The sequence below is a fragment of the Bacillus rossius genome, chromosome 5 (assembly GCF_032445375.1).
Source record: "Bacillus rossius redtenbacheri isolate Brsri chromosome 5, Brsri_v3, whole genome shotgun sequence".
In the NCBI taxonomy this organism is placed as follows: domain Eukaryota; kingdom Metazoa; phylum Arthropoda; class Insecta; order Phasmatodea; family Bacillidae; genus Bacillus; species Bacillus rossius.
The window spans coordinates 13,560,265-13,704,443 of NC_086333.1; the positions used below are offsets into that span (position 1 = coordinate 13,560,265).

A 144,179-nucleotide genomic window follows, 5' to 3' on the forward strand; every position below is an offset into this window, starting at 1 on the left:
AGGGATATTTAACTTACTACGTAATTTTCACGTCCTGAGAATTTGGACAGCGGACTTGAGTCATACCTACGCAGTTTTCAGGCTTCGAAGCCAGCGAATCATTACTCGTCAAGAGCTCCTAGCAAGCCTTCTGTGTCATGTACTAACTCTCTAATCTACGTGTTTACAATTTAGCTTATTTAACTGTGTAATATACGTCTTGCAATCTAACCGAGTAATAACTTTGCGAAACTGTAATAAGTGACTGTGTCTCATATATGTTCTCATCTAGCCGGGCTTACGTACATTTCGAAGCATTCGCATCTTGTAGTAGATAAGATTGCAAATACCTTTAAGAACATTTAATTATATAGTGCTGTATTACATGTGAATGTCATTCACTGCATAGGTCGTTGCAGCCTATCAGCTCCGCGATAGTTTGCCACATCCTTCACGTCAGTAATGGCCACAGGATAAATCATTACATACAATTTTGCCATCTATCCTGTTCGCGCGCATCGTCTACGTATAGAGACTCTCGTGCAGCGACGGTCAGACAACAGACGCGGCCAGGCATTGGACAAGCAAGTGTAACGGTCTTAATAAAGTGCAGTGTCTTTTAAATCCATTTACCATTTATTTCCAAGGCGTCCTGGGTGGCCAAAACAGCCCGGGTAGTTTTAAAACCGCGACGCACTCCTGCCTGCAGCCACGAGGCCGAATCCCCGTTTTTGCCCCCTGAGATCATTTTCAGACAAATAATTACTAAAAACTTAATCAGGCAACGGGAGTGGCGTCAGCACAATAGCCCGACACTACATTGATTTTATGGGAGTTCTTCGGCGAATATCCTTCCATCAGTTGTTTGAGATGTTGGGATCAACCAACAACATGGCAGCTATAGCGAATGATCTACCTATTAGTATAAATGATCGAAGTATACACATATATGTATTCCAGTTAATTCAAAAACATGTCTTTGCATATCAACACACAGCACCAATGCAATGTTTTGGGCTCAAAGTGGGCGTGGCATGGCTTGGTGAATGCTTCGACTCCTAACCTGCGGAGTGCTAGTAAAGCGTTTCCTCCCTATGCCTTGGTATGCTCGTTGGTAGCAGAGATTAGAGAAAGTTACAGATGGAGCATTAACACAGTTTGTAGGTATCTCTGCTGAAGCCAGGGGACGCAAGGGGGAAGCAGGTCGCCACCATATTGTGACATGACGAAAATCGCATTTTCTCATAAGTGATGTATGTATGGTGTTGGAAAAGTGCATGAATATTAAACAAATAAAGACTGTTGACTCGAGAAAAATGATTGTGTACAAGAGTATGTAGTAAACTACATTTCTATATACTAAGTGGAAACTTTTAGCGCCAAATTGGAAGTGTTTTACTGAAATTAGGACAGCTGTGTTAACGTTGGATCGTGTTGGATGGGAATTCGAGCTCTTGCAGTGTGTATTTACATGAAATGTCGTCTTGTTCGGCATATGGGTGCACGAACATGAGTGCAAGGAAGGGGGCTGAACAGCGGGAAGTAGAAAAACAGAAGAAAATAACTTTTCACAAGTAAGTTTAATCATTGTCCTCGAGTGTTCAGGTTAGGTTAAAAAATGCCTCTTGTTTGGGCCTAGTATAAATATATTTTATTACTGGATACAGAATATATACATACAAATTTTTGGCAAAATAGAAGTAGGCCTACTTATAAAATAATGGTCATGTAGTTTTGCATTTCTATTTTTGTCGTTTTGCAACACAATCTTGATAATAAATTAGATACAGAAGTATGTAGGCCTAGTTTATGTTTCAATAGAAGTGTACTATAGATGACAGTATTATTGTTATTACATTTATATGAGCCAACCAAGTTAATTTAACATCTTTTACAGACCTAACCAGCATTTTTTAAATTCTGTATTCCGTTGTAACATTTGTTAAAAAAATAAAAAGCTACAGTTTGGGTTTTATTGATATCTAACATAAAACCATTTGTAACAAACTATTATTGATCTCCATGCAAATAAGTTTTAACAATGTCATTTAACCTATCAAGATCGAGTATAATGAACATTTATACGATTGGTAATGGAATAAATAATATGACTTGTTATCACATTCCTTGGAAGATTATTAATTGTGTTGTTTAACACCAAGGGTGCTAAACATCCTTGTAGTTTACCATACGTTAAATGTTCTGTCTCAGGCCTTTTATTATTGATAGTGCTTCTCCCGCAGAACATATCACTCCCTTACAGTTCTCACAAGCATATTATATACAAGCATGTTATATTGAATACCATGTCATTTATCATTATGGTGACAAACAAAGGTCCCAACACACTTCCCTGCGGTACTCCTGACATAACCTCTTCCTTCTCTAACATTGCCTTCCCCACTCTCACACTCTGAGACTTCGTCCCCTGAGAAAGTCCCCAATTCATCTCACCAACGACTTGTCCTCTAGCAGATCGTCTACCTTCCTCATCATTATTGCATGAGACACCTTGTCAAACACCTTTTCAAAGTGTATGAAGCACACATCTACCGGTACCTGCTTCCCCTCATCAACTTCCTGCACAATATCCTCTAAAAAAACCTGCCAACTGAGACACACATGAATAACCCTTTCTGAAACTATGTTGGTACTCCTGAAGCCAATTCCTCTCTTTCATAATGTTAACCACATACTGCACCACTAATCTCTCCGTGACCTTCCCCGTACATAATATGAGACTCTCAGGTCTGTAACTGCCAGGCCTCATTCCATTATGTTCCCTAAATAATCATGTTTTGCCTGCTTTATTTTACTTTCTAGCTCCCTTCCCATCTGCTACATACATTCCCAGGCTATTTGTCCTACCACTACTTTTCCACTTTACATACTTTTTTTCTACATTTCCTATACAATCTATACATAATTGCTTTCATAGTCTTCCAGCATACTCTTAATCAGTGCACCAATTGTACTTACACCCTTTCTAAGACAAAACCGTTCAGCAAATATATAATTTTTGGTTTGAAAATAATTGTATAGGCTTACCCCTTTGTCTATGATAGTTTTCAACAGTTTTAGAGAAAATAGGAAATAGATAACTTTGGTAGGTCTGCTAGCATGTTTTGAAAGCTAGCATTACACAGAGTTGAAACTACCAGTATGACCATTATATTTTTCTTTCAAGAAAACAAATTTTCTCCCTTTAATTTTTAAATGCACATTTTATCTTGAAATCTCGATATTCTTTGTGTAAAGCTGGTTGGTGGCCCTTACTTACTGTTGTTAACAAGTGCAATGGTATCTTTTCAGGTTTCCGAAAGACTTGGAGAAGCGACAGCAGTGGATAAAAGCTGTGCGAAGGGAAAACTGGGAACCGTCAGCTAGGAGTGTTTTATACTCTTCTGACTTTGCTGACGAGTGTTTCGACAGGACATCTCTGTGCTATGTGAGACTATGGGAGAATGCTCTTCCAACTATATTTCCTGCTTTTCCACCTCATTTGCAAAAGGTTCTGTACCAACTGCTTTTCCTGTACCTATGTGTTGTTGAAATTGCTTCTTTTACAATTTTGCTTCAGCAGATCAGACAACTTAAATCAAAATTTTGCTTGTATGACCCTACTTATCGATACAGAAAATTATTTCATGCAACAAATTTTTTTGATTGTAATGATGGGATCATAATTTAATGATCAGTTTCGATGTTTTGGGGTTTAGGTAACTAACTTAAGGAAATGTATTTTTGGTGAATACACCAGTTGTCGTAATGCTGAAGTAAATATTAAAAACGTACATAGATAATACCATGTTATATCACATTTCCCTAGTGACTTTAGGACTTCAAGGTGAACTATTTCGACATTTTAACAAATTCAATTATACATTTTCACATGCTAGAGTTACCAAGACTAGTAGTCCTGAGAGTACCGTTTCGTTGAAATACCTTGTCGCGGCCTCGTCTCTGGTGAAGATGTGGAGACGGGTTAGACGTCGCTCGGTCTTCGTGTTGTTTGCCCGGCGCCAGCTCATGGGTAGAGCAGCCTCACACTCTGAGGCAGGAGTGGACTGTACGGCCCAGTGCAGCTGACCGAGTACGTGCTGTCAAGGAAGGTGCCCGCGGTCTCGCAAGGAGTCGCTAGCAGAAAGTCTGGGAGCAGGAGAGAGGAATACCCGCGGTCTCACGAAGAGTAGAGGTGGGTCGAAAAGTATCAACCTGATACTTAGGCACTGATACGCGTCTGTATCAGGAACGGCAAACGAGTACACTTGAAAAGTATCAGGTAATTTAGTATCAGTTCAGAATTCGCCTGGAACAACACCACGGCCAATGTGCACAGAACCCGATCGCAGATGACGGTCACTTGGGCGGAGCTTGTGAAAGGGGAGGGAGCAGGAACGACGATTAAGGGATAAAGAAGGGAAATAATGTAGGGGAGGAAGCGCAGGGGAAGGCGTTGAAGGAGAGGCGCAAAGCGAAATTGTTACGAGTTATTTGGTTACTGTCCCACATCAAAGTACGCTCAGAGCGCAGTGAATGCACAGACTCGTTCAATAATAAAACTAATGAAATTTTAATATTAAAAAGTACATTAATACAAGATATAATATTTATATTTGTGCACCTAACAGCTATGAAAATGCAAATAAATTCTCAGTTGACACTAATAACAAATGTAATCAACATTAGGACTTTTTTTTCGAAAACAATTAGTAACTAGTGTTTTCATACATTAAAAGATTACGATTTTATAAAAAATTAAAAATTAAAAAAAAAACAGATTCGTACATTAGTGAGCATACTATATCAATGTTTACGTTTCAAATGTTTCTTCAGATTAGTCGATGATGATTTATAACTCAGTTTTTGTTTACACAAATTACAATTAGCAAACTCATTATTTTCCGTAAAAAAATTCCACACAAATGAAGTCTTTTTCGTGCACTTATCCATTCCTTATTTCACTATAAAGATACTAACTACAAAGCATGACAGCCCGCAACAATGTACATGGTGATACACGGCCAGGACCAACTGCAGTGAATGTTAAACTGATTGATACTGGCTGTATCAGGCGGGCATGAGAGTAACAGAGGTAGCGAATTACTGGGCGTGATAAATAATGTATCAGATTCTCCTTCCGGTCGCACGGTCTGCGTACGCGGAGCTTTGTTGTTTCCTGGGACCGTCTGATACAGAAGTATCAGAGACTTGTAACTAGGTACATTACTGTATCAGTATCAGGTTAGATCAGATACCGAAAATTGCTGTAACAACCCACCTCTAACGAAGAGTCGCTAGCGGAAAGATTGGTAGTAGGAGAGAGGGATGCCCGCAGTCTCACGAAGAGTCGCTAGCAGAGGATTGCCCGCGGTCTCACAAAGAGTCGCTAGCGGATGGGTAGGCAGAGAGAGAGAGAGAAGGAAGCCCGTGGTCTCACTAACAGTCGCTAGCTGAGGAGAAGGAGAGAGAGGTGAGAGAGGTATTCCAATAATTCCACTGTTTGCTGTGTTGGACTTTATTCTCCCATATTGGCTGGGAGAGAGGAGAGCTTATAATGATGTATCTTCTCCCAGATTGGCTGGGAGAGGAGAGCTGTATTGTTAGCCCGCACAATTTATACATGATTCTTCTACAATCATTTGTGTTAAAATTTTACATGTTCCTATCCCTTTGGATCTTTTGCATTTACAATATTATTTACAAGTCTACAAAACATACTTACAATACACACTTAATAATCTTCATAAATATTTCCAATAATAACATATATAACATAACTATAATACATTGTCTCTTTATATTTACAACTGCCATCTGGTGACGAGTGGTGGCACTACCAGGGCCATGGCTGGAGTGTTGCGCCACGGACAGGACTGTGACCGGGGTTTTTTGTTTAGTAAAGAGGAGGTACGACGTTAGGGCCCCCCTGGAAAAGCCCTGGTCTAGGCCGTCCGTGCGCCCTCCAGCAGGCACATGATGCCTTCTCTCCTCGTAGTTGCGAGCGTCAGGGCGGGCCTGCTGGTTCCGGACTCCCTGGGTCGCCATTCACCAGTGTGTCCAGTTCACTGCCGGTGACGTAATCTGCCAGGTACAGTGGGGGCCGGCGTCGTCGTCGGCGGTGTCTCTGGTTGTCCTCAGCTGGTTCCTCCACATTGACCCAGAATTCGGCATCGGTGAGGGAGGCTCCATGCCCCCACCCACCTCGGGTAGGGGAGGGTGGTTCTGTTGTCTCAATGTCTTCCGGTTCTGTCACCAGGGGCTGCTCCTCTGTGGTGTTTACGCCCGCCTCTGGTGTCCCCGTGACGTCAAGGATCTGCATTCATGCCAGGTGCCTTGGTGCTGTCGCCTCGGGGTCGTGGCAGGGACTTCTGCTGGCCTCTCCATTCTTGTCCTTGGGCTCGGTGATCCCTCGAACAGATGCTGTATTAATTGGGGTGTGACAGATTGGTGGTTGTCCGGCATTGTTCCTGCCACATCTGGCATAGGATCCTCCACGGCAATGCCCCCTTCTGGGAGTGCTGTTTTCCGGATGTGGTCCCGGTGTACTTTTCGCCTATGCCTACCCTGGCGCACCATATACGTACTTTGACTTTGCCGCTTCAGGATGCGGTGTGGTCCCGACCACCTGGGGCTCAGTCCAGCACAGTAGTTCCTAATTGCATTTGACAGGGGATGTGTGCGGATATACACGTGGTCACCGGGCTGTAGCTCCGGTGGTTGTCGTGTGGTCTGCGGGGTTATCTGCTGAGTGTAGGCCCTCTGGTGTTCTCGCGCTGTTGTCAGCTCAATCTCTTGCCGCCGACAGCGATCCTCGGGGTCTTCCCCTTCATCTGTCACTTCGTAGGCTGTCCATTCACCGGGCATGGTCCATATCTCATCCAGTCCTTCTGCTTGCTTTGCTCGTCGACGCTCAGCATCTGAGGAGGTGCGTTGGGCATCGAGAACTCGTTGTTTGAGTTCGATCAGGTCTGCTGGAGGTGGGTCATCATCTCCCACAGTGAGCAGGCGACAGGTCATTTCTTGGCCTGTGGTCGTGTGACCTGTGGGAACGTGGTATGCTTCCTAGTGTATATACTGCCAGGCGCTCACGTATACCTAAATTTACCAGGCCTGATGCTGGTGAAATCGAGACATCCTGCTTTACCAACCATGGCTGTCAGAGTACCAAATCTTCTCTGAGTCCTTCTACCACGACTGCTGAAGTTTGGGTTACCATCTCCTGTATACCCACAGTGATGATGGCATCTCCAATGACTGTCCCGGTTCCAGTGTTCGTAGCAAGGCGCAGGGCAGAGCGTCTGGGTGTGATATCTGCGGGTGGTACACAGTGCTGGGCGACGAATACATGGCTCGCCCCTGTGTCTATAAGTGCGGCAGTCTGTCTCCCATTCAGGGTGATGGGGATCCGCATCAGTCGGTTTTCTAGCATGGTGAGCTGCCCCAGTTGTTCAATGTTGTTCTCTGTGGCTTGCGGCAGGGGATTGGCTGGTACGGGGTTAAGTCTGTAGGTCCTACACCCCCTACGGCCCGTTTTCCCGCCGGTTGTTGTTGCTGTTGGTGTCTCTGGCAGTCCTGATGCCAGTGATACATGCCCTGTAGGCATCCAAGACGGCACTGTGGTGGTCGGCCTCCATCGCGCCGATTGCCTGCATTCCGCCATCCTGGAGATATGTTATGGCCTGTCCCACCAGGTGGGCTCTCGATCGCCCATGTTGCTGTCCGCCATGGACGTTCCTGCAGTATGTCCCTGCTTGTCCCTGCAGGTGCTCCAACCTGATGTCTGGGTCCTCGTTCGGGGATAGTCATAGGCGTGCGCACGGTAGGTGCCACAGGTGCCTTGGCACTACCATTAGGGTTAATGTTATTTGGTTTTTACAAGCAGAAATAATACATACTTACAAAAATCTGTATTATTTCCAAAAAAAATATGTTTTCCAATTGTGTCGAGTTACAGATATGTGCTCATAACACTACCAGTATATCAATTATCAATCGAACCAACTATACACACGGAAACAAGCCAGTTGCAATTACTTGTGTTGTACACGCGGGCCGCGGCTACGAAACTTCTGAAATGTAAATACTTCTCCTCGAATTACATAGAATGCGCGCTCGTTGTCCACTGTTCACTCCACTCGGCAGGCGCACGGAATAATAGCCGCCATCCGCCAGGGTTTATTTAAAAAAAGAGAGAGAGCTTAGTTAGTTAAAATGTTAGGCTTACTCGATGACTTATATGCAGTCGCCGACAAAACATTTTCGTTGTATTCCAAAAGTTAAAACTTTTGCCTACTCTTATTTGCGTATTTTTATTATTTTAATATTTTACATATTTAAGGTATGTTACAAAAACTCCCTTGATTTGTTGATTTTAAAACTTAACATGTGAGAATGTTTTTTTCTAGTATTTATTTGGCGTCTTCACATAACATGTAAGTACGGTTTTTCAAAGTCACCAGCATGAATTCCGTGCAAACAATTTGTGCAATTTACTTTATGGCTCAACAAAGCTTAAAACTGTAATTAGTTTAGTAGTTTTCCTGGTGATTATAACGTTCAAAGCCATAATTTGTCATAAAAAATGTTAAAATTTTTACATCTGTGTATTTAATGTTTTTGTTCGGAAACACCTTAAATAGCACCATTTTGCGCTTTCAAATCCAAATTTTTCCGGGGGAGGGCCCCCCGACCCACCGCTTTAGGTTCGGGGTCCATGAATGACAGGGCTGTTGTGTTATCTGGCACCACCAATACTGAAGTCCTGCGCACGCCTATGGGGATAGTTGTCCCGGTCCAACGTTCCAGGAGGTGTCTTAAGTTGCCTTCTGTAGCTGTTGCCTGTCGTACATAGTCCTCTACTGTTCCATTGCAGTATGGCCTGAGGAATGGTTGCAATTCTTCTCGCATTAATGCAGTAACTTCTGGCAAAGCTTGCTCGGGGTCTTTTCCTGGGGCTATGCGCCGATACAGCTTCAGCTTGTTTGCGACGAACTGCTCTACTGACTCTGAGTCCTTTTGGGACTCGCCGTAGAAGCGAGTCTTACAGCTCATGACTGCCATGTGGTCGTCAAAACGCAGTGTTAAGCGGGTAGCGAACTCCTGCCACTGCATGTCATAGCTTCCCCACAGGTTCCACCACTCACGAGCTTGCCCGCGTAATTGCTCACTCGTGCGTTGTGTCCATTCTTCAATCTGCACCCCACATTGTGTCAACCGTCCCTTACACCACTGTATAAACTCGCATGGGTCCTCATGCGCTAGCCCACTAAACTCTGGTAGCACTATGCGTCCTGTTGTGGTAGCTGTCCGCCCCATATGCATGTTTGGATGCTTTGCTGGGCTTGCAAGCACCTCCCAGTCTATGAAGATTGCCCCTGCCTTCTGTGTCGGTGCCTGTGTGGGCCTTGGTGTTGATATTGTGTCCCCAACCAATGTACCCATTGCTAACGCTGCTCTCACTGGTTTGCACTCAGATGTGTTGTGCCACTGTTCCTCTCCTGTCATTAGGTGAAAGTCCCTTGGTGGTTGACCTGTTTCGCATGTGGTTGTCAGTCTGTGTGGTAGCATTGTGTCACGAATTTCTACATGTTCTGTCCTGCACACATTCTTCTATACTTGTTTAGTGAATATACACACTTCGGGTCGCCGAATATTGCTGGCTGTTCGTGCTCTCTTGTAGTCTGGATGATGAAGTGTGCCACACGTTCGGGCGCCAAATGTCGCGGCCTCGTCTCTGGTGAAGATGTGGAGACGGGTGGACATCGCTCGGTCGTTCGGTAGTCGTGATGTTTGCCCGGCGCCAGCTCTTGGGTAGAGCAGCCTCACACTCTGAGGCGGGAGTGGACCGTTCGGCCCAGTGCAGCTGACCGAGGACGTGCTTACAAGGAGTTGCTAGCAGAAAGGATGCCCGCGGTCTTACAAGGAGTCGCTAGCGGATGGTTAGGCAGAGAGAGGTAGAATTAGAGGTGGGTCGAAAAGTATCAACCTGATACTTTGTCACTGATACGTGCCTGTATCAGGAACGGTAAACGAGTACACTTGAAAAGTATCAAGTACTTTAGTATCAGTTCAGAATTCGCCTGGAACAACACCACGGCCAATGTGCGCAGAACCCGATCGCAGATGACGGTCACTTGGGCGGAGCTTGTGAAAGGGGAGGGAACAGGAACGACGAATAAGGGATAAAGAAGGGAAATAATGTAGGGGAGGAAGCGCAGGGGAAGGCGTTGAAGGAGAGGCGCAAAGCAAAATTGTTACGAGTCGTTTGGTTATTGTCCTACATCAAAGTACGCTCAGTGCGCAGTGCGTGCACAATCTCGTTCAATAATAAAACTAATGAAATTTTAATATTCAAAAGTAAATTAATACAAGATATAATATTTATATTTGTGCACCTAACAGCTATGAAAATGCAAATAAGTTCTCATATGACACTAATAACAGATGTAATCAACATTAGGACATTTTTTTCGAAAACAATTAGTAAATAGTGTTTTCATACATTAAAAGATAACGATTTTATCAAAAATTAAAAATATTAAAAAAACAGATACGTACATTAGTGAACATACTATATCAATGTTTACGTTTCAAATGTTTCTTCAGATTAGTCGATGATGATTTATAACTCAGTTTTTGTTTACACAAATTACAATTAGCAAACTCATTATTTTCCGTAAAAAAATTCCACACAAATGAAGTCTTTTTCGTGCACTTATCCATTCCTTATTTCACTATAAAGATACTAACTACAAAGCATGACAGCCCGCAACAATGTACGTGGTAATAGACGACCAGGACGAACTGCAGTGAATGTTGAACTGATTGATACTGGCTGTATCAGGCGGGCATGAGAGTAACAGAGGTAGAGAATTACCGGGCGTGATTAATGTATCGGAAACACCGATACCTTTTTACGCTGGTGATGATGGCACGGAGGATGTGTACCCTGTAACGAGAATGCTGATACCTTGTCGCTTCCTGGGACCGCTACTGCTCTGATACAAAAGTATCAGATACTTATAACTAGGTACATTACTGCATCAGTATCAGGTTAGAACAGATACCGAAAATTGCTGTAACAACCCTCCTCTAGGTAGAATGAGTGAGTGAGAAGGAGGCCCATGGTCTCGCTAGGAGTCGCTAGCTGAGGAGGAGAGGGATAGAGAAGGGAAGCCCACAGAATAACAAAGAGTCGTTAACTGAGGAAAGAAAGGAAACTGAGGAAGGCAAGCCAATAATACCACTTTTGCCTGTGTCAATATTTTTTTTTCCAGATTTGCTGGGAGATAGTAGAACTTACAATGTTGTTTCTTCTCCCAGATTGGCTGGGAGAGATCTGTCTAAGCTTGTTAGCCCGCACAATTTATACAAGTTTCTTCTAGAACCATTTGTGGTAAAGTTTTACATATTTTCATCTTTTGCATTTTACAATATTATTTCCACATCTACAAAACATACTTACAAAATACACTTAATAATCTACCTAAATATTTACAATAATAACATATATAACATAACTATAATACATTGTCTCTTTACATTACAACTTCCATCTGGTGACGAGTGGTGGCACTACCAGGGCCATGGCTGGAGTGTTGCGCCGCGGACAGGACTGTGACCCGGGTTTTTTATGTTTATAAAGAGGAGGTACGACGTCAATTGTAAACAAAACTCAAAGGCGAAGGTGAGGCCAAGGCATAATTGTGCACCCTTCACAAATGATCACCACTCATGTGCAATGGAATAAAAAACCGGGGGTCACTTTGATAAAGTAAAAAGCTGAGAAAAACAATTTCGACCCTACACATGGTGACGGCAATCATTTGCGATTCAAATTTAGTGCGAAAATCCACTTAATGATATTTTCAGCATGCCGGTAAATCAGTTAACCTCTATGCAATTTATGTCGGAAAGACCAATAATGTTACAAAAAAGGGGAAGAACATTACATTTCGAATCTATATATGGCTATATGTTTGTCAAACGTAGCTGCGGTCAGGATTAGTCTATAATGTAGTAAAGGTCACATGAAATTTTAAGCTGGTTGATAAATATATGGGTTCATTCTCCTTTATTATAGCATTTTGGGGTTACCAGATACAATAATTTAAAATTTTCTCACGGAAAATACGCTGACATACATACGATGTCTTGACGTTATATTTATTTTGCTTTCCGTCAGATCAGAGTTATCATGACATATTACCCTCATACCAGCTGTTCAGGAATGCATACAAATGGCCGCCATCTTCTTACGTGAACAAACTGACCTTAGTTTTCAATGCTTATGCTCCATCTGTAACTTTCTCTAATCTCTGGTTGGTAGTGACAGGCCCTATGATCACATGACAGCTTTTGTTTGGTTTTGGGTAGATACGATAATACCTCAAAAATATTAAACTTTCTTAAGTGACAAAATCTAAATTTTTAAGTGGTAATTTGGAATATGTTTTATTGGCGTGATATTGTTTGTAGTTGACTTTAGATAAAGCAACTGTCTGTGCTGTAGTGAACGATTTTCCGCCTTATTTGTGGTAGTGATCTACAATGCCTATATTGTACAGCGTTGTGGCTCGAGGCACTACTGTCTTGACCAAATATGCGTCATGTGCGGGAAATTTTGCAGAAGTTACGGAGCAAATTTTGGCCAAGATTCCACCCGAGGATACAAAGTTGACTTATTCACATGGAAGTTACTTATTTCACTACATTTGTGAGAGCAGGATTATTTACATGTGCATCACTGACGATGTAAGTACCTAATTTCTAAACTGGTGCATCGAAACAGGCAAAAAAAAGAAAAAAAAAATTTTTAAAATGCATTTTTTATATTCTGAATTTCCTGTTCACTGTAAAACTGTATTTCGATAGTTCTATTATTTCGTTAGCTACGGCAGAATTATTATTCAGTAGTAGGTATGTTTATCCAAGAATATGATTTTGGTTATTTTGAAATTCAACTAATAAATTGTACTGTTTACTACTTACAAGCAATTATGCTAACTGTTAAAGTATTTGTACCAAAGGGTCGTATAAGGTATCTGATAAGTGTGGTAACCTCATGTAAATTTAATCTGATAATTGTGAAGAAATACTTTAATAAAAATTACAAAAATTTCAAAATGGTTTAATTTGCGTGCTGACATATTTTCTAGTCATTATCTAAGAGGGTATTGAGATACTAAGTAGTTAACCAGTATGTAATTAAAAATTTGGTAAAATTCTTATGTTCTGCTTTTCCATAAATTAAATTAAATTCAAAAAAATCCTCTACCAACCTTTTAAACAGTGTTTGCAAATAGGTATTACTTGTTTCAGAGAAATAATTTATAGGTTACGTTATGTAGCTTGTGCAGTGATGCGGCCAGCACCACTGTGCTTTAGCAGAGCGACTTGGAAAATAATAATAACAATAAAAATACTGTGAAATCATGTGAACGTTTGGCTAGGTTAGGTTAGCGACATTACAAATACTATAAAATAATGTAGCTATACTAACCTTACCAACCATCCAATATCTTAAACTTTTTGAATTGTAGCTAACCTAATCCACCATCCACAAGTTTTGAGAATATTTTTAATCTATTATGACAACTCTCTAATTTCTCAGTCACTAAAGTCTATGATGATATCCACATCTTTTCTGTATGATTTTATCCTATATTACTTGTGTGCTACTGAAGTTGCTCATGCGAGAGGCGGACTTTAGTGAACTTCAGAACTGTTCTGGCCTTGGAATGGATTGGTGTAAATCTTAGGTTTCCCAAATTACAACGAAAAAGGACAATGGTGGCGACCGTTTCACTGCACAGGCTACCTACGTAATGTAACCCATAAATGATGATTTCTCTGAAACCAGTGAAAATTTGCGCATTTTGTTTTAAAGGTAAGTAGAGGAATGGGTAATGTTCTTACGTCGCTGCTTTTCCGGAAATCTTGTGTATAAAAATGAAATTTTGTGTGTTCGTCTTCTATACGCTCATGCATTGTTCATCCGATTGAGTTGAAACTTTGCACAATTGACCTTCAAAACAATGGGAAGGTCACTGTCAAGGTGAGATTTCGATATTATCAACCCTAAAAGCATAAATTAATATGACGTGCGTGTAGTATCGAATAATTACCAGTAAGTACTTTGTCAGTTCCTCTTTACAGGATCTGCAAACCTAACATTCACAACAATCCATTCCGAGACTGTGTTTATGCGTATTCGGTGTAAATATTACAAATTTGTTACATTGTAAGAATTGTTGTTTGGATCAGGTTAGCTCCATTAAAAATACTTTAAAATATTGTGGATGGTTAGTTAGATTAGTAGCTATACTAACATTATTAACCATCCAGGATGTTTTTAAGTATTTTTAATGTAACTAACTAAACTTAATCGACAATTCTCAATATTTTACTAAAGTTATCCAAAAAATACATATACAGACCCACAGGGCATTCCATATCAAATAAACCAATAAAATAATTATTTTAAACCTTGAGATTTCAAAATGTATCATTTTGGTGATTGTGCTCTACTCATCAGTTTGACAAAAAATAAAAAGTTAAAATGTTTTTGAAATGTCATTTTTGATCTATAAATTTAAGGAAAAAAAGTACCTAATAATAGTTTGTAGAAACTTTTTAAATCTTTAAAGCATGTAACTAAAACCATTAGTCCTAGAAAGCTCAAATTTGTACCATTCTCTTTAGAATGAAGAGGGCTTTAATTTTACTTACTACCTGAGTGTATCACATCACTTTATATTTTTTTCCAAAGAACTCAAAAAGGTAAATATGTAGTTGAGCGGTATTTGCGAAAAAAAAATGTTAAAAATCCGAAAATACCTTTATTAGACGCTCTTCAACTTCCTCTTTTCATTAAAAGCGGCGGAGGTAAGAAATTCCAAATACTTTAGGAGATATCGAATTTTTAAATTTCATCATATGTAGTTAAGCGGTATTTGCGAAAAAAAATGTTAAAAGTCCGAAAATACCTTTATTAGATGCTCTTCAACTTCCTCTTTTCATTAAAAGCAGCGGAGATAAGAAACTCCAAATACTTTAGGAGATATCGCCGTTCTTATTTTGCATACAAGACCTGTGTTTATCATTCGACCGTCGCCATTTTTTTATTTTGCCGTGTGTTTGTGAATGCCTAATTAATGAAAATGGTCAATTAGGTCAGGTCAGTTACATTATAAATACTTTGAAACTAAGCGTACATTAGAAATAATATGAAATTATTTCAATGGTTCTTTAGTTTTAAAGTATTTATAATGTAACTGACCTGACCTAACAAACCGGGACAAAGGATGAACAGAAACAACTCACGTAAATTTTTTTTGTTACTTATTACTTGCGCAACAATAAAAAATAAGACTTTAAAATAAGAAACGTTAAAAACTCGCATAAGTTGGAGGCGGTAATTAAATACGGTTTTAAACAATAAATGAAGTAAATAATCACGTATTGGTTAATTTGAATTCTGGCCTATCACGAACAATCACGTGATATCATTATCCAATAAAAAAATAGATGCTCGTAAACAAGAAACAATGGGAAAGCCACATGAACGCGCTGCTATAATTGTAATGAAATTTAAAAATTCGATATCTAATAAAGTATTTGGAATTTCTTATCTCCGCCGCTTTTAATGAAAAGAGGAAGTTTAAGAGCATCTAATAAACGTATTTTCGGATTTTTAACATTTTTTTTTCGCAAATACCGCTCAACTACATATGATGAAATTTAAAAATTCGATATCTCCTAAAGTATTTGGAATTTATTACCTCCGCCGCTTTTATTGAAAAGAGGAAGTTAAAGAGCATAGAATAAAAGTATTTTCAGATTTTTAACATTTTTTTTCGCAAATACCGCCCAACTACATATTTACCCTCAAAAAATGTTTTTTTTTTATAAAACACTGAAAATGTTTAATTTTGATGAAAAAATATATTTTATACCAAACCTCTTTGGTTAGTTGTGTACAAAGTTACATGATGGTATTTGAATGGTGTCACATTGAAATAATTTTTTTTTGAAAAACAATGCATGTGAAAATTCTGCTAATTCATGACTTGTTACATCATAAAAACTTATCAAAGTTTTTCAATTTAAAGTTGTCTTAATAATTGATTCTCCTTTATACCATAAAAATTTACGTTAGAAAAGTTGTTCTAAATGGTGATAATAGTTTCTTTGTTAAACATAACAACTGGACCTGACAGGAGTTACTTAAGCAGTGACATATTTCTTTCCTTTCTCAACTTGCAACCCTTAGTTAACTTCCTCCTTTTAGGGCTCTTGTCTTCAGTCATTGTGTTGTGAATTGTCTCTTGAGTGACCAAGTGCTCTGTGCAAGTTTATAAGATACACATGGATAAACCGTGAGGTAAATATTGTAGCAATCCTTTCAATAAAGACGGCATTGGGTAACTAAAAACCTAAGGAATGTCACACCATGGATGACAAAGCGAAATGATATTATTGAGGATGGAATGAAAATTTTTACTTCTTTCAAAGCAAGAAACAATCATACTCAAGTTCTGAAAATTAACTAATATAAATGACTAGCAAACCCGGCGAACTCCGTTTCACCACCAAATGGCTTCGTTTTATGTAACATTTCGTTTGGTGATTAAAAGATGAAGAAAAATTTTTTTTTGTTTTATATTTGAAAAGGCAAAATTTTATTTCATTTCACAACAGTAATGAATTCATTTCGATTACAAAAATGAAGTGTTATTTAGTTGAACTTCTCTAAGTAAATGAAAGTGAATCCAAAGTAAATACTGAATCGAAGCGTTATACGTGTCCGCAAATTATCCGTTTCATTGAAGTGCTCTTTGGTAAACCACATTTTTTGTTTTTTGGTCTGACGTTAACACAAAGAAAGCGGATGGTTTCCCAACTCGTGAACACGCAACGTATAACTGCCCATGTGAAAAACAATGATTTTCTAAATTTATTCCGCAAACACTAAGCGATTGGCCTTGCGACTTGTTAATTGTCATTGCGAACGCAAGGCGAACTGGAAATTGCAATCGTTTGAAGTCAAACGGAAGATCAGTCGGAATCATTGGTATTCGAGGAATACATACATTTTCACCTGCGTACTTTCCGTTAATAATGGTTGCCTCAATCAAATTCGGCATAAGTCTTTTTACCGAAAGTCGAGTACCGTTGCAAAGTCGCGGTGGATTCAAATTACGCAATATCATAATAACTGTACCAACTTTGAGTAGCAAGTTATGTGGTGGAAATCCTGGTAACTCCAGAGAGTTCAAAAACTCAGTTGGATAATTTACTACATCATCGGGATTTGTTATGGAATCAACGGATTTGTATGTCACCAAATCGCCAGAAATTTTTGATTGAATGGTGAAATTCAGTGCGTGTACATCATTATTCTTTGCGGCAAGAATTGCTCGTTGACTTAACCAAGCATAATTCTGATAATTCTCACTAATGTTTGGGAAAACATTTTCAATAAGAGCTAATTGAGAGTCTACAAATCGGCAAAAGTCGTTGGTAAGAGTAATTAATCCAGATGTCGCATCAACTGGGACTTTTCCATTTCCAACATCTAACAATTGTTTGGAAAATTGTGCAGCACTTTGATCATTTTGAAGTTGAACTCTCATATTAGTGGTTAGCGATAATGTTTTTACGTTATTCCATAAAGGTGATGCCTTCAGGCAAGCATTCAATTCATCTGCAGGCGTTCCATGGGGAATTACTGGCAACGTCTGCCTGAAATCGCCTGCCAACAATATCATCAAGCCGCCAAAGATATTGTTATTTCGCCGAAGATCCTTCAGTGTGAAGTTAAGTGCTTCAAGTGATTTCTTATGTGCCATTGTGCACTCATCCCAAACAATGAGCTTGCATTGCATCAACAATTTTCCCATTGCACTGGATCGGGAAATATTGCATGTTGGAGTATCAATTGTGTTTAAATTGAGTGGCAACTTAAGCGCAGAATGTGCAGTACGACCGCCATCTAGAAGAGTCGCCGCAATTCCAGATGATGCTAACGCCAAAGCTATGTCACATCTTGATCGAATAGTAGCCAAAATCAATGAAATGACAAATGTTTTCTTCCCTGTTCCTCCAGGCGCGTCCAGGAAGAATAGACCACCAGTATTATTGTCCACCGCTTGCATTAATGTTTCGTATACTTGTTTTTGCTGTTCATTCAGCAACGGCACATTATTTCGAACGAATTCCTGCAATGTATCAACATTGTATTGCAGCATAAAAAAAATTAAAATATTTAAAATTAATTGTACAGTGCATTTTTGTATTACTTAATAATCCTTTTACTATATATGCAAAATTAAAAAATTATTTGCACAGTTAAAACTTTATTTTCCAATGTTAGACTTTAGTGCTAACAATACTGTTGCCAAAAAGGGAAAAGTACCTCTCCATATTGACTACCCTGATTATCTTCCTGTTTGAGTTATGTCCATTGTTTTATGTAGACCATACTGTACAGATGTGGAAGTATTTTTAATACCATTTTGGACCAAATCAGGTGAGCATATATTGCACAGCATAAAATGAAAATATGTAATGATTTTGTGTCACACACGCAACACAAAACATGGTTAAATTAGTTTTTACAAACAACTAATTGACATATCAATGTGAAACTTTCTAGAAGTGAGGTGTGCCACATGGCCTACATTTTACTATAACAAAGTTTTCTGGCAACTTTTATATTTTTAACTGGAAGTAGTGTTGCGTGTGTGACACCGTCAAATACAAGCTTTATAAGCTTGCAACTCCAACAACACAAAAGAGATGCATTCTGGTTTGATTTAAACTATGAACTAACCTAAAAAAAAACTTGTAACCAAGAGGATTGCATGTAACACAGTTTCTATTTGAACACCAACATTAAATTTAAATGACCATTTTTGCAAATGCCTTTGTGTGTTACATGCTGTTATTGGTTAAAATTTATTTGAGGTTAATGTTAAATCTATAACTGGTATTGTTGCAGAAGAACTATGACATCTACGAATAGGTCACAGGCTTTTAGAGAAAGGCTTAAACAAGACCCAGCGAAGTATGAAGCGTACTTAAGAAAAGAATGTGAAAGATTTAAATTACGAAGGGACCAACAAAAACGTATTCAAACTGATAAGGAGTTAAAGTTCAAGCGAAAGCAAGACAGAATAAGGCAGAGGAAGCACAGAGAAAATAAAAAGTCACAAACTGTTAAGAGTAATAGTAATGTGTTGCCTGAAAAGAGTTTGTATAGAAGTAACAGATCCCTAGGGAAAGCAGTTTGTAAATTGATGCGAATTTTACCACATAGCCCAGGAAAGTGTAAAGCAGTAGTAGCAAAATTGTTAGTTGATGAATTACCAGAATATGGGAAAAGATTGAACCTGCTAAATAAAATGAAAAAAGAACATGGCCAGAGACTAAATGAAGAAACCAAAGCTAAAGTGACGCAGTATTATCTCCGTGATGATATAAGCAGAACTGAACCAGGAAGAAAGGACAAATGCACTGTTAAGAATGTTCAGTCTGGCAAGAAAGATGTTGTACAGAAACGTAATATGACGATGACCATTGCGGAGGCCTATGAAGAGTTTGTGAAGGAATATCCCGATTGAGCTTCGACCGCAATTTGTATATCCCGTTTCTACTATGAGTCATAACACATGTGTATGTCATTACCACGCGAACATGCATTTTTTGGTGGAAAGTTTGGCAAAGGAATTAAATGTTTTCCCACATAGTACAAATGATTTACTAGCAATTCTTGTCTGTGATGTTGAAAGATTTGATTGCATGTTAGATATATGTGAGAAATGTACGTTGGCATGCAATTCTGTCAGAGATATTATAAGTCAATATGATGAAGAAACTTTGACTAATGAAATGAAATGGAAACAGTGGAAAAATGTGGAAGGACATCCCCAAATTGTTTCAGAAACTGGAACAGTATCTGACTGTGTGAAGAAAATACAGATGCAGATGATAGCAATCAAGCTACATCATATATAAAAAGAAAACAGTCTAAACATTTTGAGGATGCAAAGAAAAATGATAGGGTTCAATTTTCATTTATGTAATCAGTATATATTTTTTCTATGTGTAATATAATATTACTTTTATTGCTATCTTGGTAAATATTTATTTTATTTTGCAACCAAACACATCTTTGTCAATTTGCAGCTGATTATTATACCAGCTTAAGTCTCAAAGTGTCACACACGCAACAGTCACACGCGCAACATTTGCAAAGTTAAGTTTGCATGTGAAAATATTGGTTTTGAGGAACATTGACTAGATCATCTTAAAGGTGCACATTTTATTTGTGCTACCAGCAAGTATTGATCATTTTTATCTTTTAATAAAACAGAATTTTAACATTGATTTCATTTCCATCAAAGAGGGGTGTATGCTTTTGTCACGCACGCAACAAAGATTAACAATTTTTTTTTTGCAAGTGTTATTCTCCTTAACCAATTAAAAAATTTATGACATACTTATCTAGTTGTAGGTTAATATATTATAAGAAAAAAAGTGGTATTTATTATGACGTATTCATTATATAATTTTTATATTATTAAATCCACTGTCAAAATGTCACACACGCAACCATGGAATGACCCATATGGATATAGAATCAGGTATAGATTTTTTAAATGTTTCATTGACATCAATAGGAGAATCGCCTGTTGTTAAAATAAAATTTAAATCAAATAAGAAATACTGCAATGAAAAACTTGACAAAATTGAATTAAGTTTTAATGAAACTTTTTTACAAGCTGGCAACATAGAAGAGGATAACAAAAATCCACCAGACAACTCGTAAACAGAAATTCTTAATCTGCAAAAAAAAAAAATTTACAACAGCAAGCAAGAGTGAAAAAATTCAGATTTTAACAATTTTACCAACCACTTGGGTTGTGCAAGAATGGAACGTGAATTTGGTATTAGTAACTATATGGCAAGTAAAAAAATACTCGAAGTAAAGGGATTGCTATCAAAACCTGGGAAAACTCTTATCTCGCAAAACAGGTGTGTTGGTAACAGAATGTTATAATGATGACGAAGTGAGTGGGCAAATAAATGCCTAGAAAAATAAGATTATGTTTTCATAGATAAGGACACTGAAAATAAGCCAATCCATGTTCAGAAAAGGTTGATTTTGAGAACTTTGCATGAAATTTACAGTATGTATTTTCAAATCAAAATTCCCTTATATTTATAAATGAAGAAAAGAATTTAAAACTAAGGTTTGAAAAAGTTGTGGCAGTTCCTAGGGCCCAGAAATTCCATGCCTTCATCCCTCCAGATCTAAATAGGGTCAAAACGAAAATGTACACATTCTCTGATGATTCAGAAACATATAGGTTACAGATCAGCTCTGGCGATGAAGACATTCCATTGAAGAAATTGTGGGTTTTTGTCGCTTGTGCTTACAATAAGGAGTGGTGGTTGGCTCATGTTGACTCAAAATATGATATTAAAAAATAATTTTGTGTTTCCTTTCTTCACCTAAAAGGACCATCACCATCATTGACATATCCTGGTAGAACAAATAGGTACCTTAGCACTGCCAATAAACTACATTTTGTGCAAATTACAGCCAACCATAGTAACAGGTAGAACCTACCAAGTTCCAGCGGATGAGATGGCTGAAGCAGCAGAAGTTTTGGTAAAGAAGAGAACTTGCCTTTACTAAGTTGAATTGCTAAAAGAAGAAAAAAACTGTTCCTTGATTTAGTGTAAAGTAAGTTGAATTTTTCGTTTAAAATGGGTAAAATGAAAGGACTGCTACCTCCAGTATAGAGCTGTCAGTTGGCCGGAAACTGTCGTTCAGTAAACACTGTGTTTTGGGTCTGTGAGACCCAGGTAGTTAATGTGTACGTCTGGCATGTATTCAAGCAATGGCAAGTTCATCTGGATTACAGTAACAAGTACGTGTAAGTGATTCTAACTTTGGAAAAACAGTTTATCAGTGGTTGGAAGAAATTGGTAGTGATGTCATCGATCTTACTGATGAATTTCATCAAGATTTCGCAATTGAAAATGATCATCAGTCAGAGTTAGAGCAATCCCTAGAAGAAATTTCTAAAAATGAAAATATTGCAAACACAAAGGAAACATGCTCAACTGAGCATGATGCACGCCGTCAACCTGTTACATTCCAGATAGGCCCGGCAATACAACCCAGAAACTTTAAAGCAATATTGTAGGTAGTGACTTAAAGATTGTTTTTAAGTTAAGTCTTTTAATCATAGTGAGTTATTTGGTAAAGTTTTTATTTTGAAAAATAAAAGCATTTTCAAATTTCCTTTGTTTTTTACTGTTTAAAAAAAACTTGAATTCACACACATTACCAACCACAGCTCAGTCCTCAGATTAAAGTTCGTGGGAACTAGAAAAGTTTTTTATACTGGTTGAATTATCTTCTGATAAAAAAAAATTACAATAGGTACATAAACAACTCAGTTCCCGTTGGACTTAACAACTTCCTGTCAATTGATATAAAAAAATAAAGTCCCTAGGTTCAGTTCACTTAACCTGGTACTTCCTCCTGCTGAATTGTTTCCCGGATGCCAATGCAGACGCCTTCTTATCAATGTCTGAAAAAATAATTTAAAAAAAAAGGTTGCAACTCAGCCTGGCCCTAACCAGCAGGCGTGAAATTGTCGTGTAGGTAGTACATTCTTTTCATGAGTTGCAGACGACAACCGCATGCGGCTACCATCGAGTGAAACCGCCTTGCACCATTCAGTTACCTTCCTTTACAATTTTAGCAACAAAGAGAGGCAACACAGTCAACTGATCAGTCACAACACAGTACCTATTCAGTACCTGACCATATAAGAAAATATGCTTACAAATTTTATTCCATGAAAATCTGGAAGGGCACATCACACTACCGCATGTCTCACTCTAATTGGCTGACGAGGCAGCGCCCAGCGAAAGTTTGTCAATTACTGCGCATTCATGCTGCCACGTGCTGGGTTTTTCCAACAAACCAGTAACTTGAGGCGTGAAAAATAACTTGCTGGCGACAGAGTGTCACGCCTGTCTTCCTTTATTTTCCAATCTTCTAGAAAGTTCTAGAACATCCATCTTACTGCCCATAATTGTATAAATGTAATTAAGAGAAATATTAATTTTAACTGATGAAATAAATTAGAGTGAAAGAATAATATTAAATATATTACATTCAGCTTTATGTAAATCCTAACCCAAATTAATAATAATCACTATTAAAGCATAAACAACATACTTGAAATGCCTATGCATAATAAAAGAAATACAAGTATAAATTATGGAGAAAAAAAATACTTTGCAAATTAATAAAAATATTATTAACACAGGGGTGAAGTTATGCTATGTCACATAAACCCCCCCCCCCCCCCCCCACTTTTTTATTGAATTTGAAAATTTAAATCATAAGTACTAGTAAAGCAAAAATATGTAAAAATTCTTAATTATGATCATTCATGTATCATCATTATCAATAAGAAAAACTCTTACCACATACCAATCACAAACTACAAATATTTTCAAATTGTTTAAAATATGTAAACATTTTTGCATCAATAATGATTCCATAATAAACATTACCAACACACCTGTTTTGCGAGATAGAGTTTTCCCAGGTTTTGATACCACTCCCTTTACTTCAAGTATTTTTTCCCTTGCCATATAGTTACTAATACCAAATTCACATTCCATTCTTGCGCAAGACCAAGTGGTTGGTAACATTGTTAATATCTGAAATTTTTCACTCTTGCTTGCTGTTGCAAATAATGCAATAATGTTAACTCTAGTACCAGAAAATCAATTGATCATGTTCAAATCACCACCGCAGAAGAAGACGGATCTAGTTATGTTTGCACGTTGGAAACCTCGAATACTGAGGCAAGTAACTTGGATGTCAACAAAATTGATAATATAATAATAATAATAATGTAAATTTGTTGTGCACTGAAGTAGATTCTTGCTCTCTCTCTCTCTCTCTCTCTCTCTCTCTCTATATATATATATATATATATAAACTAGTATAGGCTTGTAGAAGTTGTAAGTCTGCTAGGCAGTATTACAACCTCACTCTGTATAACTATTTGTACAATATACAGAATCACAGACCTATCTTTTAAGAACATAAAGTAGGTGGTATACAGCTGATATATGAGGAAAGAGCCACAATTAAATGAAGAGGTTACTTTTCATTAGCTGCTTCCAACAAAACTCATGATGAAGTCCACCAACATTTCAGTTGCAACGATGAATACAGTGGTCACCATGAAACACTCAGCTTGGCCAAACAAATAAAAAAGTTTTGCAACTAAAGAAGGCTTGAATCAAGAGGGAGATTGTGGAAGAGGACCTTGCATGCAGCAGAGGAGAGACAAATGACGGCCTTGCCAAAAATGTCTGAAAAATGTTTGTCAGTGAAGGTGTTCGTTCCGCCAGTGAAGGTGTTCGTTCCGCAAGTTTTGTTTTCGTCATGTTAAGTTTCTTAGTCAGAAGATGGATGCCATAGGGCTTTGTCAGGAAAAATAAAAATGTTTAAACCTGTACGATTTTGAAAGATTTTATTTCTTTCATAAGTCTTTAAGAGTAATAATTTATTAAACTTAAACACTGTTTTGGAACTTTAAAAAATTGCAAGTGTAATATTCATATCATTGAGCTAGCCGGTTGCCTAAACTGTTACAAGTATAAAACCTTGTCAGTGTAAATGATCCACCATAGAAAATGTTAAAAGGTTATTAACTTTGAAATGAGAGTCTGCCTCACCCAGCACCTTCCACTCTTCAGTACAGCTACAGAAAGAAAGCAATGCGTAAATGAAAGAATAGTACCATAGTTTTCATGTATCTGGGAAGTCCACAGATAATGGCGTATCATATCTAATATAACAGTTGTCTGAAATTAATGGTTGTGCCTGCTTGCCATTTGTGATTTACATATTTTTATTGCTTTTCTCTCAGGATTTTGAGCGCTCTCGAGCGTTCTTGTACCTCAATGAGATCAGGCGCAGATTTCAGACGGCGTATGGGACGCGAGCTGAAACTGCTTTGGCGTACGCCATGAACACGGAATTCTCACAAGTGTTGGCGAACGAAATGGTAAGATTGACTCTTTGAATGTGGAGGGTTGCATTTATTGGGACTTTCAGGTCTTGAAAGTAACATTTTATTGTTTGCAGAAACATTACTCAGAATCTCGAGAAATAGATACAATATCAAGAGTCCATGGAGAACTTGATGAGCTGAAGAATATAATGGTGAAAAATATTGGTAAGTCCCTTGACTTGGTAATAATATTACTGAAATATCATTCAGAAACAAATGTATTGTTTCATTAGTAGCAGGAGAAACAAGTTTTTAGGTAGTTCCAAATCTTTTAATCACATAGCTATGTCAGCTGTGCGGGTGGTGGGCTCCTGGAAATGTGGAAAAGTGGCAATCATAGTGTTCTCTGCCAGAGTATCTTGTTATGTGTCAGTCATTCAGTAAACATTTCTCTGCTCCACGACTTCCAACTTAAGATGGAACATTATTTATAAATTAAAAACCAAAATTGAGTTTATACCATTTAACAACTATCTTGTTTAGTTGTCATACTTAATTTGATAACATAAACATTGTTAGTATTGATATTTGACTAATATATTTTGTAATGCTGTTTGCTATTGGTTAGTGAGAGATATGCCTTGAATCTTTAATTTTTACTTTTCTTTGTGTGCCGGAAATGAGGTATTTCGGCACGTTTTTTAAAATTTTTATTATAATTTTAAATTATTTTTGGAAATTTTTGTTTCCATATAATTTGGTTACAATTGGGTGATTTACACTTTGTTAGGCTGGTGTACTCTACTTAGTTAAACTTTGCTGCAGTGGCCCGAGGCACCTTTCTCAGGGGCCAATCTGATCTTTTGCAAGTCTAAAGACGTCGTTAGCAGCCCGGATGACATTTCTCCCACTTGCACCTCTGGCGCAACTCTTGCCGCAGCGCCCCTCGTGGATCTACGCCGCGGGACTCCGTCGCCACACTCCGCCGCCGCCGCCGCCGCACTCGCCTTCGCCGAGAATCCGTTGGACGCCTCGCTCAGAACTTCGCTCGGGACTCCGCCGCACTCGCGACACTATTGCCCGGAAACTCCGCCGCGGGAAAACTCCCGACTCCACTGAAGTTACTCACTCCCTGCCCTGGAACATTCGTCCAAGGACTTCGCCACTCTGCCGCACCCGCGGCACTATCGCCCCGGAAGCTCCGTCGCGGGAAGGCTGCCGCCTGAACTCTCTGAACTCCCTCACTGACTCTACTGACTCCTTGGGCATATATATAGGCCCCGGCGCAATTCCAGAACTCACGAGAGCGGCCGGGGCCAGTCGCGTCAGTCCACGCCGACACGACGGTATAAATATCTCGAAACACATGTCGGCGGCTCGCGTATCTCCCAGCTGTCTGGTGTCAGTTACGTGTCAAAGGCAGGGCGTCGCGCGCGGAGAGGTGGGAAGGAGGGGGGAAAGCGACAATCCTTGTTATCTTCCAGGCGCGCGCGGTACATATCATATTGCGGCAGTCGCCAGCCAGCTCTGCACCTGCACGTGTCCCGGCCTTGCTGTAGTTCGTAACAGTATATATGTGTATGTGTTGTGTATTTATTTATGTATTGTTAATCTTTGGATGGATTCTATGATTTTTTTTTATTTTGTTGCATTTTCGCATATCGGTTACTTGCATCGTAGCTTAGTGTTGTTAATACTTTAAAATTAAAATAGAATTGCTTATTGAGAATAATATATTATTATTTATTGAAATAACATTTTAAAGTGTAATTAAAAATATACATTGTGCAAATTTGTGAGGTGCAGTATTGAATTGAGTATTTTACATGATTTTTCGTGAATTTTAATGATGTATACACGTACATTCAATACCAATCAGCTTAACCTACAAATTTAATTTGTCAGTTCTCATTTTATTATACGTTTTATAGTGTAATTAAAAATATACATTGTGCAAAATATGTAAGGTGCAGTATTGAAGTGAGTATTTTACACTATTTTTCATTACTTTAAATTATGTATACACATGCATTCAATAACAATCAACTAACCTACAATTTTAAATTGTCAGTTCTCATTTTATTCTATGCAACTTATGACATATTGAACGCCTCTTTGAAAATAAAAATATAACTTTATAAAATAAATGATAACATTATAACATTTATAGTTTAAAGTATATTTAAAATTGAAGTTTTATATTTTTAATTTTTAGTTTATTTTAAAAAATTTATAATTTTTGTATTTAAAACGTTTGAACAGGACAACGTTTGTCGGGTCCGCTTTAAAGTGTGTGTTCAGGTGGATTCAAGAATGGTTTAGATTCACAATTCAATCCGATAAATAATTTTTTTAAATTAATTTATTTAATTAATGTTTTTGTTGAACTTTGGATGTTTTACATTGGATCCGGTAGGAAGCGCTGTTATTGCGTTATCGGAAGCGCTGTGTTCGCGTTATCGAATATTCAAAAATATTTTATTTTTATTTCAGTTTCGAATTTAAAACGTTTGAACAGAACGTCGGTTGGGTCCGCTAATGCGTATATATATATACATATATATATATATATATATATATATATATATATATATATATATACACACACACACACACATATATATATATATATATATGTGTGTGTGTGTGTGTGTGTGTGTGTGTGTTTATATATTTATATTTATATATATATATATATATAATTTTTAGCCAAATTTTTTCTATTATTTTATGTATATAAATGATATTCATTTGCACAATCTTAAAACAAATTTTATTTTTAACAAAAATTGAATGTATATCCATCCCTCACTTAGCACGTCTTAAGATTGCGCGGATTCATTTAGCGTGTTGTGAATTTTACTGCCCCAGTCTGTCAATTTCAGTTACCACGAAATCTCAGCAGGCAAAAAAAAAAGTCGTGCACAACGCCACGAAGTCTGTTTCAACTTCTGTAAACAACAGATGTGCCGTGGGATACAGTTAGCATACCTGCCAACCCTTACGATTTTCCTGTAATTTTTACGGAAAATTTTGCATCTTACGATTTTACGGGAACACTCCAAATCTTATGATTTTTCTCTCGGCCGATGTCCTGATTTAAAATTCATAAAATCGCGGCAGAATGCCCTGCTGTTGGTTATGTAAAAGTGCCACGTAAATGTTGTATTTGTACGATAAATCGTAACAACAATGTTACATGGTTTGCCGTAGTTAGGTGATGCCTTATTCAGTCCCGAGCGTAAATACCATAGTTATAGGGGCGTGACGATATTAGTTTGTCTTTTGTCTTCACGGCGGGCGTCACGTGACGGCGCTGTGTGATTTGCTCCGCTGTTGCTGTGCAGTTGTTGTCGAAGCTCGCCTCAAAGTATTATTGTTTCGGTGTTGTGTTGTTAGCAAGTGCATATTTATATACTAGTTTTTAAAAATATAACCTGTGCGGCGGGAAAAAGTGAGGATGGGTTTTTGTCCAAGCGATACAAAGAAATTTACGATTTTGGTAAGTAAATAAGTTGCATCATACCTTGTTATTTCTCGGTTAGGTATATGTTTGCGCTGATTTTAAAATAGGTTTCCTTTCTAGCAGAATAATTTTTCATATAACTTCCTGCATTTCAGATGTTGTGGCATCTTTTAGCAGCCATAATACAATAAATTAAAAATAACCGCGAAAACACAAACTTTTGCCGCTTCACCAGTATGTTTTTTTTTTTTCGCTCCTATGTGGTGAATAACGTGGCATGAAGGTACTGCGGTGTTTGTAAAGTGAACTTGAACGTGGACTACTAAGTATTTGAAGTGCATAGAAATATTTGAATAATTTTGCGGCTAAAATAAAATTTCAAATTTGTCTAGATAGTCTTAAATATGTGCGAGAAACAGAAACAATATGTGCAAGTATTCAGGTCGGCATATACCGAGCAGTTTCCATTTATATTGAAATTGGATAAAGATGATAAATTTGCATTTTGTTGTACATGTCGTTGTGACATAACTATTTGTCACGGGGGGAAAAGTGACATTAGTAATCATATTAAGAGTGCAAAACATGTCAAGAATTGGAAATGCAAAGAGGAAAACAAAAAATTTAGTGGTTACTTTGGTAACACAAGCTCAATTGAAAATGATGTTAGAGCAGAATGTTTCTTCACTGGATATTTATTCGAACATAACATTGCTTTTAGTGTGGCTGATCATGTTGGACCCCTATTTAGGAAAATGTTCCCAAAATCTGATCTGGCAAAACAGTACAGCTGTGGACGTACTAAAACATCTGCTATTGTAAATGAAATTGCTGTAGATGTCACATCTACCATTGTGGAATGTTTACAAAATGGTCCTTTTTCTCTAGCTACAGATGGTAGCAATGACACGGGTTCAAAATTATACCCTATTGCAGTGACTTATTTTGATCCCAAGAGCCAGTTGATAGTCACCTCTGTGCTTTCTGTTCCATCACTACATGGGGATTCTACTGGAAAAAATATAGGTGAATTATTGTTGACAGAACTTGGTCGTCTAGAAGTCCCATTTTGTAACTGCATTGCATTCTGTTCATATAATGCTGCTGTGATGGTGGGTTCGAAAAATGGTGTAATTGCTGTATTGAGAACAAAACAGAAAAATTTAATGTCAGTTGGCTGCATTTTTCACTTCATCAATTTAGCTGCTGAGAAGGCATCATCAAAATTTTCATCTAAAACTAGATGAACTAATCATAGACATATATTTCTACCTAGAGAAGAGTTCTAAAAGGAAGGAAATGTTGCAAAAATTTCAAGAGCTGTATAACACAGAAGCTAGGAAATACTTAAGCATGTATGCACAAGATGGCTGTCCTTAGGTAGAAGCTTAGGAAGGGTTATTGAACAGTGGAAACCACTTCAGAGTTTTTTCAATGAAGAAGTAAGTCTTCCCAAGTGTCAAAATTCACTAGTATCTTACAGAATTCCAAAAGCGAAAGATGCTAACTGTGACTACAAGGTAGACAGAACCAGTGAGAATGTGGGTGAGAGGAAAGTAGAGTGTGGTGCTGGTACTAGTGGAAATAAAGTGGCAACACAAGAGCATAAGTCACATAGTTTGTTAAAAAACACGAACAGCTTTCTTTCTAGAGAAGAAAAGATTTTTGTGTTTCTTCTTCACTAAATAATGCATTCTGTCTGTTTGCCTTAAATCTGATTCCTGTGATTGACCAGCTAAACATGACAATGCAGACTGCAAGTCCTCAAATTAATGTCTTGCAGAAAATTTTGCATGATTTTCTGAAAGAATTGTATTCCAGATTTGTACAAGCAAACAGTATTAAAGGCACTGATTTGTTGGTTGTCAATTATCATGATACGGTGAACCAGAAATCTGACTGTGATCTTGTAGTAGGTTGTGCAACATGAAGGATTTTTGTTACCCGTGCAGAAGAAGAGAGAATATTTTTTAGTTCAGTTCGTAAGTACTTCGTATCTGCTTGTGATTATGTCATCCATAAATTTCCCTTGAAAAGTGATGTTTGTAGAGCTCGGGTTGCTCAAATAGAGAACATTGAAAGTGCCCACTTCCATGATGTTCAATATTTTGTTGAATTGTTCCCTAGTATTTTACCTGTTCATGGCTGTGAATCAAGAGATGAGGCCTTAGATGAAATGGAAAAACAATTCGCAGCTTTACAGACCAAAGATTTGTCAGGAGTTACTTCAAAACAGGAAAGAATTGATGCTGCATGGGTATTCATTCGAAACATGAGACGTGCTGACATAACCTTTAAGTATGACAGAATTTCAAAGGTAATGTTAACAATTATTTTGATACCACACAGCAACGCAGAATGTGAGAGGATATTCAGTGTTGTCAAGAAAAATAAAACAGAATTCAGATCATCAATGAACATTCAAACGGTGAACAACATTTCTGTTTTGAAAAGCAGTTCTTCACCTGTTTGTCATAATAAGTGCTACAGTGTAGATATTTTGAAGAGAGAGTTAAGAAGTCTAAGTACTGTGAAATACTTACAGAGCCAGAAAGATTATTGTGATGGCTTTTAGTGTAAATTTGTGTACAGCAGGTTAATATGTTTTGTGACTCAGTTTTTTAGGGGGCTAAGAATTCAATAGTAAAATACTTAACTAGAAAAGTTTTGTGGATTTTAGTGTAAATATTTGTAGCTACTGCATAAAAATCACGCACGTTTACAAATATTAAACAATAAAATAAATAAAATGGTTTAATAAATATTCCTGGGGGTGGGGGGGGGGGAATCCGTAACTCTTAACTATTCACTTGGCTTCATACTTATAATTTGCGAAAGGCATTATCCACAATCCCTCTTAACTTAATAACATACTTTAATGTACCTAGGATCGAAGTGAATAGGTTCGTCATCCTGTACAGGATGTCTGGTGATAGATGAACTAAAGGAGATTTTGAAAAATAACTTAATACTAAATTAAAATGATTTTATTTGTTTAACTTAAAGAAGCAAAATCAGTCTTAAAGAACATTTTCATATCGTGTTTAAAAATTACGACAACAATCTCTTCAGTACTTGACGACTGAACGACCATACAAGAGAGAGAGAGAGAGAGAGAGAATCCTTCCGAATACATTACACCATAATTTAAAATTAAAATTAAAATAAAGATAATTCAATACTCACACTTTCCAATAAGCAGAACATTTCTTGATCGATTGCTTTAAAAACTAATGTAGGGGCTTCTCCTGCCCTTGAAAACCCGAACGAACATTACATTTCCAAACTATGACTCTAACGACTCGTGACCCCTGACGAGAGGCATAGCCTCCGCCAGAGTGAGGTTGAAGACGATTACACGATAAACTAACTTAAACGACTCGTTACCACAGGAGAGAAGCATAGCCTCCCTCTGAGTGAGCGTGAACTCCTACATTCCAAATTAAAACGCTAAACGGACTCATTACCACAGGTGAGATGCATAGCCTCCACCTGAGTGAGCCCCGAGATTACCCTCACTTACGCTTAAATTTGTGCGCACCGCCGTGCCTACCATAACAAACGCTGGTTATTGAAGCCAAATTTACTAAACAACTCACTAGGACCCTCTACCCCAACGTGCAGGCCACACCGCGCGGCTTGTTACGACAGCGCGCCCCAGTAACTGCGGCCCGTGGCGGCGCCAGCGCCAGCCGAACAAACAACAAACAAAAATCTGCAAGCCCGCAGCACGCCGCGCTGGCCTTGTGCCCCAATTACATGGCCACGTCACTTGCGCTGACGAGTGAACAAAGCAGCCAGCCCAGAGTCCCATCAGTAAAGTCCCCAAATTTGATTTCAAAAACCCAGCAAAATTTCGAACCGCAACATAACCCTCCCCTCACAGAGCTCGAGCCCCATTGAGCTACCTCAAAACAACAAATTGTATTTCTCCACCAAACCATAACTATAAATTCCTTATTTCACAAAAAAAATCAGTTGTCTTAATTATATAAGTCTGATACTGTTGGTTGTACTAGCAGGAATATTTTTCACATTAGATACCGGAACAGAAATGAACAGATGATTCACTTGGAAAAGGTTGTTAAATGAATGGTGCAATGTAAAAAAAAATCACGGGCCTGACAGGATTGATGTGAACCAAGTGGTGATACACGAATTAGCACTTTAATTTTTGAGAAATGAAAATATAAATATCCGGACAATAATATCATTTTCATTGCCAGTAAAGAATGGTTTGGAAATTTTGCGGAAAGGTACGTGACGTGAGTTGAAGGTCACGCCCGGGCGGGCAAGTTAACCAGCCAAACTATCTCCAGTTACACGGTGTCGAATTTGTCATACAAAGTATTTGATGTTAGGCTTATAAAGATAAATGGTGTGACATATTTATTATTGAGTGTCATTATATACATTTATATTATGTGAAAAATATTTCCCTACACATTTTGGAACACAGTAAGTAAATTAGCCTTGCTTCAGAATACGCGATTTCGGATAACACAAACATTTTAAGGAACGCATTAGTCTCTTAAATGAGGGATTGGTGTACTTGCAGCCCACATGCAGCCGATATTAGTAGTAAAATATGTAAGAAATAAAAAGTAATGTATTTACACTCTGTACATTAAAAAATAAATGCTTACTGGGTGGTGAAATTGAATATATCATTACTTGCATCACACAGAAAACAAATATCCCTCATAGCTACTGAATCATCATATCAAGGAAACTGGACCACCCAGATAAACACACAAGCAATGTCCATCACATTTCCTCCACAGGAAAATTCGCAACTGGGTATGATATTTTTTTTCCATCACTACTGAGATAGGTATAGTTAAATCAAATAATGCTTGCCACCCAAAATGAACATCGCTTTTAGCTAATAACAAGCTGACTACACAAAATTTCAAATACATAAGACAGAAGACCTTATGATCTGCATGGCTTCAAAAGAAATCACACAATTTAAAAAGTACTCAAGATATCTGAGTTGTGGCTGTTGGTCAGATTCATTTTGGAATATGCTGAGGTGAAATAAGTAGATCTGTATCCGGATTTCACTTTTTTTGAACTGTTTGTGTAGAAGATTGAAAATGGCTAAAATGCATATTTTCAGATGAATTTTTTTAATCATGAAAATCCCTCTTAATATTCTGGTAAGCATTTAAAGGACTTGCGTTATACCTGTATTTCCATTTGTCTGTCATATATAACATTGTAACGTGAGTTAAAGCAGTTGTTTTTTAACAATTGTTTGCGTGAGTCTCTGCATAATAGTTTTTTACGAACATGATGACCTCCTCATTCGACAAAAATGTCGTCCTCTGAGTGCAACTTTTAGGCTAGGGAACAAAAAAAAATGTCAATTGGGTTTAGATCTGGTGAGTTAGGTGGGTGTTCAAGCAGATCAAACCGCAGTTCGTAGATTTTCACCATGGCAACCACTGAGGTGTGAGCTGGTGCATTGTTCTGGTGAAACAAATTTTTTTGTTTCTGCAAATGTGACATTTTTCTGCAATTTCTGCCTTCAGCTTGTGAAGTAATGATGCGTAGTTATGTTATTCTTTTTCCAAAATAATTTATTAAGACAATTCCATAACTAGTCTAGAAAACAGTATCTCTTTTTTTTTTTTCTCCGGCCAAAGGAACAGTCTTTGCATTTTTTGGAGCTGATTCTCCCTTCACGGTTTTTGGTGTCGCAGTAATTCATCGTCACCCAAGCTGGTGTGGCCATGTTTGAATTGAGCTGCCCGAAATATCCCTGTGGTAAATGATAGCGCAGAGTCGCCGTGCACACCGTACAAATCGTCTTCAATTAGCGTAGGCATATTGCCTTTCAAAATCAAATATTTAATGACACTTCTATACACATTTTTTTTCATTTTCACAAAATATGTGCATCGACTCACAAAAACGATGGTTAGAAAACAACTGCTCGTCCAAAATGGCCGAAATTTCAGACCATATATTCCAAAACATGACTAAACACATTCCCCAATTTTCGTTGACGAATGCTGCCATCTTCATGTTGAGGTCGGAAACTTTTCAGACAACCCTTGTACTATGCATAGGCACACAACAAGGGAGGAACTCATACAGGGCAGGCACTACATACAGATAAGGCATTACTTGCAGGAAAAAACTACTCAAAGCACAGGTACTATCTACAAGGGAGTCACTACCCACAGGGCAGGCACTACCCACAAGGGAGGCACTACCTACATTGGAGGCACTACCCACAGAGCAGGCACACCCACAAGGGAGGCACTACCTGCAGGGGAGGCACTACCCACAGGGCAGGCAATACTCACAGGGCAGGAACTACCCACAAGGGAGGCACACCCACAAGGGAGGCACTACCTGCAGGGGAGGCACTACCCACAGGGCAGGCAATACCTACAAGGGAGACACTACCCACAGGGCAGGAACACCCACAGAGCAGGCACACCCACAAGGGAGGCACTACCTGCAGGGGAGGCACTACCCACAGGGCAGGCAATACTCACAGGGCAGGAACTACCCACAAGGGAGGCACTACCCACAGAGCAGGCACACCCACAAGGGAGGCACTACCTGCAGGGGAGGCACTACCCACAGGGCAGGCACTACCTACAAGGGAGGCACTACCCACAGGGCAGGCAATACTCACAGGGCAGGAACTACCCACAAGGGTGGCACTACCCACAGAGCAAGCACACCCACAAGGGAGGCACTACCTGCAGGGGAGGCACACCCACAAGGGAGGCACTACCCACAGAGCAGGCACACCCACAAGGGAGGCACTACCTACATTGGAGGCACTACCCACAGAGCAGGCACACCCACAAGGGAGGCACTACCTGCAGGGGAGGCACTACCCACAGGGCAGGCAATACTCACAGGGCAGGAACTACCCACAAGGGAGGCACACCCACAATGCAGGCACTACCCACAGAGCAGGCACACCCACAAGGGAGGCACTACCTGCAGGGGAGGCACTACCCACAGGGCAGGCAATACACACAGGGCAGGAACTACCCACAAGGGAGGCACTACCCACAGAGCAGGCTCACCCACAAGGGAGGCACTACCCACAGAGCAGGCACACCCACAAGGGAGGCACTACCCACAGAGCAGGCACAATCACAAGGTAGGCACTACCTGCAGGGGAGGCACTACCCACAGAGCAGGCACACCCACAAGGGAGGCACTACCTGCAGGGGAGGCACTACCCACAGGGCGGGCACTACCTGCAGGGGAGGCACTACCCACAGGGCAGGCAATACTCACATGGCAGCAACTACCCACAAAGGAGGCACTACCCACAGAGCAGGCACACCCACAAGGGAGGCACTACCTACATTGGAGGCACTACCCACAGGGCAGGTAATACTCACAGGGCAGGAACTACCCACAAGGGAGGCACTACCCACAGAGCAGGCACACTCACAAAGGAGGCACTACCTACATTGGAGGCACTACCCACAGGGCAGGCAATACTCACAGGGCAGGAACTACCCACAAGGGAGGCACTACCCACAGAGCAGGCACAACCACAAGGGAGGCACTACCTGCAGGGGAGGCACTACCCACAGGGCAGGCAATACTCACAGGGCAGGAACTACCCACAAGGGAGGCACTACCCACAGAGCAGGCACACTCACAAGGGAGGCACTACCTACATTGGAGGCACTACCCACAGGGCAGGCAATACTTACAGGGCAGGAACTACCCACAAGAGAGGCACTACCCACAGAGCAGGCACACTCACAAGGGAGGCACTACCTACATTGGAGGCACTACCCACAGGGCAGGCAATACTCACAGGGCAGGAACTACCCACAAGGGAGGCACTACCCACAGAGCAGGCACACCCACAAGAGAGGCACTACCCACAGAGCAGGCACACCCACAAGGGAGGCACTACCTACATTGGAGGCACTACCCACAGAGCAGGCACACCCACAAGAGAGGCACTACCTGCAGGGGAGGCACTACCCACAGGGCAGGCAATACTCACAGGGCAGGAACTACCCACAAGGGAGGCACACCCACAAGGCAGGCACTACCCACAGAGCAGGCACACCCACAAGGGAGGCACTACCCACAGAGCAGGCACACCCACAAGGGAGGCACTACCTGCAGGGGAGGCACTACCCACAGGGCAGGCACTACCTACAAGGGATGCACTACCCACAGGGCAGGCAATACTCACATGGCAGGAACTACCCACAAGGGAGGCACTACCCACAGAGCAGGCACACCCACAAGGGAGGCACTACCGACAGACAGGCACACCCACAAGTGAGGCACTACCCACAGAGCAGGCACACCCACAAGGGAGGCACTACCTACATTGGAGGCACTACCCACAGAGCAGGCACACCCACAAGGGAGGCACTACCTGCAGGGGAGTCACTACCCACAGGGCAGGCAATACTCACAGTGCAGGAACTACTCACAAGGGAGGCACTACCCACAGAGCAGGCTCACCCACAAGGGAGGCACTACCCACAGAGCAGGCACACCCACAAGGGAGGCACTACCCACAGAGCAGGCACAATCACAAGGTAGGCACTACCTGCAAGGGAGGCACTACCCACAGGGCAGGCAATACTCAAAGGGCAGGAACTACCCACAAGGGAGGCACACCCACAAGGCAGGCACTACCCATGAGCAGGCACACCCACAAGGGAGGCACTACCTGCAGGGGAGGCACTACCCACAGGGCAGGCAATACTCACAGGGCAGGAACTACCCACAAGGGAGGCACTACCCACAGAGCAGGCACACTCACAAGGGAGGCACTACCTACATTGGAGGCACTACCCACAGGGCAGGCAATACTCACAGGGCAGGAACTACCCACAAGGGAGGCACTACCCACAGAGCAGGCACACCCACTAGGTAGGCACTACCCACAGAACAGGCAAACACCCACAAGGGAGGCACTACCCACAGAGCAGGCACACCCACAAGGGAGGCACTACCTGCAGGGGAGGCACTACCCACAGGGCAGGCAATACTCACAGGGCAGGAACTACCCACAAGGGAGGCACTACCCACAGAGCAGGCACACTCACAAGGGAGGCACTACCTACATTGGAGGCACTACCCACAGGGCAGGCAATACTCACAGGGCAGGAACTACCCACAAGGGAGGCACTACCCACAGAGCAGGCACACCCACAAGGGAGGCACTACCCACAGAGCAGGCACACCCACAAGGGAGGCACTACCCACAGAGCAGGCACACCCACAAGGGAGGCACTACCTGCAGGGGAGGCACTACCCACAGGGCAGGCAATACTCACAGGGCAGGAACTACCCACAAGGGAGGCACTACCTACAGAGCAGGCACACCCACAAAAGAGACACTACCTACATTGGAGGCACTTACCACAGGGCAGGCAATACTCACAGGGCAGGAACTACCCACAAGGGAGGCACTACCCACAGAGCAGGCACACCCACAAGGGAGGCACTACCTGCAGGGGAGGCACTACCCACAGGGCAGGCACTACCTACAAGGGAGAAACTACCCACAGGGCAGGCAATACTCACAGGGCAGGAACTACCCACAAGGGAGGCACTACCTACAGAGCAGGCACACCCAGAAGGGAGGCACTACCTGCAGGGGAGGCACTACCCACAGGGCTGGCAATACTCACAGGGCAGGAACTACCCACAACGGAGGCACTACCCACAGAGCAGGCACACCCACAAGGGAGGCACTACCTGCAGGGGAGGCACTACCCACATGGCAGGCAATACTCACAGGGCAGGATCTACCCACAAGGGAGGCACTACCCACAGAGCAGGCACACCCACAAGGGAGGCACTACCTGCAGGGGATGCACTACCCACAGGGCAGGCAATACTCACAGGGCAGGAACTACCCACAAGGGAGGCACTACCCACAGAGCAGGCACACCCACAAGGGAGGCACTACCTGCAGGGGAGGCACTACCCACAGGGCAGGCAATACTCACAGGGCAGGAACTACCCACAACGGAGGCACTACTCACAGAGCAGGCACACCCACAAGGGAGGCACTACCTGCAGGGGAGGCACTACCCACAGGGCAGGCACTACCTACATTGGAGGCACTACCCACAGGGCAGGCACTACCTACAAGGTAGGCACTACCCACAGGGCAGGCAATACTCACAGGGCAGGAACTACCCACAAGGGAGGCACTACCCACAGAGCAGGCACACCCACAAGGTAGGTACTACCTACATTGGAGGCACTACCCACAGGGCAGGCAATACTCTCAGGGCAGGAACTACCCACAAGGGAGGCACTACCCACAGAGCAGGCACACCCACAAGGGAGGCACTACCCACAGAGCAGGCACACCCACAAGGGAGGCACTACCTCCAGGGGAGGCACTACCCACAGGGCAGGCAATACTCACAGGGCAGGAACTACCCACAAGGGAGGCACTACCCACAGAGCAGGCACATCTACAAGGGAGGCACTACCTACATTGGAGGCACTACCCACAGGGCAGGCAATACTCACAGGGCAGGAACTACCTACAAGGGAAGCACTACCCACAGAGCAGGCACACCCACAAGGGAGGCACTACCTGCAGGGGAGGCACTACCCACTGGGCAGGCACTACCTGCAAGGGAGACACTACCCACAGGGCAGGCAATACTCACAGGGCAGGAACTATCCACAAGGGAGGCACTACCCACAGAGCAGGCACACCCACAAGGGAGGCACTACCTGCAGAGGAGGCACTACCCACAGGGCAGGCAATACTCACAGGGCAGGAACTACCCACTGGGCAGGAACTACCCACAAGGGAGGCACTACCCACAGAGCAGACACAACCACAAGGGAGGCACTACCTGCAGGGGAGGCACTACCCACATGGCAGGCAATACTCACAGGGCAGGCACTACCCACAAGGGAGGCACTACCCACAGGGCAGGCAATACTCACAGGGCAGGAACTACCCACAACGGAGGCACTACCCACAGAGCAGGCACACCCACAAGGGAGGCACTACCTGCAGGGGAGGCACTACCCACATGGCAGGCAATACTCACAGGGCAGGAACTACCCACAAGGGAGGCACTACCCACAGAGCAGGCACACCCACAAGGGAGGCACTACCTGCAGGGGAGGCACTACCCACAGGGCAGGCAATACTCACAGGGCAGGAACTACCCACAAGGGAGGCACTACCCACAGAGCAGGCACACCCACAAAGGAGGCACTACCTGCAGGGGAGGCACTACCCACAGGGCAGGCAATACTCACAGGGCAGGAACTACCCACAGGGGAGGCACTACCCACAGAGCAGGCACACCCACAAGGGAGGCACTACCTGCAGGGGAGGCACTACCCACAGGGCAGGCACTACCTACATTGGAGGCACTACCCACAGGGCAGGCACTACCTACAAGGTAGGCACTACCCACAGGGCAGGCAATACTCACAGGGCAGGAACTACCCACAAGGGAGGCACTACCCACAGAGCAGGCACACCCACAAGGTAGGTACTACCTACATTGGAGGCACTACCCACAGGGCAGGCAATACTCACAGGGCAGGAACTACCCACAAGGGAGGCACTACCCACAGAGCAGGCACACCCACAAGGGAGGCACACCCACAAGGGAGGCACACCCACAAGGGAGGCACTACCTCCAGGGGAGGCACTACCCACAGGGCAGGCAATACTCACAGGGCAGGAACTACCCACTAGGGAGGCACTACCCACAGAGCAGGCACATCTACAAGGGAGGCACTACCTACATTGGAGGCACTACCCACAGGGCAGGCAATACTCACAGGGCAGGAACTACCTACAAGGGAAGCACTACCCACAGAGCAGGCACACCCACAAGGGAGGCACTACCTGCAGGGGAGGCACTACCCACTGGGCAGGCACTACCTGCAAGGGAGACACTACCCACAGGGCAGGCAATACTCACAGGGCAGGAACTATCCACAAGGGAGGCACTACCCACAGAGCAGGCACACCCACAAGGGAGGCACTACTTGCAGAGGAGGCACTACCCACAGGGCAGGCAATACTCACAGGGCAGGAACTACCCACTGGGCAGGAACTACCCACAAGGGAGGCACTACCCACAGAGCAGACACAACCACAAGGGAGGCACTACCTGCAGGGGAGGCACTACCCACATGGCAGGCAATACTCACAGGGCAGGCACTACCCACAAGGGAGGCACTACCCACAGGGCAGGCAATACTCACAGGGCAGGAACTACCCACAACGGAGGCACTACCCACAGAGCAGGCACACCCACAAGGGAGGCACTACCTGCAGGGGAGGCACTACCCACATGGCAGGCAATACTTACAGGGCAGGAACTACCCACAAGGGAGGCACTACCCACAGAGCAGGCACACCCACAAGGGAGGCACTACCTGCAGGGGAGGCACTACCCACAGGGCAGGCAATACTCACAGGGCAGGAACTACCCACAAGGGAGGCACTACCCACAGAGCAGGCACACCCACAAAGGAGGCACTACCTGCAGGGGAGGCACTACCCACAGGGCAGGCAATACTCACAGGGCAGGAACTACCCACAAGGGAGGCACTACCCACAGAGCAGGCACACCCACAAGGGAGGCACTACCTGCAGAGGAGGCACTACCCACAGGGCAGGCACTACCTACATTGGAGGCACTACCCACAGGGCAGGCACTACCTACAAGGTAGGCACTACCCACAGGGCAGGCAATACTCACAGCACTACCCACAGGGCAGGCAATACTCACAGGGCAGGAACTACCCACAAGGGAGGCACTACCCAAAGAGCAGGCACATCCACAAGGGAGGCACTACCTACATTGGAGGCACTACCCACAGGGCAGGCAATACTCACAGGGCAGGAACTACCAACAAGGGAAGCACTACCCACAGAGCAGGCACACCCACAAGGGAAGGCACTACCCACAGGGCAGGCACTACCTACAAGGGAGGCACTACCCACAGGGCAGGCAATACTCACAGGGCAGGAACTATCCACAAGGGAGGCACTACCCACAGAGCAGGCACACCCACAAGGGAGGCACTACCTGCAGAGGAGGCACTACCCACAGGGCAGGCAATACTCACAGGGCAGGAACTACCCACAAGGGAGGCACTACCCACAGAGCAGGCACACCCACAAGGGAGGCACTACCTGCAGGGGAGGCACTACCCACAGGGCAGGCACTACCTACATGGGAGGCACTACCCTCAGGGCAGGCAATACTAACAGGGCAGGCACTACCCACAAGGGAGGCACTACCCACAGAGCAGGCACACCCACAAGGGAGGCACAACCTGCAGGGGAGGCACTACCCACAGGGCAGGCACTACCTACAAGGGAGGCACTACATACATGGCAGGCAATACTCACAGGGCAGGAACTACCCACAAGGGAGGCACTACCCACAGAGCAGGCACACCCACAAGCGAGGCACTACCCACAGAGCAGGCACACCCACAAGGGAGGCACTACCTACATTGGAGGCACTACCCACAGGGCAGGCAATACTCACAGGGCAGGAACTACCCACAAGGGAGGCACTACCCACAGAGCAGGCACACCCACAAGGGAGGCACTACCTACATTGGAGGCACTACCCACAGGGCAGGCAATACTCGCAGGGCAGGAACTACCCACAAGGGAGGCACTACCCACAGAGCAGGCACACCCACAAGGGAGGCACTACCTGCAGGGGAGGCACTACCCACACGGCAGGCAATACTCACAGGGCAGGAACTACCCACAAGGGAGGCACTACCCACGGAGCAGGCACACCCACAAGGGAGGCACTACCCACAGAGCAGGCACACCCACAAGGGAGGCACTACCTGCAGGGGAGGCACTACCCACAGGGCAGGCACTACCCTTCAAGGGATGCACTACCCACAGGGCAGGCAATACTCACATGGCAGGAACTACCCACAAGGGAGGCACTACCCACAGAGCAGGCACACCCACAAGGGAGGCACTACCGACAGACAGGCACACCCACAAGTGAGGCACTACCCACAGAGCAGGCACACCCACAAGGGAGGCACTACCTACATTGGAGGCACTACCCACAGAGCAGGCACACCCACAAGGGAGGCACTACCTGCAGGGGAGTCACTACCCACAGGGCAGGCAATACTCACAGTGCAGGAACTACTCACAAGGGAGGCACTACCCACAGAGCAGGCACACCCACAAGGGAGGCACTACCCACAGAGCAGGCACACCCACAAGGGATGCACTACCCACAGAGCAGGCACACCCACAAGGTAGGCACTACCTGCAAGGGAGGCACTACCCACAGGGCAGGCAATACTCACAGGGCAGGAACTACCCACAAGGGAGGCACACCCACAAGGCAGGCACTACCCATGAGCAGGCACACCCACAAGGGAGGCACTACCTGCAGGGGAGGCACTACCCACAGGGCAGGCAATACTTACAGGGCAGGAACTACCCACAAGGGAGGCACTACCCACAGAGCAGGCACACTCACAAGGGAGGCACTACCTACATTGGAGGCACTACCCACAGGGCAGGCAATACTCACAGGGCAGGAACTACCCACAAGGGAGGCACTACCCACAGAGCAGGCACACCCACAAGGTAGGCACTACCCACAGAACAGGCAAACACCCACAAGGGAGGCACTACCCACAGAGCAGGCACACCCACAAGGGAGGCACTACCTGCAGGGGAGGCACTACCCACAGGGCAGGCAATACTCACAGGGCAGGAACTACCCACAAGGGAGGCACTACCCACAGAGCAGGCACACTCACAAAGGAGGCACTACCTACATTGGAGGCACTACCCACAGGGCAGGCAATACTCACAGGGCAGGAACTACCCACAAGGAAGGCACTACCCACAGAGCAGGCACACCCACAAGGGAGGCACTACCCACAGAGCAGGCACACCCACAAGGGAGGCACTACCCACAGAGCAGGCACACCCACAAGGGAGGCACTACCCACAGAGCAGGCACACCCACAAGGGAGGCACTACCTGCAGGGGAGGCACTACCCACAGGGCAGGTAATACTCACAGGGCAGGAACTACCCACAAGGGAGGCACTACCCACAGAGCAGGCACACCCACAAAAGAGACACTACCTACATTGGAGGCACTTACCACAGGGCAGGCAATACTCACAGGGCAGGAACTACCCACAAGGGAGGCACTACCCACAGAGCAGGCACACCCACAAGGGAGGAACTACCTGCAGGGGAGGCACTACCCACAGGGCAGGCACTAACTACAAGGGAGAAACTACCCACAGGGCAGGCAATACTCACAGGGCAGGAACTACCCACAAGGGAGGCACTACCTACAGAGCAGGCACACCCACAAGGGAGGCACTACCTGCAGGGGAGGCACTACCCACAGGGCAGGCAATACTCACAGGGCAGGAACTACCCACAACGGAGGCACTACCCACAGAGCAGGCACACCCACAAGGGAGGCACTACCTCCAGGGGAGGCACTACCCACAGGGCAGGCAATACTCACAGGGCAGGAACTACCCACAAGGGAGGCACTACCCACAGAGCAGGCACATCTACAAGGGAGGCACTACCTACATTGGAGGCACTACCCACAGGGCAGGCAATACTCACAGGGCAGGAACTACCTACAAGGGAAGCACTACCCACAGAGCAGGCACACCCACAAGGGAGGCACTACCTGCAGGGGAGGCACTACCCACTGGGCAGGCACTACCTGCAAGGGAGACACTACCCACAGGGCAGGCAATACTCACAGGGAAGGAACTATCCACAAGGGAGGCACTACCCACAGAGCAGGCACACCCACAAGCGAGGCACTACCTGCACAGGAGGCACTACCCACAGGGCAGGCAATACTCACAGGGCAGGAACTACCCACTGGGCAGGAACTACCCACAAGGGAGGCACTACCCACAGAGCAGACACAACCACAAGGGAGGCACTACCTGCAGGGGAGGCACTACCCACATGGTAGGCAATACTCACAGGGCAGGCACTACCCACAAGGGAGGCACTACCCACAGGGCAGGCAATACTCACAGGGCAGGAACTACCCACAACGGAGGCACTACCCACAGAGCAGGCACACCCACAAGGGAGGCACTACCTGCAGGGGAGGCACTACCCACATGGCAGGCAATACTCACAGGGCAGGAACTACCCACAAGGGAGGCACTACCCACAGAGCAGGCACACCCACAAGGGAGGCACTACCTGCAGGGGAGGCACTACCCACAGGGCAGGCAATACTCACAGGGCAGGAACTACCCACAAGGGAGGCACTACCCACAGAGCAGGCACACCCACAAAGGAGGCACTACCTTCAGGGGAGGCACTACCCACAGGGCAGGCAATACTCACAGGGCAGGAACTACCCACAAGGGAGGCACTACCCACAGAGCAGGCACACCCACAAGAGAGGCACTACCTGCAGGGGAGGCACTACCCACAGGGCAGGCACTACCTACATTGGAGGCACTACCCACAGGGCAGGCACTACCTACAAGGTAGGCACTACCCACAGGGCAGGCAATACTCACAGGGCAGGAACTACCCACAAGGGAGGCACTACCCACAGAGCAGGCACACCCACAAGGTAGGTACTACCTACATTGGAGGCACTACCCACAGGGCAGGCAATACTCACAGGGCAGGAACTACCCACAAGGGAGGCACTACCCACAGAGCAGGCACACCCACAAGGGAGGCACACCCACAAGGGAGGCACACCCACAAGGGAGGCACTACCTCCAGGGGAGGCACTACCCACAGGGCAGGCAATACTCACAGGGCAGGAACTACCCACAAGGGAGGCACTACCCACAGAGCAGGCACATCTACAAGGGAGGCACTACTTACATTGGAGGCACTACCCACAGGGCAGGCAATACTCACAGGGCAGGAACTACCTACAAGGGAAGCACTACCCACAGAGCAGGCACACCCACAAGGGAGGCACTACCTGCAGGGGAGGCACTACCCACTGGGCAGGCACTACCTGCAAGGGAGACACTACCCACAGGGCAGGCAATACTCACAGGGCAGGAACTATTCACAAGGGAGGCAATACCCACAGAGCAGGCTCACCCACAAGGGAGGCTCTACCTACATTGGAGGCACTACCCACAGGGCAGGCAATACTCACAGGGCAGGAACTACTCACAAGGGTGGCACTACCCACAGAGCAGGCACACCCACAAGGGAGGCACTACCTGCAGGGGAGGCACTACGCACAGGGCAGGCAATACTCACAGGGCAGGAACTACCCACAACGGAGGCACTACCTACAGAGCAGGCACACCTAAGAGGGAGGCACTACCTGCAGGGGAGGCACTACCCACAGGGCAGGCACTACCTACATTGGAGGCACTACCCACAGGGCAGGCACTACCTACAAGGTAGGCACTACCCACAGGGCAGGCAATACTCACAGGGCAGGAACTACCCACAAGGGAGGCACTACCCACAGAGCAGGCACACCCACAAGGTAGGTACTACCTACATTGGAGGCACTACCCACAGGGCAGGCAATACTCACAGGGCAGGAACTACCCACAAGGGAGGCACTACCCACAGAGCAGGCACACCCACAAGGGAGGCACTACCCACAGAGCAGGCACACCCACAAGGGAGGCACTACCTCCAGGGGAGGCACTACCCACAGGGCAGGCAATACTCACAGGGCAGGAACTACCCACAAGGGAGGCACTACCCACAGAGCAGGCACATCTACAAGGGAGGCACTACCTACATTGGAGGCACTACCCACAGGGCAGGCAATACTCACAGGGCAGGAACTACCTACAAGGGAAGCACTACCCACAGAGCAGGCACACCCACAAGGGAGGCACTACCTGCAGGGGAGGCACTACCCACTGGGCAGGCACTACCTGCAAGGGAGACACTACCCACAGGGCAGGCAATACTCACAGGGAAGGAACTATCCACAAGGGAGGCACTACCCACAGAGCAGGCACACCCACAAGGGAGGCACTACCTGCAGAGGAGGCACTACCCACAGGGCAGGCAATACTCACAGGGCAGGAACTACCCACTGGGCAGGAACTACCCACAAGGGAGGCACTACCCACAGAGCAGACACAACCACAAGGGAGGCACTACCTGCAGGGGAGGCACTACCCACATGGCAGGCAATACTCACAGGGCAGGCACTACCCACAAGGGAGGCACTACCCACAGGGCAGGCAATACTCACAGGGCAGGAACTACCCACAACGGAGGCACTACCCACAGAGCAGGCACACCCACAAGGGAGGCACTACCTGCAGGGGAGGCACTACCCACATGGCAGGCAATACTCACAGGGCAGGAACTACCCACAAGGGAGGCACTACCCACAGAGCAGGCACACCCACAAGGGAGGCACTACCTGCAGGGGAGGCACTACCCACAGGGCAGGCAATACTCACAGGGCAGGAACTACCCACAAGGGAGGCACTACCCACAGAGCAGGCACACCCACAAAGGAGGCACTACCTGCAGGGGAGGCACTACCCACAGGGCAGGCAATACTCACAGGGCAGGAACTACCCACAAGGGAGGCACTACCCACAGAGCAGGCACACCCACAAGGGAGGCACTACCTGCAGGGGAGGCACTACTCACAGGGCAGGCACTACCTACATTGGAGGCACTACCCACAGGGCAGGCACTACCTACAAGGTAGGCACTACCCACAGGGCAGGCAATACTCACAGGGCAGGAACTACCCACAAGGGAGGCACTACCCACAGAGCAGGCACACCCACAAGGTAGGTACTACCTACATTGGAGGCACTACCCACAGGGCAGGCAATACTCACAGGGCAGGAACTACCCACAAGGGAGGCACTACCCACAGAGCAGGCACACCCACAAGGGAGGCACACCCACAAGGGAGGCACACCCACAAGGGAGGCACTACCTCCAGGGGAGGCACTACCCACAGGGCAGGCAATACTCACAGGGCAGGAACTACCCACAAGGGAGGCACTACCCACAGAGCAGGCACATCTACAAGGGAGGCACTACTTACATTGGAGGCACTACCCACAGGGCAGGCAATACTCACAGGGCAGGAACTACCTACAAGGGAAGCACTACCCACAGAGCAGGCACACCCACAAGGGAGGCACTACCTGCAGGGGAGGCACTACCCACTGGGCAGGCACTACCTGCAAGGGAGACACTACCCACAGGGCAGGCAATACTCACAGGGCAGGAACTATTCACAAGGGAGGCAATACCCACAGAGCAGGCACACCCACAAGGGAGGCACTACTTGCAGAGGAGGCACTACCCACAGGGCAGGCAATACTCACAGGGCAGGAACTACCCACTGGGCAGGAACTACCCACAAGGGAGGCACTACCCACAGAGCAGACACAACCACAAGGGAGGCACTACCTGCAGGGGAGGCACTACCCACATGGCAGGCAATACTCACAGGGCAGGCACTACCCACAAGGGAGGCACTACCCACAGGGCAGGCAATACTCACAGGGCAGGAACTACCCACAACGGAGGCACTACCCACAGAGCAGGCACACCCACAAGGGAGGCACTACCTGCAGGGGAGGCACTACCCACATGGCAGGCAATACTCACAGGGCAGGAACTACCCACAAGGGAGGCACTACCCACAGAGCAGGCACACCCACAAGGGAGGCACTACCTGCAGGGGAGGCACTACCCACAGGGCAGGCAATACTCACAGGGCAGGAACTACCCACAAGGGAGGCACTACCCACAGAGCAGGCACACCCACAAAGGAGGCACTACCTGCAGGGGAGGCACTACCCACAGGGCAGGCAATACTCACAGGGCAGGAACTACCCACAAGGGAGGCACTACCCACAGAGCAGGCACACCCACAAGGGAGGCACTACCTGCAGAGGAGGCACTACCCACAGGGCAGGCACTACCTACATTGGAGGCACTACCCACAGGGAAGGCACTACCTACAAGGTAGGCACTACCCACAGGGCAGGCAATACTCACAGCACTACCCACAGGGCAGGCAATACTCACAGGGCAGGAACTACCCACAAGGGAGGCACTACCCAAAGAGCAGGCACATCCACAAGGGAGGCACTACCTACATTGGAGGCACTACCCACAGGGCAGGCAATACTCACAGGGCAGGAACTACCAACAAGGGAAGCACTACCCACAGAGCAGGCACACCCACAAGGGAAGGCACTACCCACAGGGCAGGCACTACCTACAAGGGAGGCACTACCCACAGGGCAGGCAATACTCACAGGGCAGGAACTATCCACAAGGGAGGCACTACCCACAGAGCAGGCACACCCACAAGGGAGGCACTACCTGCAGAGGAGGCACTACCCACAGGGCAGGCAATACTCACAGGGCAGGAACTACCCACAAGGGAGGCACTACCCACAGAGCAGGCACACCCACAAGGGAGGCACTACCTGCAGGGGAGGCACTACCCACAGGGCAGGCACTACCTACATGGGAGGCACTACCCTCAGGGCAGGAAATACTAACAGGGCAGGCACTACCCACAAGGGAGGCACTACCCACAGAGCAGGCAAACCCACAAGGGAGGCACAACCTGCAGGGGAGGCACTACCCACAGGGCAGGCACTACCTACAAGGGAGGCACTACCCACATGGCAGGCAATACTCACAGGGCAGGAACTACCCACAAGGGAGGCACTACCCACAGAGCAGGCACACCCACAAGCGAGGCACTACCCACAGAGCAGGCACACCCACAAGGGAGGCACTACCTTCATTGGAGGCACTACCCACAGGGCAGGCAATACTCACAGGGCAGGAACTACCCACAAGGGAGGCACTACCCACAGGGCAGGCACACCCACAAGGGAGGCACTACCTACATTGGAGGCACTACCCACAGGGCAGGCAATACTCGCAGGGCAGGAACTACCCACAAGGGAGGCACTACCCACAGAGCAGGCACACCCACAAGGGAGGCACTACCTGCAGGGGAGGCACTACCCACACGGCAGGCAATACTCACAGGGCAGGAACTACCCACAAGGGAGGCACTACCCACAGAGCAGGCACACCCACAAGGGAGGCACTACCCACAGAGCATGCACACCCACAAGGGAGGCATTACCTGCAGGGGAGGCACTACCTACTTGGCAGGCACTACCTACAAGGGAGGCACTACCTACAGAGCAGGCAATACTCACAGGGCAGGAACTACCCACAAGGGAGGCACTACCCACAGAGCAGGCACACCCACAAGGGAGGCACTACCCACAGAGTTGGCACACCCACAAGGGAGGCACTACCTGCAGGGGAGGCACTACCCACAGGGCAGGCACTACCTACAAGGGAGGCACTACCCACAGGGCAGGCAATACTCACAGGGCAGGAACTACCCACAAGGGAGGCACTACCCACAGAGCAGGCACACCCACAAGGGAGGCACTACCCACAGAGCAGGCACACCCACAAGGGAGGCACTACCTGCAGGGGAGGCACTACCCACAGGGCAGGCACTACCTACAAGGGAGGCACTACCCACAGGGCAGGCAATACTCACAGGGCAGGAACTACCCACAAGGGAGGCACTACCCACAGAGCTGGCACACCCACAAGGGAGGCACTACCTGCAGGGGAGGCACTACCCACAGGGCAGGCACTACCTACAAGGGAGGCACTACCCACAGGGCAGGCAATACTCACAGGGCAGGAACTACCCACAAGGGAGGCAATACCCACAGAGCAGGCACACCCACAAGGGAGGCACTACCTGCAGGGGAGGCACTACCCACAGGGCAGGCAATACTCACAGGGCAGGAACTACCCACAACGGAGGCACTACCCACAGAGCAGGCACACCCACAAGGGAGGCACTACCTGCAGGGGAGGCACTACCCACATGGCAGGCAATACTTACAGGGCAGGAACTACCCACAAGGGAGGCACTACCCACAGAGCAGGCACACCCACAAGGGAGGCACTACCTGCAGGGGAGGCACTACCCACAGGGCAGGCAATACTCACAGGGCAGGAACTACCCACAAGGGAGGCACTACCCACAGAGCAGGCACACCCACAAAGGAGGCACTACCTGCAGGGGAGGCACTACCCACAGGGCAGGCAATACTCACAGGGCAGGAACTACCCACAAGGGAGGCACTACCCACAGAGCAGGCACACCCACAAGGGAGGCACTACCTGCAGAGGAGGCACTACCCACAGGGCAGGCACTACCTACATTGGAGGCACTACCCACAGGGCAGGCACTACCTACAAGGTAGGCACTACCCACAGGGCAGGCAATACTCACAGCACTACCCACAGGGCAGGCAATACTCACAGGGCAGGAACTACCCACAAGGGAGGCACTACCCAAAGAGCAGGCACATCCACAAGGGAGGCACTACCTACATTGGAGGCACTACCCACAGGGCAGGCAATACTCACAGGGCAGGAACTACCAACAAGGGAAGCACTACCCACAGAGCAGGCACACCCACAAGGGAAGGCACTACCCACAGGGCAGGCACTACCTACAAGGGAGGCACTACCCACAGGGCAGGCAATACTCACAGGGCAGGAACTATCCACAAGGGAGGCACTACCCACAGAGCAGGCACACCCACAAGGGAGGCACTACCTGCAGAGGAGGCACTACCCACAGGGCAGGCAATACTCACAGGGCAGGAACTACCCACAAGGGAGGCACTACCCACAGAGCAGGCACACCCACAAGGGAGGCACTACCTGCAGGGGAGGCACTACCCACAGGGCAGGCACTACCTACATGGGAGGCACTACCCTCAGGGCAGGCAATACTAACAGGGCAGGCACTACCCACAAGGGAGGCACTACCCACAGAGCAGGCACACCCACAAGGGAGGCACAACCTGCAGGGGAGGCACTACCCACAGGGCAGGCACTACCTACAAGGGAGGCACTACATACATGGCAGGCAATACTCACAGGGCAGGAACTACCCACAAGGGAGGCACTACCCACAGAGCAGGCACACCCACAAGCGAGGCACTACCCACAGAGCAGGCACACCCACAAGGGAGGCACTACCTACATTGGAGGCACTACCCACAGGGCAGGCAATACTCACAGGGCAGGAACTACCCACAAGGGAGGCACTACCCACAGAGCAGGCACACCCACAAGGGAGGCACTACCTACATTGGAGGCACTACCCACAGGGCAGGCAATACTCGCAGGGCAGGAACTACCCACAAGGGAGGCACTACCCACAGAGCAGGCACACCCACAAGGGAGGCACTACCTGCAGGGGAGGCACTACCCACACGGCAGGCAATACTCACAGGGCAGGAACTACCCACAAGGGAGGCACTACCCACGGAGCAGGCACACCCACAAGGGAGGCACTACCCACAGAGCAGGCACACCCACAAGGGAGGCACTACCTGCAGGGGAGGCACTACCCACAGGGCAGGCACTACCCTTCAAGGGATGCACTACCCACAGGGCAGGCAATACTCACATGGCAGGAACTACCCACAAGGGAGGCACTACCCACAGAGCAGGCACACCCACAAGGGAGGCACTACCGACAGACAGGCACACCCACAAGTGAGGCACTACCCACAGAGCAGGCACACCCACAAGGGAGGCACTACCTACATTGGAGGCACTACCCACAGAGCAGGCACACCCACAAGGGAGGCACTACCTGCAGGGGAGTCACTACCCACAGGGCAGGCAATACTCACAGTGCAGGAACTACTCACAAGGGAGGCACTACCCACAGAGCAGGCACACCCACAAGGGAGGCACTACCCACAGAGCAGGCACACCCACAAGGGAGGCACTACCCACAGAGCAGGCACACCCACAAGGTAGGCACTACCTGCAAGGGAGGCACTACCCACAGGGCAGGCAATACTCACAGGGCAGGAACTACCCACAAGGGAGGCACACCCACAAGGCAGGCACTACCCATGAGCAGGCACACCCACAAGGGAGGCACTACCTGCAGGGGAGGCACTACCCACAGGGCAGGCAATACTTACAGGGCAGGAACTACCCACAAGGGAGGCACTACCCACAGAGCAGGCACACTCACAAGGGAGGCACTACCTACATTGGAGGCACTACCCACAGGGCAGGCAATACTCACAGGGCAGGAACTACCCACAAGGGAGGCACTACCCACAGAGCAGGCACACCCACAAGGTAGGCACTACCCACAGAACAGGCAAACACCCACAAGGGAGGCACTACCCACAGAGCAGGCACACCCACAAGGGAGGCACTACCTGCAGGGGAGGCACTACCCACAGGGCAGGCAATACTCACAGGGCAGGAACTACCCACAAGGGAGGCACTACCCACAGAGCAGGCACACTCACAAAGGAGGCACTACCTACATTGGAGGCACTACCCACAGGGCAGGCAATACTCACAGGGCAGGAACTACCCACAAGGAAGGCACTACCCACAGAGCAGGCACACCCACAAGGGAGGCACTACCCACAGAGCAGGCACACCCACAAGGGAGGCACTACCCACAGTGCAGGCACACCCACAAGGGAGGCACTACCTGCAGGGGAGGCACTACCCACAGGGCAGGTAATACTCACAGGGCAGGAACTACCCACAAGGGAGGCACTACCCACAGAGCAGGCACACCCACAAAAGAGACACTACCTACATTGGAGGCACTTACCACAGGGCAGGCAATACTCACAGGGCAGGAACTACCCACAAGGGAGGCACTACCCACAGAGCAGGCACACCCACAAGGGAGGCACTACCTGCAGGGGAGGCACTACCCACAGGGCAGGCACTAACTACAAGGGAGAAACTACCCACAGGGCAGGCAATACTCACAGGGCAGGAACTACCCACAAGGGAGGCACTACCTACAGAGCAGGCACACCCACAAGGGAGGCACTACCTGCAGGGGAGGCACTACCCACAGGGCAGGCAATACTCACAGGGCAGGAACTACCCACAACGAAGGCACTACCCACAGAGCAGGCACACCCACAAGGGAGGCACTACCTCCAGGGGAGGCACTACCCACAGGGCAGGCAATACTCACAGGGCAGGAACTACCCACAAGGGAGGCACTACCCACAGAGCAGGCACATCTACAAGGGAGGCACTACCTACATTGGAGGCACTACCCACAGGGCAGGCAATACTCACAGGGCAGGAACTACCTACAAGGGAAGCACTACCCACAGAGCAGGCACACCCACAAGGGAGGCACTACCTGCAGGGGAGGCACTACCCACTGGGCAGGCACTACCTGCAAGGGAGACACTACCCACAGGGCAGGCAATACTCACAGGGAAGGAACTATCCACAAGGGAGGCACTACCCACAGAGCAGGCACACCCACAAGCGAGGCACTACCTGCACAGGAGGCACTACCCACAGGGCAGGCAATACTCACAGGGCAGGAACTACCCACTGGGCAGGAACTACCCACAAGGGAGGCACTACCCACAGAGCAGACACAACCACAAGGGAGGCACTACCTGCAGGGGAGGCACTACCCACATGGTAGGCAATACTCACAGGGCAGGCACTACCCACAAGGGAGGCACTACCCACAGGGCAGGCAATACTCACAGGGCAGGAACTACCCACAACGGAGGCACTACCCACAGAGCAGGCACACCCACAAGGGAGGCACTACCTGCAGGGGAGGCACTACCCACATGGCAGGCAATACTCACAGGGCAGGAACTACCCACAAGGGAGGCACTACCCACAGAGCAGGCACACCCACAAGGGAGGCACTACCTGCAGGGGAGGCACTACCCACAGGGCAGGCAATACTCACAGGGCAGGAACTACCCACAAGGGAGGCACTACCCACAGAGCAGGCACACCCACAAAGGAGGCACTACCTTCAGGGGAGGCACTACCCACAGGGCAGGCAATACTCACAGGGCAGGAACTACCCACAAGGGAGGCACTACCCACAGAGCAGGCACACCCACAAGAGAGGCACTACCTGCAGGGGAGGCACTACCCACAGGGCAGGCACTACCTACATTGGAGGCACTACCCACAGGGCAGGCACTACCTACAAGGTAGGCACTACCCACAGGGCAGGCAATACTCACAGGGCAGGAACTACCCACAAGGGAGGCACTACCCACAGAGCAGGCACACCCACAAGGTAGGTACTACCTACATTGGAGGCACTACCCACAGGGCAGGCAATACTCACAGGGCAGGAACTACCCACAAGGGAGGCACTACCCACAGAGCAGGCACACCCACAAGGGAGGCACACCCACAAGGGAGGCACACCCACAAGGGAGGCACTACCTCCAGGGGAGGCACTACCCACAGGGCAGGCAATACTCACAGGGCAGGAACTACCCACAAGGGAGGCACTACCCACAGAGCAGGCACATCTACAAGGGAGGCACTACTTACATTGGAGGCACTACCCACAGGGCAGGCAATACTCACAGGGCAGGAACTACCTACAAGGGAAGCACTACCCACAGAGCAGGCACACCCACAAGGGAGGCACTACCTGCAGGGGAGGCACTACCCACTGGGCAGGCACTACCTGCAAGGGAGACACTACCCACAGGGCAGGCAATACTCACAGGGCAGGAACTATTCACAAGGGAGGCAATACCCACAGAGCAGGCTCACCCACAAGGGAGGCTCTACCTACATTGGAGGCACTACCCACAGGGCAGGCAATACTCACAGGGCAGGAACTACTCACAAGGGTGGCACTACCCACAGAGCAGGCACACCCACAAGGGAGGCACTACCTGCAGGGGAGGCACTACGCACAGGGCAGGCAATACTCACAGGGCAGGAACTACCCACAACGGAGGCACTACCTACAGAGCAGGCACACCTAAGAGGGAGGCACTACCTGCAGGGGAGGCACTACCCACAGGGCAGGCACTACCTACATTGGAGGCACTACCCACAGGGCAGGCACTACCTACAAGGTAGGCACTACCCACAGGGCAGGCAATACTCACAGGGCAGGAACTACCCACAAGGGAGGCACTACCCACAGAGCAGGCACACCCACAAGGTAGGTACTACCTACATTGGAGGCACTACCCACAGGGCAGGCAATACTCACAGGGCAGGAACTACCCACAAGGGAGGCACTACCCACAGAGCAGGCACACCCACAAGGGAGGCACTACCCACAGAGCAGGCACACCCACAAGGGAGGCACTACCTCCAGGGGAGGCACTACCCACAGGGCAGGCAATACTCACAGGGCAGGAACTACCCACAAGGGAGGCACTACCCACAGAGCAGGCACATCTACAAGGGAGGCACTACCTACATTGGAGGCACTACCCACAGGGCAGGCAATACTCACAGGGCAGGAACTACCTACAAGGGAAGCACTACCCACAGAGCAGGCACACCCACAAGGGAGGCACTACCTGCAGGGGAGGCACTACCCACTGGGCAGGCACTACCTGCAAGGGAGACACTACCCACAGGGCAGGCAATACTCACAGGGAAGGAACTATCCACAAGGGAGGCACTACCCACAGAGCAGGCACACCCACAAGGGAGGCACTACCTGCAGAGGAGGCACTACCCACAGGGCAGGCAATACTCACAGGGCAGGAACTACCCACTGGGCAGGAACTACCCACAAGGGAGGCACTACCCACAGAGCAGACACAACCACAAGGGAGGCACTACCTGCAGGGGAGGCACTACCCACATGGCAGGCAATACTCACAGGGCAGGCACTACCCACAAGGGAGGCACTACCCACAGGGCAGGCAATACTCACAGGGCAGGAACTACCCACAACGGAGGCACTACCCACAGAGCAGGCACACCCACAAGGGAGGCACTACCTGCAGGGGAGGCACTACCCACATGGCAGGCAATACTCACAGGGCAGGAACTACCCACAAGGGAGGCACTACCCACAGAGCAGGCACACCCACAAGGGAGGCACTACCTGCAGGGGAGGCACTACCCACAGGGCAGGCAATACTCACAGGGCAGGAACTACCCACAAGGGAGGCACTACCCACAGAGCAGGCACACCCACAAAGGAGGCACTACCTGCAGGGGAGGCACTACCCACAGGGCAGGCAATACTCACAGGGCAGGAACTACCCACAAGGGAGGCACTACCCACAGAGCAGGCACACCCACAAGGGAGGCACTACCTGCAGGGGAGGCACTACCCACAGGGCAGGCACTACCTACATTGGAGGCACTACCCACAGGGCAGGCACTACCTACAAGGTAGGCACTACCCACAGGGCAGGCAATACTCACAGGGCAGGAACTACCCACAAGGGAGGCACTACCCACAGAGCAGGCACACCCACAAGGTAGGTACTACCTACATTGGAGGCACTACCCACAGGGCAGGCAATACTCACAGGGCAGGAACTACCCACAAGGGAGGCACTACCCACAGAGCAGGCACACCCACAAGGGAGGCACACCCACAAGGGAGGCACACCCACAAGGGAGGCACTACCTCCAGGGGAGGCACTACCCACAGGGCAGGCAATACTCACAGGGCAGGAACTACCCACAAGGGAGGCACTACCCACAGAGCAGGCACATCTACAAGGGAGGCACTACTTACATTGGAGGCACTACCCACAGGGCAGGCAATACTCACAGGGCAGGAACTACCTACAAGGGAAGCACTACCCACAGAGCAGGCACACCCACAAGGGAGGCACTACCTGCAGGGGAGGCACTACCCACTGGGCAGGCACTACCTGCAAGGGAGACACTACCCACAGGGCAGGCAATACTCACAGGGCAGGAACTATTCACAAGGGAGGCAATACCCACAGAGCAGGCACACCCACAAGGGAGGCACTACTTGCAGAGGAGGCACTACCCACAGGGCAGGCAATACTCACAGGGCAGGAACTACCCACTGGGCAGGAACTACCCACAAGGGAGGCACTACCCACAGAGCAGACACAACCACAAGGGAGGCACTACCTGCAGGGGAGGCACTACCCACATGGCAGGCAATACTCACAGGGCAGGCACTACCCACAAGGGAGGCACTACCCACAGGGCAGGCAATACTCACAGGGCAGGAACTACCCACAACGGAGGCACTACCCACAGAGCAGGCACACCCACAAGGGAGGCACTACCTGCAGGGGAGGCACTACCCACATGGCAGGCAATACTCACAGGGCAGGAACTACCCACAAGGGAGGCACTACCCACAGAGCAGGCACACCCACAAGGGAGGCACTACCTGCAGGGGAGGCACTACCCACAGGGCAGGCAATACTCACAGGGCAGGAACTACCCACAAGGGAGGCACTACCCACAGAGCAGGCACACCCACAAAGGAGGCACTACCTGCAGGGGAGGCACTACCCACAGGGCAGGCAATACTCACAGGGCAGGAACTACCCACAAGGGAGGCACTACCCACAGAGCAGGCACACCCACAAGGGAGGCACTACCTGCAGAGGAGGCACTACCCACAGGGCAGGCACTACCTACATTGGAGGCACTACCCACAGGGAAGGCACTACCTACAAGGTAGGCACTACCCACAGGGCAGGCAATACTCACAGCACTACCCACAGGGCAGGCAATACTCACAGGGCAGGAACTACCCACAAGGGAGGCACTACCCAAAGAGCAGGCACATCCACAAGGGAGGCACTACCTACATTGGAGGCACTACCCACAGGGCAGGCAATACTCACAGGGCAGGAACTACCAACAAGGGAAGCACTACCCACAGAGCAGGCACACCCACAAGGGAAGGCACTACCCACAGGGCAGGCACTACCTACAAGGGAGGCACTACCCACAGGGCAGGCAATACTCACAGGGCAGGAACTATCCACAAGGGAGGCACTACCCACAGAGCAGGCACACCCACAAGGGAGGCACTACCTGCAGAGGAGGCACTACCCACAGGGCAGGCAATACTCACAGGGCAGGAACTACCCACAAGGGAGGCACTACCCACAGAGCAGGCACACCCACAAGGGAGGCACTACCTGCAGGGGAGGCACTACCCACAGGGCAGGCACTACCTACATGGGAGGCACTACCCTCAGGGCAGGAAATACTAACAGGGCAGGCACTACCCACAAGGGAGGCACTACCCACAGAGCAGGCAAACCCACAAGGGAGGCACAACCTGCAGGGGAGGCACTACCCACAGGGCAGGCACTACCTACAAGGGAGGCACTACCCACATGGCAGGCAATACTCACAGGGCAGGAACTACCCACAAGGGAGGCACTACCCACAGAGCAGGCACACCCACAAGCGAGGCACTACCCACAGAGCAGGCACACCCACAAGGGAGGCACTACCTTCATTGGAGGCACTACCCACAGGGCAGGCAATACTCACAGGGCAGGAACTACCCACAAGGGAGGCACTACCCACAGGGCAGGCACACCCACAAGGGAGGCACTACCTACATTGGAGGCACTACCCACAGGGCAGGCAATACTCGCAGGGCAGGAACTACCCACAAGGGAGGCACTACCCACAGAGCAGGCACACCCACAAGGGAGGCACTACCTGCAGGGGAGGTACTACCCACACGGCAGGCAATACTCACAGGGCAGGAACTACCCACAAGGGAGGCACTACCCACAGAGCAGGCACACCCACAAGGGAGGCACTACCCACAGAGCATGCACACCCACAAGGGAGGCATTACCTGCAGGGGAGGCACTACCTACTTGGCAGGCACTACCTACAAGGGAGGCACTACCTACAGAGCAGGCAATACTCACAGGGCAGGAACTACCCACAAGGGAGGCACTACCCACAGAGCAGGCACACCCACAAGGGAGGCACTACCCACAGAGTTGGCACACCCACAAGGGAGGCACTACCTGCAGGGGAGGCACTACCCACAGGGCAGGCACTACCTACAAGGGAGGCACTACCCACAGGGCAGGCAATACTCACAGGGCAGGAACTACCCACAAGGGAGGCACTACCCACAGAGCAGGCACACCCACAAGGGAGGCACTACCCACAGAGCAGGCACACCCACAAGGGAGGCACTACCTGCAGGGGAGGCACTACCCACAGGGCAGGCACTACCTACAAGGGAGGCACTACCCACAGGGCAGGCAATACTCACAGGGCAGGAACTACCCACAAGGGAGGCACTACCCACAGAGCTGGCACACCCACAAGGGAGGCACTACCTGCAGGGGAGGCACTACCCACAGGGCAGGCACTACCTACAAGGGAGGCACTACCCACAGGGCAGGCAATACTCACAGGGCAGGAACTACCCACAAGGGAGGCAATACCCACAGAGCAGGCACACCCACAAGGGAGGCACTACCTGCAGGGGAGGCACTACCCACAGGGCAGGCAATACTCACAGGGCAGGAACTACCCACAACGGAGGCACTACCCACAGAGCAGGCACACCCACAAGGGAGGCACTACCTGCAGGGGAGGCACTACCCACATGGCAGGCAATACTTACAGGGCAGGAACTACCCACAAGGGAGGCACTACCCACAGAGCAGGCACACCCACAAGGGAGGCACTACCTGCAGGGGAGGCACTACCCACAGGGCAGGCAATACTCACAGGGCAGGAACTACCCACAAGGGAGGCACTACCCACAGAGCAGGCACACCCACAAAGGAGGCACTACCTGCAGGGGAGGCACTACCCACAGGGCAGGCAATACTCACAGGGCAGGAACTACCCACAAGGGAGGCACTACCCACAGAGCAGGCACACCCACAAGGGAGGCACTACCTGCAGAGGAGGCACTACCCACAGGGCAGGCACTACCTACATTGGAGGCACTACCCACAGGGCAGGCACTACCTACAAGGTAGGCACTACCCACAGGGCAGGCAATACTCACAGCACTACCCACAGGGCAGGCAATACTCACAGGGCAGGAACTACCCACAAGGGAGGCACTACCCACAGAGCAGGCACACCCACAAGGGAGGCACTACCCACAGAGCAGGCACACCCACAAGGGAGGCACTACCTGCAGGGGAGGCACTACCCACAGGGCAGGCACTACCTACAAGGGAGGCACTACCCACACGGCAGGCAATACTCACAGGGCAGGTACTACCCACAAGGGAGGCACTACCCACAGAGCAGGCACACCCACAAGGGAGGCACTACCCACAGAGCAGGCACACCCACAAGTGAGGCACTACCTGCAGGGGAGGCACTACCTGCAGGGGAGGCACTACCCACAGGGCAGGCACTACCTACAAGGGAGGCACTACCCACAGGGCAGGCAATACTCACAGGGCAGGAACTACCCACAAGGGAGGCACTACCCACAGAGCAGGCACACCCACAAGGGAGGCACTACCCACAGAGCAGGCACACCCACAAGGGAGGCACTACCTGCAGGGGAGGCACTACCCACAGGGCAGGCACTACCTACAAGGGAGGCACTACCCACAGGGCAGGCAATACTCATAGGGCAGGAACTACCCACAAGGGAGGCACTACCCACAGAGCAGGCACACCCACAAGGGAGGCACTACCCACAGAGCAGGCACACCCACAAGGGAGGCACTACCTGCAGGGGAGGCACTACCCACAGGGCAGGCACTACCTACATTGGAGGCACTACCCACAGGGCAGGCAATACTCACAGGGCAGGAACTACCCTCAAGGGAGGCACTACCCACAGAGCAGGCACACCCACAAGGGAGGCACTACCTGCAGGGGAGGCACTACCCACAGGGCAGGCAATACTCACAGGGCAGGAACTACCCACATGGGAGGCACTACCCACAGAGCAGGCACACCCACAAGGGAGGCACTACCTGCAGGGGAGGCACTACCCACAGGGCAGGCACTATCTACAAGGAAGGCACTACCCATAGGGCAGGCAATACTCACAGGGCAGGAACTACCTAGAAGGGAGGCACTACCCACAGAGCAGGCACACCCACAAGGGAGGCACTACCCACAGAGCAGGCACACCCACAAGGGAGGCACTACCTGCAGGGGAGGCACTACCCACAGGGCAGGCACTACCCACAGGGCAGGCACTACCCACAGGGCAGGCAATACTCACAGGGCAGGAACTACCCACAAGGGAGGCACTACCCACAGAGCAGGCACACCCACAAGGGAGGCACTACCTGCAGGGGAGGCACTACCCACAGGGCAGGCAATACTCACAGGCAGGAACTACCCACATGGGAGGCACTACCCACAGAGCAGGCACACCCACAAGGGAGGCACTACCTGCAGGGGAGGCACTACCCACAGGGCAGGCACTATCTACAAGGAAGGCACTACCCACAGGGCAGGCAATACTCACAGGGCAGGAACTACCCAGAAGGGAGGCACTACCTACAGAGCAGGCACACCCACAAGGGAGGCACTACCCACAGAGCAGGCACACCCACAAGGGAGGCACTACCTGCAGGGGAGGCACTACCCACAGGGCAGGCACTACCCACAGGGCAGGCAATACTCACAGGGCAGGAACTACCCACAAGGGAGGCACTACCCACAGAGCAGGCACACCCACAAGGGAGGCACTACCTACATTGGAGGCACTACCCACAGGGCAGGCAATACTCACAGGGCAGGAACTACCCACAAGTGAGGAACTACCCACAGAGCAGGCACACCCACAAGGGAGGCACTACCCACAGAGCAGGCACACCTACAAGGGAGGCACTACCCACAGAGCAGGCACACCCACAAGGGAGGCACTACCTGCAGGGGAGGCACTACCCACAGGGGAGGCACTACCCACAGGGCAGGAACTACCCACTGGGCAGGCACTATCTACTAGGGAGGCACTACCCACAGGGCAGGCAATACTCACAGGGCAGGAACTACCCACAAGGGAGGCACTACCCACAGAGCAGGCACACCCACAAGGGAGGCACTACCTACATTGGAGGCACTACCCACAGGGCAGGCAATACTCGCAGGGCAGGAACTACCCACAAGGGAGGCACTACCCACAGAGCAGGCACACCCACAAGGGAGGCACTACCTACATTGGAGGCACTACCCACAGGGCAGGCAATACTCACAGGGCAGGAACTACCCACAAGGGAGGCACTACCCACAGAGCAGGCACACCCACAAGGGAGGCACTACCCACAGAGCAGGCACACCTACAAGGGAGGCACTACCTACATTGGAGGCACTACCCACAGGGCAGGCAATACTCACAGGGCAGGAACTACCTACAAGGGAGGCACTACCCACAGAGCAGGCACACCCACAAGGGAGGCACTACCTGCAGGGGAGGCACTACCCACAGGGGAGGCACTACCCACAGGGCAGGAACTACCCACTGGGCAGGCACTATCTACTAGGGAGGCACTACCCACAGGGCAGGCAATACTCACAGGGCAGGAACTACCCACAAGGGAGGCACTACCCACAGAGCAGGCACACCCACAAGGGAGGCACTACCTACATTGGAGGCACTACCCACAGGGCAGGCAATACTCGCAGGGCAGGAACTACCCACAAGGGAGGCACTACCCACAGAGCAGGCACACCCACAAGGGAGGCACTACCTACATTGGAGGCACTACCCACAGGGCAGGCAATACTCACAGGGCAGGAACTACCCACAAGGGAGGCACTACCCACAGAGCAGGCACACCCACAAGGGAGGCACTACCCACAGAGCAGGCACACCTACAAGGGAGGCACTACCTACATTGGAGGCACTACCCACAGGGCTGGCAATACTCACAGGACAGGAACTACCCACAAGGGAGGCACTACCCACAGAGCAGGCACACCCACAAGGGAGGCACTACCCACAGAGCAGGCACACCTACAAGGGAGGCACTACCTACATTGGAGGCACTACCCACAGGGCTGGCAATACTCACAGGACAGGAACTACCCACAAGGGAGGCACTACCCACAGAGCAGGCACACCCACAAGGGAGGCACTACCTACATTGGAGGCACTACCCACAGGGCAGGCAATACTCACAGGGCAGGAACTACCCACATGGGAGGCACTACCCACAGAGCAGGCACACCTACAAGGGAGGCACTACCTGCAGGGGAGGCACTACCCACAGGGCAGGCACTATCTACAAGGAAGGCACTACCCACAGGGCAGGCAATACTCACAGGGCAGGAACTACCCAGAAGGGAGGCACTACCTACAGAGCAGGCACACCCACAAGGGAGGCACTACCCACAGAGCAGGCACACCCACAAGGGAGGCACTACCTGCAGGGGAGGCACTACCCACAGGGCAGGCACTACCCACAGGGCAGGCAATACTCACAGGGCAGGAACTACCCACAAGGGAGGCACTACCCACAGAGCAGGCACACCCACAAGGGAGGCACTACCTACATTGGAGGCACTACCCACAGGGCAGGCAATACTCACAAGGCAGGAACTACCCACAAGTGAGGAACTACCCACAGAGCAGGCACACCCACAAGGGAGGCACTACCCACAGAGCAGGCACACCTACAAGGGAGGCACTACCCACAGAGCAGGCACACCCACAAGGGAGGCACTACCTGCAGGGGAGGCACTACCCACAGGGGAGGCACTACCCACAGGGCAGGAACTACCCACTGGGCAGGCACTATCTACTAGGGAGGCACTACCCACAGGGCAGGCAATACTCACAGGGCAGGAACTACCCACAAGGGAGGCACTACCCACAGAGCAGGCACACCCACAAGGGAGGCACTACCTACATTGGAGGCACTACCCACAGGGCAGGCAATACTCGCAGGGCAGGAACTACCCACAAGGGAGGCACTACCCACAGAGCAGGCACACCCACAAGGGAGGCACTACCTACATTGGAGGCACTACCCACAGGGCAGGCAATACTCACAGGGCAGGAACTACCCACAAGGGAGGCACTACCCACAGAGCAGGCACACCCACAAGGGAGGCACTACCCACAGAGCAGGCACACCCACAAGGGAGGCACTACCTACATTGGAGGCACTACCCACAGGGCAGGCAATACTCACAGGGCAGGAACTACCCACAAGGGAGGCACTACCCACAGAGCAGGCACACCCACAAGGGAGGCACTACCCACAGAGCAGGCACACCTACAAGGGAGGCACTACCTACATTGGAGGCACTACCCACAGGGCTGGCAATACTCACAGGACAGGAACTACCCACAAGGGAGGCACTACCCACAGAGCAGGCACACCCACAAGGTGGCACTAATCATAAGGGAGACACTAATCATAGGGCAGGCACTGCTCACAAGCGGGCTCTACTCACAGGTTAGGCACTACCACAAGGGGGACACTACACACAAGGGAGGCTGTACCCAACTGGCCGGCACTACCACAAGGTTGCCAAAATGCAGGTACCTACTACCCAAAGGGCAGTCACTATGCACAGGTCAGGCACTGCTCACAGGGCAGGAACTACCCACAAGGGAGGCACTGCTCACAAGATGCACCACCAATTAATGATACCAAAATAAAATACATTTATTTATAACGAAGAGACAGGAATGTAAACAAAACATACCATGTAATTTATACAAATAATATGAAGAGGTAAAGTTTTTGTTGTAAGTTTGGATGTAGGGGCTTTGAATTTACTGATCCTATTCTGACAATTCTTTCACTATCACATTATCTCTGAGTGCTGTAGGCTTTTTTTTTTTTAATGTGAAAAATGTTTTTTACAAGAAATCACAATACCTGCAATTGAATTCAGAAAAATATTTAGCAGTCTGTTTGATTTATCTTTGTTCTCTGCCTAAATGTTTTGAAATAAAGAAATAAAATATATAGCAAATAAAAGAAATTAAATGTATTTTGTGACCACCCTCTCCACTTATTGCAGGGGAATATAGGTCTAAGGTAGTCAAGATGTAAAAAACTGGGTTGAGTTAAGATAGATTTAATGTGCTGTTTAAGTATTAAAACATCAACAAGAACAAATATATAATACGTGCTCATTATAGCTCCACTTCTTGTAATACCACCAATGAAATATCACAGCACCTTTTCGAAATTGAAAAAGGGAACATTTAAGTATTTAATACTATGTGCTCTCAGACTCGAAACTACAAATATATATATATATATATATATATATATATATATATATATATATATATATATATGTGTATGTATATATATGTTATATATGTATATATATAGATATTCATATATATATATATATGCATGTATGTATGTGTGTATGCTGGAGAGCGGTAGCACAGGCCACACCAACTGCATTCTCAATTGTGCAGTCTGCCAATATTAACCAAATCCTTATCTCACTGCACACACTCTCCTAGCAAAGAAAATTATGCCAGCATAATCCTCAGAAAACCCCATGGTTGTTTACAAATGGTAACATTAACATATTCAACAAGTACTAAATGCACTAACGTTTAGTTAATAATACTGATATCTGACCCTGTTCTGTCCGGCGGAGATGCACACCTTCATTAGATTGTTTGAAAACTTATCATACATCATTATGAGTAATTGTATACACCATAACCAACAAATATAAAATTGTAGCCGCCCAAACCACAACAGACTAAAACCAAGTGGGGGGGGGGGGGTTTTACATTAAAACCCAACGACAGTGGGAAGCTGGTGTTTTAGCAAACAAATACGTAAATATATAAAAATACAGTACTTTTATTCATAAATGCCTCTAGAGAGAAAATAGAATATATGAAATACATTATATGATGTAATTACAGGTTAGCAATTTATAATAATCATGCGCTGCTAGTGCGCTCCCGCGGGATGCAAAAACGAATAAATATAATCATTCATACAATTTAAAACAATGGAAGAATAAAGCGGACATGATGGCGAAGCGTTGGAAGTAGCAAACAAGTAATATGGGCCGCTAGGCTGAAAGCAAAAGCGAGAAGGAAATTATAATGCAGCTTGACAAGAAGTTTCCAATGCCATCGTGGCATGCCCATATACAACCGCAGAAATATTACGCAAAGCTACAGGCAGTACTCGGCGTGAGCAAAAGAAACTCAAATCCAAAAAAATGACCTGAAGGGTCCAACATTGATAGCAAATACGAAACATTACAGTACATGGCAGAAATACAAAATTGAAGGCGCGGCCACAACACGCAGGCAAGAATAATACTTAATTCTTAAATACAGACGCTAAGTTTCACAGCCGAGTACATACCAGAACGCAGCGCCACCCCCGCAGTGACAGCCTTCGAGTCAGGAGACCGAGAGATTGCGACGAATAAGCTAGGAGCCGGAGTATATATAGGCCCGGTAAAACACTCAACAGAGAGCGCTGGTGAGGCGGCGGGGAAGGGAGGAAGAGAGGGGGTAGGAAGGGGAAGTAGAAGAGGGAGGGGAAGGAATGCTGTACAGTGCCGAACTGCTTCAAAATGCTCTGAAATATGTGCACATATATTCAGTAAAATCTGTAAATATAAAGTGAGCTTTTGTAACAAACAACTTTTATAAACACTAGTTTATAAACTCATTTATACTTTCATTTACAAACCAACATGCATTCAAAATCTAATGTGAATTGCAAAACCATCCAATATACTATGTTGGTACATAGCAAAACAATTTAAAATTTACTGTCATTAATATTATTATCATAATATTTTGATGTAAACAAAAGAATATTTTAGTCACTGTAACTGTTTGTTATCGAAGTTTAATAGTAAAAACCCACCTTGGATTTTCTCACAGTTGACAATTTGATTTTGGCTTTAACACATTATTAGGTTATATATATAAAGTGGCCAAACTCATATAAAAGTATATTTGAAGCAAACAAATAATAATGATTTTGACTCACACAGTATTCAGAATTTCCTTCTCAAATTGCCAACTCACAATATGCATTAACCTTGTTAGTTCGTAGATTTAACAAACACAAATTATTTTATTTTCATTACTTATATTTGGTGGCTGTATAGCATCGCTATCCATATCAACCTCTCGCAGGATCAGCAATCAAAAAAATTAATGAAGATTTGCAGTCTCCTCACCAGAAAATTACTATAGCATTATCTATTTCCAAGTTCTAACAAAAAAAGTTCCTTCACTGATTAGGTAGTGAAACAAATGTTACTAAAATAATTTGCGACTCCACATTAAAATAATACTACAACTTGGTCCGCCTCCAAGTTCCAACAATTTCCAGTTTGTCATAAAATGAAGTTAAAAACACACATCACAACTATGGGACCATAGCTTAAATCAGTAAATGGCAAAAACTTAACTTTTCTCGCCCATGTGTACAGGTTTAAAAACAACGTGGCAGCAACCGTAAATCTGTAAAATCTTCGTCATCTGTACTCAGCACAGGCAGAATACAGTATCCTGCCAAAACATGCCTCATACATGCCAATATGGCTGCCAAATTCACAGCCACGAAAGACCTGGAACACATGTCGAATGGGAATCCTCCCACTCATACGTTGCAGCAGTCACAGCCAAAATTACTGCCTTCGTCGACAAATAGTGTTGTTTGGTAAATTTTTTTATTGTGGTGTGACACTCGTGCTACAATATAAAATATAATTGCCCAAGTGGCTGATTAAGAACTGAAGTGTGTGAGCAAAATTGACTAATTAAATATACCATCAGAGGGAGCAACGAGAGGCCAGACAAATTAATTTAGATTTTCCCCTTAAAATAGGAGAGGGAAAGAGGATCGTAATTTATTAAAGAGATACTACAAACATGTCTATAGATATCTTGGTTTATTCCTTAAATTTCAAAATAGCACTCAATGGACATATCTCTCTCTCACACACACACACACACACACAGAGAGAGAGAGAGAGATAAAAAGAGAAAATGCCATGTGCTGCGAAAACTACAGACGGTCCCGTAACCGTATTACATGTTAGCAAAAATTATTAAATTAAATACATTATATTAGTTTTATAAATGTGTATAAAGACAAGCTATCCATGAATTTACTTTTAGTTCCAATCATAAGACCTTACCCAAACAAAACAATAAAATTATTTTGTCTCGATATATATAAATTTGTAAGTTCCTGTTATGTAAGTTGTTATCTTCCTATCGGTCCGTAAGCTGACACTTTTAAGCTTGTTTTCACTCACGAATTGTTAACAATTTGGTGGGGAATGGATCAAAAGGTGGCAATAGGCCTTGGAGGACCAAGGCGGTAGTCCCTAGGCCATCGCAGGAAGCAGCGCTGGGAAGACGCCCGAGAAAAACTACCAGAGCTCCGGGCCTGGCTCTAGGAGTGTATCTTGAAACCGTTTCTTGGACTGACTGATACTTGGGGTTGGTTTCCCGGACTTGGGCTTTTGGATAAGTATCTTGCTACCTGCAACTGCGAATAAGACTTGTTTGCAGACATTCCCGAAAAACATTGGCCCGAAAGGCCTAAAAAGGGTGTGGGGGGGGGGGGGGGGGGTAATTTAGCGAAGTAGAAAAAAAAAACACTCACCAAAGCATGGTGGATGAGGCCGTCACTCCGGACGGTGTCGCGTCTTGGCTGGCCGAATCCCGACGCGGTAGATATTGGATAATTTCAAAATTTAATTTACATAGAAGAAGAAGTACTAAAAATATAACTCTTAATTTTTACTACTGACTGGCTATATTGTACTATCTAATCTAGGAATCTCATCCCTTGTAGCATGTTGACTACATAATGCGACGATCTCTGCCGGAACCCGCGTAGATGATTACTGTATACCAGCCAGAAAGAGATCGCGCGCAGAAGTGCCGGTGCGCACTGCAAGTGTCTTAACAAAGGTTGGGGGCGGAGGTGTACCGAAGGTATTCAGAGATGCCCGAAGGGGCGGGGCGAGAACAAAAAACAACCCGAGTGGTAAACTCGAAGTTCGCGCGACCACTGCGCTATCTAGAGAGCAAGTCCGAAAACAACTGCCTATCGAATAGCCAGGTCGAAATAGTGAAGCCTGTGTCCTTTATGCTGTAGCCAGTGCTGCGCTCTGGCAGCCTAACTGCGAGGGGGAATGGAAGTACTCATCTCAAGCGCCCAGGGAGCGCTGGTGGCCCTTCTCTGTCAGCCACGAGGTGGTTAGTTCTAAAGGAGCTCGTTAGATGGTGTGGATGTCTCCAAATCGCACTGCAGCTCTGGAGGCTGAACGGCCTTGACTCAGGCCACTCGCCCTGCTGGGTTCATGAACTTTCAATGACACTCGCTAGGGGGTGGGGTAAGAGGGGGGACTAAACGACACCACTCGGCATGGGAAAACGCGCCCTAACGTGACGTTCTATGAGTGAACCTAAAACGTATGCGTGACGGGAAGAGCTGCTCTAAGCTGGGCTCTGAGAAGAGGTAACTCGTCCAGAGCTGTTGTATGCAAATTTAGTCTTGCAGGGAATTAATGTTACAGGCCCCGGGCGTGACTGCAAGCGGGAGAAATTTCATCCCAGCTGCTAACTTCGTCTTTAGAATAGCAAAAGATCAGACTGGCCCTTGTGAAAAGGTGCCTCGGGCCACTGCAGCAAAGTTTAACTATGTAGAGTACACCAGCCTAACAAAGTGTAAATCACCCTTTTGTAACCAATTTATATGGAAAATAAAATTTCCAAAAATAATATAAAATATTAATAATTAAAAAAAGTGCCGAAATACCTAATTTCCGGCACAGTGGTTATTTTATTAAATTTAGTTTAAATAATTCAGTTTACTGATATACTGGTATAGTTTTTCCAGCATGCTGACAATAATAATAGGTAAGTGTAATTTTTGAGTTAATACAGTATGTAATGTGAGTCAAATTAGTTTTTATGTAGCAACTGAATTTGAACTATGTATTTATCTGTTAAGAAGCTTTTAACATATAGTCTCTTGAAAAACTATTAACAGGGTTTTACTGTAATGAAGAATGATGCCATTACATTTGGTGCTTGTACATTTGCAACTTTTTTATATGCCTTTTTTCCTACCCCTCATGTTTAGCATAGTGGGTAAATATCAACCTTTTAACATCAACATGGCTCCCTTTTGAATAGGTTTTTTTTTTAAATATTAAAAATAACACAGAAAAACTAGTATGCTGACAGTAGACAACACCATCCTAACCCTCCGCCTCGCCCTGGTTAACTTGACAACAATTAACCACCTCCATCCCCTCTACTCATGATGACATTCAAGATGGTGGCTGTCTCCTGGCTGCCATAACTGTACTTATTTTATCTACTCACAAGCATTCTTCCAGTAAAGTGTAAATGATATGTACTGCTAGTTGCTGCTCAGAACGTATTGTTGTGGACACGTCAGGCAGGTAGTTGCCAGTGGCTTGCGCTGTGAACAGAGTGTTTGTGTTGGCAGACAATGTGGCCATGCGGGGTGAGCGGCTGGAGCTTCTCGTCAACAAGACGGAGAACCTCAGTGCCAACGTGAGTACAACCTTCTGGTTCTTTGCTCTTTCAAGCATGACGAAAATTCCTATTGCGTGAGGGGAATATGTACGTGGTGGGGGAACCAGTAGAGGAGGGTGCGTCAGTGGCGACGCCACTCCAAGACATGCACTATCAGGTAAAAGGAAAGATGGCAGGGTAGATATAGGTATGACGCAGCAGTGATGCTACGGAATTCTTGTAACGCTGCTTGTGTTTGTCTACTCCTAAGTTTTTTTTGGCTAACGATTGACGCTACCATATTTCTTTTATTTTATGTAAAGTATCTACAATTTATTTATTCATGTTAAAAAGAGTTATAGATGTGTGCAAATTAACTTAATAAGTATCATTCATTTTTAGTGAATAGTGTGATTGAAAATGTAAAAAGATGTATAGACTTAAGAGGTTAGCTTTATAATAGAGATGTGCGAGAAGTCCTTTTCAAAAACCGAGACGAGATCGAGACAGAAATACTAAAATTCTTGAGAATCGAGACGAGATCGAGAATTCAGTTTTTTTCTTATTTCAAAATTGCAATTTGGTGTCAGTGAAGTTTTCCTCAACGAGATTTTGGATGCAATAAATTGGGTCCACCCTACTCTTTCCTCTTGAGTTCTTTGTAATTCTTGATGTGCAAATATCAACAGTTTTACATGCATAATCTATTTAATGAAAGAAATGAAAGGACTACATATACGCTATAGAATATACATTTACAAAAATAAATCCACAAAAATGCACTGTAGTCACATGAGCATTTCAATAGGCCTATTATTGAAAACAGTCAACTTTATTTGGTAGCTCACATTTAAAATCTGCTGTTTAAAAAGACAAGCTGCTCTATATTTTCGGCTAACAGATTCTCTCTTCTGGATGTAACAGTGTTACCAACACTGCTGAAAAGCCTTTCGCTTTCCACCTACGTGGCTGGTATGGCGACTCTGGCAAGAGCAGGGAAACGTGACTGGTTCTGCTGCCACCACATAAGAGGGTCACTTTGATCGGGGGATAACATTTTCACCAAGATAAATGATAAGTTCATTTTCAACTCTTGGTGACTTTACTGAGGAACAGCTTGATTTCTTCAGATGTTCAAAAGTATTTCACAGAGAACAGGTGGCTTCAACTGTATCTAATGGATTTTCTTCTGGAACAGATGCTGTTTTATTATCAACAACCACTTTGAGATCTGAAGTAATACGCTGCACACAAATAAGATTTTCGTGGTCTTGCAGCAAAATGTTTTTGAAGTGTGGGTCAAGTACCATTGCAATCATGTCTTCTTTTACTGTTGTGTACAACGGAAACCTAGATTTAATACTTTTCTGAAGAGAGATAGCAAATGCAATTCCCGGGTTACTTTGATCTTCAACATAGGTAGAAAGTGTTGCCTCAATGCCATACAGCAAAGGTATTTTGGAAGAGATAGTGGGAAATTTAGAGTAACACAGCTCTCTTGTGGCTTGTTCTATTGGCTGTAACACACTTACTACGTTAGCAGCAAGCTTCCACTCACTCAATGTGAAATTTTCTACTGCCATTGAATCTCCTAGATCTGCAGATAAGGGTACCTGCTGCTCAACAAGGCGGGAGAGAATTGTAAACTCACTGTTCCATCGTGTCGGCACCATTGGTAACAGCTCGTGTACAGGTTTGTTCAACTTTAGCTGCAGAGCATGGAGCCTTTCTCGAGCAATATTGCTGTGGCGATAATGTCCCACGATTGCCCGGCTTTTTGCTAGAAGGTCTGCAACATTGTGTTCACTTTTAGCATCTTGAACTGCCAACTGTAGTGTGTGGGCAAAACACAGTGTGTGAATCCATGATGTTTTGTTTATGGCAGCTGTGAAATTCTTAGCATTATCTGTAACTACGTACAATGGAATTGAATTGGTGGGAAAATTCCATTCGTCTATAGCTACTGTCAGCTTTTCTTGTATTGCCAGAGCAGTGTGCGAACCTGAAAAGTGGTAATTTCGAAGGACATGATATTTCAACTCAAAGTCTTTTGTCAAATAGTTACTTTTGAGAGAAATAAAACTGTCCTGCCTTGCGGATGACCACACGTTAGTAGTAAATGAAACAGACAGAAGTCCATCATCAACATTTCTCTTTATTTCTTCTGCAAGTTTGGCTTTTTCTTCACGGTAAATTTTTGTTACATTAGACCTGGAAAATGTAGTGCGAGATGGTACTTCATAACCTGGTTCTAATTCATTGAGCAGTCCTTTAAATCCGTGATCCTCTACAATGCTGTATGGCTGAAAATCACATGCCATCATTATACCAATTTTCCTGTCGATTATGTTTTTTCTAGCTTCGCTAACTTTTTGTTTCTTTGTGACACAGTCTTGGATTGATAACTGTCTATAAGAGTTTTCTTATTGTTTTGTATCTTTTTCCTTTGTTAATTCCAAATAATCCTTTTCAGCGGCTGGATGAAGTTTCAAGTGTCACAAGAGACCACTTGTTGAATAAGTAGGTGTCTGAATACGTTTTTTTGCACACTTTGCTCTCACCCTCACCCTTTCATTTTTCATACAATTTCCAAATGTGCGACAATTTATGGTCTTGAACATTTCCAGAACTATCAGCCATTCTTATAATTACATGTATTAGCGCTGAAAATAACTTTAAAAAAAAGCTGGTACGATCCATTAAACAAAGTATTGAGCTCTTTCCATAGATTACGGGACACACAAACAGTGAGTGTTCACTTCTTGCCGTATCCGTGCCGTTGTTGCTAGCGATCCAAGCGACTTTCTTTCAAAATATGGTATATTCTTAAAGTGCGACATGTATTGGTGTTAGTTTGAATTGTGAAACGTCACTGTTTTGAAAAATTGTTACGTGAATGTGGAAAATAAACAATAGAACATACACTGTGTTATGTCGGCATGTGGTAACGGATTCAAGTTTTTATTTTAAGTACCTAGTAGCTCTTTTTTTTACGTGTAAGCAAAAACTTTGCTTTATTTAAATGCATAAGTAGACAATCAAAGCTAAGCAATACAAATTCTCGAAATTCTCGGAAATTCTAAAATGTTCTCGAGATAAAATCGAGAATATTTTGATCTCGATAATTTCTCTATATTACCGAGACTCGCACGTCTCTACTTTATAAGTGTAATTTATGTTCAATTGGAGTGTTTTTTTGTTCTTTTATTTTATTCAGCTGGAGATCGTAATTTAACATCATGTCCCAAAATAAAAAATGGCAGAAGCAGATAAGAGGTATTATAAAAGGCAACTTGAGAATAAAGCGCCAAAAGAGACAGTGAACGGATGCGAGAGTACAGGATGCGGAATAAGGCAATTTTCATTTAAAATAATTCTAGCATCCTTACTATTCTCAATTATTATCTCTTGTTCAATTAAAAAAATACTGATAGTTTATCTCTATCTATACCTAAAAGCAATAATTTCTATGTTTTTCTGTTCAAAGCCTTTGCATACTTCCTCTCGATTATGTAGTACGGTGCAATTAGATCTAAACCTCAACATCCAAAAAAAAAAAAGTTTCCCTCCAACGCCAAATTGTTCTATCCACTCTTCGTAGTATGTAATAAAATTTTCACTAATTTGAGCGTCGGGTTAGGGAGGGAGAGTGGAAAGTGGGTTAAATGGTAGTTTTTCGCAAATATCTTGAAACGTATTCGGTTTAGCGCAAAATGTATTCTTTACAAAATTAATCTACATTAACAAACAAACAAAAATAGTCATATACACACGCTAAAGTGAATGTTTCCAGAGGTATAGAGGGGGTAAAAGTGCCCATTTTTTTAAATTTTCAGATTTGTTGGAAAAACATGAAAAATTATCACTATGTAAACTGAAATAAATCAACAATATCAGAATGAATTATATGTATTCAAGTAATGTGGATATTATATATATATATATATAAAATCATACCGAAAAACCAAAATAGTCATGTTAAATGCAATCTTAAATTAATGTAAAACATGAATCAGGGTTCAGTCATCTACAAACACTTCACCCTCCTCTTCTTCATCCTCGTCAATGATGAGCGTGTCTCTGCTAACCAGGGTTGGGTCAGTAGAATATTACGCGTAGAAAATAAGTAATCTACATGTATATTCTACTGTAGAGTATGTCATGTAGAATATTGAGATTTATTACATAGTCTACACGTAGAAAATTATGTTTATTAACATCATACAGACTACATATTTACCTGGAAACTAGAATTTGTATGTTTAAAATTATATATTTAATATTCTTTAGTACAATAAAACTAGAGAGTAGGATTGGTTTCCATTTATCAAGTCAGTCAATATTCATCAGATGGGACATCTCGAAGTTTCAGCGTATGGTACACATGCAGAAACTTTTTTGACCTTTCAAATGTAAGCCTGTTTCGTAAGGGGCAGTGGACATACGACCAATTACTAAATGCCCTCTCTAGTTGTGCAGATGAGGCTGGGATATTCAAGAGCTTAATTGCTAGTTTGCTTATTTCTGGATGTTTTCGTTGAGCAAGCCCCCAGAAAGATGATGGATTAACAACACCTTTCTCTCTAAGTAACTGAAAAATACTATGCTCTGTAGAACTCTTGAATTTTGCTAGATCATCCAGTCCTTGCCCATCAAGTTCTTGAAGCAAGAACTCCTCCACCTGCAACAGATTAATTTGTGTGGCTAACTAGAAGCAGTTAAGATTTCAAATGTTAACAACAACAAGAAAACAACAACAACAACAACAACAACAACAACAACATAATTTTCAACTGCATTTGGGCTACCGTATTTTCCAGGGTTCACTTTATCTGTCCTCTCTCTTTCCCTCCCTCTACCCTTACTTTTCCTGAATGCTCCAACCCCTAGATTCGTCCCCCAGCTCATTCCACTCTCTCACCATTCTAACCAGCATTGAGTTCTTTCCTCTCTGTTCTCCTTCTCTGCCTATGGACCGTCCAACAATTGCCCCTCCTTCCCTTGTAGTGCCCTCTTACCGATCTGTCTCTTAGCTTCCCCATGATCCCTCTCCATTCAAAACATGGCTATATCCTCACCAATCTCTCCACCCTCCTCCTTTCCTTCAGAGTCTCTCAACCCAACCCTCCTTAAATTTATTCACTTCCTGGGTACATACCTCATCATGCTGTTCTGCAGAAAACCTCTTCCCTAGGTAGACTGGGTGCAAGAAGTTTGCTGCTAAGCCATATGTGGTAAGTGCTTGCTCACGCCTCTTTTCGACATTTTTTTGGAGTTGGATGTATCCATCTGGCAACCGTAATTGCATCCACTCTTCTGCAGCGTCAGCAATACTGAATTTGCTTTGCTGACACTTATTGATTAACGTACAAACAGGGTCAAACAGCTGGATGCCATCTGAAACTTGCTTCATGAAGTTGTCATCAAACATCAGCTGAAGAGCAGCAGGGTCAATTGATACACCCTGTCCAACCACCTTTTTCATTGCTGGTAGATTTTTCTGCAGACAAAGGAATGCATCTCTATTGCTGCACCATCGTGTTTCACATGCCAGTGTTATCCGGTGTCCACCATATGCAAGGAGACGTACTTCTTGATCAGCTGAAGTGAAAGCTTTTAACAATGTATTTACTCTTGATGCCAGCTGGGGTGGGACAAGCTCTTTTGCAAGAAGATTACCAGTATGTGAATTGCATGTAATGTGCCACAAATCTATTATTTTACCCATTTTCATCATATTGGCAGCATTGTCCGAACATACAGCATATAATTCTGTATTGTAAAGATCACGTGCAGATACAATTGCTTGTGAAACAATATCCTTTAGAGCACTTCCTGTTTCACTCTCTCCCGACAGATCCCAAGCATCAAGAAATCCAATGTCACCTGCTGCATTATGTATCATAGCAGCTATGTTTTTTGTGTTGGCTGCCTCATTCTTCCATCCATCGATGAGCAGAACAGAATGTTCACCAAACTTTAAAGAAGTTCTGCACTCTTCATATTCTGCATCAAGAATGGTTGTTGCAAGTGTTTTTCGAACTGGTGGCCTGTATGACGGTCTTAAAGTCTTGACAAAATTTTTAAAATGATTAGAGTCTACAACACTAAGAGGAATGTTACATCCAAATATAAGTTTCCCCAGTGCACGGTTGGCAATTTCATTCTCTGCTTTTGATATTTTATCAAAAAAAGTCAGGTTCTTATAATCCAAATTTTCTTGTGTCGCGTTTGTGTGTGTTTCCATCAACTTTGGGGGCTCAATACATTTATGTACTCCTTCTGAAACCTCTGGTATGGAATTCTGTTCCATACGGTGAAAATCACCCAGGGAGTAGCCTGCAGTGAAAGAGTGTTGGTTTGTGTTTGTGACTGTGGGAATGCCTAGAACTTTGGTTAGTGAATTATATTCATGAGATTTGTACTGTAAGCCACCTGTAGATAAGGATCCTTGGCTTGTAGTTGCAACAATGAAACTCGTAGATTCACTAGGAGTGGAAAGGCCAAATACAGGATCATCATCATCATCATCACTAACTTTGTGTCTTTGTTTAATTGTGTGTGGTTGAACAGATTGTGATGCAGAGGAAACCGCTGTAGAGGTTACATTGCGGCATACATTCCTGAAACAGAAATCAGGTTTGTAAGCTTTGAAAGTAATTTCCAAATGCATTGTACAATGTGCTTATCATGTAAATAAGCACGTTTTGTAGGCAAGCTAATGAATGACCTTAGGTCTCTGTTAACTCTATATTTCTTAATCAATGTATGAATGCATGTTAGAATAAATCTAAATAAATATACATTATATTAATTGTAGGCTACCTGTTATCAAAATGACATAAACCTCAAACAAATACAAATCAAATGTAGTTTGTAATATAATAAAAATTAAGTTGTTATAATTATACCATTAATAGTTTGTTGTTAGAACATCTTGTTTACTTTTTTGGTTATAAACATCATATTAAGTAAACTAAAGATAGATATTAATTATTCACTTGACATAAAATTGTGTTGTAGGCCTAATGATAATCAAGTTTCATAATTATTTATTATATTAACAATACATATGCAGTTAGTGCAATAAGTGCCTAGTTTAGTTCTTGCTTTTTTAGGTTATAAATATCATATTAACTAAGTACTAAAGATCAATAAAATTATTTTCTTACCTGTGTGATTCTAGACGTTTTGCAGCAGTATTTTTTAAAGTTTTCTGACACACAGTACAAAATGCAACACACTTGTTGTTTTCTTTGAGCAACTTAAAACCCAGGTCACTCCACAATGAATGCTTTGGCCTGCCAGCCATTTTGAAACAACTGATGTGTCTCTCCTATGCCCTGATTGGTCTGCATTCAATAGTCTGTTGCTATTATGTGCAATTGTATAAACATAAATTATTCCATTTTAATGAGGTGCATATTTTAACAAACCTCAAGATACATTATTTCACTTAAAATACAATATATTTCTTTGACAATGTTAGGCTTAATTTTCTACATACTCTACGTAAATATTATACATATTCTACATACTATACATTATTTTCTACGTGTATGTAGAAAAATAATATTCTACGTGTAATGACCCAACCCTGCTGCTAACACATCCCAGGCCTGAGCAGTTGCTGCACATGGTCGAACAATTCAAACCACTCTTCCTGCACTCATAGTTATGTACGCGTTCTTCTTTATTTGAGCACACGATGAGGGAAAGTAGTTCTGGTGGAGCAGCAGGACTTGCTGTTGCATGAGGTCTCAGGTGTTCTCCGATCTTCTTCCACGCCCACTCAAGTGGATTTTGCTTCTCATTGAGCCACTCCTGCACCTGGTGGTAAACTCTGAATGAATGCTGCCTGGAAGCTGTTGAAGTGGGAGGAAGTGCAGCCAACTTTAACAACGAATGTACAGGCTGTTTTGCAATTGCCTGCAAGTAACACTGGTAGCAAAGAGAATCTATATCTTCAGTGTTCTTTGCTCCAAATAGGGCAAGAAGGCAATTATTCCCAGCATCAGCCACTGCAATCAGCTCAGCTTTGGGGTCGTTGAAGATAAGAAGCTTCGTGTGAAGAGCCTTGTTGGCCTGAAATTTCCTAAATGCTGCAATTTTCCCTTCTTGTAGATAGCTGAGACAGTGTCACATGCTGTGAAAGCATATACTGCGAAGAGAACATCTTTCATCTCACCAATGCCTCGATGGTTATTAGAAAGGAAGTACACATTTCCTTTCATTTGCCTTTCTTCGGTACCACAATTTTCAATTTATTATCGGGGGGCACGTGGACAGTCAACAAAACTAATAAGTCTGTGTCGTCACCAACTACGGAAGCTCCAAGTTCTTTCTCCGCTTCATCGATCGCTGTAAGAACTATCATTAAGTCAGCATCACCCGGTGCTTGATGTATTGTGCAACCAGCTCTTTGGAAGTGCACTTTGAGGAAAGAAATTAGTCCCATTTTGTTCTTAGCATTAGATGGAAATTCACTTTGTCCTAGATTTAAGTGAATTGAGTTCTCTACTTTCACTTCAACGTGAGTGGTTGTCCGTGATCTGCTCAAGTGTTCTTCATATTTTATGTTTCCTTTCTCATATCCATCAAAAACAACAGTACCTTGTCCATAATGAGTAAACTGGTGTATTGCTCACAGATCTGCCTATAGATAGGTGGGCGTCGCCAGACCACAAGATGAAGGAGGTGACCTCCATCAATGATGTACGGCACTTCCTCTGAATCTGAGGTTATCGATGATTAATTTCCTTCTGGCACCAAAACTGACACCATTGAAGATTTGCTTCCCTTCCTCTTTAGACCAGATTCAACAAAGAGGGATGGAGGATAAGCACATAATTCAAATTGGAATATTTCTGCCAGCCTCTCATCACTCGTTACTGTGCACACCATCTGATGTAAAAGAGTGTTAGGGTTCACACATACAGTGTCGCTGTTAATTGTTACTGACTTAGTGATAGAGGCTAGAGACTTCACAGCTAACTTTCTTTCAAGTGTATCTCACTGAATGTTTTTCCCTCGATCTCTTTCAAGGCTAGTACTCCAATTTCAAATGCTTTATCACTTCACGTTTTCATCTGCTACAACCCCTGTTGATAAAGAAGAGTGTTCAGAGGGTTTTGAAAATAGGTTGTGCTCCTCAAGTCAAGAAATGAAAGTTTGCAAGTCTTTAGAATTTCTTTTCTACCTTGCCTCACGTAACTCTACATGCTGTTCTGAAGAGAGACTGCGCACTACAGTAAATTCTCCATTGCTTCGACTGTCCAAAAACAGGTTGGCATGGAGTTAATCCAAGTTGCAATAATTTTCGCTGTGATTCCTCTGCCTCTGGTCAAGCAACCAATGCTTCTCAAGGATCGCATCAAAACCTGTTCAATGGTCATGCCACTCCTCACTCCAGACCAAAACTTGTCAGTGAGTTGGATGGTAAAATAACCATGGTTAACGAACAAATCGTGTTCTCCAGAGTTCATTAAGGTGTGAAGTTCCAATGAGTTTTGTAGGTAAACATGCGCAGATTTAGCATAGTTGATGTGACCAGATGCATGGACAATAGGGAGCATTTGGTGGACACAGTGAAGGGGGAGGAGGAAGTCCCCGCTCCTCTCTGCTCTAATAAACACTCGAACTAGCTCAACCATTTCTATGAACTGAATCCACAGTTTTTGTGTTCGTCCTGATTTTTTCGAGTGTTGAAGTTGCTTTTCCAAACTTTCCACAAAGTTCTTCACTGCAGCTGACTGCTTAATATCTTCAGCAGTTGCATTACCAAGATGAATAGATAATATTCAGCTCGTCTTTGCCAACACTAATGCAAGCTTCAGTTGTCTTCAAAAATACAGTAATGAGTGCCTCTTCGACTTGGAAGAGAGCACGAACGACCCTAGAGGAAACTTTTTCGTTCATCATTTGTGGGGGAAGGGTAAGGGAGGGAGGGAAGGCGATAAGGGAGATGCCAGGTGGTTGACCGGCCCTTCCCCCTCCTCCAACCAGTGTAGTGGCCTTGTACCGGCGACTGTGCATGTACTGAACCAGTCCTTGCAATGGAAACTTTTGAGTTACTCCAGTTTACATAGTGATAATTTCATGTTTTTCCTCCATATCTCCGGAACATGTTCACTTTAACGTGATTATGTATAGAATTGAATAGTTTTTGTTTGTAATTTAATCTGGAAAAAATGTAAAAGTTGTGGAAAAAGATTTTATGTGATAGAAAATGATCATAACTGTATGAGAAGGAACCATTTACTGCAGCTTGTTGAGCTTAATTCAGTTTAAAAAAAAAAAAAAAATCCTTTAATTGGAGGCTTGGTGTACTAGTACAAACATTATCCATCTTATTTCTGGGAACCAGCACACAATTTAGATTGTGTATGGACAAACAGCATGTGCATTCTTTGCTTTAGGGTAAACCTTGATAAGATTTACTGGGCATAGGAAAGTAATTTTCAAATAAGTACTCATCATTATAAAATATTCACACAGCCATACTTTAATTTTTTTATATTATCATTCCTTAATGCTAACTGCAGTCCCATAGAGCATACACAACTAATGACATGACATACATCAATTTTAAAAACTATCTTAAACCTCAAAAATGGTTCAGATATAAAAATGCCAAAACTCTATAAAGTTGGTATAATCATAAATAATAAACAAAATTTAAAAAGCAGTGTTTAATGATTTCTCCTTCTTCAGGATATTTTTCCATTTCTTTAATGATCATTAACATTTCATCCTGGTTGTCAGTTCTTTTAATGGCTGAGTCATTATCACAGGCCTAATAACAGCAGGAATTAAATAAATATGGTGCAGGTTTTGTTCCTGTATATATGCCGGTTACTGTAAATTTATTGCAATTATTTGAAGAAGTAAAAATAATCCTAACATGTAAATAAACAAAATTTACACAAAACGGTTGCTGGTAATTAGTATCACTCCTAATGGAGAACTTGAAATATCGACAGATATTGATTTGTGACCTTCAGCATCTGGCTGCTGATATTCACGGATTCAACCATCGAAGCTTACAATATTTGGTGATGGTGCTGTGTTTGTAAACAACAGGTAATGTGACTGGATAAAACCTAAACAATAGGTGGGAAAATGATGTGTGCAGGCATTTTTAATTGTTTATTGCAATATTTGGATCCAAATTATCATTTTTAAACTTCGATTTCACAAAATTTCCAAGTATTTAAGCGGATTCTCAGTATTTGTTTCCTGCAAATGTGAGAATGCACACCCCTTATAATGGTAATATATTTGGGGGGGGGGGGGGGGGGTGAATTTACAGTGCTTAATATTCCATATTTTTACTACTTGGTTTTCGTACTTGAAAATTTACTCTGGATGTTTTAATTTACAGTGATTTATTTTTGAAGAGAGTTTTGGTCGGTGCCCAACAATAACATTCTGCATGTTACACTCCAAAGACCCCCGAACTAGCTCAGATATTTCACTTTTTGGTCTTTGAAGGATAACTTACAGGATACACTTGCATGCTCGGATGCTGAAAAAGTGAGGTTATGTTTCCCTCAGAATATTAGTTATGGGCGATGTTGAATTTCAATGATGTCTTTCGTACACAAAAAGGTTTTTCACTGTTTATTTATTAATACCTTACGAATTTACGAGACATTTGCCGCCATCTGGCGACCACAACATTTACAAGTTGAAATAGTATTTTCCATACAACGAATAAGCTTCATTAATTTGAATCACACACTGACTGGCCGAAAATTGAATATTAAAAACAGTTCAAAGTTAAGTCCCGCAGTTGCACTCAACTTTCGGTACAATGCCGAAGGACAACGTCCCCGGAAACAGTGACGAATTTTAGAAAGTCCTGTTTTGGGCGATTACCGACGACTGTAGTCACTAAATTCTAATTGTGTCCAAAAAACCAAAATAAGGTTGATTATAAACCGGTGACGCCCGGACCACAGCCGCGAAATTTACTCGTTAAATCTTCATAGTTAAGTTGTGAGCCACCTACTCAACTAACCACCTCAGTCGCTGTTCAGTAGATGACTAAAGAACCAAAACGACACACTGGTCTCAGGAGAGACCAAGGATTGCACCATGACGTAACTTTCGGCCAATCACAGCACAGTATCAAACACTCCCTCCATCACCAGCCAATCACAGAACAAATTACAATACATGAAAAAACCCTGTACACACATAACCCGGGGCTTACCTTTATCTGTCTCTTTTCAAATCCACATCAAAATCGGGGACTCCCACAATATTTTCTCACGCTAGTTGCTCTGTCTCTGTCTTACACCGGATGCATCATTATCATTTTATCGCCTCGGCGTCACTGTGTCGACGCACGACTTTCTTTCTCACTCTAACTGACACGCAACTGGCTCTCATGATTGCATCATCCCACAGACAAAATTACAGAAGAAAAATAGGTTAGAGTGTATTTGCGCATATAAACAAAATATTTAAAGCTTAAAAACCATTTTAAAACACATAAAAATGTAATTATTTAGGTAGAATTCAGTAAATTTACAGTTACATGGCTGTTTCATAGTAAAGCAAATAGGCTTAAACAATACACAAATATTAGAAACGATAATTAATTGAGAGAGTACATTCATAAAACATAAGCAAACATAAATATTAACCTGGAAAACAATTATAAACGGTAAAATATTATTATCAAAGTTATTTGAAAAGATAAATTGTAAGTTTCGATGATTTACCACATGTACCACAGTTAGGTTATGATGCCTGAAAATATTTAAACAACTTACATACTGTATTACTGTTAAAACATATTATTCATAAAAACTTAAAGAAAAATTGGGGAAGGCACTGTCCTGCAATGCTACATGCAGTAAAGACTGTCTCTGTAATGACCGGAGGCGCACACCTCGACAGCAGATCAGAAGTAGTAGCACGTGCATGCCTGTCCTCCCCATTCACAGTACTGCCACCCTTCCCTACATCATGTCCTGTTTGCTTCCAAACTGAAATATGTGTTGATAAACAGAAACTTACTGTCTTACCTTACTGTCTTACAAAATGTGCCCGGAAAGTAAGTACAGTTTGGTCATTTAAAAAAAATAAAACTCACGAAAAAAAGGTTTTATTGAAAAATTTTAGTTTACTACGTATCTACATCACATTTATCACATTTCTACATAGTCGCCATTCAGTTCCAAGAACTTTTCGCAATGCTCTACCAGTTTATTTAACCACTCTGCATAGCAGTTCGTCACCTGGGAATCAAACCAGTTGACAATTGTAATTTTGTTCATTTTGCTGTAATTGTTAACTTACATTTCAGTAAATCAACCAAAATGAATTGCTTTTCGTTCTAAAAAACGGTAGCCATCATTTTTCGACTCAAGTATGGAGATTGCTTAAACTTTTTCCGGAGATGTTTATTGAACGCCTGTACTTTAGTCTACATGCATTATGTATTCAAAGTCCATGATGTCTATGGCCGAGGCATCCGTTTCATTCCCAGGCGGCAAACTTCTATGCAGAGGGGTTAAATAAACTATTTTCCGGACACGCCTCGTATAGTGCTGATTTATTAAGAAAATTTCTATTTGAAAATAATTTTAATTGGATTATGGAAAATATTTAGGTTTATCTATCACAATGTTAAGCATTTCAAAAAAATTTTTATAACTTTGCTTCCCACACAGTTATTATTTTTAATTACTGGAAAATTGGAACAAGAAACTTGTTACGTAGGAATTTTTCTGTTGTAAATAATTGTTCAGTGAAATAATAACAATTACTTACTACAGTGCAGATAATGAGGCTAAGCTGACTTCATAATTTGTGAGGTTCTGTTACTTATTGTTCCGAAGGTTCATGTTACCTGTCTTGGCGATTTATGCTGCATTAGGACTGTGGGAAACTTGTGCATCTTATATTTTAGACTTAACCCAGTCAAACAAGTACAATATGTAAAAGCCATGTTTATTTATTGTTTAAAATCATTTTATTATTTGAAAATTTTTATTTACTTCTATGGTATTGGCTTGTGCATAGTTAACACTTTATATGACATTTTGTGTGTAAAAACGAAAATGGTGTGAGAACTGTCCACTTTGGGTAAAAAAAAAAAATAGTATACTCTGTCGGGTTTTAATACATATAATTTTATCAAGAAGTAGAAATTGTCTCCATTCATATGTGTTGGCATTGCTTGTGAAGCCCTTTATGCTGCCCGCCTGCCTGGCGCCTGGCAAGGGATAGTAAGTTTTCTCTCCTAGTAGCTGTACTGCTTAGCTGCTATTTGGCTAGAGAAGACAATCTAAAAATAAACCAGCAGGATATTGTGTGTGAGCTTTTAGTGAGCCCCATGACCATATCTGGAGAAATGTTGTTGATAGTGCTCCCTCCCTCTCACACAGTTGTAAATATCCGTCAACTGACAACCTACCCAATCTCCGTGTGTGTATTTTGACAGGTTTTTATGATGCATTCAGTTACTACACTCTAAACACTACATTATAGGATGACACGTGCTATAGATAGCAGTGCAAACCTTGCTAGCTTTATGTATTGTTTTTTTTTTTAAATTTTAGCTTCTGTTGTAAATAATCTACACGTTCCTTATAAATTTTTGTTCATGTATCTTGGTGTTATACACTCTTTTTTCTATAATATGAACATAATTGGTGAATTTTGAAATGTTAACAAATATTATATATGCAGGCATATTAAGCTGAATCACAAATTTCTCAGGAAGACCTATAAAAAGGACAACATTTTTAAGGAACACCACACACACAATCACATTCAAAGTATACAAACATGTGTGAATTTATTCATTGTAAAAAGTTCTTATTACATATGACATAACTTTAATTGCATTCCAGAACTGTTTAAAGTTTGGTTTTTCACAGCACATCTCACAACCCAACATGTATTTGCAAATATAATGTTATTAAAGCATGCTTATAATTGTAGATTCCCTGACAGTTAATTTGTACCATGTGTTACTGCTTTTATGCTAGCAATACAGGTACATCCACCCATTCTCTTGGCCTATGCTAAAACAACAATGATGGCTTAGCCAACAAGTGCAACTACACTATGCAATAACAATCAACAGTAAGTCTTTTTAAGGCGATTGGTGCACGGTAAAAAACGGTCACAGGCCCGAAAGCAATGAATTTTGTATCATATGATCATTAAAGAGTCTAGATGCCTATGTGGGTGACTGTTACTATGTAGGGAGGTCAGGAGCTTAGTTCCAGCTCGTCAGTGGCGAGATGGCCTTCATACGGGAAGGGTGTTGCTGGTGGTCGCTCTGCGGCCTGCCATCTAGGAGGAATTAACAGAACCTCGAAGGTTTTATCTCCCTCTCCCTCTAACACACAGCCGATATGGTTCTATCGTGCCCGGAGGAGGGGAAGGTTTAGCAGGTTTTCTCTTTCACTCATCCTTCGCCATGGGGAGGCGGAATGGATTATTTTTTTGTTCGCAACTGCGCACGTCATGTGGCTGAGAGCGCACATCTTCTCACTCAACTCACTCGTGCTCTCACACTATTTCAATAAATCTTTTCAAATCTTCAACAACATATATACTTTAAACCATTGCGCTTCCTACGGATTAATTATATTTCATGCACGTGCCCGAATTCAGCTGCAAAAAAATAAAACGGGTAGTCAATTTTTTTCTTCAAAAACCTTCCGAAACACTGTTTGTTAAAAAACATTCTGAAAGCCCATTTTTCTAGATAAATGGAAATTCTAAATCACCTACGCCACAAGGAAACATTGTGCTTTAATATTATGTAAAGAAAACACCTCTTAGTTTTATAGTTATGTAAAGGTGGTGTGATATGTTTTAGATGTCGCACCATCTTATCATCCATGTAGAAGAGTTACCCGAAAAGCTAACAAGACTATTGCCATGGAAATTGAAATATGGTTAAGGAAATATTTTTCAAATGTTTGTAAACAGTAAACAACATATAAAAAATTTTATAAATGTAAAATTAAAATACAAACAACCCTATAGCAAATTTAATTTCAATATGAAAAAGTCTACAATAATGTTTACAAGAAACGAAATTGCAATAGCAATACAAAAATATCGCAATTTTGTTACATTGTTAACATATATATTATTTTTAATTAAGGCAATAAAAATGGCATACTCAATATTTGGAATACAATAAATACCTTAAGCCCTACATAATTGCTGCGATATTCACAATAAATGCTTTTCTTAAATATAGTAATTAAAAAACATCGTAAATAAATTATGAACATACATATTATGGTGAAGGAAAGTGGACACTATCACACTGAAAAATCTTAGAGGGTAGTTTTCCTCATCTTATTTCTTTCTTTGCGTTTTTGGTCTTGTTCGTTAAAATATTTCATGTTCAAATACTTGATACGCATATACGTTCTTGTCCTGACAAAACAGTATATAACTTCTTCTGGATATTTATTTTCAGTAGTTCCGCAAATAATTTTAGTCAGTGATTCAAAAATCCGCTCTTTTTTGCACAAATTGTTGCCATGAACATTATCAAAACACATTTCAGCAATCTTTATTAATTCCAAAAATTCATTAGTGGGACATTTTAAGTTACCCTTTGATTGTACATGTATCCAGCTATCGTCCTCCGAATTGAAATCCGTAGTGCCAAGGTCAGGATATTTATTTCTGAAACGATGAGCTATATCGCCAGAAACATATTTCAGCCCTTCAAGAGAAATTTCGTCACTTGAAAGGGACCTGGCCTCTAAATCTAAGTCTATTTCTTCCATGTCAGCAAGATCTATTTCATTTAAAGGTGATTTCTCTTGAAATGTCTTTGTAAAATACATTTCCTTGCACAAAAGTAGTTCTGTAATTTCATTCTGATAAGCACTGTCCTGTTCCATTTCATTTGACGAAAAATCACTTACCAAACACATTTCGTCTGTCTTCTCATCCGTGTTTTTCCGTTCAGCAAAAACTGCTGCAGAATGTTTTCACAATATGTAGTTTATAATTCTGTATCTAAAGTCAATGGGCGACAGATGCGTATTTTGATGTCCCATACCTCTAATATACGGAGAGAGAAAAAACCACTCTAACACATCTTAGTTCAGTTCAACTGTTAACAAATATTTAGGTTAACAGGTCCTATACATATTTCCGAATGTTTTACTGACTGAGTTATACTGGACATTAATTAAATTGATCGCTGATATTTATACTTTAAACGAAATTTTGGATTTATCATTTTATGTAAACTCTAATGCGTTAAAAAGTGTAATGCAACACTACACACAGGTAGTGATGTCTAGTGCACTGCCCTATGCACATTAGTTAACAAAAAAATAAAATGAAATATTAATTACTGATAAATAATACCTTGATGTCGTGATACAAGTAACACATGCTTATCTGATATTTATCTCAATTAGAATACGAAATAGGAAGACAAAATAATTAACTGACTTTAAGACTGATTTATTACTTACACAGTACAGTGCATTTTGAAGACAAATGGGTCTTCAGAAGCGAAAATCGTACTCGATTAAAGGATGGTATGGTGTTCGGTATATTAAAGTTTCCCTCAAAGTAACGGTTTCACAATGCTTTTAAGATATTAGTTACATCCCAACATAAGTTTAAAACATTTCTCTTAAGAGTGTGCTTCGTAGCATTATAAGATGTGCCTTAATTATTTTGCAAATTTATCATTGTTATGGTGACAATGTCAGGGGTTTTCGTAATTTTTTTTTTTTAAATATAGTACAGTATTAGCAACTACGTTAAGAACTGTTATTTTATTCACACAGAGAAAAGAAATACAAAATGCTAAAATTTGGCGTTTGTCTTTTAATATACTATATAGGTTTGTTATTATATGTGTGTTGTAACATGTATAAAAATGTTAAATATATTCAACAATAATTGGTAATTATATATATTAAAAAACTTTTATGTACGTGACTTGAAACTACGTGAAAGGTTTTCAGTCTATAAAGGCCTATTCAATGATTTTTTTTAAAATTATTAATTCTTATGCAAACAATTAATAAAATTGAAAGTTTCTTACATTGTCAGTATATGCATAGCATTACAGTTATTCCAAACAATTCTCTACCAGTGTTTACCTAAGGTTTGCATGTTACGTTGGTTCTTCTACTAATACACGTATATTACAAGAGGTTTGTAATAGATTAAATGAGGTAAGTAAGAATTCGTTTTTATAAACGTTGTGTATGAAATTATAAATTTTGAGACGTATAATAACATAAAGAAGTGCGTTCCGAAGACATATGTCGGTAGTGTTACCCACTGAAACATTATTCCCACTTCAACTCTCTGTAAAAATAAAAGTATGGGGTTGAATGCGTCAAAAGGGGTATATAAATAAAATTTGAGGCTTCTTCCTTATTTCATACGCTGGTGTCCCCCCACTTATAATTGCAAACAAAAATTTTTCCTCGATGTTGTAATTTACTCTGCGTATTCACAAAATTTTTTGGCAGTAAATATGTATTTAATTTTTAAAAATGAAAGCATTCATGTTTCGAAAAAAATATTAAAGCGATGTAGGGAAAAATGTTTACAGATACTCCAGTAAAATTTTCAGTTTGATTGTTTTGATAGTTTCGGAGCTGTTGCGAGTTTAGTTTGGAGGATTTTTCGGCCGCGCGAGGCAATTTTGGTTCTTTTTCGTTTTCTTCCAGCGTAGGAAGCAGGGAACAAAAGCCGATACCCGGCTTCACCTCGCATCCTCTGCTGGCCTTCCCTTGTCCTCTCCAGATGTATTACTGTATATTAGCTCCATGAGCACGACCTTGACAGAGCCTCCTCTCTCGTCATCCCTCTACACCCCATTCTTCCCCCTCCCCACCCGCAGGCTGCGGCCCGCCGGCCCGAGCTCCGCCGGACTACCTGGTTCCGACAAGCGCCGCCCTCAGCGCCACGTCGCGGGGACATTCTTCCCGGCGGCGAGAGTTTTATACGCAGCACTAGAACTGTCACTCCAGAGGGCGTGTTTTGAGTCGGATCGTATCAAAAACAAAAGGATATGAAAATATATACATAACTCAATAGTGTTCTGCCAATTATGTTTTCATTTTCATTTAAAGTTATTCTTTAAATTGCTCCTGAAGTAGTCCAGTAGTGATCAATGGAAATTGTCAATATTAAACTGTAATTTTGACGATGAAAATTTTTTTTCTTACTTTTATAGGTGCAGAAACCTATTCGTACACTCGTTTCTTGAACTATACTTAAGTTTAACATAATTATGTGTTTTCTAAATAATTCTGGCTTGGAATAAAAATAAATGCATTTAAAATGACATAACTCAGTAAAAAAAAGTTTATTAAACATATCCTAGGTATATTATGTCTTAAAAAGAAGCATCAAAAATAAATATGTACAGTTAAATTAGTTTTGTCGTAATATTTTCCATGCACCAATCGCCTTAAATATTTACAACAGTGTAAAAGATTTCATGTTTTTAAAGCAATATTTTGAATTCTTAAGTGCAGGAATAAAATTTCATTATTTTATACGAAGTAATTATAAAAATTTCATTGACTCAGACAAAATTATTTTTCCAGTAATCATCCGCACAGTAGGGTTTCACTGTACTTTTGATAAATCATTTATCTTCTCAACATGCATTCAAATGTGTTTAAATTTATGAAACTCTTAACCATATAGGGTTTCAGCCTTCATTATATTATTCAAAAATAAACACTGATAATTGTGAGTTATGTATACCTCAAACCAGAAGCCAAGAACTTTAAAGGTTTAGTGCTTGTCCATTTCTTAAAATATTGTGTGACCATAGTTTTGTAATGGTTCGTAATACTGCAGAGTTTTTTAATGTCCTGCTATACCTATATAAGTACATATGTATATATGTATTTTTTTTTTCAGTCTGTTACATTTCGTAAGACAAGCCGCAATCTGCAAAGAATCATGTTTTGGAAAAATGTGAAGCTGTACATTGTCATTGCTGTAGTTGTGTTGGTGAGTAAAACTGAATTTAAGGGCTTGTTATGTGTTGTACTATGTAATTCTAATTATAATTAGTGTATGTACAGTACATACACCAACTTAAAAAAAAATACTTGACTGCAGAAAAGTGTGGAAATAGTATTTAAAATATATTTTTTTTTACTATAGAAAGACTTAGGTTAGTCAGTCTGATTATGCTTTTCTGTATGTCTGTGGTGTGGATGTCTATAGTACTGAACAATCTCATATTGTGTCATATTCATTTAAGTACGTATTTTACTGCTGTTTTAATTTGGGTGATATTGGCTGAACCCATTGTTTTGGAGAAGGGAATGCTTGATAGTTGATGTTGTCCTGCACGTACACATCATTAGTGTGTTCCTGGGCACCACGGTGTGACTGTTGGACTCACGGACCCAGCGGAGACTCCTGACAGGGTCGTCATGTCCGTGTGGGGACGAGACTCCAACTGCCCTCCTTAAACCTCCCCAAACCTTTCAGAACTGGTATGCTCTTGAAGGTTGGTTGTGACGTCACCAAAGTTCTGCGCCAATGTCACGTGACATACGTTTATCTTTGATAAGTTCCATTGAATTGAAATAAATTTTGAGAGGGAAGGTAATGTAATAACAACTGGTTAGTAAAATAAACAAGTCCTTCTTTTATTTCACAAAAAAACAAATGGGAAAGGTTTTCATTGAGAAATATATTGGTTCTTTTTGATTTTTATTTAACTAATATATCTTCCAAAAGAAACCAACAAAGAAATTACATAAAAATAAAGAAATAAAACAAGCACTTTTTATTAAAAAAAAACCAAAGCTGAAGGTTCTTATTAAGTAATAAAATGGTTCATCGTAATATTTTACCTCAATATATCACCTAAAAAAATAATTGCATTAAAATTTTGAGATGATAGGAATGGCTCAAGTGTTGTGGCATTGCAAACCACTGCCTTTTCCAATTTTTTTCCCATTATATTTTGAGAGTAATGTTTATTGTCTAATCATGCAGTATATCAGCTGATTTTATGGTTCAAGGTTATGGCAACCTAGCTTTGTATTGGTATGTTATTTATATTAATATTCTTGTTAGTTATTTTGATATTTATTTTAATCAATAACACCATTTAACAAAATGTTTAGTTTTTAACATTGTGTGCTAGTTTGGTATTTGTGTAAATTCATTTTTCAGCATTTTTTTTTTTCCAATAGTGTTTTTATGTCTGCATTTTACGTGTAGGTTTATTTGGGAGCTATAATTATGATTCTAGAACACTGTGCATTGTTTTTGTCAAAAGGAAGGACAAGAGACAGGTGCGTGACAAGACGGCGAAGAGTTTCTGGATATTTTTTTTCAGCTGCCAAGACATTCTGGCATTTTCTATATGTATTGTTATGATGGGGAAATCTCCCACGGGAGTCGCTAAGGACATTCTTTCGTTAAGGCACAGGACTGTAAGTAGCGATAAGCAAAAGTGAATGTTTTCTTTTGGATGAATCATATGACAGACATTTTTTTTTTGACGTGACAACGTCTAATAAATCGATGAACGCCGGCTGCACGCACGAAAAAGTGTCCCACTACGGATGTCCCACTACGGATGTGTTCTGTTTGCTCATTGTACACATGCGTGGCATTTCTCTTCATGCTCATTGTACGCATGCGTGGCATCTCTCTTCCACTCGATTGGAAAAACCATTGATTTGATTTTTCAATCATATTTTCGTCGTTTGAATTATTAATATTATGTAATTTAACGATCGTCCACCGATTTTCAGCACAATCGGTACTGTTATTTAAAAGTAATGTTGAAAATTCAAATACGTTTTGAACCAACAATGGTGTTTTACAGTTACACATAATAATTCAAATTACACCCGGGATCTTTTGCACAATGTTTTAAAAAATATTGTAACACATTATAAATAAGTTTGGTGTATTTGGGATGCGTATTTGTTATAAAATCATGTTAATATTATACCCCTACTGTGAACAAAGTTTTTATAAATATATATATATAACATTTGAAACTGCATTTCCTTAGTATGGCCTCGTGGGCATGTGGTTAGCGTACCTAACTCTTTAACTAAAGGTTGTCGGTTCGAAACCTGGCAGCTGCGAATTTTTTTTTATTGTAAAAATAAATACGGCGCACGCAACATTTCAAAAGTAATAAATATATTTGAATTAATGAATGCAAATAAAAGTAAATTTATTAATTAAATTGCACATTTCATTTCACTCCTTTGTATCCATACAAAATAGTGATAATTCAATAAAAATGATTCAATTTTATTCATAAAAGTATGCAGAGGTAGATTTTATCATGCAAAAGATAGAAAAATTAAAAAAAAATTCTTCCTCAAAGAATATAATATTTTTAACGCCTAAATGGTTTGGATGCAAAAACCTATTACGGCTCAGTCTCAGGCCGAATATGATATTTCCTTTTCTTCTGGATCAATCATTTCATCAATGTTTTGTTATGACGTTGTCACGTTAAACTATCGTCCGTAAACCGACTTTACAGACAACCAATTTTTTTTTCAGGAGAAGAATAAATTTCAAATTTCAATTTAAACTCTTTATGTAAATTCAACCATTAACAGTTGTTGATAATTTAATAATCATTAACAGAACTTAACACCCAACTACCTGTAACAGTCGACTAGATAATTTGTAAGTGTTCTTCTGTATATGCAAGGAACCGTCATCGTCTTAGCCGACCATGATAGTGATTCCTCTAAAAACAGTAAAGTTACTATTTAAAGTCCCCCCCACCCCTCCTTCCCCTGGAAAATGTGTTGACTTCAAGAAATCAAGAAGAACTGTTTTATTTATTAATTTGAAGCTTTCTAATTAGCCAGTTTGGTTTCTGTAATGAAAAATAAATCCTTGTTTATTTAACTAACCAGTTCTTTCTTATTCTCTTACCTCCCTAAAATATTTCACTTTGAACTACATTTTCTAACTTTTAATCCTCATTTTCTAACACCAGCTACAGCATTATTTTTACATCTGAATCTGTAAATTTAAAGGTCATTTGATGAATAAGTTTTTGTGAAACTTAACAAGTTTTAGTTTTTTTAATCCAATAAATGTAGCCTAAAAAGAGGTTTTCACAATTTCCATTTTTGAATTTTTTTAAAGGTTTGAATTGATGTTTGCTAATGTTTTTAATGACTGAAGTTTTAAAACAAGATTGACAGGAAATCTAATACTTGTTCAAATGGTGTAATTAATTAATTTTAGTTTAAGTATATCTGAAACTATTGAATTTTTATATGGTAATGTAGTGAAAAATTGTAAAGATACAAAATGTCAAATCTCCTGAATGAAGGATGTTTCTAAAAAAAGTTTTACAATGCTTTTGAACTGCACTTTTGACTCTTTCAGTTTGACCAAAAGGAAGGGGACATTCCGTATATTTGCAAAATTCCACTCGTAAGGGGGTGAAAATTGATTAGTTTTGGTTTTAAAAAGGAAAATAGATATCACGAAATCTACTAAAGAGGAACATAAGAAACTGAGCATACATGAATAAATTTTATATTGTATGTATTTTCCATTTTTCGGGTGATTTGGGGATAAGTTTTGTTATATAATAAGAAATCGTATCTCTATAGCTAATCAAGCAGAAGGTAAGATATTGGGTATTTATAACAAATATATATATACAAACTACTTCCTCCTTTTTACCACTTTCAGAGCATCCACCTCTAAGGAGATGAAATGAGTTCCAAGAATGAATAATAAACATACTAAAACTGAAATTCCTCCCATCTCTTATGTAGGTGAAAATGGGGTAGGTCTCGTTTTAGAAATAAATATACATAGCTTTCTTTACTAAAGAGGAAGGTAAGAAACATGGATATTATGTTTTTTTTCTTTACTTTTCATTGGTAATGTTAGATGTGAAATAACATTGCACGCCTCTGCCCGCAGAGAGGAACAATCCTAGCGTTGTCTGGAGTGATCATAGTAAAACATAGACACTGAATCGGGGTAGCTGAAGCTGTACCTTGTGGAATGCAAGTCTAGTGTCTTGCCACTGCAGCACTAGCTCCACCTCAGCGTAAATACATTCAAGAGTTACACTGTGTGTTTTTATTTTTCAATTTGAAATGTGACCACTAAATGGTGTAATAGGACTAAGTTTGACTTGGAGCTAGTAAAATGGTATTGGGTGTGGATGATGTACATAAAAAATACTAGCAACGTTGTTTCACCCCATAATTTCACTTTCAATTTGAAAGACTGCAGTTATTATAAGTGGCATTTTCAATGAGAAAGAATAAGTACCATGAGCAAACATTAAAAGTGGAAGGGATACATTTTTAACCACTCAGCAAAGTTCTCCACACTGACAGGATATATACCCAAGTGCTGGGTTTTGTGAATTGTGTGATTCGTAGGTTTGTATCTGTATTCCATAATGTTTACATTTATATTTTAATACAGCATTTGGTAACCTGGTTAGGAGAAATATATAGTGTCACTCATTCAAACAGAAATGTTGAAAAATATACACAAAATTAGAATTTTATGCTTAGTACTTTTATTTTAATTATATTCTAACTATACATTATAGAACATTTGACTGAAAGGATGTATTTCTGCAGCTCCATTTACCATGTTGTTTGTTCCCGTAGCAGCAATGTTACTGTTTTTTGATTGAGCAGTGTTGTTTGTTCTGGTTGCAGGTGATAATCTACTTTGTCATCTCGATGTTCTGTGGCGGCCTGGCCTGGCAGAGCTGCGTGGGGAACTAGCTGGCTGATGGCCTCAGCATCTCTAAAGACTGAATGATTGTCTGCATGTCTGCTCAGTGGAAGATATTATGTTATTGTTATATTTTATATGCTCTAACTACTTGCTCCATTCATTGCCGGCTGTATGTCACGAGCCTAGCTTCATTCGTCTGTAGATGTGAAGTTGTTTGTAATTGTTTATACATTGTATCATTGTTATAATTTGTACATACATCCTTGTTGCTGGAATGAGGCAAATGTAGCCGGACTCTGTTGGCTGAAGTGTCAGTGCTTGTTCCCACCACCTCACCAGTGATATACCTGCTTGTTGTCTATAATAGTGGGAAGTGGAACACTTGTGCAGTGTTATGCCGGGACGTGGCGTGGCACGGTCTGCTCCCTGCACTCCCTCCCCCTCACCCCGCACCGAAGCCTTCTCTCAGCAAGCTGGCATTATTTGGGCAGTGTTAGGGTTAGGCCAGAGGTGTTCAACTCTGGGAATCATAGCAGTTTGCTTGGAAAAGTACAGTATCATTTCAGTAAGTGTATAGAGAAAAGATAGAGTTTACACATGGCTGAAAGTGTTGCAACATGCAAAACTCACAGAACTACTTATTTTTGGGGAAAATGTATTCTACAACAAATGAAATTTTTTTTGGAGTGACTAACATTTGCTTATTTCTTAACTTCCAATTATTGTTTCAATTATGAATAAAATTGTGGACAAGTATAATGAAATGCCACAACCAGCATGTGTTATTTTGTATCTGTGTCACTCCTGTGTAATATCATGACAGTATTAAGACACCAAGACAAGTAAATGACTGATGGTGTTATCTGCTTACAATTTCCTAATGTAAGAGTGCAGTCTTCTCACTCCCAGAAGCTTTTAGTATTAACAAAGTGTAAGTATACTTGGCACAACTTTTTACAGCAGTGCCCCCTGGAAGTAGTCTAGGTCACAGTAATGGAGTCTTGGCTGTAATATGCACGCCACCTGTTGAATGTTCAGGTGACCAATTGTATCACATTATAGTTCTTCAAACACTTTTGCTGTGTTGCATGTTCTGTTTTCAACTTGTATCAAGTCATGTACTGGCTACAGCAAATAATGAAGTGTTCACAGCCATACTTTGTACGTAATTTATACTTCCTAAAAGATAAGGCAAGCCGAGCTTCATCCAAGTCCAGTCCAGTCTTGGGATAGGTATTCATATGCAAAATAAATATTCAGGGAATCTCCACAATTTTTGTGATAGCACTTTCAAACAAAAATCATCTTGTAGATTTTTAAGAGCTTACTTGTGCTATAGCTTTAAGAGTTTAAATTTTTTACTTGAAGATGATGATGTAATGTAATACAATATTTAAGGGCGCTGGAAGGCTAATGCAGTCGCCAGAATTCCGCTAGGTAGTGGAGGCTGCTCTACAGGCGCTGGTGGCTGGAAGAATGTCTTATCGCAGTTACAATCTGTAGTTGCCCTCTGTTGCACCCGGGCCGTACCGAGCCAGTGTTGTCAACTCCACGGGCTAGCCTCGGGTGACGTGTCACTGCCGAGAGGTGACGTCAGCGAACTCTGACCTTGAAGAAACTCACGTCCCTTGCCAAGAATGAATACCCGGCTTCCTGCAGCGATTGTAGTGACTGTATCTTAGCCTATGGCCTAACAGTTAAAATCGACAAATTTGTATGGTAATTTTATTTTCTCACGTATATTCCTAAACATATATATGTACATATAACTGATAATGTATTTTGTGTTCTGTTGTTTTGTATGCAGTTAGTATAAATGAAATTGGAAATCTAAAAACTACTATATAGAAAACAACGATTCAGGTAGTGGATTTTTAAAATAAACACTTATTCAAACATGGTGTTCACTCAAAATTATATTCTAAATAAACTATGTCCCTTAGATGTCACTCTAATGCGACATGGGTCGTGTATTCTATCCCAAACCTCTTTTTGACTCAATTTATGAGCACTGAGTTGTTACCATAACACTGTTATGTAAAATCAAATCAAACATGTGATTTTCAAGTGATATCGCAAACTGTTCTCTTTGAGATTGTACGTGGTCTAAAATTGCGTTTGTAACAGTTTACTTACTACATAAGAAATAGTGCATGGCTCTATCTTGTCACATTTAGTACGAAATGCGTACTAATTTTTATGGTAAAGTATCTTTAACATTAAAATACTCTGTGGAAGGGAACACACAGTTAATTATTAGGGCTGGGCCGATACCACTTTTGACAGATTCCACCGATAGCGATTCTTATGGGCCGATACTGCCGATACTCGATGCCGATACTAACCAAAGAAATGTTTGTGTTATAATAGGATATTTTAATAATAAAGTATTTTTTTAAATTTCATATTATAATGACAGAGTACCATTAAACGGTCAAAACACTTACTAACATGCATCTTACAATAATAATAACACACACAGCCCACATGTTTAAGCATTGCCCCACCTCGTTATACTTTTACATGGCCGAAAGTGCACGTAGCCGTGGTATCTTCATTTGATTGAAGAGTGAAGTATTTCCAAACTTCACTTCTCTTCCCAGTCATATCATCACACTCAGAAAAATCTTTAAAATATCACTTTAGGTTTAGATTTTAACAATTCAAGCTAACATAAATACCAAATTGTATCAAACAACACAACATAACATCAGCAAAGTCATAGATTTATAAATAACATGGAGATGGGGCAAGCTACTCAGACGTTCTTCAGCAACTGTTTCTATGATCGCGAGTGCTGTAAACGTGATTGCGAGTGCAATTTACTGTATCACGAGCACTGGTAAACGTAACGTGAGGCTGTCTTTGCTCCACAGTTGGCAATGAATGTTTATTTATTTATTCAGTTTTTGTTCAGCGGATTCCATATGGAGTTCAGGGCTCCGGGATATAGAGCAAGTCAAGTCAATTTTATACAGATAAATACATATATACATACTGCATAAGTACAATTATTAAACATTGGTACATAAGAACTGGTATAAACTCATGTTTATAACATTTATACATTTATAGTATGCATGTCTCTATGGTTCTCGGGCTCCATTGTATTTTTAAAACAATCAACACGACCGGTTTTCTTTAAAACAGTAGCGCTGTGGGAAGGAAACTTAGGGTAATAGAATAGTTCATAAATTACAAAATTAGGCAATTATTTTAAAAATTAGTTTTGACTTTCAAACAAACCAGTTGCGTAAAATACTATTCCTTAGTGATTTTTTTCAAACAAAAACAATATAACCCAGTTTAAGAACTTGGACTGAGGTATCAGCGCGAAGTATCGGCAAATATTTTACAGATGCTGCCGATACTGATACTCTGAATATCGGCCGATACTTAAGAATCGGCATCGGCCCAGCCCTATTAATTATCATATATGGTGTTCAAAACTGATCTAAAAAATAAGTATATCTTCGAATAAAAAAACTTATAGGGAAATATGCTGTTGATCAACAACTTGTTTTGGAATCCCAGTTTTGCTGTGGAATTTCCAAACATTTGTATATTTTTTAATACAGATGTTTTTAGTGACTTATTACCTTGCCTATTGCTACAAAGTTTTGTAGTTATATTACTTTTTTTTTTTTTTTTTTTTTTTGGAAATAGCCAAACATATCTAAATGCAAATCTAAGTTATTTAAATTAGGCCTTTATACATTCTCATAATGTACATATGTCAACTGGCATTTTGGTATTGAATCCCTAATATTGAGAATACAGTCTATGGAAGTCTTCAAACAGCATTTTAATTTTTGTATACTGTATACATCAAACCTCTATCTATCGAACTCACGTGTATCGATTGTCCGTGTTTATCGTATACTTTCTACGGTCCCAGCAAAATTGCCATACAACTAAGGTTAAAAAAGTCCGCTTGTACCGATGATCGAATTATCGTTTTGTCCGCATTGATCATACAAAATATGTGGTCCCGTCACTATAAATTATAATAGATGATCGTTTTACCATAAAGATTTTGCAGAAATAACCATTTATTAGAAAGAAACCGTCATAAAAACAGTAACGATAGTATACAGAAGTAGTAAAAATCACCTTAAATCTGCAGCCATTTTATAATAGCCACGAGTGAACAGTCAACAAACAGTAGATGGCTAACATTGGTGCCATATGTCCGTGAAATTGACTCGTCACGAAAAGTTGCCACACTATCGACTTGTATTTATGTACGAAACTTTTTCATGTCGGCTAAAATGGTAACGCAAAAAACAAAACATTTTATACCGTATGTATATAAAATAACTTCAAGAATAAATATGTCCCTTATGATGACTGAGCATTGAGACGTCTCGTTTATAAGGTACAAAGAAACCAATATGGCGTCCGCTGTGGTGTTGAAAATTTATTGATTCCATGCAGCATCGTGAACACATTTCTGTAGGCCACTATTTCATTGTTCGGGCATGCTAACCTAATCTATGGCACATGTTACTTCCTGATTCTGATCGGTGTTTCCTTTACATGTGCGTGAATGTTGACTTAATGAAAAGTGCAAAAGTGAGTAAGTTTTAGAACGATTAAAATGTCTATGCATAGTAAACAGGTGAGAACACTTGATGAACAAATTAGAATTATTGAAGAAATTGAAAATAACGCTAGTGAAAAACGTGTGGATGCAGCTAAGCGCCTGGGCCTACCAGTCTCCACTTTATGTTCGATTTTTGCAAAAAAAAAAAAAAGGACATTCGTTTACAAGCAAGCTAGTAGGGGCAAGCAAAAAACAAAAAAATGGTAGAGAGTTGACTTTCAAAGAAGTTGAAGATGTGTTATTCTCATGGTATCAGCAGGCCAGAACTAATGGTATTCCTGTTGATGGTACAATATTAAAAGAGAAAGGAAAGCAGATTGCCCTGAGGTTGGGCATTGAAAATTTCTCTGCATCAAATGGTTGGGCAGCAAGATTCAAAGAGCGTCACAGCTTAACTTACAAGAAGGTGTGATATATTTCTGACACTAATTTTGAGGTTGAAATATTATTTCAAAATCTAAGAGTGAAGTCCACATCTATTGAATGTCCGCATTTACTGAATTTTTTTGTTGGTCCCCTGAAAAATGATAGATAGAGGTTTGACTGTATTTAGCCAGATGCTTTTGTTCAGAAATCACTGACATTATCTCAATGGAAAATTTATTACAATTGGCGATCACCAACAGCAAGGCTCTTCCTCAATTAAATATTAATGTAACAAGGAATTTGTAAAACTGTTTGTCCACTGCTGCACATAAAGCAGTGGGAGATATTTATTTGGATTTAGGTATACATTTTAAACAGCCACTTTACTTACGTGCACAATGTAAATTACCAAATCTGGTCAACTGTTAAATTAATTTTTTATAAAATTTTATGTACAAAAGAAAACACACAGTATAATATATCATTTTAAAGAACTATTTAGACATATACTATCAGAATACTTTAACTGTAATTTTTCTTGTACCACTCTAAACTGTAACCCGCCCTACGACAAACTACGCCTGTCCTTTGCTCCGGCTAGTACTGGGTAAACACGAGACTGGTTGCAAGATCGGATACAAAAAAAAATTGTGTTTTAAATGGTCTCTCATGTATCTTGGCTGCTATGGCTCAGTTTTACATATGTTTGTTGTTCTATCTCAATATCTGGCTTGCTTATATTTTAATCATCGACTATGCAGTGTCCTTAGCAGATATAATTTCCTGGGACTGACGTTTACGCTTCAGGCCCCAGAATTCTTAAATATAAAACTGTGCCAGGACCTTTCAAAGGTCGGACACGTTAATCTGCCATCGAGACTAGGTCAAGACTACCATTTTTCTCTCTTCGCACATTGTCCCTCAAGGAGGCCTGTTCGGTGCCCCCGGAGCTCTCACGGTCCAACAATCAGCGCTCCTCGACTATCCTAGGCCCCGCGCCTGCAGCCAAATTACGTATTTGTGGTCAGAGTTCTATTGCAATATGTTTGAATTTTTGTATAATTTACATTGGTGTGCTGTAACATAATTTATCTGATTCAATTAAAAATTTGTCAATTATTCAGATATAGTTTTAAAATTAATATTCCTTTGGCCTTGAATACTGTTTCCATATTGGCCAGAACCAAAGAAACAGACGGTCAGTCAACCCTTCTGACCGTTAGTCGTAGTCACCGAGCGCAGGCCAGCAGGAAATCCCTCGACAAAGGAGTTCGTTAGGCCACGCATAGTGCATAGTTTGAATTGTTACATTTAACATCTTAAATCTTACTTAAAACATAGTATTAATCAATTTATATTTTATAGATCTATTTCAAAACAAAATAAAATTAAGGCAAAACATATTTACATCACAAATAAGTATTGAAAAATAAAAGGTTCCTGAATTCAAATTTGGACATTATTTATTGCCTACAAAAAAACAACTAAATAATTAAAAAAAGCAATAACCCACAGAACGAATTGTTGATTGCTAAGAAGTTAAAATTCCATATAATGTACACAAAACCACCCGAATTTCAACTCAAATAATTAGAAGGAAAAAATGTTTTTAAAGAAGTGACTATTCGAAGTATCAGAATTAACCCTGGTAACGTTAATATTTTGTATTAGCTACCAAGGAAACTAATAACAACAAAAAAACAACAAAATGGCAGATGCCTAAATAGTTAAAATTCAATACCTGTACACAAATCTAATGCCAATAGTAAAAATAGTAAAATACTTATAAATATAATTTTGTTATTTGGCATTTACTCATGATTAGTGATTATTTGGAGCTTGAAAATAATTTTCTATGATAAACATATTTTGTATTGGCTACCAATAAACTTGTTATTGCAAAAACATATTAACATATAAAATGACTTGGCAGATGCATATAAAACATTTTGCTACACTGTTCACATAATGAATAAAATTTCATTTGTTTGGCCTAAATATATAAATCATAGCAGATCAGGAATATTTTTTACATGCGAAGGCAAGCATTTGAACTACAGTGAAGCACTGTTAATTGGATGAGTCACTTTTCATGTCATAATTATAGAATTACGTTTAAATTTTTCAAACTTCAGAATTTTTAGTGTGTTTGTATTCACAAAGTGAAAAATAACTGTATTAAGTAATTTTTTGCATAATTAGCTCCCAAAAGTACATTTTTAATGATTTTGATCTGTAAAATTGAGTAAACTTTAAATTTATTACTGAACTTAAACTTTTAAAGTTTAAATGCAATGATACTGGCTACTTCATGATATGGTTTTAATTTATTTGAAAAAATTTCTTATTGATAACTTACTATTTTCAGCTTTTCAAAATTCTTTTATTTTTGAGGATTTTGACAACTAAATGAAATAAATTATCTTGTTATGAAATAAATTAAAAACATACAGCCAAAAGAAGTAACCAGTAGCATTGCCTTTATGCATAAAAAGTTTCAGTTCTGTAATACGTTTCATTCTTCTTATTTGTACTACTTGAAATCGTAAACCATGTTACTTTGGTAGTTAACTATGCAAACATTATGCAATATATTTACTTTTCAGTTTGTGAAAGTTAAGCCATTAAAAATCTACACGTTTAAAAGCTTTGTTAACATTACTTTCAAATTATGACTTGAAATGGGATGCACCCTCTTAATTACTTATATTTGATAGAAAATACATAACTTTGTTAGGTATCGTACCATTTCCTTATTTTGAATTGTCTTTATTTTCACGCTGTCACATTTGTACTTCGATTATGTACAGTGGTTCAAGAACCTGTAAACCGCGAGGAATACGTGGGTCAGCGAAACTACCCTGGGTTGGTACAGCTGGCCGGCAGCAAGGCAACAGCGCGCCCCAGGAGACCGGGCCGTATCGAGCCGCGCTGGCTGCAGACGTGATAACACCAGACACTGCAGGCTGTGTTCAGTACATGTATTCTCAGAATGCACTGCTTGGATACTACAAATCTGCTGCAATTTTATTACAGTCCAACATTTTGAAACACAAATAATAAAATGAAATCCAAATGCACTTCATGCATATTCACATTTTGATACTGATTTACCATGGAGTTTTTACAGTCTAATGAAAAATGATGAAATTACATGCCTGCACACTTTTTTTCGTATCAATTTATGAGCAATTTCAACTAATTCCTCCTGTAACGTTTATTTATTTCTTCACTGTATTACTACTAAATACATCACTACTAATATCATAAACATTCACATTACTGTTGCTGACCCACATCGGCATCCCAGTCCGCCATGTTCATATTTTCACTGTCGCCAACCTTTACTCGTTACACTACATCTTCCTATTCTTTATAATTTCAGTACTGTTTCATTTATTATGTTAACTTTACTTTAACACGTAACTACTATGGTAATTGGGGGTTCTGACAGTTCGATGTGGTCGTGAGTACACTGGTTCTTCTCTTTGTCTTTCAACTGGGATAACTTCATCAGGTGCAAAACCTCTAAAACCCCCTTCCTGATCCTTTCTTTCTGTTCCCCCAGAAGTTGCGTGTTCCACTGTTACTCTTTCTCCCGTCCAGTAAGGTTGTACATGGTGTGTGTGATTTTGAGCGTTCCTGTTGGACTTTGGATTTTCTGAGGTGAAATGTGTTTCTTCTTTTGACTCTCCCAAATTCATCTTCAATGAGGATAGACCTTGGAGCTTCACACACCTGTATCACTGTGGCTGGTTTCCAAGTACCCTGGTCATGGTATACTATGTGCTCCCCTTTTTTGAACTCAAGATATCTGGACTTGGTGTTTTTGTCATAATGTTTCTTATTTCTGTAGTCATACTTTAACTGTGTGTTGTGGAAGTTTGTTACAATATGAGGTTTTAACAAGTTGTTATGGATCGGTAGTGTTGTTCTTGTTCGCCTACTGTACAGAAGTTGTGCGGGGCTGAACTGTGAACCCAACACTGGTGTATTGCGATATTCTAGGAGCATCATGTATATGTCCTGGTTTTCTTCTGTACTTTTTTTTAGCATTTGTTTACAAATTCCTACTGCTCGTTCAGCTAGGCCATTGCTCCGAGGGTAGTATGGACTTGATGTTTGGATTTTGAAGCCGTAGTCAGAGCTGAACTGGCTCATATGTCGAGAGCTGAATGGCATGTTGTCAGCAATCAAGGTATTAGGTATTCCATGTGTTGAGAAAATGACTTTCAGAGTTTGTACTATAGTAGGTGAATCTTTGGATGTTAGGGGAACCAGTTCTATCCATTTTGAGTAGTAGTCGCAGAGCACAAGGTATGAATGTGTTTTAAATTCAAGAATGTCACATGCCACCTTCAGGAATGGATACTTTTGAGGGTGTTGTGTGATCATTGGCTCGTCAGTATTTTTTGCGCTGTATTTCTCACATAGCCTACACCTTGCTACAAACTCCTCAATGTCTGTGTCCATTCTTGCCCAGTAAAATAAAGTCTTTGCCCTAGCTTTAGTCTTGGACATGCCAAAATGAGATTGGTGGAGATCCCTAAGCACTGTTTGTTGCAGTGCAGTGGGAACTATGATGCGCTCACCTAGGAACACTAAACCATCTTCAACAACGATGTCGTGTCGGAACTTGAAGTAAAATTTTGCAATGTCAGGAACTTTTGTTTTCGACGTCGGCCAGCCCTCCTGGAACAAGGTACTTAACTGTGTGAGTAAAACATCATTTTTACTGTGTTGTTGGAACAAAAGTTTCTTTTCATCTGACATATTGATGGAGTGTACAACTTCATTCAGAGAGACATCTACATCACGCTCTGGAGCTTTTGAACATGCTCTACTTAGGGCATCTGCTATGAGCATTTTTGATCCTGGTACATACACAAGATTGATCCTGTATATGCTAAGTTTAAGTTTAATACTTTGAAGGTGCTTTGATGGAATCTGGCAAATTTCTTTCTTCATTAGGGAGATCAATGGTTGGTGATCTGTTTGGATGGTTATATCATGACCATAGATGTACTGGTGAATGTGTCGACATGCAAAGAGGATTGCTAGAAACTCTTTGTTAATCTGTGCATAGTTAACTTCTGTCTGGGAGAGTGTCTTCGATGCATAACATACCGGCTTGTGTTCCTGCAACAAAACACACCCGATGCCCACTTTACTACTGTCTGTTTGAATTACTATGGGTTTGCTCTTATCGAAAGTTTGTAATACAGGTTCTGATGCAAGAACAGTTTTTAATGTCTCAATACTTTTACCATGAACAAGTTTGTTCCACTCAAACTCAATGTCTTTTCTAAGCAGACTTCGCAATGGAGACGTGATTTCTGTAAGGTTTGGGATGAAATCTCTCAGGTAATTGACTAGACCAAGAAAACGTTGAAGATCTTGCCTATTTTTTGGAATATCATAGTTTACTAGTGCTTTAACCTTATCTTTGTCAGGACTAACACAGCCACCACTAAATGTATGACCTACATATTTGACAGTTTGTACCTTGTGCTGAAATTTCTGTACATTAAACTTGACATTACATTTTCGTGCCCTGTCTAATACCTGTGTCAGTATTCTGTCATGTGTTTGTTCATCTGGGGCATAGATAAGTAGGTCATCCACATATATTATTACACCGTCAATGTCTCCAAAAGTTTGTGTGTTATATTTTTGAAACACTTCTGCCGAGATATTTATGCCGAATGGCAATCTCTTGAAAAAATAACAACCAAATGGGGTTGAAAATGCACAATATGTTGAGCTTTGCTGGTCCAACTGTATATGCCAAAAGGAATCTTTGAGGTCAAGAACACTAAAATACCTAGCATCCTTTAATTCGGCTGTCACATCTCTAACTCTAGGTATTTCAAAATACTCTTTAATCAGGGCATCATTCAAGTCTTGTGGATCGAGACAAAGTATAAGGGTGCCATTTGGTTTTTCTACGACCACTAGTCTGTTGACCCATTCTGTAGGTGATGTACATTTTCCTATGATGTCTAGTTCACACAGCCTATCTAGTTCTGTTTTAAGTCTGTCTTTTATTACCAAAGGTACCCTTGTTGGTGGACTGGATGAGGGAACACAGCTGTCTTTCAACTTAAGTGAATAGTCATTTTTAAATTTACCAATACCTGAGAAGACGTCTGCATACTGGGTGACTATGTTGTCCTTTGACTGGTCTCCAACTTCACTGATTACATTTCGATGTAGCAGTCCCATCTTCTCACATGTTTGAAGACCTAGTGTAGGTACAGATTTTTCATCAACTACTATGAATGTTTCTCGCAAGCAAACCCCATTTATAGTCAAGTTGATATCAGTGCATCCCACTACCTTGATTTCTGAGTTATTATATGCAGCCAATGATCTAGTTTCTTTCTTAAGTATCACAGTTTTAGGGGCACGTTGTTTTAAAAGAGAAAATGTTTCCAGAGGCAGTATGTTCACACACGCACCAGAGTCCAGCTTGAAAGTTACATCAATTACATTTTCCAAATATCCTGTTTCTTTCCAGCAAATTGTTGCAATATGGTCGGTTTCTTTGAGTGCAAAAACCAAGCTACAGTAATAATCCTCCCATTGTTGATTAGCTTTTATGTTGTTATGCCTACCAGTGTACCTACACTTCTTTAACCTCATTTAATTTTGAGTTCTGAGATTTTCCTATGTGGAGTTCTCCACGTGACTTACACACCTTAGCAAAATGATTCCTGCGGCCGCATAAAAAGCATGTTTTTCCTCTCGCCGGACAGTTCACTGGATCTTTAATATGATGGTAGCCACACCACTTACACAGTACCTCACCAGGTGTACTTTGTGTGGGCCTACTAGGCTGTTTTGAGAAAGGTGGGGCCACAGTTTTGTGAAACTTCGTTTCATCCACACTTGCATAAGTCGAGTCCCGCGTTGGTTGCATCACTTCCTTCGCCTGAGTAGAGGTTATTTCAGCTGTTCGGAACTGTTGTATTGTTTCCTCCAATTCAACACTTCCAGATTTTATGATTTTTTTCTTGAGTAATTTTATCATTTGTTCCGAAAACAATTCTGTCTCTCAGTAGCTCATCGGGATGTTTGAACTCGCAGTCCCGTGATAGCATCTTGAGGTCCGTGAGGAAGTTATCAAATCTCTCCCCGTCTTTCTGTGTCCGTGAGTAGAATAAAAAACGTGCGTGGAGTAAGTTTTTTTTTGGGTTGCAGTACGTTTGAAACCTCGCCAGCACTATTTCCAAGGTTCTTTCTTTTTCTTCATCGGTGAAGGTGAAAGTATTGTACATGTCTAGTGCATCGTCACCAACTATATTTAGAAAAATTGCTATCTTCCTCTGTTCGCTTTTCGTCTTCAAATCGGAGGCTTCCAAATATATTTCGAAGGCCTGTCTAAATTTCTTCCAGTTTTCACTGATGTTCCCTTCTAAATTCAATTTTGCTGGTACGTTAAACGAACTCGCCATCTTTACACTGTGACACGCCGCGCTGAGATTGTCAACTAGTGATCCACAGTCATGTTGCAGTTACCAATTCACATTTTACCGACTGCGCCATGTAACGTTTATTTATTTCTTCACTGTATTACTACTAAATACATCACTACTAATATCATAAACATTCACATTACTGTTGCTGACTCACATCGGCATCCCAGTCCGCTATGTTCATCTTTTAACTGTCGCCAACCTTTACTCGCTACACTACACCTCCAATAGATTACTAAACATACTTCAGTTATACCAAATTTTATTGACATATCTTGTCACGTTTTCATGTTTTGTAGGCTCCAAGTTTGAAAAAAATCAATCTTTGATAGCCATTTATCTAAAAATTATATACATAAATAATCTCAAACTTGGTACATGAGAAGCTCTGAGTGGGATAAATAAATGTCATAAAGAAAAACAGAAATTTTTTTTGCTAGGAGCCCCCTTGAAGTAGCATAGGTATCAGGCTAGACATTAAATCACCCTAACAGCCAAACCTATATTTTCTGATTTTAATCCTTTAAATAATTCAGCGAGGCTTATACTCTATACTATCTATGAAAGCAAGGACACAGCGAGCACATTTGTATTTGAAATGTCAAGGTCCCGTGGCTTCAGCGCTGCTTGGTGGAGGTTAGCAGGGTTAGGATGATGCGAGGGTAGTTGAAGACTTCATGATATGGTTTTAATTTATTTGAAAAAAATTCTTATTGATAACTTTCTATTTTCAGCTTTTCGCACGTGTTCCCACACTGCCACACTCCTGTCACAAGGTCCATGCCTTTCGGTAGATGACACGTCGCGCACGTAACTGTCACTGCGCGGCAGCATTTTTTACAAACACGGGGCTATGTGGCCGCTCCGTCTGCGCAGCCTTCCCCTCGCAGGCTATCACCGCGCCGGCCCGAACACCGCCGGCACGCCACGAAGATCACTGATGGCAGAACGGCGAACGGGAGGAAAAGGAGGGGGTGCCATGGAGCGTTATCACGGTGAAGGGGGAGGGGGGTGAATCGACGGGAAATATAATCCAGTTGCAGGACAGGAGATGGCGATGCGTTATCAGCTGAACTGTGAAACTGATATGTGTTGGAAACGTGGGAAAGGAATGGTTGTATCCTCGCGTTGATGAAATCAAAAGTACTGTCTAGGTGGATAAGTGAATCCATCCATTGTCCCAAGTGGATTTTCACGCTGTCTGATCACTCACTGTACACTCTTTTCCCGCACTGCACGCACTCTCTTGTGGACTTGAAGTTCGCCACACGTACTGGTGCCAAATGTCGCGTACCCATCTCCGTAGAATATGTGGAGACGTGGCGGACGCCTCTCGGCCGTTTACTTGTATTGCCCCTCAGCTATCACCACTTCCGGCCACCTCGGCGGAAGCACTCCGCCGGGTATGACAATGTGCTTCCGCCGGACTATAGCATTCACGGGCACATGTTTTCCCTCACAGACATAAACTATGTAATGTATAATTCATGAAATGTTTTTACTTATTATTGCAATTGTTCAACGTGCGAATATGTCCTAAACTTGGCCACGTCTGTTCCCCGTGTGCTGCGCTTTTGGCGCGCAATTAGCAGGCCTGCTGTAGTGCCGTGCTACACGAGCGAGTCAGTATCCACTGGGAGCTCGGAGAGGCTGGTCGTCTTCGCGCAATGTTAAGTGGCCACCTTCACGCCAATTATGCAACATCATCTAGAGCGTGAGTTACAACCCCACTGGCCGTGCGTCACCGCGCAGGTCTTGACATCCGTCGCGAGCCTAGCACCATCACAGCAGCAACGTCCGCCACGTACTGTTCTCTTTAAATTCCCCCTCTCACCATTATAAGCGGGGTCATCACCGAACAGCCGTACATGCGCAGAGCTCACTAACCCCGAACAGTTGTGGCCAGGGGATGGATAACACCATGTTAAGTTTGATAAGTAATAAAAAGCAAACTTCACGTAGCAGAGTATATCATTTGTAGTGTAAGGAATCTTGGGTGGCCTAAACAGCCCAAGGATCACCTCTATGGACACGTTCAGGCCTCCCGCCACTTGGTCGAACCCAAACCCCGAGACCCATTCCTTAAAAAACTTGATAGCTTTGACGGGCAGGCAGCCGGACCGGTGTCAAAATTGCGCCCAACAAGTGTGGCGACCAAAGATCGGAGTAATTTTCCAAAATTAACATCATAAATGGGAAAAATCTAGCAAAAATTCAGCTGCGGGAGACGCACAACACAAACTGGTGGGAAAACGCGAGCGAGAACAGCATAACTCGTAAAGAAACAAGGACTTCGGGCGCGCGTCACTGGACGGGCTAGCGCGGGGTGATGGGACCCGCCAGCTAAACCAGGTCAAGCCAACCCCACCCCTCCAGCAACGCACTCTGAGCAGCCAAGCGTGCACCGAACCCCCCCCCCCCCCTCTTTCTGCACAAGAGCGACCAATAGCAGCTTCGGCCGAGCATCACCGCATGAGCCGAGCCGACATTAGCCTAAGCAAATTAGTCAGGCACACGGAGCGGCCACGTGAATGCCAGGGAACACGTGCACGGGGCCACCGGATCGTATCACTGCTTCAACCCAGCACACGGGCCGGACAGCAGCGACCCGCGATCGCGATGCAAGCCATCACGGACGTATCCATTGACATGGGAGATCTGTGCGACAAGTCCTTCCGACCACGTACACAGGTCAACAATGCGGGCGCGTGCGCGATGTACACGTGTGGCACGGGTATAAAGACTGAACCAGGCGAAAGGAGGGGTACAACGGGAGCACATAAATGCAGCGCGAAAAGATGCCACCGGCAACCGGACGAAGTCGCATATTGTCACCATTGCGACGCAATGAAACCCTGCAGATGTACAGAAGCGTGGGAATTTCTTAACTTCAGAGAGGGTCTGTTCATGTGTTCTGCATGCGAGAACATAGCAATGAGACCCTCGCAGGTACAGGCGGTGAGCATCACAAGTAATACCGGAACCATGACACTGCCGGAGTTCGCAGGAAAAGCGCACAAAGATCCCGGCAAGTTCACGCAGATTTTCCGCGATCGTCTGACCCGGTTCGCAGTGCCGCTCAACGAGTGGACTGAACGAGTCAGCGAGCGGTTGTGGGGGAGCGCACTCGACTGGTGGGGAATGATTGGTGAATTTGAGATGGAGTGGGATGACTTCGTGGTCCGATTTGAAGGGCTCTTCGACGGCGCACGTGCATGCGCACAGTGCAAGTGCACACTATTCTGCCATCCCCAGGCCATCGATGAGGACGTGGAGACATTTATACGCAGCAAAGTCCGGTTGCACAGGCATCTGGTCCCAGGGGGCCACATCGGCACAGCTTTGGGTGTAGTCGTCGAGTTAATGGTCCCCGAGCTACAGCTGTTCCTGCAAAGCGCCACTGGATGGGGTTAGAGAACTTCGTACATCTGGCAAAAGAGGTGGATCATGACCTGCGCAGCCTGCGGCGACTAAGGAACTCCCTGGCGCAGCGACGAGGGATGTACACCGCGGAACTGACGACACCTGAGGACGCGCTTGCAGTAGTCTCCTATGTAGCGCCGGCACAGTCACAGGGCCCACTCAGGCAAACAGAAGGAGCGCAGGAGCGCGGCAACCCATCACCAAGCAGTCAGAACCAGGACAACCAACGGACCCAGCGTGACGAGCGCAGAAGTGCGAGATCGGAAGGCCAACAAGACAGGGCACCGCGCTGCAAGTACTGCCGGACGGAAGAGTACCACTGGCATGATGTCTGTCCTACCAGGGCTGCATTATGGCAGACTCGCAGGAAAGAAGAATCGATGGCGGGAAACACCAACTAGGGGGTGATGCACCGGCTGGCTGCCAACCTTGGAACCCGTGTCCAGCCCCAACTGAGGTACAGAAGCGCCCCGTCAGGACAGAATGGGGCGAACAGCGACATCCGTCAGCAACCCGCACCAGGTCGCCAGCGAGCTACACCTTCCGCCAGGTGCCCCCGCGACCGCGGCAGCACCTGTGGTGCCTCTTGATGCACCGGCATACCCCGTCAGGATGGACGGGGGTGACCAGCGCCACCCGTCAGCGGCTCGCACCATGTCGCCGGCGAGCTGCAACAGTCACTGAGTGGCCCCGGCGACCCCGTCAGCACCTGCGGTGTCTCCTGATGCACCGGCGTACCCCATCAGGACGGACAGGGGTGACCAGCGCCACCCGTCAGTGGCCTGCACCAGGTCGCCGGCGAGCTACACCAGCCACCAGGTGCCCGTGACGATGCCTGCAGCACCCCTGGAGCAGTCGGGACAGTCGCCCCACCTGGGACAGTTGGGACCTGATGCTGGGTACCTACTAAGGATACCGGTGGCCATGAATGGGCAACCTGTGCATGCATTAGTGGACACGGCTGCCAGTCATTCCTAGATGTTAGCTCAACTCATACCCGAGGGGGACCTGATCCCAGAGTGTGAGAACGTACAATTAGCCACTGAGGGGGCGAAGGCACTTACAGTCGGCTGCACCCAAATCACCATTGCCATTAGAGATCCCACCAGTCAAACATCCACCCTCGCGATGGATGGGCTTAGGGACCAGTTGATTTTAGGGTTGCCATGGTTAGCCCAGGAGGATTCTACAGTAGAAGTGCGGGCGGGGAGGGTGCAAATCGCAAAGCAGGAGAGACGTACCGTGTACGGCTTGGGTCGGTGGCTACCACCTCGGCGAGAGAACCCCATCACCCTAGATGAATTGCAAAATGGAGTCCCACTCGAGCAGATAGACCTAATTAGCCAGGTATTGGCCCAACAGCCGCAAGTGTTTGCCGCTACTGATATGCTACAATGCACCACGGTCACTGAGCATGCCATTCCAACCAGGCCACATGAGCCCAGGTTCGTCAAACGGTTCGGGTTTGGGCTGAAGGAGAACGAGGTCATCCAGATGCAGATCGCTGAGATGTTGTGCGATGGTGTCATTGAACCAAGCGAGTCCCATTACAATTGTTTGATTGTGATGGCCAGTAAGAAGGACGGTTCAATGCGCTTTTGTGTTAACTTCAAGTCAATTAACACAGTCACCATACCTGCACCTCCTCCCCTCATCAACATCACGGACACCTTGGCGGGGCTGGGCGACGCATGCATCTTTACCTTGCTCGACCTTAAGTCAGGATATTGGCAGGTGCCGGTACGCCCGGAGGACCGGCACAAAACAGCTTTCACCGCGCCTGATGCGAGGCATTTCCAGTTCTGCGCCATGCCATTCGGGCTGATGGATGCCCCTGCGGCCTTTCAGGCCATGATGGTCTGCGTCTTGGATGGCTACGCCGGCGAGTTTGCTGCAGCGTACCTAGACGATGTGATAAACTGGTCGCGGTCGTGTGAGGACCACGCATGCTACCTAGGCCTGGTCCTTGAGCAGCTGGCCAGACACATACTCACGTGCGCCCCACACAAATGCCATGTGGGTGCGCGAGGTATTGAGTACCTGGGGCACCTCGTGGATGCTGAAGGCTGTCGACCGCTGCCCAAACACCTGAACCTCATTGAATCCAAACCTGCACCCAGCACCCATAAGCAGCTACAAAAACTCTTGGGCCTCTTGAACTGGCTAAGATCCTTTGTACCCCACTTTGCCAGCATAGTTGCCCGTATTACAGATATGTTGTCACTGAAGACCCGGTTTCGGTGGACAGAGGAAGCAGATCATGCACTGGCCACCATCAAGCAGAAGTTCCGGGAGTGCCACCGACTCGCCCACTTCCGGCCCGACTCCCCGCTGTACTTGCAGACAGATGCAAGCCAAGAGGGAATGGGGGCCGTCCTATACCAGGTAAGGGAAAACAAGGAACGCCGGGTAGTGGAGTACGCGAGCGCCAAGTTCGGCCAGCCCGAGCGGCGGTACCATGTGAACGAACAGGAGTGCATGGCCGTCGTTTGGGCGATACAGCGGTACCGACACCACCTGGAGGACCGGCGTTTCACGTTGAGGACGGACAGTCAGTGTCTAAGCTGTCTGGATTCCGCCCAAGGCCGCAAGTCGAAGTTCACGCGGTGGGCACTCATGCTCCAGAGCTTCGACTTCGCGGTCGTGCATGTGAAGGGGCAGGACAACCAGCTCGCTGATGAGCTGTCACATTACCCCGACCCTAGGTCCACTTTCCAGGACGACCACAGCTGGGAGGGGCTGCTACCCCCACCAGGTACCCTACCTGTCGCCGCCGGGGAGGAGGCACCAGCGGTGTTGTGTGCCGTGACCACGCCCCCGGACATTGCCCCAATCCAGATGTTCGAGACCCTCACCGCCCTAGTGGCGGCCGTGCAGCACGCCCAGCAGGCGGACGAGGCTACTCAGACCGAAGTGCAGGCAGGTGAGGAAACAGTACACCCCTACCACTGGGTAGTAGACGGAATGCTACAGACACGGGTGCCGGGCGACATGGAGGCATGGCATATCTACGTACCCAGAGGCGCACAAGCTGGCGTGCTACATTTTTACCGCGACCATGACTTGGCTGGCCACCTCGGGGCAGACCAGACGCAGACGGACATCCGCAAAACATTTCATCGGCCAGGCATTACCGACGATGTTAGGGGTTATGTGCGACAGTGTCAGCACTGCCAACAGCGGAAGGTGCGGCGGACAGACGGAGTGGAGCAACAGTGCCCCCGTCGACCCTGTGACCCATTCTACACGCTGGCACTCGACATCATGGGGCCATATCCCCGGACCACTCGGGGCAAAAGATTTTTAGCGATCATCATGGACATCTTCACAAGGTGGGTTGAAGCCTTCCCAGTATCCAATGTGCGAGCTGGGACCATAGCGTCTCTACTGGACGGGGAAATTTTCCTGCACTATGGCTTCGCGAGGGTACTACTGACAGACAATGGATGCCAATTCAGTGGGAAGCGCTGGCGAGCTGACTGTCGTTGGTGGGGCCTAGACCCCCACACCACTCCCGTCTAACACCCCCAGGCCAATCTGACCGAACATCGGAACTAAGAAGTAAAAGCACAGTTATGATTGCGCCTGGAGGACGACCTTTCTAAGTGGGATGTACATACACCCAAGTTACTGTATTGTCTTAGGCGCCGTACAAATGCAGTCACAGGCCACAGCCCGGCCGAGCTGCTGTATGGACAGAACCTCACCCTACCAGGGGAGTGATGGGTGGCGGCGGCATCACGGACACTCTAATCCTTCCGGAGATCGAGGAAGGGAGGGAACAGGCCAGGCAACAGCAAAACAAATTCCTATCGGAGCACACACCACAGACCAGTCACCCCCCAATGCCCTTACAACCTAGACAGTGGGTGTATGTGCGGCAGCACCAATTGTCATTGGTAGCTCGCAATTTCTGTGCGGGGCTGGCCCCCAAGTGGTCGGAGCCAAGGAAAGTTCTCTGGAAATCCGGACCCACGTCATACGCGGTCCATACCCTCCCGGGGACGGCCTGCCAAGGTCCACAGGGATTACCTGCGGTTGGTAGCACCCGTGGTAATGGAAGGCATGTCACCAGGGCTCAACTCGAGGGTGCCTCAATCAGAGGGCCAGCAGGTAATGAACCAGCAGGTTCTGCCAAAGGGCACCGCCCCACCATCTGATGTTAACACGGGACTTGAGCCCATACATATTGCCCCCCCCCCCCCAAACTGGAAATCCCAACCGCCGGTACACTGAGCCCTCCGATCGACACCACGGGCGGTGCTCATCAGGACTCCCCGATATAGAAACAGACCGAGGAGACTGAGGAATGGGATGAGCCATCATGGATGCTGAACATGAGCTTGGCAGATGCCAACCCCCAGATGTCTGTCGACGAGTCAGGTGATGAGTCAGAAGGGGGGAAGAAGGAACTGACATTGGGGGAAGGTACCCATCACACACGCGGCGGGCTCCGGTCTGGACGTGCTGTCTAGATGGACATGAGTCCATGAATATCATGCCCCTGAACGAGCCCGGGAAATACAAAATTGAGGATGTCACCCCCCTGGACGAGCCTGAGAGAGACCAAGCTAGCCAGGCCTACACCCTGGCCGAGCTCGGGAAATACATTATTGAGGATATCACTCCCCTGGACAAGACTGAGGACAATACCTCGGACAAGTTCTTGCCCCTGGAGGGGTGCCTCCCACCGGACATCACACCCGAGCAAGCGGCAGCACCCTCCCCTCCACTGCAGCCACAGAGGACCCGCAGGGCTCCGGTTCACCTGGCTGAGTACGAATGGACCAATCATCAGGGCCAGGCCAGGGACCCTACAGTGCCACCACAGTGCTACTCAATGGAGCTAAGCCACATCAAAACATCACTGCCTCTACTGAGGGGGAAAGAACAAAGTGAGGGAGGCACACAGTCATTTTATTGTTTGAAGAGGGATGCTCACTGCAGTCAGGGCCCAGAATCTCACCCCAGGCATAGTACACCACCCCAGTGTAGAGCTTCGAGTGCATCACTTCTGTGCGATCATTGTGAGGCGTCGGTCATTTGTAGTGTAAGGCATCTTGGGTGGCCTAAACAGCACAAGGATCACCTCTACGGACACATCCCTGCCTCCCGCCACTTGGCCGAACCCAAACCCCGAGACCCATTCCTCAAAAAACTTGATAGCTTTGACGGGGAGGCAGCCGGACCGGTGTAAAGTGTGATTTTCTTTTCTACAAATTTTACACCCTTTTGGTTTTTGAACACAGTTCCTAGCAAAATGACCTCTATTATTACACCTATATCACACAATGTCCTTTTTTACAGCCTTGAATGCAACATTGTCACATGCACTGGAGGGACACCGCTCATCTTCTGCTAACAACCTCGCAGTCAGGTTTGTGAGAGTCTTAGCACTCTTTGGAGTACATTCCCAAGCAGTTAAAAAGAAATTAAATCGACCAGGTAATGACGATAGAATTTTCCCTATCATTGTCTCTTCATCAACTGTATGTCCTACACTTTTCAGTTTAACTGATATATTTTGAATTTCTGAAAGGCCTGCCGCAACATTTTAAATTTTGTAATTGAAAACCTTTGAAGCAACAGACTTTTATTTTGGCTACTGTTTCTTTCATAGATCGAGCACAGATTCTCAAACATCTCTTTGGCGGTATCACAAGACATAATAAATTGGATATTCCCTTTGTCAACCCTTTTGATAATATATTTTTGAGCCTTACCATCCTTCTTAACCCACTCTTTATTCTTCTCATCTGCATCCTGTCCGGTATTAGTTATCACTTCATACAATTCAGCCGCTTTAAGCAGCACACTTATTTGGAATTTCAACATACTAAAGTTTGAGAGACCTTTAAGCTTCTCTACATGGCCAAAATCATCAGATGCGGTAGCAATTTTCCTTCATGTGTTGCAGTTTCACACTTGACCTAAATCACTGAGAGCAACGTCCTGGGCCCATAACCTGTTGGTTTTTCGCTCTTCTCTCAGTGAAATGAAACAAGGTTATATTTATTTCTGCCACTTTATTCACCTCATACACTTTGCACTGTTCTTATTTACACAACACACCCATGTCCACTTCGCTTGTTCCTTTCTGTTGTTTTCAACCCCCCCTACCACCAAAACATACCAAAACTTCCCATGGAGAAACAAAACAGATATTAAATTTAACTATTTAACACTGAGTTGCAGTAACATTCGTATTTTTTTTATCATGCATAACATCTGTATCTGAAGCTACCGCATCCGTATATAGTCGCCGCACGGTAAGTTCGTACTTTTGGGAAGAACTGTTGAAAAATGGAACTAAGAATATTTGGTTCACTATTGTGCAATTTGTTTGACAAATAAATAAACAAAATATGACGACATAATTTATCAAGCTATTGCATTTCCGTACGTGTGTATGAATACTGAAATAATTTGTATTTGTTAATTTTATATGTAAGTTTTTAAACACGCGTGGCAACGATAATTATTGGTATGTTGGCTACACACTTGAAGAAATAGTTCCTTAGTATGTAATTTTGAACAGCTGAAATAACGATAAATATTGCTTAAAATGTTTCACATATGTTTACTTCCAGATCCTGGAGTAATATTGTTTAATATATAGGTACGAAAGTTAAGTTATTTTGTTTACAGATGACGTTGCAAGCTGTTGCGGATGAATCACCTACGTAACTGTGTGTCGGCCCGAGCCATGTTGAACGCTTGTTTGCTCAAAACAACTTCTGATTTTCCGAAAACATCCAGTGTATTTGTGTACTAATTAATTTTCTAATTTTAAAGGGTTGTCTTAATTGTAACTTGTAGTGAACTATTGCTTTTACAGTGTAACTTTGTGTTAGTTATTACGGTTTGTTAGGTTATTAAAATAAATGTAAAGAAGGAGACAGCACGATATTATCAACGTGGCACGAAGAGTTACGATGTTAATGAATACAGGTCAACTGGAACAGGGTGATGTCGCAGAAATGACAGCATTTCTTCTAGATCTGGGCGTCACGACCGTGAAAAAGTGAGTGACTAATTAACACGTTATGAAAGTATGTGCGTGAAAACGTTCCGTTAGGTTGGGGCGTGTTTGTAAAATAGTGTAAAAGTACCTTCCTCGCAGCTTTCTTGTTTTGAATGTCGGGCAAATTACAAACAGACACGTTCTTATATTTTCGTTTATATATTAGGTAATGTCCCACAAGCAAAACATATTAAATGTAAGGGCATGTACACAGATACTAACCTAACATAACCTATCCTCAACCAACATAATGTAACCTAACCCAACCCAAATGAGGTTTATTTACATGCAATTAGGTTTGGTAAATTTTGGTTAGGTTAGGAAACTTAATTGTCAATAATTAGAATGTATTTTAAAAAAACTTGAGTAGAAATTCAACTCTACGTAGGTTGTTATGACTTTTTGTTAACACCTGTAACCATAAAAAAATACAGCATTTGAATATATGCTCAGGGTAAATGTGCTAATGTATGCTTTTTAATTACAGGTGTTCTGGATAACGTGTTTAGTGATATGTAATTTCTCTGCTGTGTTTATATGTGATTCTTAAACATTAGTTTCATTACAGGATATAGGCTAACATAATATTGATGGTAGTGATAATTTATTGCTGAGTTTCGATTTATTTAATATATTTATTTTATTACAGATTCTTAAGTTAAGTTTTTTATGGCAACAATTTCTTTTCTGCATTGTACATACTTAAGTGATATAGTTTTTATATGAGACAAACCACATAGACACATAAAAATACACACACTTACAGAAATGTTTAATGTATAACTTAGAATTAGAATTTAAAATTTATTCTGCTTGATAGAAAATAATGCCTCTAATTACAAAACACTTGGTTAGCCATAACCTTTAACCGATACTTGACTCGGTTCGTAGTGCCAGAAAAGTGTTACTAACTTGGGTAAATATGTAGTTGAGCGGTATTTGCGAAAAAAAATGTTAAAAATCCGAAAATATCTTTATTATATGCTCTTTAACTTCCTCTTTTCATTAAAAGCGGCGGAGATAAGAAATTACAAATACTTACTTAAGGAGATATCGAATTTTTTAATTTTGCAATACAAGACCTGTGGAACCATTCGAGCGACGCCATTTTTGTTATTTTGCCGTGAGTTCGTGAATACGCGAATTCGTGAATGCGTAATTAATAAAATGGTTGATTAGGTCAGGTCAGTTACATTATTGATACTTTCAAACTAAGCCGACATTAAAAATAATGTGAATTAATTTTAACTATTCTTTAGTTTTAAATTATTTATAATGTAACTGACCTTACCTAACAAACCCGTAACAAAGGATGCACAGTAATAGCTCATGTATTTTTTTTGTTACTTATTACTTGCACAACAATATCAAAATAACAAATAAGACTTTAAAATTAGAAACGTTAAAAACTCACCTAAGTTGGAGGCGGTAATTAAACACCGTTTTAAACAATAAATGAACTAAATAATCACGTATTGGTTCGTTTGAATTCTGGCCTATCACGAACAATCACGTGACATCATTAGCCAATAAAAAAAGTAGATACTCGTACGTAAACAAGAAACAATGATAATCGCCACATCAATGCACTGGTATTGTGATGAAATTTAAAAATTCGATATCTCCTAAAGTATTTGGAATTTCTTATTTCCGCCGCTTTTAATGAAAAGATGAAGTTGAAGAGCAAATAATAAAGGTATTTTCGGATTTTTAACATTTTTTTTCCGCAAATACCGCCTAACTACATATTTACCCTAACTTGTTATTTTCTATTCACAAATGACCTCTCGATGTAATGGCAGTGATGTGCCTGGCACTCACGGCTTTAGGAAACTAACAGTTTACATAGCTACATCAAAATGAATAATTTCTTAAAGTTAAATTCTTCATAAATGATACTGACATAATTTTCATGCTTTCAACCATAGCACTTTGTGATATAGTAATCTCGAAGCAGCAAAATTTCTTTAGTAAAACTTAACATCAATTTTTATAGATATTATGTGAAGACACAGCACCACGCTGGGTTTAAACTCTAAACTATAAAAATTTGCTTAGATTTTTTTTATATTTAATATTTGAATTATTAAACATGGTGTTATGACATTTTCTACTGACATTTAACCAATTATAAAAATTGCAGTGTAATTTTATTATCCATTAATTACATCCCTATTTGAAAGTTACCCAACCAAAACATTGCCATGTGGTAGTCACATGGTTTTCCAAATGGCAATGTTATTGTTGATATTTGGCGGAAGGATACATAGTCACCTTGAAAATAGATCCCAGCTTGAAGCAGGGCTTCCTAAAAGTATGAACTTACCGTGCGGCGACTATACCTATGAGAATAAGGTCGAAAAATGGCTAACCAAGCCTTATAAAAGATCGGCATGTTGCAGTGCGCATGCGCCAAACCCCAGGAGGGGAGGCCAAGACCGACAATGTACTAATTATAGGGGAGGGGAAAGGGAGGAAGGAAGCGCCAACGCCCGCCGCGGCGCGCGAAGTTCAAAAGCAGCGGACCTGACTGCTTCAGGTACAGAAAGGAAAAACTATATTAATTATATGATAAGTTTATAATTGGATATTATCATTTATCGCATACATGTTTCAAGCCGGCATAGTTTTAAAAATAACATAGCAGTAGTATATAATAGGGCATACTGGCACTGGCGCTGGCGCGTGGATTGTGATTGTCGGTCCGCCATATTGGATTGTGACGTCACGGCGGCCATCTTGGATGGATGTGACCTTGACCTTTGACCTTGACCTTGAATTTGATCCTCAAAAATCGCCAAAATCCGCCAAAATTGGGCAAAATTTGCCCAAAATTCCTCAAAAATCGCCAAAATTTCCATTTCTGTGGAAAAAAGTTCCGCCAAAAAATCTCAAAAAATTCCACAATTCAAAAATTAGGATTTCGAAAATCCTCAAAAGTCGTTTTGTCCTAGAAAGAACCCAAATTACTTAAAGAGGCTTAAGCATCCATGTCTACAGCCTCTGATAAGCCTCTGACGTCATCATGGAATATGTTATTTTGAATAAACACGTCACCGTTGCAATTATCGTTATGGTCGCCATCTTTAAATTTGGACGCCATCTTGAAAATCTTTAATTATTATCCGATTTTAATGGAAAAAATTCCAAAATTCATCAAAAAATTAACTTATTCGAATTCTGATTGATTATATCGATTACCGTCCTCAGTTCGAACCCGGTGAGTGCAAAAAAAAAAACTAAAAAATGGCGACAGGCTCCTTCCTCAATGGTGGATGCAGGCAGACTGACTCCTATCACTTTTTTTCAAAGCATATATATCGTCACCTAGTATGACGTCATGTCCGCCATCTTGAAAATCCATAATTTTAATGCTAGAGATTCGGGAAAAATTTAAAAATCATTAAAAAAATTAACTAATCGAATTAAACAATAAAAAAATCCTTATAACCACCGTTGCACTTTTCGTAACGGCCACCATCATTTAATCAAGAAACTGGAGGTCACCATCTTGTTTTCATCCGCTAGAGTGTGCTGATACCATGTTAGTATACTTAACCGGTCACCACACCTTTAACCTTGAACTTGAAATTTGACCTTGACCTTGAAATTTGACCTTGACCGTGAACTTTGACCTTGACCTTGATATTTTACCTTGACCTTTGACCTTGTCCTTGAAATTTGACATTGACCTTGAAATTTGACCTTGACCTTGACCTTAATATTTGACTTTGACCCTGAAAAATGACTTTGTCCTTGTCGACCATCATGGATTCGACATTTTATGTTCAGTACATGCTACCAGGAGCTACCACCTGCTGGAGTACGCCATCTTGTGTGTGTGTACTTGTATTATAGAGTACATTTCCATCTGGATAATTTTATTCTAACCCGCTACAGTGCAGTAATCATTTATTATAGAGGTGCCCCCCGCCATCTTGAAATACGGCCGCCATCTTGAAATCATGTAAATATTTAGCTAGAAAAGCGGGAAAAAATCCAAAATTCATTAAATAAATCACTCATTAACTTACATATTGATTCGATCGATTCCTGTCCTCGGTTCGATACCCGATCGATGCAATAATGTTTAATATTATGTAAAAAAAAATAATTACAATAAACCATGTTCAACATACGTAAAGAGACTCTAAATCCTCTACAACCATCATCCTATCAGACATCAAGACCAACATATTGGTAATTCATAATTTTAATGCTAGAAATTCGGGAAAAAATCCAAAATTCATTAAATAAATTTGTAATCCATATAATGATTGATTGGATCGACTAAGGTCCTTGGTTCGATCCCTAGCCGATACAAAACAACTTTAATTTAAAAAATACTAAAAAAGTGTTAGGTTTGAGAAAATAAAAACACCACAAGTTCTTTTAAAAAAAATTTTATTACATAAATTCAATACACTACTACAAGTACAAAAAAACACTGACAAATTAGCAAAGCCTTTTGGATTCCTCGATTCAAACAGTCTTCTTATTGTACGGACTAAGCCTTTTACATGACTTTAAATGTCTATCCGATCCGGTCATCACCACAGCCACAGACGGACTGAAGTCCATATCACCAGGGTCTCACTTATATAGACTCATCAGCCGGTACAACACAAGAGTCAAAACAATAACCATGTTCATTATACGCGCACTTAACTTTCTCGGAGCATTTTTTATAATGAAGATGTAAGCTATCAAGACGTGAAATTAGTTTTTTGCACTTATTGCACTGAAATTGTATTCTTTTAACATTATTAGAACAACAGCCTCTTTCATGTCTGCGAGCATTTGAGGTGATAGTAAATGACGCGTCACAGTATTTGCACTGACGCAATGTACGCTCTTCATTAGTTGAAGAATCCATTGCTGATGATGAAACTTCAGCTGATGGTGGAACAGCACATATCGAAGTCTCCTCCAGTGTTGTCAGAGGCGTTGCCAACGGGATCTGCTCCAACATCGTCGGCGCTGACGTCATGGTTCCCGTAGTCGATGGTACATCCTCCATCGAGTTCGACGTTAAAGTCGGTAAAGATGCCATCGAAGTCTCAATAACAGGCAATTACACGACTTATGCACCAGAAGAAACAAACTAGGTGATCCGTACACCGTCGACGGCAGTAACAAACTGAGCGTCCTGCTGTCTAGGACTCGCTTATATACATGCACCGGATGGAATAATACGCTAGTCAAATCAAGAACAATTTATTATAATACTAGAGTCAAAACAACATTAAAAAAAATAGAAGCACCATCAACAAAAAAAAGGCAGCACATTTGGAAGCACCGACAACGAAAAAGGCAGCACCATCATCGAAAAGGCCGCACATTTGTCATTGGCTCCAATATTCATTGGCTCCAATATTCATTGGTTCCATCAGTCTATTGATTCTATCAGTCTAGTGACTCCAACAGTCATTGACACCAACAGCCTTTTTCTTCATCAGCTCCAATGATATTTGGCTAGAATGCTACGAGTCTAAGAGACTATGAGGCTACAATTCTACGAGTGTACAAGACTCCTCCAACTACCTTCAAGTGTATAAAGCTCCAAATGCTCCAACAGCTCCAACACGCAATGTACGCAATGTACGCGCAATACACACAGTACACACACAGGAAACGGAACGTACACACAGTACACACAGGAAACGGAACGTACACACAGTACACACAGGAAACGGAACGTACACACAGTACACACAGGAAACGGAACGTACACACAGTACACACAGGAAACGGAACGTACACACAGTACACACAGGAAACGGAACGTACACACAGTACACACAGGAAACGAAACGTACACACAGTACACACAGGAAACAGAACGTACACACAGTACACACAGGAAACGGAACGTACACACAATGACTACACTTCGTTCGCGCAGTATAAGCATTTAATGAGAACGAAGCACGTTTGGAAGGAAATTCTATAAAACGAAAGCTCATTTAACGAAAAGGAGGCGCATTCTCTCGTTCATTCAACTTGGTAGGATGCAATCGTCAATTATAAGTTAGGATATAATCTCTCCAACAGTCTATGAATCCAACAGTTTATATTTCCATTAGCCATCGACTCCAACAGTCATTGACTCCAACAGTCATTGGCTCCAACAGTCATTGCCTCCAACAGCTCCAAATGGCTCCAACAGCTCCAAATGGATCCAAATGCTCCAAACGACCTCCAAATGCTTGACAGCTCCAAATGGCTCCAAATGCTCCAAACGGCCTCCAAATGGCTCCAACAGCCTCCAAATGCTTAACACATCTCCAAATGGCTCCAAATGCTCCAAACGGCCTCCAAATGCTTGACAGCTCCAAATGTCTCCAGCAGCTCCAAATGCTCCAAATGGCTCCAACAGCTCCAACAGCTCCAAATGGCTCCAACAGCTCAAAATGCTCCAAACGGTCTCCAAATGGCTCCAACAGCTCCAACAGCCTCCAAATGCTTAACTCAGCTCCAAATGGCTCCAAATGTTCCAAACGGCCTTCAAATGCTTGACAGCTCCAAATGCTCCAAATGGCTCCAACAGCTCCAAAAGGCTCCAAATGCTTCAAAAGACTCCAAATGCTCCAACAGCTCCAAATGGCTCCATCAGCTCCAACAGCTCCAAAAAAAAGGCTCCAAATGCTCCAACAGCCTCCAAATGCTTAACACAGCGCCAGATGCTTCAAAAGGCTCCAATTATCGCATCTGTCTTCGACGGCATTTTCTCTTTTGCTCCCACTGCTCCAACAGCATTATGTTATATGATTCCATGGATACTTTGTTACGTAGCTACAGGTCTACGAGGTTCCAATGCATCATGTTTACGAAGCTTCCAGGACACGTGGCTACATCTGTTGATGACAGTCAGAACTACTTACATCAATTTGCTTTGCATTAGATAACCTAACTCTCACCACTGAGTGGTGCTATTGTAATCAGTTAGAGTCATGTAGTCTCGTAGCCATGTAGCCTCGTGTCCTGGAAGCTTCGTAAACATGATGCATTGGAACCTCGTAGACCTGTAGCTACGTAACAAAGTATCCATGGAATCATATAACATAATGCTGTTGGAGCAGTGGGAGCAAAAGAGAAAATGCCGTCGAAGACAGATGCGATAATTGGAGACTTTTGAAGCATCTGGCGCTGTGTTAAGCATTTGGAGGCTGTTGGAGCATTTGGAGCCTTTTTTTTGGAGCTGTTGGAGCTGATGGAGCCATTTGGAGCTGTTGGAGCATTTGGAGTCTTTTGAAGCATTTGGAGCCTTTTGGAGCTGTTGGAGCCATTTGGAGCATTTGGAGCTGTCAAGCATTTGAAGGCCGTTTGGAACATTTGGAGCCATTTGGAGCTGAGTTAAGCATTTGGAGGCTGTTGGAGCTGTTGGAGCCATTTGGAGACCGTTTGGAGCATTTTGAGCTGTTGGAGCCATTTGGAGCTGTTGGAGCTGTTGGAGCCATTTGGAGCATTTGGAGCTGCTGGAGACATTTGGAGCTGTCAAGCATTTGGAGGCCGTTTGGAGCATTTGGAGCCATTTGGAGATGTGTTAAGCATTTGGAGGCTGTTGGAGCCATTTGGAGGCCGTTTGGAGCATTTGGAGCCATTTGGAGCTGTCAAGCATTTGGAGGTCGTTTGGAGCATTTGGATCCATTTGGAGCTGTTGGAGCCATTTGGAGCTGTTGGAGGCAATGACTGTTGGAGCCAATGACTGTTGGAGTCAATGACTGTTGGAGTCGATGGCTAATGGAAATATAAACTGTTGGATTCATAGACTGTTGGAGAGATTATATCCTAACTTATAATTGACGATTGCATCCTACCAAGTTGAATGAACGAGAGAATGCGCCTCCTTTTCGTTAAATGAGCTTTCGTTTTATAGAATTTCCTTCCAAACGTGCTTCGTTCTCATTAAATGCTTATACTGCGCGAACGAAGTGTAGTTATTGTGTGTACGTTCCGTTTCCTGTGTGTACTGTGTGTACGTTCTGTTTCCTGTGTGTACTGTGTGTACGTTTCGTTTCCTGTGTGTACTGTGTGTACGTTCCGTTTCCTGTGTGTACTGTGTGTACGTTCCGTTTCCTGTGTGTACTGTGTGTACGTTCCGTTTCCTGTGTGTACTGTGTGTACGTTCCGTTTCCTGTGTGTACTGTGTGTACGTTCCGTTTCCTGTGTGTACTGTGTGTACGTTCCGTTTCCTGTGTGTGTACTGTGTGTATTGCGCGTACATTGCGTACATTGCGTGTTGGAGCTGTTGGAGCATTTGGAGCTTTATACACTTGAAGGTAGTTGGAGGAGTCTTGTACACTCGTAGAATTGTAGCCTCATAGTCTCTTAGACTCGTAGCATTCTAGCCAAATATCATTGGAGCTGATGAAGAAAAAGGCTGTTGGTGTCAATGACTGTTGGAGTCACTAGACTGATAGAATCAATAGACTGATAGAACCAATGAATATTGGAGCCAATGAATATTGGAGCCAATGACAAATGTGCGGCCTTTTCGATGATGGTGCTGCCTTTTTCGTTGTCGGTGCTTCCAAATGTGCTGCCTTTTTTTTGTTGATGGTGCTTCTATTTTTTTTAATGTTGTTTTGACTCTAGTATTATAATAAATTGTTCTTGATTTGACTAGCGTATTATTCCATCCGGTGCATGTATATAAGCGAGTCCTAGACAGCAGGACGCTCAGTTTGTTACTGCCGTCGACGGTGTACGGATCACCTAGTTTGTTTCTTCTGGTGCATAAGTCGTGTAATTGCCTGTTATTGAGACTTCGATGGCATCTTTACCGACTTTAACGTCGAACTCGATGGAGGATGTACCATCGACTACGGGAACCATGACGCCAGCGCCGACGATGTTGGAGCAGATCCCGTTGGCAACGCCTCTGACAACACTGGAGGAGACTTCGATGGTATGTGCTGTTCCACCATCATCCGAAGTTTCATCATCAGCAATGGATTCTTCAACTAATGAAGAGCGTACATTGCGTCAGTGCAAATACTGTGACGCATCATTTACTATCACCTCAAATGCTCGCAGACATGAAAGAAGCAGTTGTTCTAGTAATGTTAAAAGAATACAATTTCAGTGCAATAAGGGCAAAAAACTAATTTCACGTCTTGATAGCTTACATCTTCATTATAAAAAATGCTCCGAGAAAGTTAAGTGCGCGTATAATGAACATGGTTATTGTTTTGACTCTTGTGTTGTACCGGCTGATGAGTCTATATAAGTGAGACCCTGGTGATATGGACTTCAGTCCGTCTGTGGCTGTGGTGATGACCGGATTGGATAGACATTTAAAGTCATGTAAAAGGCTTAGTCCGTACAATAAGAAGACTGTTTGAATCGAGGAATCCAAAAGGCTTTGCTAATTTGTCAGTGTTTTTTTGTACTTGTAGTAGTGTATTGAATTTATGTAATAAAATTTTTTTTAAAAGAACTTGTGGTGTTTTTATTTTCTCAAACCTAACACTTTTTTAGTATTTTTTAAATTAAAGTTGTTTTGTATCGGCTAGGGATCGAACCAAGGACCTTAGTCGATCCAATCAATCATTATATGGATTACAAATTTATTTAATGAATTTTGGATTTTTTCCCGAATTTCTAGCATTAAAATTATGAATTACCAATATGTTGGTCTTGATGTCTGATAGGATGATGGTTGTAGAGGATTTAGAGTCTCTTTACGTATGTTGAACATGGTTTATTGAAATTATTATTTTTTACATAATATTAAACATTATTGCATCGATCGGGTATCGAACCGAGGACAGGAATCGATCGAATCAATATGTAAGTTAATGAGTGATTTATTTAATGAATTTTGGATTTTTTCCCGCTTTTCTAGCTAAATAATTACATGATTTCAAGATGGCGGCCGTATTTCAAGATGGCGGGGGGCACCTCTATAATAAATGATTACTGCACTGTAGCGGGTTAGAATAAAATTATCCAGATGGAAATGTACTCTATAATACAAGTACACACACACAAGATGGCGTACTCCAGCAGGTGGTAGCTCCTGGTAGCATGTACTGAACATAAAATGTCGAATCCATGATGGTCGACAAGGACAAAGTCATTTTTCAGGGTCAAAGTCAAATATTAAGGTCAAGGTCAAGGTCAAATTTCAAGGACAAGGTCAAAGGTCAAGGTAAAATATCAAGGTCAAGGTCAAAGTTCACGGTCAAGGTCAAATTTCAAGGTCAAGGTCAAATTTCAAGGTCAAGGTTAAAGGTGTGGTGACCGGTTAAGTATACTAACATGGTATCAGCACACTCTAGCGGATGAAAACAAGATGGTGACCTCCAGTTTCTTGATTAAATGATGGTGGCCGTTACGAAAAGTGCAACGGTGGTTATAAGGATTTTTTTATTGTTTAATTCGATTAGTTAATTTTTTTAATGATTTTTAAATTTTTCCCGAATCTCTAGCATTAAAATTATGGATTTTCAAGATGGCGGACATGACGTCATACTAGGTGACGATATATATGCTTTGAAAAAAAGTGATAGGAGTCAGTCTGCCTGCATCCACCATTGAGGAAGGAGCCTGTCGCCATTTTTTAGTTTTTTTTTTTTTGCACTCACCGGGTTCGAACTGAGGACGGTAATCGATATAATCAATCAGAATTCGAATAAGTTAATTTTTTGATGAATTTTGGAATTTTTTCCATTAAAATCGGATAATAATTAAAGATTTTCAAGATGGCGTCCAAATTTAAAGATGGCGACCATAACGATAATTGCAACGGTGACGTGTTTATTCAAAATGACATATTCCATGATGACGTCAGAGGCTTATCAGAGGCTGTAGACATGGATGCTTAAGCCTCTTTAAGTAATTTGGGTTCTTTCTAGGACAAAACGACTTTTGAGGATTTTCGAAATCCTAATTTTTGAATTGTGGAATTTTTTGAGATTTTTTGGCGGAACTTTTTTCCACAGAAATGGAAATTTTGGCGATTTTTGAGGAATTTTGGGCAAATTTTGCCCAATTTTGGCGGATTTTGGCGATTTTTGAGGATCAAATTCAAGGTCAAGGTCAAAGGTCAAGGTCACATCCATCCAAGATGGCCGCCGTGACGTCACAATCCAATATGGCGGACCGACAATCACAATCCACGCGCCAGCGCCAGTGCCAGTATGCCCTATTATATACTACTCATAGCTGACTTTTAATGTTTTAACTGGAAATGGGCATTTTGTCACGACATAATTGTTTGATGGCCAATCACAGACATATTTTATTGTAGTAGTGGCATTCTTGCTACACACATGCCGGCCAATAGCGATCTGAAAACTTCAGTCAGTCGTGTATTTTCAGATTGCACAGCATATTGCAGTCCAGTAAATAGCCAATTTCTCCGCAATAAATCACCACCTCTACAATTAACATTTATTCGAGTGGAATATTGCATACATGCAATACTTTCATTATTGAATGTTGGCACGAACATTGAACAGTTAAATTATTTTGAACTACTGTAAAAATTACATTCAGACTGGGCCCTGGTATAAGCAGTTTTTAACTAAAATGATCAAGTACGAGCGAATGTGAAGTCCGCGGATAAGGCGGACCGACTGAACAAGCAGAGAAGACTGGTTTACAAAGAAATATCTTAATTATATTTATGTAACAGCAAAGGAACTATACCTGAGTCATTCACATTTCATTGTGGCTGAAAAAATTCCGGACAATGGAAGGCACCATACAGGTTACAAATGCAGCAGACAAACGCACCCAACACGCACTGGCACTGCACTGTTACCATCAAGTCCTTGGCAACAACTGTGTGCTGTGTGAATGAAGGAAAGGAGCAGGTACGCTCTGTCCACCGCCCGTCAGGTAGTGGGTGTGCATACTTATTCCGTGACGTCATGGCCACATCGTCTACCGTTAGCCAGGCTCCAGGCGGGTAAGTTTTAGGTCAACCTTTTGTGTCACTTTGGAACCTTTCGGTCCGGAAGCCGAAGGGCCCCCCCCCCCCCCCCGCCCTTATTTTCTTTAACTTCACGCCTTTTAATTACGAGTCGCTGCCGCCCAAAACTGACTGCTACCGCGATTCTGGACTGTACACTTCGTATCTACGTCATCAGGACGGCTCTCTGTTATTATTTTAAGATGTAATCAGCTACACAAGGGATATGATTTCCACAACTGTAGTGAGTAGTATATAATAGGGGCTCCTGAAACTGGGTCCGGGGCGTGGAGCCGGAGCCGGGGTCCGCCATGTTGAATTGTGACGTCACGGCGGCCATATTGGATGACCGTAACGGGACACAGCGTAACGGGACAAGTATGCCCTTGACCTTTGACCCTCAAAATTCGTCAAAATTGGGCAAAAATTGCCCAAAATTTCTCAAAATACCCAAAAATTTCCATTTCTGTGGAAAAAAATTCCGCCAAAAAAACTCAAAAAATTCCACAATTCAAAAATTTCTTTTCGAGGGAAAAGTTCCCGTTTCGAAGGAAAATTTCCCGTTTTTAGTCCTTAAAAATCCCAGCGGCTAGAAATGTCCATATGTAGGCTTAAGCATCCATGTCTACAGCCTACGATAAGCCTCTGACGTCATCATGGATAATGACGTCACCGTTGCAATTTTCGTTACGGCCGCCATCTTTAACTTTTTTATTTATTATCCGATTTTAATGAAAAAAATTTTAAAATTTATAAAAAAATTCAATTAATAAAATTTTAATAAATTTCCTATAAAAAACAAACATTTACGACACGGAGTTCGAAGTCCTCGGTTCGAACCCGGCGAATGCAAAAAAAATAATTAAAAATGGCGACCGATCCTTCCCCCGTGGTGACTGCTGGCAGACTGACTCCCACCACTTTTTTTCAAAGCATATATATATCGTCACCTAGTATGACGTAATGACCGCCATCTTGTCTTCGATGCTGGAAGCCATCATCATCATCATTGTATCGTCGGCTAGAGTGCGCTGACGCCATGTTAGTTTAATTCGTATCCGCTAGAGTAGAGTAATAATTTATTATTGCTGTGACACCCGCCATCGTGTCATTTGGCCGCCATCTTGGAAATTCGTAATTATTTAGCTAGGAATTCGGGAAAAGTTCCAAAATTCATTAAATAAATCACTCATTAATTTACATATTGATTCGATCCGCTCCTGTCCTCGGTTCGATACCCGATCGATGTAATAATGTTTAATTTTACGTAAAAAATAATTTCAATAAACCATGTTCAACATTCGTAAAGAGACTCTAAATCCTCTACGACCATCATCCTATCAGACATCAAGACCACCATATTGGAAATGCGTAATTTTAATGCTAGAGATTCGGGAAAAAGTTCAAAATTCATTAAATAAATTTGTAATCTATATAATGATTGATTAGATCGACTTAGGTCCTTGGTTCGATCCCTGGCCGATACAAAACAACTTTAATATTTTAAAAAAGTACCACTAAAGTGTCCGGTTTGAGAAAATAAAAAACACCGCAAGTTTTTTTAAAAAAACTTTTATTACATAAATTATACACTACCACAAGTACAAAAAACACACAGACAAATTACCAAAGTTTCGTGGATCTCTCGATTCAAACAGTCTTCTTACTATACGATCTATGTCCTTTACATGACTTTAAATGTCTATTCAGTTTATCAGCTCGACATATTGGTACACCACAATTTTCACACAAAGCCGAATTATCGACTTCATTAAAAGGACAGTGATATATTTCGTGTCGTTGTGCACTTTGAATATTTGCCAATGTTTTGTTACAAAATATACAGCTTGATTCCGATGAATGTACAGCCAGTCTATCACAATTCCTGAGGTGTCGTTTTAATCTTCCATATTGTACAAACTTGCTTAAACACCTGTTGCACTGATATTTAATGCGTTCAGAGTTATTACTACAATTGTGTATTACATAATCCCGTAATTTCAAGTTTTTGATCTTCTCATAGTACGTGCAGTCGGGTGATGGAACACCGCTGGATGCTCCTTCCTTCATCAATGCCACTGGAACTGTTGACAACCATTGTAACACTGCTGACATGTTAACTTCTGAAGCCGTTGAGGTCTGCTCTGCGGAAGATGTTGCACGCGTCGAAATCTCCTGCTGTGCTGAGAGAGCAGGTGTAGCTGTAGACGTCGTTGTCATCGTGCTCTGCACTGATGATGGTAGACCTTCGATCCAGGTTGGTGTATATAGTGGTAATGATGCCATCGAGTTCTCAAGAATAGCTAGATACAGGTCTATTATGTTATACAAGTCTAACTATCCGATCCGTTCATCACCGCAGCCAGAGACGGACTGAAGTCCATACCACCAGGGTCTCACTTATATAGTCTCATCAGCTGGTACAACACATGAGTCAAAACAATAACCAGGTTCATTATACTCGCGCTTTACTTTCTCGGAGCATTTTTTATAATGAAGATGTAAGCTATCAAGACGTGAAATTAGTTTTTTGCACTTATTGCACTGAAATTGTATTCTTTTAACATTATTAGAACAACAGCCTCTTTCATGTCTGCGAGCATTTGAGGTGATAGTAAATGACGCGTCACAGTATTTGCACTGACGCAATGTACGCTCTTCATTAGTTGAAGAATCCATTGCTGATGATGAAACTTCAGCTGATGGTGGAACAGCACATATCGAAGTCTCCTCCAGTGTTGTCAGAGGCGTTGCCAACGGGATCTGCTCCAACATCGTCGGCGCTGACGTCATGGTTCCCGTAGTCGATGGTACATCCTCCATCGAGTTCGACGTTAAAGTCGGTAAAGATGCCATCGAGGTCTCAAGAACAGCTAATTGACACGACTCATGCACCAGAAGAAACAAACTAGGCGATCCTTACACCGCCGACGTCAGTAACAAACTGAGCATCCTGCTGTCTAGGACTCGCTTATATACATGCACCGTATGGAATAATACGCTAGTCAAATCAAGAACCATCTACAATAATACTAGAGTCAAAACAACATTAAAAATAGAAGGACCATCAACGAAAAGGCAGCACATTTGGAAGCACCGTCAACGAAAAGGCCGCACATTTGGAAGCACCGACAACGAAAAGTCAGCACATTAGGAAGCACCAACAACGAAAAGGCAGCACATTTGGAATCACCGACAACGTAAAGGCAGCACATTCGGAAGCACCGACAACGAAAAAGGCAGCACATTTGGAAGCACCGACAACGAAAAGGCAGCACATTTGGAAGCACCGACAACGAAAAGGCAGCACATTTGGAAGCACCGACAACGAAAAGACAGCACATTTGGAAGCACCGACAACGAAAAGGCAGCACATTTGGAAGCACCGACAACGAAAAGGCAGCACATTTGGAAGCACCGACAACGAAAAGGCAGCACATTTGGAAGCACCGACAACGAAAAGGCAGCACATTCGGAAGCACCGACAACGAAAAGGCAGCACATTTGGAAGCACCGACAACGAAAAGGCAGCACATTTGGAAGCACCGACAACGAAAAGGCAGCACATTTGGAAGCACCGACAACGAAATGGCAGCACATTTGGAAGCACCGACTACGAAAAGGCAGCACATTTGGAAGCTCCATCAACAAAAAAAAAGGCAAAAAGGAAGCACAAGTTACGAGATCTAAGTCTTAGTTAGAAATCAGAATACAAGAAATAAAAACATTAAATTCTTATAATTTAAATTATTTATTTTATTTCTTTACATTATACAAATGCAAGTAAAACAAACCATTATTGTATGTAGCCAGCTTTCCTCAGTTCCATGGATCTACGAAGCTTCTAGAACATAAGTTTACGAGACTGCGAGAATACAGGACTACAAGTCTACACGAGTACTTGACTACCTCTTAGCTCCAACAGCCTCCAAATGCTTAACACAGCTCCAAATGGCTCCAAATGCTCCAAACGGCCTCCAAATGCTTGACAGCTCCAAATGTCTCCAGCAGCTCCAAATGCTCCAAATGGCTCCAACAGCTCCAACAGCTCCAAATGGCTCCAACAGCCTCCAAATGCTTAACACAGCTCCAAATGGCTCCAAATGCTCCAAACGGCCTCCAAATTCTTGACAGCTCCAAATGTTCCAAATGGCTCCAACAGCTCCAAAAGGCTCCAAATGCTTCAAAAGTTTCCAAATGGTCCAACAGCTCCAAATGGCTCCAACAGCTCCAACAGCTCCAAAAAAAGGCTCCAAATGCTCCAACAGCCTCCAAATGCTTAACTCAGCTCCAAATGCTTCAAAAGGCTCCAATTATCGCATCTGTCTTCGTCGGCATTTTCTCTTTTGCTCCCACTGCTCCAACAGCATTATGTTATATGATTCCATGGATACTTTGTTACGTAGCTACAGGTCTACGAGGTTCCAATGCATCATGTTTACGAAGCTTCCAGAACACAAGGCTACGAGACTGCGAGGCTACAGGACTACGAAGCTTCCAGGACACGAGGCTACATGGCTACGAGACTACATAACTCTAACTGATTACAATAGCACCACTCAGTGGTGAGAGAGGTTATCTAATGCAAAGCAAATTGATGCAAGTAGTTCTGGCTGTCATCAACAGATGTAGCCACGTGTTGCTTGCAGGTAAATATTAATTAGTTATTTTATGTGGGATGCGGGATGCTCACTAACGATCGCAAAAGAAGGAGGGCTTCGCTAGACACCAAGGAGAAGGAAGTTCGTCTTACATGTTAATGCTTCGCTGATGTCTCATGGCATATTATTTGACTGAGTAATGGTTGTTTATTTCTTTAATTCCACCTGGTAAAATTATTGCAAGTGGCAATTTATTAGCAGAAATTCACTAATTAAATGTAACTCTGAATAAAATGACATGACTCATTAAGTAAATATCCTTAACGAAAATTGCAACGGTGACGTCATTATCCATGATGACGTCAGAGGCTTATCGGAGGCTGTAGACATGGATGCTTAAGCCTACATATGGACATTTCTAGCCGCTGGGATTTTTAAGGACTAAAAACAGGAAATTTTCCCTCGAAACGGGAATTTTTCCCTCGAAAAGAGAAATTTTTGAATTGTGGAATTTTTTGAGATTTTTTGGCGGAATTCTTTTCCACAGAAATGGAAATTTTGGCGTATTTTGAGGAATTTTGGGCAATTTTTTCCCAATTTTGGCGAATTTTGAGGGTCAAAGGTCAAGGCCAAACTTGTCCCGTTACGCTGTGTCCCGTTACACTCATTCACGATGGCCGCCGTGACGTCACAATTCAACATGGCGGACCCCGGCTCCGGCTCCACGCCCCGGACCCAGTTTCAGGAGCCCCTATTATATACTACTGTAGTGATTAGCCTTTAGTCAGTGCATGTAGCTCTACCCCGTAGGAGTAGTAATGTTTTTTCATCATAATTTATTAAATAATGTTTTTAATCATGGAAATGTCCGCGACAACCGCGAGTCCGCGAGCGCGGCGACTCTGGGCTGATCCTGGAAGCCATCTCCCTGTTTGGTGAGTTTTGACAACTTTTACTCCCCAATCATCATCGTTATTAGAAGGCATTTTCTGCATATTTTGCCAAATGTCTGTGAATCAGTCCTGAACATATGTGTTTCGGATGTGTTCACAGACAGAGTACAAGAACCGGACACATTCCAAGGACCAGATTGGTTCCCAAGGGCCGGATGACTAAGGCCCTCTGACGTCCAGTCAGCTTTTCCACGTCATCCAGCCATCATCAAACCGCCAATCCTTCCGTTTTTTCTTTTCGGACTATCTTTGAATCACGACGTTGAACAGATCAGACAGTTAGAAATGTGCCTTTAGGACTTAAAAGATCCACTGTCTTCTGGGACGGTTATTCATAAACATGTTTATTGTTACGAATTTTAAGTTGTGTTAATGATACATATTATTGTCTAGTAAGGGCCGGCCCATTCTTTTAATAATGTTAATGTTATATATATATCTTTATATATATTTCTTTATATATATATATTTCTTTATATATATATTTCTTTATATATATATTTCTTGTGTGCGTGTGTATGTCACTGAACTCCTCCTAGACGGCTGGACCGATTTTGATGAAATTTTTTGTGTGAGTTCACGGGGATTCGAGGATGGTTTAGATTCACAATTTGGTCCACTGGAAAATGTTTATTTAATTAATTTTTTATTTATAAATTGTTGTTGATCTTTGAATGGTTTAGGTTTACAGTATATATATGTGTGTGTTGTGTATTTATTTATGTGTTGTTAATCTTTGGATGGATTTTATGAATTGTTGTTATTACATTAAAATTAAAATAGAATTGGTTATTGAGATTATTAAATTATTATTTATTGAAATAACATTTTAAAGTGTAATTAAAAATATAGGTGCAAATTTGTGAGGTGCAGTATTGAAGTGAGTATTTTACATGATTTTTCGTGATTTTAATTATGTATACACGTGAATTCAATATCAATCAACTTAACCTCCAAATTAAAATTGTCAGTTCTCATTTTATTCTACATATTAAAATGTAATAAAAAATATACATTGTGCAAAATATGTAAAGTGCAGTATCAAAGTGAGTATTTAACACGATTTTTCATTACTTTTAATTATGTATAGACGTGCATTCAATAACAATCAACTTAACCTACAATTTTAAATTGTTAGTTCTCATTTTATTCTATGCAACTTATGACGTATTGATGTCGCTTTGAAAATAAAAATACAAGTTTGTAAAATAAATTATAACATTATAACATTTATAGTATCTTATAGTAATTATAGTAATTTTAGTTCGACCCGGCAGATGACGCTGCGATTAGATTCAGGGAAATTTCCTGTAAATTTTCGAATTTAAAACGTTTGAACAGAACATGGCAACGGGCATCGCTTTGATTTATTTTTCCATTCGAGGCGCTGCAGTGGTGTACCCGCAAGTAGGGGCATATAAAATGAGCTGCGCAAGAGTGTACTGCCTGCAGACTGCCGAAGCGAAGTACGGATACACCAGTTGTACGTTGCGTGCTCGAGAGTCGGGAAACCATCGGTGCTATTCGTTTTCTCTCCGATACATTAAAAAACATTGTAATAAATTAATTGCCATGGTATTTAATTTATTATTACTGTAAATGTGATATTTGGTCTTCTTTTCCCTGTAGTATAGCCGTGCGAAGCCGGGTCGGGCAGCTGGTATATATATATATATATATATATATATATATATATATATATATATATATATATATATTTGTAAATCAACCTATAAAATATCATGTGAAAATAATCATAAGTAACATAAAACAGGGGTACTAATATCTAGACGAAATCATTATTTTGCCTTCTGAAAACAAAAGATTCACTAGTTACCCCCAGTCATCAAGAGAGAGACTGAGGAGTGTAACATTGAACAAAATATATCAGCTTGAAGTCACCCTACATCTTGCATAGTCGTAGAAGCACGATCCTGACAATGGGTCATTTAAAATTTTTGTTGACCCCTGAGAGGGACATCAAGAAGGAGTTAAAACCAAGCGAACAAGAAAACTGTGTTGAGAGAGACATGCATTTATTAACAGATATTTACAACTGAATTGATTCACAAAAATAAATTTGTTAAAAACAGCACATGTTCTCTAGCTTCTGTTTACAATGAGCGCTTGTTCCCGATCCAACATGCAAACAAATGAGTGCACTATTAAATACAAGCATTAGCTAAGATTAAAACGTTAACAAAATTATGAAGAGACACTAGAATACATTATATAATCCCTGAAAACTCTACTGAATCTCTTTGCACAAAATATAATATAACTCGCCCATGTCCGCCAATTAGCATTTTTGGCACTATTCTGAATTATTTTGAATTTTGAAAAATAATTTTGCCAAAAATTTTACTTGCTAAAACTTAAACTATTTCCACTCTCTGTACACTCACATTTAATCTTTGTCAGGCCAGTCTCCCCATTCCTGTTCCCAGCACCAGATGTGATTCTTGCCGAGCCAGTGTGAGTCAGACTGTGTGCCTAGATCTTTGGAATTTCCGTTACGGCCGCCATTTTAAAATCCATAATTTTATGCTAGAAATTTGGAAAAAATTTAAAATTAATAAAAAAATTTAGTTAATAAAATTTTAATAAAAATATTACCAAAAATCGTACTTATGTCCTCGGTTAGAACCTGTTGAAGTCAAAAAAAATATGGCGACATATCCGTCCTTCACAGAAGCCGTCGTCAGACTGACATCCCACCACTAATGGCAAGGTATATATCATTAACTAGTATAACATCACATCTGCCATCTTGTTTTCGTCTACTGGAAGCAGACATCTTGTTTTCATCTCATAGAGAGAACTACCATCATGTTAGTTTAATTTTCGTTTACAAGACCTTTAACATTGATCTTGACCTTGAATTTTGATCTTTAATTTTGATCTTTAACTTTGACCATAACCTTGAACTTTGACCTTGACATTTAACTTTGACCATAACCTTGAACCCTGATCTTGAACTTTGACCTTGAACTTTGACGTTTAGCCTTGTCCATGGTGACCATCTTGGATCCTCCATCTTGTGTTCAGTACTCGCTACCAGGAGCGATAGTTGACATACATCGCCTGCTAGAGGACATTGCCACCATATTGTTTTCAGTAATCGATACAAGGAGACACCATCTTGAAATTTGGATGCCATCTTGGAAATACGTAATTATTTAGCTAGAAATTCGGAAAAAATTCCAAAATTCACGAGAAAAATCACTCATTAAAATAATGATTGAATCGAAGGATTCCTGTCTTGGTTTGATTCTCTACCAGTAACAAGTGTAACTAAATATAAAATAAATTTTATATTCTACTTCACATTACCTTTCGCGGAGTTTATTAATAATTAACTCTAAGAAAAACAACCCAAGACAACATACCTGTCCAACGAATAAAATACGTTGTCGACAAGCCTAACATGTAAGTTTAATTTTCAATACTTAGAATAACTTCTGAACCGTTAATGGACAAAACCATACATATAGACCAAGCGTCTTCGGACCACGAGACCGGGTCATAAACAATGTCCGAACCTTATAACCTTCTTCGTCGTCAGCTAATATAACATATTGCGACCAGTCAAGACAGGTTTGACATTAGAGTGCTGGGGAAGAACAGCTTCTTCTGAATCGAATAATACACAACCAATTGCCACTTTTGTGATCGGGTGGCACAGAAATGATCGATTATAACAATAAGCACAGTAGGTAAGTATAGTATGTATGAGGGCAGGGGAGGAGGGAGGGGGATTAAGGGATTATGTCACTTCCTTCGACCATGCACACACGAAAAAGTGTCCCGAAAAGTTCATCAGCCATGTACGCACGAAAAAATGTCCCGTTACAGTAGTAGGATATAGCCGTTTCTGGGACAGGCGCAGGATCCAGGATCCGACCTTGTCCTTTGACTTTGACCTTGAACCCTGAACTTTGACCTTGACCTTGACCTTGAACCGAGTCCTTGACCTTTGACCTTGACCTTGACCTAGAAATTTGACCTTGACCTTAAAATTTGACCCTGACATTGAAATTCGACCCTGACCTTTAGCCTTGCGACCCTCGATGTTGCCAACCTGATGACGTCATCTAATCCGTATGCTAATCAATATGCTAACCTAACCTAACCTAATCCATATGCTAATCTATGCTAAACTAACCTAACCTAACCTAACCTAACCTAATCCATATGCTAATCTATGCTAACCTAACCTAACCTAACCTAGCCTAACCTAACCTAACCTAATCCATATGCTAATCTATGCTAACCTAACCTAACCTAATCCATATGCTAATCTATGCTAACCTAACATAACCTAACCTAATCCATATGCTAATCTATGCTAACCTAAACTAACCTAGCCTAACCTAGCCTAACCTAATCCATATGCTAATCTATGCTAACCTAACCTAACCTAACCTAATCCATATGCTAATCTATGCTAACCTAACCTAACCTAACCTAACCTAATCCATATGCTAATCTCTGCTAACCTAACCTAACCTAACCTAACCTAACCTAATCCATATGCTAATCTATGCTAACCTAACCTAACCTAATCCATATGCTAATCTATGCTAAGCTAACCTAACCTAACCTAACCTAATCCATATGCTAATCTATGCTAACCTAACCTAACCTAACCTAACCTAATCCATATGCTAATCTATGCTAACCTAACCTATCATAACTTAACCTAACCTAAACTAACCTAATCCAACCTAACCTAACCTAACCTAACCTAACCTAACCTAATCCATATGCAAATCTATGCTAACCTAACCTAACATAACCTAACCTAATCCTATTACTGTTGCATGTTTCGTTAGCGGGCTTGTGCTAGAACTCTCATGTTGCTTAAGCAGGATTGAATATGGACTTTTTTTTTTTAAAAAAAAGGTAATTTATGATGTTTATAAACGACATCATCCCTGATGGTTTTCTCTGAGTGCTTCTATTTTATTTTTATTAGATGGAATTTAAAAAAATCATTATTCAGTCAAATAATAATATATAGCCTGAGAAATCTGAGAAACACTAACTAGAAGAACAAACTACCTTCTCCTTGGAGTCTAGCGATGTCATCCTTCTATTGCGATCGTTAGTGAGAATCCTGCATCCCGCATGAAAGAAAGAAATATTATTTACCTGCAAGCAATACGTGGTGTCATCTGTTGTTGAAAAGCAGAACTACTTACAACAAGTACCTTTGCATGAGATAACTTAACTCTCGCTTAAGAAATATTTAAAAAATTTTTATTTAAGTAATGGTTCCAATTGGAAAACTGTCTGTTTGTATCTAACATTAGTCACAGTAACTAATATGAATCCTGATTCGGTGTCTGTCGCTGTATCGAAAGGACACAGGTGTAAGTTTTGCAGCAAAGAATTTATCTTGAGAAAGAATGGAAGACAACACCAGAAGAATGACTGTGTTAAAAATCCACTACGCAATATGATAAGTTGCGTTCGATGTAACAAGTCGTTTACGCGGAGAGAGAGCTTAAAAAGACATGACAGAACTTGTAACGTTAAGCCTGCGTACAAGCCAGAGTACAACGATGGATCTACTAGACTAAGGAATAGTGATCTGCATTACGACAATAATTTTCCTTGTCTTGAGAGAGATTATGTTCGTGGCTCTTCCGATCTCAACGAAAAACTTAAATTGAAGGTCGATGATGATTTATGGAAGAATGAAGACAATGGAAGAATCCTTAACGTGAAAAGTGAGAATACATTCCAGCCGAATTCAAGTAGATCTTTCTTACTTTGTAAAAATGATGATGGACTCCTAAAAAGGAAGCATGAAGACGATAATGGCACTTCGACATCATCGATACCGAATTCATATGGTAATCTGGGTGAAGAGGATGCCTTCTACAGTGATTGTTACAGTGACTCTGGGGCTGTTGACAAAAGCATAGACTGTGATGAAGCACCTAAAGCTGACAAGATCGAAGAATGTAACGGTGTCCTGAGACCGAAACGATGGAAACGACGTGTTATAATAAATAAATCTGATAACGCTTATTATGATCACTGGGACGATTGTAATATTAAAAGTATTTATAATAAACAAGCAGGTGAGATGGTAGTAGAAGAGATTGGTTACACATCGTGAAAAGAGGAAAGATCCAACTTATTGGTTGACCGGCTAAGACTTCTACATGGCTCACTTTGTGCAGGAAACTATTCGTGCATAAAATAAATATCCTTCATACTCGAAGAACTGAGGAAAGCTGGCTACATACAATAATGTCTTATTTTACTTCTATTTGTATAATCTTAAGAAATAAATTAAATATTAAAAGTAAAAATTAAATGTTTTTATTTCTTGCATTCTGATTTCTAACTAAGACTTAGTTCTCGTAACTTGTGTTACCAAATGTGCTGCCTTTTTGATGGTGCTTCCAAAATGTGCTTCCTCCTTTTGTTGATGGTGCTTCCAAATGTGCTTCCTTCTTTTGTTGATGGTGCTTCCAAATGTGCTTCCTTCTTTTGTTGATGGTGCTTCCAAATGTGCTGCCTTTTTTGATTGTGTTTCCCAAATGTGCTGCCTTTTTTATGGTGCTTCGAAAATGTGCTTCCTTTTTGTTGATGGTGTTTCCAAATGTGCTGCCTTTTTGATGGTGCTTCCAAAATGTGCTTCCTTTTTTGATGGTGCTTCCAAAATGTGCTGCCTTTTTTGATTATGCTTCCAAAATGTGCTTCCTTTTTGTTGATGGTGTTTCCAAATGTGCTGTCTTTTTTGATTGTACTGCCTTTTCGTTGATGGTGCTTCCTTTTTGTTGATTGCTCGTAGTAAAATATGTAGTGACTGAATATTTACTAGTTCAAAACCTCTTGGTGTTACTAAAATATTTTTCAAGGTCACTTGGTCCTTTAGTATGTATAACAATTTCATGATGGTCTAAATGACTGTTATTATCTAAAGACGAAGAAGGTCCTGCGGTCCTGAAATGACTAGCCTATACGTCTGATATTGTCATGACTCGGTCTCATGGTCCATAGACAATTGTCCTGTATGTGTGGCTTTGTACATGAACGATTTATAGGTTATTCAGATTATCGAATAATTATACTTTCATGTAAGGCATAGCGGTACTGTATTTAATTCGTTGGTCAGGTTTATTGTCTTGAGTTGTTTTTCGTAGAGTGAATGATTAATAAATTCCACGAAAGGTAATGGAAAATAAAATATTAAATATATTTAATATTTAGTTTCACCGGTCACTGGTCAAGCAGTGCGTTCATTACTTCTGGAACTATTAAGCAAAGTATAATGTTATTTATATCAATTTTCTCTTTATTATGTATTTCAGAGTATATTATACTCTATGTAACTTGGATGTCCAGGTCCGATCTCAAGACACAATGCTAGCATGCTTAGGGCTTGGATGGTTGATCACCGTGTTGGAATGTTGGAGGCCACCAGCAAGGCGGGGGACAACAACGGAAGCAACGGTACATGTGACTGTACTGGAGGGTGGTCCTAGCGGAATAAATTGAGGTCAACACCCTAGACACAGCAGTCAACACATAGTCGTGTGGGTATAGAGCTGCTGCTACAAATTCAAGCAAATGCTGTTCATTCCAACTGCAAAGTACGCGGAAGTAACGCCAGGATTCCGCCGTGTGCACTACGTCACCGAGGATGGTTACTTCCAACTAGAGGTCTGCAACTTCGGTCATCACTGGACCAGTGATTGTGACGAGGAGGCTCCGGACATAATCGAGACATCCTGCAAAAAGGTAGATTGTGTCGTCTATTATCTAAGACCTGACAGTACATTACCGGCTTAGTCTCGTCTCGACCACCATGACGAAATGTGTAAACCTCCAAGGCTTCTCTAGTCAGTATGGATTTATTATCAAGGAACTTAGCATTGCAGATGAAGAAGGAAATGTAATAACACACTATGTGTGGTAATTATTTTTAGCCGAAGTGATAATTTAATAAAACACGTAAAAATTAACTTTAAGGTTTTTTTTTCTAATGTGTCAACAAATCAATGATAGGATGGATTTGTATGTAGAACTAGAAGTATACCACATCTCTTGAAGAACACTGCATGGTATATATTGAAAGACTCTTGGGCTCAAGAAACTATACTATAGGTGGAAATGATGATGCGGTTCCTAAGATTAAATGAAAGGAACTTTGTTGATTTTTTTTTCCTGTATACTACGATGATTTAATTGTGTTTGGGATGATGGGTTGAAGGATTAAATAATAAAACTGGACACACAGGCTTTTAAAGAAAACGAGAATGGA

At 43.1% G+C, this 144,179-nt stretch overlaps 1 protein-coding gene across 1 annotated transcript; it reads left to right on the forward strand.

Moving 5' to 3' along the window:
- The first annotated feature begins 12,294 nt into the window (after window positions 1–12,294).
- On the forward strand, window positions 12,295–97,417 carry LOC134531600 (vesicle-associated membrane protein 7). Its single transcript, XM_063367332.1, has 6 exons — window positions 12,295–12,735; window positions 24,963–25,100; window positions 25,181–25,271; window positions 70,776–70,843; window positions 90,713–90,805; window positions 95,500–97,417. Exons 1-6 carry the CDS (start codon window positions 12,532–12,534, stop codon window positions 95,566–95,568), a joined length of 663 nt encoding a protein of 220 aa, XP_063223402.1. The 5' UTR covers window positions 12,295–12,531; the 3' UTR covers window positions 95,569–97,417.
- The last annotated feature ends 46,762 nt before the right edge of the window (window positions 97,418–144,179 follow it).

Coding starts and splice junctions, on each gene's coding strand:
- LOC134531600 (XM_063367332.1), top strand. CDS start 12,532: ATGCCTATATTGTACAGCGTTGTGGCTCGAGGCACTACTGTCTTGACC. Junction 25,101..25,180: donor AAGTGTTGGCGAACGAAATG/GTAAGATTGACT, acceptor TATTGTTTGCAG/AAACATTACTCAGAATCTCG. Junction 90,806..95,499: donor TCATTGCTGTAGTTGTGTTG/GTGAGTAAAACT, acceptor TTCTGGTTGCAG/GTGATAATCTACTTTGTCAT.